Source organism: Homarus americanus, unplaced genomic scaffold (assembly GCF_018991925.1).
Source record: "Homarus americanus isolate GMGI-L3 unplaced genomic scaffold, GMGI_Hamer_2.0 scaffold33468, whole genome shotgun sequence".
Taxonomy (NCBI): domain Eukaryota; kingdom Metazoa; phylum Arthropoda; class Malacostraca; order Decapoda; family Nephropidae; genus Homarus; species Homarus americanus.
In genome coordinates, this window is record NW_024714177.1 from 6,726,329 (window position 1) to 6,870,507 (window position 144,179).

Here is a 144,179-nt window from a genome sequence, read left to right on the forward strand (position 1 = left end):
ACATCCTCTTTTCTGATAGTGATATTCTTTAATTTCTCTTCTTCATTTCCCTAAATATCAGTGAATATCTTGCGAAGGTCACAAATATTTTTTCCCAACACAGTAAATACGGTGATAATGGAAAGTAAACTATTTATTTGACCATTATACTTCACTTGACTATGTAATAATTTATAGCACAAAAGTATATTATTCTACTTGTCGAAAATATCACCTTTACACTGGTGATTGGAGGTTGGCAAGTGAGTTACCTACCACCACCACAGACACTTCCACTTCCCCACCCACCACCACCACAGACACTTCCCCGCCACCACCACTATAAACACTTCCTCACCACCATCACCACTATACCACCACACAGACACTTCCCCACCCCCACACCACCAGACACTTCCCCACCACCACATTCCTCCACAGTGACCAACTGATGTACTCAAGATGGATCTGATTGTTCCTGGCTACAATATTTGACTGTCAGGTGAACAAGGTAACACCGCCTCTTACACTGGGATTTAAAACGCTCATAGAAATCGTGTTTGGTTTAAACAAGATAAAATTATGAAATCACGAAGATATGGCAGCAGCCCATCTTATATCACCTGAAGATTAACTACCCTAACACCCCCCCCCCACCAAAAGTGGCACTTCTGTGTATAACAAGTAAAATCTGATTGGGTGCCTAATCTTCACGTGGTGGCTAATGTCGAGCTGAGTTTGGCTGCGCTGAGTGGTTAGTTGCTTATATTGTTACATACGTTTTAGCCTAAAAGTGCTGTTTACATTTTGTTCCCGACAATCATAGACCACTTAGAACACTTATGAATACACCAGTGAAGACTGAAGGCATAATGTACACAGTTGAGACATCTCTATTACGCCGACTGGGAACAACCACTTATAAGGTTTGATCATGGACACGATTAGGTGTTAATCTAATGTTCATAATCCTCTAAAGCCGTGTTAAAGGATTCCGTATAAATGCTAAACCGGATAATGGTCAAGGGGAGAAGGTCGGGTTAATCAGCGTGGGTGGTCGCCTTGTTCTGGTACCTAACCTTAAACTCCTACAACCAAATCACGTTGAAATGGATTTCTACCCCAGTGAAGCTGTCAAGATCATTCAGTATAATTCAGTCCCAGTCATCAACATTTCTATACAATTAATGGGCTATCGAATTGACGTAGATTGGAGAGAGAAATAAGTTGTAAGGGAAATATACACAGCGACATACCTTATGTTTTTCAACACCAACACACACATGATGGCGTCTGTATTTTATAATCCTTGACAACTGGATGTATTAATTTAGGAGCATTTTGTAAACGTTAACTTCCGTCACACCCACTAATCGCCTCGACCGTCTCACTACTGGCCGGCTCCCTCCCTCCACGTCTGGCTGTCCCTGGTCTAAAGTTCATCCACATCTCCACCACACACTGAACCATCTCCAGTATGAACATTGAACATACGCTCTTGTGGTGTTGAAGCACATGATATAAAGCGTCACTTGCTAACCTTAGTAATAACACTTAATCGGATGGCTGGCGTGGCCATATTTGTTTTGCTTAATTTGACACCACAAGAAAGTACTGATACCTTCCAAAGTGACAACTGAGAGCTCGACTCCCAGACACTGAACCACCCGATCGAAACTTCTATATAACCGACGCTCTTGTAATGATAAGGACCGGATATTACATGTAAATGCTCACTAACAGAAAAACTGAGTTGCTTCTGCAGGAAATAATGGGAAACGTTTTTTATTCAGCTGATCAACAAAAATCACAGATGGTTCAGAGAAATATAGCCCCAAGCGCTTCGTTTGTGTGACCAGCCACTCAGAACTCTCGATACAGATTCAGCGCTTCCTTTGTGGTGACCAGCCACTCAGAACTCATGATACAAACGACAGGTTGACATATTCCCATAGGTAGAGGTTCTGCATGATGAATACATTCTGAATAAATTACACGTAATGTCATGTAGATAATCAGAATTTATTGCATATGCCAAACAAAGATATTTATTTTGTATATTACGATATATTTATTTTTATGAGAAAATCTACAAAATAGCGTAAACGAACCGAAATAACCACTAATTTGTACCAACTGACACTGCTGGTAGTCAAGGCGGGCGGGGGAGAGGGCTCAGCGGTGGTAATGTGTGGTGTGTGTGGTAATGTGTGGTGATGATGATGATGATGAATGATGATGATGATGAATGATGATGGCGAATATGTGATGACGACGATGATAAATAATGAATGATGACGATAATGGTGGCGTCTATGTGATGACGACGATGATGAATGATGATAAATAATGAATGATGATATAAATGGTGATTTTTTTTTTTTTTTGTACGGGAATTAGCCCACCCAGGCAGAGGCCACTGACCCACATCGGGGCCTGGGGGGCGAAAATGTTATAATAATAATAAGAAGAAAAAGAATAACAATAATAATAACAATAATAATAACAATAATAATAATAATAATAATAATAATAATAATAATAATAATAATAATAATAATAATAATAATAATAATAATAATAATAATAATAATAATAATAAAGAACCACAAAGAAATACAAAATGAAAAAAAAAATAACAATGAGGAACAATATATGTATGTTGTGTTGTCAATAGTAAGAGAAAACAATTGAGATCTTGCAAATGTGTGTAAATGAGGCAGAAAGTCAGATCATAGCAGCAGGGTCTACCATTAGACAATACATTACGCTTCCAATATCTTCCCAGGCGGTAGTACCTCCCTGTTTGATAGCTGCCTACTACCTACTACCTTAAGATGATGATGATTGATGCTGCTGAATGATCCCCGGTTATTATAAGACAATTCATCATCACTACAGACACACTTGGTTTGATTTACAGGGGTGAGGTTAGGTTAGGTTTCATATCACCCCACATTATGGCTTCGTCCCCGTGCAATAATAAACTACCTCAGAGTTCCTCATTTACTATTTATGAATGTTCAGTCATACTAATTCCCTCAGTGGCAAACCTCTGGATGAAAGGCTAAATATAAAATGATAATACACGCGTAGTTGCTAGTGGCGTGGTTGCTAGTGGCGTAGTTACTAGGGGCGTATCCAAAGGCTGAGTATTTTTGTTTACCATATATAAGAACACCTGATATCGGGACACAAGCCATCTGGGTGGTTAGTTTATCCAATGTTGGTGCAGGCGAAAACCGGAAATCGTGCTACGTCAGACATACATTTAAACCAGAGGCGAATCGAACCCTGGACTTGTGGGAGAGAAATACGCACGTTACGATATACAACCCAAGATCCAAGTGAACCCCTGCTGTTGGTTCGTCTCCTTCTCCCTGGCTGGATTTTCAACCTGAAGTTATTGCCCTCGGCGGACCGCTCCCGAAATCCCAGGTGAACCCTGTTATTCTCTGCAAATACCACCTCTCCAGGATCGGCCACTGGTCCCCAGGTAGGGTCGTCCTCTACACTGATGGTTCTGTTGACCCCGCTACAGGTCGGGCCAGGGCTGGTGTCTACATCTCCCGTCCTGATGCCCCTGAGCCTATGAAACTGTCTCTCAGAGTTTCTGACGGGGCATCCTTCACTCAGGCTGAACTAATAGCCCTCCTTGCTGCCCTTCTCGCTGAGGAAGAAGCAGATGGTTTCTGCCCCTTGCTTGTCTGCTGCGATTTCAGGTCTGCACTCGACGGGATCGCATTTGGATCAGGGGAAAATAAGGACCTCATCCTCCGTATACGAGGGTTAACATCCACACTTCAGAATGCAGGCCGTCCTGTGACATTCCTTTTTTACAGTAAATAAAGACTGTCAGTGTATGTTGAAAGAATCATAGAATGTAATTGTAAACTAATGTATAATTTCATTTCTCATTTGTTAATTTAATTAGGATTTTTTTGTCAATATATTTGGTTATGCTAAGTACTGCATAAGTTCATAACCAGGATGTCATCCAAGGTGAGCGCCAAACAAAATTTTCTAAAAACTTACTTTTCATTAAAGTAAGGCCGAAAGGTTGTATGAGAATGCAAATTAATTATATGTGAAATTGTGTAGTGTACACCTTGATAAGTTGATCATCATCTGATCTTGGCATGATGCTATTTGCTACCTATGCTATACAGTACTATAGTTTTTGGATTCGTTTAATACTTTCTGTCTTTTCGTGCAGTAAATAAAGATTATAAAGTGTATGTTGAAACTTGAATGTAAACTAATGTTTAATTTCATTTGTTCATTTAATTATTTGTGTACACCTTGATCATCATCTGATCTTGGCGTGCTATACCTTTTGGAAAGCTCTATGTCTAAGCTACAAGACAACATATGAAAATTTCAGCTCTAGGTCTGTTTTTAAGGGTTTTAGAGACCCCCCCCCCAAAAAAAAAGAAGCTAAATTCATACAATAAAAGTTAGCCGTTAACATTAGCTTCCGCTGATTGTTTTAGCTGTTTAGCGGTTTAGCGTTAGCGAAGTTAACTTTTTAGCTAGCAGATTAGCGGTTAGCGAAGCTAACTTTTCGTTTAGATGTGCCCACCACTGATCTTTCATCCTTCAGTTATCAGCCACCATCTTTCAAAATATCATATTCATTTTTCAGCTTTCATCACTTCCTTCACACATCCTTCATCCTGCCTTCCCTTTCCCTTATCATCCTTTGCTATAATCCTGAACATGGTTTTCTCTCGCAACCTTCCTTCGTCCTTCATATTCTCTCTCTCTCTCTCTCTCTCTTAACATTCTTTCTCCTCCTTCATTCAACTGCATTCATTCCATCGTACAGAACTGGCTCGAATCTGCTAAACACTGGTTGGAAGCACAGTATGAGAAAATTGGCTGGAACCACAGAATACTGGCTGGAACCTACAAAACACTGGCTGGAACCTACAGAACAATGACTGGAACCTACAGAACACTGACTGCAACCTACAGAACACTGACTGGAACCTACAAAACACTGGCTGGAACCTACAGAACAATGACTGGAACCTACAGAACACTGACTGGAACCTTCAGAACACTAGCTAAGACCTACAGAATACTGGTTAGAACCTACAGAACACTGCCTGGAACCTACAGAACACCCAGTCATATAGATAACGGTCACCTTCAAAAGTCCTGTCACCTTTCCTACTGAGCCACGAATCCCGATATTCAGTTTCATGAATCCGAAGCATTTATGGACAGAATAATGCATGTGTCTACTGGTGCTAACACTCAGTCATACAGGTATTAATGTTCAGTCATACAGGTACTAACACTCAGTCATACAGGTACTAACGTAGTAACGCTAAAGGGGTGTTGGTGGTACAGCGGTAACGAGCATAACACACCAATAAGTCAAGGATTCGAGCTTCGGCCCGGACACACGTGTGAAGGGTGTTATCCGGTGTGACCCTCACTACCAAACATCACAGGTTTCCCGGTCCCCGGTTTCCTCCTGTACTGGATAAACCGCCCAAAAGGATAGTAAGCTGATAAGTGGAGAAAATTATATTAAAAAAAATCAAAAGCACTCAGTCATAGAGCATAACAACCCTTCAGACAAGGCACAATAGGGCAGATCTCGTTTAAAATCCTGAAAGGGATGGGTAACGTGAGCCCCCTGGACATTTCTGTGTTATGCCACGCACCACCAACACGAGATGACATAACTACAAGCTCGCCAAGTTGTCATGCAGAATGAATATAAGGAAATATTTTTTTCACACAGTGTGGTAGACCGTTCCATAGGTCTACCAGCCCAAGCTGTGGAATCGAGAACAGAACTGGGCTTCAAAATAGCCCTTGACAAAACTATCAAAAACAATTGAGGCATCCTAAACAGGCCACTGGCCTCCTTCCCAGGCATGGCCAACTCTAGTGGGTAGCCATTAGGTAGGTAAATAAGGTACAGTACTGTACTAGCATTCAGTCATACAGGTGCTAACACTCAAGTCGTACAGGTGCTAACACTCAAGTCGTACAGGTGCTAACACTCAAGTCGTACAGGTGCTAACACTCAAGTCGTACAGGTGCTAACACTCAAGTCGTACAGGTGCTAACTGAGTCATAATTAAAGGCACATGCACAATACTAATAATCAGTCATAGGGATACAAACAATGGCAAAATATATGTGAAGGGAAAACATTTATAGCTTCAATAATAAATACAAGAATAATAAACAACCTGTGAACTTTGAAAACAATATTTATAATAATAAAAATAATATAATTGGTTTAATCTTTGAAATGAGTCTTGTATATTTTTTAGATACAAATTATTTTTACACACTGTACAGTATATTCAAGCATCAATGATATTCAAGAATAAATGAGTTATATCACTACAAACAATCCCTATTGTTATCATATTAAACTGACCTTATGCAGTAATCTTTACTGTATGAAGTACAGTACTGTACAGTATTTAAATACAACAGCCAAGTATAAGTGTTAGAAACATTAACACGTATAAGTGACGTTATTGTTGGGGGGTTGTATCTTTAGCTCTAAGATGTCTACAGTGTTTCATTACAGTTATAACCTTTATCACATGTGTAAATCTTTGACAATAATTATTGAACATTAAGTTTTAACAAACCCATATTCAAGGAAAATTAACCTTAACAGCTGAAGAAGACGATTCCTCTTTACCTGTTGGGCTGGTTGTCATGTCTCCTAATTAACTACAAGACGTTAAAAATAAATTTGTTTTGTAAATAATATAAGCAGGAGATAAATTGCTGAAATTATTTACACTGACGCCTTCTAGTATTAATATGTAGTTACCAAGTTAGTTTGTATTTTAACACAAATATAAACTGTTTCTGATAGTTACTACAAAGATAAACTAATAATATAAATCATTCAAATTTGTGTCTAACTTTTACTGCTGTATTATAAACAGTACAGTAAAAAAAAAACTTGTACATGACTTCCAAATGTCTGCATAATTATCCCTATTGGTATTAAAGTTACTTCATTTTATCCTCTTTGCCAATGATCGGCTCATTAGCTGCTTGGGCAGCCGGTTACGTCTGTGTTACATTATATCGTATTTAATAAATATACTAAGTTTTATTTAAACATCTGTATATACTATATACTCTCTGAGAAATGTTTTATTTTTATCACATTATATTTTTACAACAAACAACTGATAAATGTCACTGACGAGACCAGTAGTTACATGTACTGTACTGTTACAGACATCACTAGTGGGTCCTCAACAAGGTAGGTGTCACCTGGTCATTACCTCAAGTGTCTGACAAACACTCTTTATCATGTGTCTCACTTTATATGCAGGATGACATCATCAGTCATATAACATTAAAGAAGCTTGTCACACTTATTTCAACTACAAAAGTACTATGGTAATAACACTTGTTTAACAACTTTGTCTCAAAAATATACAGGTATATACAGTAAAACTCCCCAAGGTCGGAAATACGGCTAAGTCGGACTCAGTCTGAGTTGTCGACGCATATGCCGAGTTGTAACCAGCCACATGGTGCAAAACCAGTCTCTCACCAACCGTCGTGACACCTGAATTGCCGGATAATGTGATGGCATCCAGCAGTAATTTCAGTGATTAAATAGTGACTACTGTACAGTACAAATATTAAAGTGATTAAATTTAAGTTTAGTGAAACTAAGTTTACCCTGTGGTATAATCAAGCTTGGTGTAATCAGTGCCAGATTTAGATCTGTGGAGGCCCATGGGCACCCCTTGTGGAGGACCCCCTCATTATAACTACCCAAGAGGGTGGGGTGGAGAGTGAAGCGAGCCTAAACATCTGCTAGAGTCCTGGGGCGCTATAAGCCCCCCGGGAAAATTTTAAAATTTGAACACTTCTTTGGAGAATTTTGAAGCCATATGCAGTTATATTGAGGAAATTAGAACATATTGTAATATGTGGAGGCCCTCAGATTGTGGAGGCCCCTGGGCAGCTGCCCACTTTGCCCACTCCTGAATCCGGCACTGGGTGTAATACAGTACAGTATAGTAATGTACATAAAGGGGTATTTCTTCTTTAATGTTAAGCTTGTCAGAGTAGCCAAAGTGCAGTGCCTCTCCCCACCCACCAATCATATGGGAAAAGGTAAGTGCCCTGGAGTGTTCAATTGTAATTATTTCTTTTAATATAAAATATACATATCATTCTTTAGGGTTTCCATAAGTTTTAAGACAACATTTTGGACATTATGAGGCGCTAATAAAGGTTATTTCTAAGGTGGACTATTAGTAAAGTCAGATTGGCTTAATCCATATACATACACTACAGTATAATCCGACTAAGGGAAGTTTTACTGCACTTATCTTCGTAAAGATCAGAATGCAGTTTTAGTAAAATAAGTCACAACTGTGGCCTCAAGATAGGTACTGTATGTCAGGCCAGGCGTCACTCAAAACTAACAAAAGCGGTATTAATTCATTTCTGTATAAACTCTCATTTTAATGTTTTTAAGTTATTTCCCTCTAAAAATACTAATTTAAAAAAAAAGATTCTGAAGTTTAATTCTGATTCAAATTTCTGAGAGGAACACAGCAGGACTAAACAGCACCTCCTGCAGTGTTATTGCTGTGTTTCTCTGGGCAACTTATGGCTGGAATGCTGAGACCTAAAACTAAGATTAATCTAAAATTAAGCAAAAAATTCCCTATTCTGGGTCAAAGGTCAAGAATATTACTGTGAATAAAGTAACTCAACAATGAGGAGATTCATTCGGACGATTGTTAACGGGTTGAGTATTGGTCAAGGAAGAGCTGTTTAATATCTAAAATCTGAATATTTAAGACAATGCAACAAAGGTAACAATACTTCACGAATAAAGCGACCATATGTATAAAGATAGATTAGCCCAATTTAGTGACCACTCAACTGGAACCTGATTCACAGAGCAAAGATATGAGTACTGAGGGGAAAAAATAGAATATGTGAAAGAACTGCGAAGAGGATGAGGAATTAAGAGAACAGAGAAAGAAGAGGAGTGAGACTTATAGGCAGTAACATGAGAAAGGCAAGATTGAGACAGTTTAGCCATGTGGTACAATGAGAGGAGGGGAAGCGGTGGGGGGGGTGACTAAAGGAGCCTGGAATGAGTTAATCAGAAGGGAAGATCATGGAAGACAGATGTCCAGATGGAAGGATGTGGGTAAGAGGGAGTCAGTACACAACATCAGACTATGGGTGGAGGCTGCTGGTGGAGGGACGTGGCTGAGAGAGCAGTGTTAGCTAAACTTTTAATCTTGATCTAAAACAGTAGTCCCAATCATCATGTTTGTCTTGTCCTGTAAGTGTAATCTTTGGAGTTTTGTCTACAATTAATCATTCTATCTTGACGACCAAGTAACCCACCTCAAGAACTCCTATCATATACATTAATGATCTGAAGGTTTAAAAACTATTAACCTACAGTGAAGTTGATGGGTTAGTAAGGTGATACCCATATCTTTGATACAGCATTAAACTTATTTTCATTGTTTTCACATTACAATAAGATAGTTCTAACTTGCATAAACTACTTGGTATGACAACTGACACTAAATTAAGTGTCTATACTATAATTTTGAGTGAAAGAAATGGAAACCTCATCGACCTGGCAGTAATTATTACATTACAGGCTGGTAATTTTACCTAAGACTGTGATGAAGTTTGAAGGTTCAGATAGTTTATCTACTTCACTGATGTGAAAATAAAAATTTTGCTCAAAATATTTATGAGCTGTGGTGTCTCAGGTTTACCTCGACACAATATCTGCTACAGGAGACATAGGTCACGGTCCAACTGATGCAGAGGAAAACCTGCTCCTTATGAATATCAGGGAGGGGATGGAGGACACCATACAATATTCACTACCCAGGTGTTGTTAGGCTGAACATACAAACCCGGATAATGAAGGGGAAGGCCTGAAAATATTGATGAGAGAAAAGCATAGGATGTACAGGCTAGTGGAGGGGTGATGTAAAGGTTGGAATGTCTGGGGATAACACTAACTGCTGAGAGGGAGGAAGATGTAAACATTTACATTTCCTGAGAGGACACTAAGTTGCAAGGGAAGATGAAAACACTGAAACATGTAGAAGAGACAATGAAATGCAGGGACACTAAATTTGCTAAGAGGGGAGGACACTGAAAATGTAGGAAATAAAATGTAATAGAGGCAATATAACTGTATTACAAACTGGCCATGCATGATATAAAACAGGATATAAATACATGTCTTTACCACAGGATAACAACACAGGGGCTAGGAAGAGTCGAGAATGTTCGTAAAGTTGGCGTGTGCGCGACGCAACAGTACAGGGTAAACAACACTAATGTGTAGGCAGTATGAGGAACAGGACATTTGTTTTACTGTTATTACTATTTACATTATTCACAACAATTATTACTGCTTCAGTAATTGATCACGATACTAGACATGTCCTTGGGGGTTGGGGGTAGAAACTACTGAGAAGAGACTGGAAGACTCTCATGTGTGAGTGGTGAATATCTAATTGGTAACATAATCTAGCCAGGCCCACCCTTTTTATTCAAATTGGCTCGCGAAAGACCAAAATGTTTTATGACGTGACCTGAAGCTCTACAGATGCATGTCACATGACGTGACCCGAAGCCTTAGGGTTAAAAAAAACAAAAACACTTTAAATGTTAATAGATAAAACTCAAAAGCTTGTATAGAAGGCCGGCTTCCTTCCCAAAAGAGAGGACATCCCCTGCCACGCTGCCCACCCCCAGACTAAATATGATGATGCTGGTTTCCTCTTTCTTGTATTAATTGTTTACATCCCCATCTCTACCTGCCTCGTTCCTTTTTCCTATCCTTAACTTTCTATGATCCTGTCAGACACACACACATTATTCTCCAATTTCTTCTTCTCTTAACAACAACTCTTATGGTTATCACACAATTATTCACCAGTGAACTATTACTTCAACGTAATTTTCTCATACCTTAGTTAATGGTTCTTACACTGATGTATATTTCCTTAAGCGTCAATATTAGTCACCATACACAAACCAGCATCATTGAGTAACATTTACCAACATCATTAACCCAATACTGTGTCTGTCCACAGCGGTTATTGTCACCTCACACACCAGTATCCTCTGTGGCAGGACTTCCCTTTTTCTTCTTCTGGTCCTGTTCACTGTAGGGGACACACCAGCCATCCTCATTGGTGATGATGATGGGGATGTTGGTGGCAGGTGCTCCTTCTCCCTCGCCAGCCTTACAGTCAGTGTCGGAGGCGAGGTCCAGTCCTGAGCGGGGACCGCCCTGCCTAGCCTGCTCAGCTCGCTTCTGTAGTATACATGTATGTCTTAGCTCATACGTTGCTGCAAAAAAATGGAGTAGCAAGTCTGGGTAACAAGAGAAGAAAAAGACTTGTCTTCTTGGAAACATCTTTCTACATTATAGCCAAGGGATCACCTGAAAATTAACCCCCAGCTTATTACACCTGATGATTAAACAGTCTCACACTACCTAGAGGGGTTAGGTTAGGTTAGGTTAGGTTAGGTTACCGTTAAGATGAAACAATCTGGGGCTAATCTTCAGCTGATCCCATTTAATGAATACAGAGGCGAGCGTGGTCAAATTTTATTGAAAGATGACCATCATTTATTGATAATTCAGAAATAAGATCTGCAAGTTCCAAAAATAAGTAAGACAAAAAGTTGATTTAAATAAACCTAGTTATAAGACAGACTTGTGAGCTTTCCAAAAGATGAAAATATTACGGGGACCCAAACATGCCATTATGATAGTGGAGAAAATATATTACAGTATTACATAAACCTACAAATAATTAAAATATCTTTCAATGAAGAATTTAAATTATTACAACAGAACAAGCATAATAATTCAAAGCCCAGATATAAACACAACCAACATCTTCTACATGATTAATCCCTTGAAATAATACATAATAATATTTTACATTCATATAAATTATTTATATCTACTCTACAGTGTTGCCATAACCTCCACCCCAGAGGAAGGAGACCCCCCCAGACCCTCTCATCGTTTGGACGATTCATACCTATCAACATTGTTCTCTCATATAACGTGTGTGTGTGTGTGTCTCCCAGTACCTGATATTCCTCCATCTTCACAGCCCAGTTCACCTTGCCAGTTCACATTCACCAGTTATTTCATGATTCTCTTCTAAAATCCTACCTCAAGACACAGGTAGTACTCAAGACACAGGTAGTACTCAAGACACAGGTAGTACTCAAGACACAGGTAGTACTCAAGACACAGGTAGTACTCAGGTCACAAGTAATACTCAAGACATAGGTAGTACTCAAGACACAGGTAGTACTCAAGACACAGTTAGTACTCAAGTCACAGGTAGTACTCAAGACATAGGTAGGCAGTACTTCAAGACTTAAGACAGTACTTCAAAGCTTAGAAAGTACCTCAAGATTTAGGTAATACTTCAGAAAAAACTGGTAATACTCATACTGAACGGTTGTAGTGTACAGGCGGGGGGTCCCATGAGAGCCGACGGGACACGATGCGGTGGACACACACAGCTGTTACCACCACGGAGAGCACGTTGACTGCCACCACCACAGCCACCACTAGCACCGTGTTCACCTGTAGCACACAAGGGGTAAATGAGAACACGGTGATGTAAGAGGGAAGAAAGGAAGGAAAGTGGTGGTGGTATTCTTAGTGAGAAACTATGGAAGGGAATGTTGGAGAAGGAAATGTTGGAGAAGGAAATGTTGGAGAAGGGAATGTTGACGACATATAACAAACATAAATAAGGTGGTTTTAAAGATGCCGAGGCACCTATAAAGAGGAAAATATTTAGTACTCATGGAAGATGACCAACGTTGATAATTTGTGAAAACGTGTGAAAATTTATTGTGACCATTTAGAATGTACAACAACATTTACTACAATCGAGTTATTCCTCAATCATTAGAAATAAATTATTTAAATCAACACCCCAAGCGACAATATATAAAATTCTTGTATCTTATAAATTAATTAAACACACAATTTAAACAGGTACACTACGTTATGTCAATCAAGCTTCTTTAAAAGTCGGATTCTTTTATTTCAACAGTACAGTTTCATTCCTCAGCTTGTTCCATGGTCAGGAGAGAGACTAACAGGAATATTCAGAAACTCAATAAAGGATCCACCGAGTACAACCTGACCCGGAGGCCACAGACCCCTAGGTTTATTAAGGTCACAGGTAAGTAAACTGTTTTGTGATGTTCTGTACCTTCAATCAGGTTGACGGTAATTTGCAAAATAATTTTCAAGATCAGTTGATATGAGGTGTTGCAAACTTTCCCTGTTCAGTTTACTTACTGTCATCCATGCCAAGATTACAAGGGAAGCAATATGTTGTACAGAAAAAAGAGTGATTCTTATGATGCATAGGATATTGGAATTAATTATCATTGAGACAAAATCTTTTAGTCGGAGTAGAAGTAAATACAAAACATTTGATGGCGACTTTGTGTCTCGCATCACTAAGCCAACTTAACTACGGTGTTCCTCGTTTCCTCCGTCCTAAACTACAGCTGAACTGTCTCTCTGTGTATGGGTGTGAATATTCTTGTAGCCTCACTTTCTACTTACAACTAATGACGATCCAACATAGACTATTATATCGAAATAAGTTTTATATTTTATTATGTATTTGATATGCAAATTACAAATTCGCGTTGTGGTTAAATCATACAAATACAGTACTTAGTCTAAAGTCAAAGTCCAATTTAATTCCCAAAAGTATTATATCTATATCTGATAACAATTATGTAATGCACATCTGATGGAAACTAAACATAGATACATTTATACTTACTTCTGCTTCACCAAAACAACCACCAGAACTGTCAGCAGTAACTGTAGTACTGACAGGTCCTGACGAAGATGGGCTGGGTTCAGTCGACGTGGAGTGTGGCAAAGTTGATATTGTGTGAATTTCTGTCTCTGTGGTTGAGGCATCACTTGGTGTCACTGTCGAGTTCATAGGTGCTGCTGTGCTCGAGCTTATATGGAGTTCTGGATGCCCACCTTCCTCCGGGGTAGTCTGTGGCAGGGTGGAGGTAGTGGCGATGAGGGGTGGGACCTCTGAGGAACTTACAAAACTCACTTGCGTTCAGTGAGGTCATGTCTTCATCTGGAACAGGTTCAGGAGAAGAGTCTGGTAATGAGGCTTCAGTTGAATGTTCCTCATCGAGTGGTAAAGTGTTGGCTTCCTGGTTTATGGTGTTTAAGGATGAGGAAGGCGTTGAAACAACAGCGAAGGAAGGTTCTCGTTCGACTTCTTCATCACCGACAGCTGGCTCAATAGTCGAAGAATGTGGTGATGGGGATGATATGTCATTTGTATCAATCTCTGAGCCCACGTTTAGCAGCACGGTCTCCTGTGTGGTAGTGGCGTCTAGTTGCCTGTCATCGGTGTCAATAGCAGGGGTCACTGTGGCAGCCTCTGACGCTAGTGAAGTATCAGATGTATCTCGTGACCGTTCTGTTGTGGTAACTGTGGATATTTCACTTGTAGTCATAGTCTCATTCCCCTCACTATTAGGCATAGAAGTGACGGCAATGGAATGTTCCGAGACAGGCCCCGGGGCAGGGTCTGAGCCAGGCCCCGAGGCAGTGTCTAAGCCAGACCCCGGGGTAGTGTCTAAGCCAGACCCCGGAGTAGTGTCTAAGCCAGACCCCGGAGTAGTGTCTAAGCCAGGCCCCGGGGAAGAGTCTGAGCCTGGTCCTGGAGTAGTAACATCAGCTGCGAGGGCCTCACCATCTACTGTAGTGCCTCCATGTATCTGAGCCTGAGTGAGGGACTCCAGCAGCAACAAACTGACTGTGAACAGACGAGAAGAACAAGTAATAAACATAAACCAAAAATCAACTTATCTAAAACTCTTAAGATACTGAGTGTTGCATAAACACTAACAGACATAATCACAAACACGACCTGTATGAGCCCGTGTCAAAGAATTATCCAACAAGACCAGGACGACTTACTAACTGCACTGGCTAACCATTATCCTGGAACACGATCTGCAAATCCCAATTACTGCTGGATAGACAGAGGAAAATAGCGTAAAGAAACCTGTCCATACAGTAGTTTCACCCTGTCTGAACCTGTGGAAGATGGGCGATAAAGCTAAAAGCTTAAGTTGTGTATCCTAATGCATAAAGCGCAAACCACTGTAATTAATGATAAGCTAATGATATATTACTCAACACTTGACACAGATATTATTTGACAAAATGTAATATTATGTTGTAGGGATTTTTTTTTTCATATGAAATTTCCTGCAGTTTATCCCGAAAAAGATAACTATTTTCTTTAACACCACGTCAACGTCATTTAGGAGTAACTTCATCATACTCTGTCTACTATTACGCGTAATATTCATTCAATCCTTGCCTGTTTAAATGTATTATATGCTGAATATCCAGTAACGCCCAAAAGGTAAACCATCATACCTTTTCTCTGTTGTCAGTCATAATTCGACCACAAATGTGAACAGAAGTTTTGGTTACCATTTCAGCATCAGTAACAGATCCTAGAGACGTTTAGTACATTGAGCTAGGCGCTGAGATACTGTGTTGGAAATATTATTGGATCAGTGAATTTTACGGACAGGCCATAACTCAGAATAGGCAGCCTGTGTAATCAACTCCAGTACTGTACTTCGTAATTCGCGCAGATGACAATGACAAGTAGCCATATATTACCATTTGTATCACATTACTTTTTCGTCACTTGTCAGCGTAGCAGCATATCGGGTGGTCGGTTAGGTCACTGATACGCTCTATTGGCAAGTACTGGGCGTGTACTAACTCTGGAATGTCTCTAAACGTGTGCCAGTGTCACAACAATCTCTGTCAGGTTATTCCACAAGTTCACAAATCTCACTCCGAAGTTAACTCTAATAGTTGCATGTACTGATAGCTTCATTAAATTAAGCTATGATCTCTAGTGGGACAGCTATCAACTCCAGGTACAGGTGTATATTAGACTAAATAATACTTTTTCACGTGCTTATATATTACTTTTTTAAACTACCCACCATCAAAATGAACACTAACACGAGTAATAAAAAAATAAGCATCAAATTTTGTTTTACGAGACAAGAAGGATATACAGTACAGTACAGTATATGTACTTATATACTGTTAGTGTTGTCTGTGGTACAGTTTTAATACACAACACCGCCCCTCACACCAGGACCCTAATACCAGGATCCTAATACCAGGACCCTCATACCAAGACCCTCTCACATTAGGACTTTCACATCAAAACCCTCTCACATCAGGACCCCTCAGGACCCTCATACTAGGACCCTCACAGGACCCTCATACTAGGACCCTCACACCAGGACCCTCCACCAACACCCCCACCCAGGACCCTCTAACCCTCACACCAGGACCCTCACACCAAGACCCTCATAACCTGGACCCTCACACCAAGACCCTCACACCAACACCCCCACCCAGGACCCTCACCAAGACCCAACCACTCCCACACACCAGGACCCTCAGGCCTCATAACCTGGACCCTCACACCAAGACCCTCACACCAAGACCTTCACAACCAAGACCTTCACAACCAGGACCCTCACACCAAGACCCTCATAACTGGACCCTCACTCAGACCTCTCACACCAAGACCTTCACAACCAAGACCTTCACAACCAGGACCCTCACACCAGGAAATGTCAATCCCCCTTCCCAGGTTGTGTCACCACCAGGCGGGCACCAGGATCCAGGGGAGTAACGTGACCCCTATGCCCACACACACACACATCACCTGCTGGAGTTGAGCCACCCAGGACATTGTTATATCCTTTTAGGTCTTGGCGCCACGTCTTCCGTCACAACTGGTGGTCAGTCAAATTTATCTTCTCTTTCTCGCATGTGTGTTGTGTACGTGTGAGAATATGTGTGTGTGTACGTGTGAGTATACGTGTGTGTGTACGTGTGATGCCGTGTGTGTGTGTGTGTGTCGTAGAGTATACGTTGAGTCGCCGCCTCGTTTTAGCCAGACTTCACCTACTCACCGTCAACAAAACACTTACAAAACCTTCAGTACCTTCGAGGCTTTGAATGTTCCAAGAGATAAACCTTATTTTGCTTTTGATGTAAATTAATAATGTTTTTGTTCCTAAGTTTTTATAACTTTGTCTCCATAAAACTACAGGACTTTTGCTTGTCAATAACTGTGTACTCTTGCTGTGACATCCACTTACATGATATGTTTTTTTCAGAATTATTTCAAACAAGTGATTCATTTCAAACTCTAGTCAGATATATTCAATGACCGATACATAAAGCCATAAAGTTTACCAGTACTTTTGTCCAAATTTTGTTAGTTAAAAATTTTCTTATACGAATGAAAAAAAATGGTCGCAGTATTATACAAGCAATTTCCCCGCCACTAAATTACGATTAATCGAAATGTGTAAAAATTGTTGTAACGCGCTCGGCTGAGTTGGTGTTACCAAATACTTGTATGCTAGAGACAGTGGTGACCATATGTCACCCTGGTAGTAAACATCCTTCGGTATTATTTTCCTTACGGTCCATAATCGTTTTGATAATTACAAAAACACACGTTGTTCCGACGGTTTAGACAATTCTAAGACATTTTTCTTCTACGACGTTTCCCTCGCAAATGACTTTATATGCCGGAAGGATCTAGGGGGCGGAGCCCCCGGCTAGATTAGGTAATTTTTAGGTTATATGCAAGGGAAACGTCAGAGAAGAAAAATGTCTCAGAATGGTCCAAACTATCGGAAGAACATTGTGTTTTTTACTTATCAAAGCGATTGTGGACCATAAGAAAAATGTACCCACCCTTTATCCTGGCATTCCCCGTCTTCACTATCTTCTTTAACCTTTGCCTGTATCCACTTCACACAGCTTTCTTCTGAATTCTAAAATTTTCTCTCATTTCTCACATATCCTTATGACACATTCCCTATTTCTTGCAATACATTAAGCTACTACACGAATAATGGAGGGAGGTAACTAGTCTGTGTTGGTGGCTCTGAGGGTTGGCGACGGTAGCCCTCCAGTAAAAACGTTTTAGGGACTGTCTTTATCAATCTGTCCTTGCTTTGTTTTCCCCGGAGACCACAGCTTATAACTTCCTTCACCTATCCCTGTCCCTGCCTAACCCTGGCCCTCCTACCCTTAGTTCTATCCATCAATAACACCCGCATGAACAGTCACCCATCACTAGTATTAGCTACATGACTCTTAACTCATCCAATGACTCACGTACTAATGTGGATGAACATACAAACCGCTACAGATTAATGAATCTCTATGGGACTCCAGTATAGGTCATGGCTTCATTTGAAGAGAATATTGGGCAGTGGGTATTTTCCCGTGACCGGTTAAGTTCCTACTAACGCCATTTAACCGCGAATGCGCTCTGATTGCCCAGTCGTCCATTACCGGGCGAATAACGCGAGAACGATACGTGATCGTGACTGGTGGCACTTGGCATTTACTTCGCCGTGAATTGATCGTTGTGTAGCTGTAAACATACTTAACCAGAAGGAGTTGTTCGATTTTGTTCATTTAATAGAACCTAATAGAACCTGACCTAGCCATCCAAAGAAACCTAACCTTACCTAACTTCCTAGCCGGGGGCCGGACACCCTCCCCCCACCCCCTTCATATAAAACAGGAAGTACTTAGGCAATCAGAGCACACTCACGGTAAAATAGAGTTAGTAGGAATTTAGCCGGTCACGGCAAAATATCAGCTACGTAACAAATATAAAATTATTGAGACATTTATACAGACCTGCAGACAGAGACGACAGAGTAATTATCAACAAAAGACTCACACGTCGATAGTAGTAACTAAAGCAACACACGCGACACAGACACAAGAGTCATCCGAGAGGTAGATGTCGGTACCAAAAGGTTTAATTGGAATAGCCAGTCAAGCTACGACAACACAAGATACATCAGAACTCGTCCACAGTGTTTACCAATACAGGACACAGCCGGAAAACACCAGGAAATACGAGTAGCTGGCAACCAGAAACGCGACACTCCTGCCCTCTGTCCCTGGACGGACACACGACTCTCTACCAGCACCGCCACAACAACCAAAGACTTTATACTGTACGTCTTTGACCACTACCACCACCTGGATCCTCCAAGACTTTTAACTTTCTTGCTTGATAGGAGAAGGAAGTCGGTGGCTTGCCATCCTCCTATTGATCCTGGCGAGTTTGTCCTTCAAATTGATATGTTAATCCCCGTCTCTCTCTTAACTGGAAATAGATATCCCATACATTTACAGTTGGAACCAAGGAATATTAGATATTCCTTGATTGAATACCAATTTAAGTGCCATCATCCCCTTATGGATTGAAGCACCCCTATGTGTTTATCACCTCATCGGTAGGGGTAAACTTAACCCCTTGTGTACCGTGATCTAACCCCTGATGTACCATGATTTAATAGTAGTAAAAATAAAAATAACAAACAGGTGTGATAGAGAAGTATCGGTAACTACTAGAGAGTTCTTCAGAAACAGTAACTAGCAAGTGGTGATGCGTAACGGCTAGAGGTCAAGAGGTCTGACGGTCGAGACGATTTACGATAATTTCCTTTTATTATTATTTTTGTTATTATTTGTTATTATTATCATTATTATTATTGTTGTTCTTATTATTCTTTTTACTCACATTACAGTTACATAAGGGGTTAGATCACGGTACACCAGGAGTGAAGAAAACAAACCTATGACAGCTACACCTCCTTGGTCACCCTTCACAATGATCCTCAAAATCTGGTAAGTTAAAATTCCTGCAAGTAAAGATGCGAGGTATCAAAATGGCTCATTTAAACCACGACACAAAGATACAGACTTAGCGCAGTATTGACGCCATTTGGCAGCGTTCTTTATGTGGGAATTAAAGTGAGCCCGATAGATTCACTTCTCTTAATTAATCAATCAATTACTATATTTGTTCTGAATGATGGCATAAGGCCTGTCTGTTCAGTTCCATTTTCAGCAAAAGTAAAACTTAACACAGGAAGCCCTGAGGACACCGGGTCGTGGCCACAGGTTCTCAGTGACATCAATGTTCACAATTCTTCCCCCAGTAACAGAAGACATTAAATGTGATGTGAGTTTTAGTATGAACTTTATAGTCATTTCAGCTACCATCAATCTGTAGTTTGGTGTATTTTCACTTCACATTACGGTAGCACCTCAATGAATGTTTTTACGACGCCGGACGCAGGAATTCATAGCCAGCACATTGCCAGACAGGCGGTACCAGAGGTTGATCAAACAAGTGCCAAATATTGTTTGTTATTGTGAAGCTCCACGTGACTCGACGTGAAGCCTGTGGTGACTGTGGTGCCTCACATCACTGAAGGCATCACGGGCGTACCACACTATTTAACTTACGAAAGAAAAGCACGATTGTAAATTACCCTAAAGCTCCTCGCACCACTGACGACCACAGGAACATCACGAGACCTCAACGTCCAGCTGGGAAGATAAACTGATAGACACAGTCCCGAAGAAAACCATCCAATTAGAATCATTACAACCAAGTAATGTGCTGAATAAAATCGTCTAGCGTTAGCCAAATAAAATACTGACAGTAAAGTGGTTCGGGGAGAAGTCTACTAATTGTACTAAAGAGTGCGAGACATCAGATATTTTTTATTGGATTACGCGCTCAAATTTCAACAAAAAGTTTTAGAAGGCGCTGATCTATGTACATGTTTACAAAGTAAAAAAAACAAACATTCCATATGAATGAAAAATTCAAGTTCCCCCCACCACTGAAACAATTAAAAATTTGAAGACATCAGGATAAGTTGGACCCTTCCCCAGCAACAAAGGTAAAATACCAGTGAGATTCTCCATACTACTGAAAAAAAAACCCAAACTGAAGCTCTGAAATAATACGATAGCCTTCAAAATTAAAAATATGGTCGGATATTACACACCACTGAACGTATGTGTGACTTGGTAGACTCTTTCTCTGTGTTCAAGAACAAACGATATAATGTTTTACCATTGTTATTTTATCATTAATATTATTATTAAGCAGCTGTATTCACCAAACCTTCAACACAACAGCTCCAGTAAAGCTCACTGCACACGCTACTGACGCACGTGAGAATTACTTCACTCTTTTTCACTCATCATACAATACAGTAATTCTTGTGTACAACATAGCGGTGAAAACCGCGTTCAGATAGGAATAATGTAACCTGAGGTCAAGTGTTGTGGTTGAATCTATAAAAAAAATGGGTGTGTAAGACCTTCAGACGGTACGAGAAACTGGCGCAAGGTTCTAGAGGCGCTAAAGGTCAAACGGCTATGAAAGTGTGTGAGTATTATCTCGCTCTTGAGTAAATAACGTTACCCTCGACGGGTTAGGACAAGGCGGCCTGGTTCCGCAAGTGATATCCCGCATCATCTACAACTACAAGTGCTCGGTGCGAACATTGCCACTGTGAGAATGTTCGCAGTAATTTATCCCATCAATAATACTCGTATTACTGAAACACTCAACACAGTCAATGAATCTAAACATATTTTTCAATCATTATGAAGGTAAGATTTCTTATTAGGAAGACAAATTATATTATTTTCAGCGAGACTTGACTGCAAGTATAAACACTTGGACTCAAGGCATACAAACAAGATCGAAGGAGAGATGGGATCTGGATCCTGTCTCTTCGGCACTTGTGAGATGCGGAGGGGAACTGAACTCTGTAAGAAGCAGTTCCGATCCTCTTAAACCTGCACGAAGAGGCAGTGGAGTGCCGGGCTTAAAACAGTGCCAGGTATTTGTGTGATAGTGTTTTGTGTTAACGAGGTTCTGACCAGGGTGCCAAAGATTGATTAGAATATTTTTCCTTAATTAAAAATGTAAGAGAACATCTAATTGGCTCACGTCAGCTACAACACAGAGTTGACAGTAAGGAATGGCGTCAAAAGTGAACTGAGACTTTACCTAAACTAGACGTTTATTTCATCACTAATTATAAGTAAAATATTGTCATACAGTACATAGAGAATCTGGTACAGTAAACAACATGGGGCTTTATCTACCGTCTTAACACATACATTTACATGCACAAATTCCTCTCACTCTATAAGTGTGTAACATAATGTCTATCTGTTAATCTATCTCTTGCCACCTCTCTCCATCTTACTAAATCTTCGGTACACAAAGAAACACTGTATTCAACTGCCTTCACTTCCCCAATTGTTAATTTAGGTACCCACTTACAGCTGAGTGGAATAAGGTTGCCCCGGGATAGAACCTGAGACACCATAAAAAAATTTGTTTTTTTACCGTGTAATAAAGGGTAATTAATGTACAGTATTAATAATCTGTGCCGGGGAAAAATATCCCTCAACGCATGAAAAAATATCATCAGTGAGGTCAGAAAAGGCAGGAACTAGGTTGGCTACACACACACACACCTATACTGACAAATCACCCTCACATGACAACAGCCCCAGTACATAACTTGGCCGGAAATTGCTGGTGACATCAATTTGCGTTTAGTCATGTGCTGGGAGCCAGGGACTGACTCAGGGTGGCAAGATACTCCCCAGCGACCGTCACCTTTGTCCCTATGGCCCGTCACCGTCACTAGCCACCGTAATAGAAAGAATGCTTTGTGTATGAGAGTGTCTTACATTTATCAAGTTTACATTCTCAAACTAATGAACGAAATATCTTCATATTGAAGCGTTGACTTGACACTTAACTGATTAAAGCGCCGTCATGAGTAGTTGAGGCTCATACATAATTGTTGACCATGATTGGTTGAGCAATTTTCCTCGTCATGATCTAGTGTTCGTGTCCGTGCTCTGTGGAGACCAGTCAATCTATCTTTATATATATATATATATATATATATATATATATATATATATATATATATATATATATATATATATATATATATATATATATATATATATATATATACAGGGTATATATATATATATTTTTTTTTACACCTTGCTGATTCATTTCTCATGGTTGTCAACATAAAGATTTCGAAAATACTGTCTCAAGCTTTGAAATCCACCACAGGTACAGAGACAAATATCTCATTATTCTTAGTTCAGTCGACTGAAGAGGGGCAGAACATCGCTGAATATGATTACAGAGTGAGTCTGTGGTTAAATAAACACAAGTACAGTACTGAGTTGTGTCGCGTTGTAACACCAGGAGAGTTCCGGCTGTGTGAAGCAGTCATGGTGTCACTCAAGTGCCGGCACGTACACACAAAAACACACACATATACACATACACACACACTTTCTTCCTCTCTCTCACGAATATCCACACAAATGTCGCTAGTTAGCTAATAGGAAGTTTACTTAGAATATTTAGCATACCATTCATCTATTTGTATGTGTTATATTTGATACAAATTTGTGAGTACATATTACGATGGGTTATGCAGAGGCAACCTAACATCAGGCTACAAGGACCACCACACACACTGCTGCACCGTAACTCAAGTGTTCTACACACACACATACTCATCTCAGATAATGGCGCCTCGAGCAAATAATTAACTAGTTACCAAAGTGCAGAAGACTAGCAGGACTGAACAACTCTTCAGGTGACATTTGGGTTCATGCCTTCCTAATAGGTCAGTGGACGCCAGACGTGACCACAATAGTTAAAGGGTTATTAATATTACTCTGTCCATAATTTCAAGCTCGCTGCATCAACTGGACGCGCATAAATTCATGAATGTTAATCAAAGTGAAGACGTATAAAGCAAGCTGGCAATACATGAGTCAGGTTGACGAGGTATCAGTCAATCAAGGAACCAACAGCATCTTCCATGGGTCGTGCGCCTCAGGTGTGTTTGGGTTGGTGGAAGAGTCGCACACCTGTTGATAAACACAGCTCTCGCTTGCTGACCAATCATCTTCTCGACCTGGCGTTTACCTGGATGACCTCAAGGAGGCAACACAGAGACTATGTCAACATTATGTCTAGATCGCCGCGTACCACTATGTTTATATCACGTACCACTCAGTTAATGCAGCGTACCACTGTGTCTTTACTGCATACTACTGACTTTATACCGCGTACCACTGAGTACATACCGCATACCACTGTGTTTATACCGCGTACCACTGTGTTTATGCCGCGTACCACTGTGTTTATGCCGCATACCACTGTGTTTATACCGCGTACCACTGTGTTTATACCGCGTAACAACGTCAACTAAGTACAGTACACATATGGTGACGACCGATACGTGATAATGACTGATGGCAGAACGTTAACGATGAAAGTCATGCAAAGAAAATTTGGATGATAGTTTATGTAGATGAAACTTTTGATTAGCTACACAATAGTTATCGTTTAAGAGTCAAATGAACAGCTCAATTTAGACTCTGAAAGCTTATGGTGTATGTGTGTGTGCGTGTGTGCGTCCCTGCAGCCAAGTAATCATTGCCTGATCGCATTTCTACATGGGGATATTATGCCTGAGATAGGATAGGTTAGGATACATTACGTTAAGTTAGTGACGTACAGCTGTAGTTCACTGGGTGTATTGATGAACATTATCTTTAGACTAGTGTGCTATACGACGCGACGGTCCTATACGATACGGACGACCCGACGTCAACCCTCCGACCACCTCATCTGTTTTCAATAAAATCAATCACTCAACCATTTAATCAATCAACGGCATCTACCAATCAATCTGGGTACAGGGTGAAGAGATGGGTAAGGGAGGTGAGGTGGGAGGGGAAGGGAGGGAAGAGGTGGAAGGGAAAGAGAATGAGGAGATGGTGGGGGGGGGGAAGAAAAGGAAGGGAAGGGGAGGAAGAACTCTTGAACCTGAAATGAACTAACGTGTCTCTTATTTCTCCCATCTCATCTACTTATACACTGCATATTGTATAGTTTTTCTGTAGAGTATTTGAAGCTCTCTCTCTCTCTCTCCTCTCTCCTCTCTCTCTCTCTCTCTCTCTCTCTCTCCCACCCCGTAACCTCCACTAGTGCCCCCCATGAGATAAGTGTGGCAGGTACCCCTACTACCCCAGTGTGTGTCCGTGGGAGGTGTCAGGTGACGGATCAGTATCACTACACTCCACACACATAACTGTTGGTCACACTCACGGCTCACCCCACCCCCCCCCCCCACACACACACGCTTATAGGGGTCACTCACTACCACACACAGTCACGTCACCACTAACCCTTGACACGTAGCCACATAGTCGTCTCTACACATCCAGATGGAAGACACAACTAATATTACCTTGCTAGCGAGACGATTAAGTGTATTTTGGTATCATTATTGAACATTAAGCCTATACACTTTTATTGTGGGGGACTGTAGTTTACGCAGGATTTTAGCCACAAGGGTCACAAATCGTCAATTCTACGATAGTTTCCCCACATTCCCTCACACTTCCCTCCCCTTCTCCCTCCCTCGCTATAACACTGCCTCACATCACCTCCCTCATTGTTTACTAATTTTTCCACTCCAATGGTCACCCCCACCTGAAGTACAATCATCTCCCTCTTCCCCTTCTTCTGTACACACACACACACACACACACACACACACACACACACACACACACACTCTCCCTCTCTCTCTCCCGCCACCACAAGGCAGTGCTCTCTACCTTGAGTTTCAGTACTACATAATGTTACGAACGCATCAAGAATTTATTTATGTAAACCGGAACTAAGATGATAATTATTGTTACCGGTACATGTGTTAATTATAGCCTTCTTTACTCCTACGAACATATCCTTTTAATATCATGCTCGTGATACATGATACACTGGTGGTTATTTAAAGTTAGCCGTTGGAATTAGTTTTTCCTAGTAGAAATGACAGCTAAAGTTGTTTGCTTCATCTAATCCTTCTGGAACAATATCTATTCTCCGGATACTTCAATAGGGATGTACATTGATGTTAGGGCATATAAGGAAGCACGTGGAAGTAGACAATAGTAATCCATAGTGAACCAAACATAACGCAATTACTCCGTGCACCAACATTACCAAAACGCACACACAAGATTCATCCTCCTTTTTGTGAACTGAACAGGAGCATCCAGCACACACATTCTCCTGGATAACCGACACGGCAGGAACACTGAACGCATATCCCCCGAGGCAGTGAACGCAGTTATGTCCCGCTAATGAAAGCTGATAACTGGCAGGGTGTCGGGTTACTGGTGTGTTGTGGAGCACGGTGGGGCGTGTACCGGGCCATATACCACGCCACGCCATTGTTGCCTCTGCTAGGCCTACAACAACCACACCAAGATGGCTGTCTGATGCATACAGTCATCACAACTACACAATGCACGGAAAAAGCTTTTCTTTTCACTGATTTGGTCATCACGAACCTGGCCATCATAAGAGCTGTACTCTGGTCAACATGCACAGGGAAAACTGCAATATATCCTTTCCTTACACTAATTTTGACTGTTTTACTAAACGTTAAATCACGAGAAAAAAGATATATCTATATTTTCTTTACTACACTTGGGATACTATTCTGTTCTATTAAGTGCTGTATTAGTGTTTCACTTCAGTCAACCCTGCAGGTCGCTATCAACAACATGTCTCGTGTGTCTGTGTCGTTACACTGAGCTATATATATGGTCATCTGTGACAAAACTACAAAATCCTATTCTAAAATATATGACTTTCGGCTTCATTGATTCCAGTTATATATCAATAATTTCTAATATAAAATACCCAAAACTGACTGATAACAAGTTGACGTTTTACTTTATAATGAAAAATAGAATCTGTTATTTTTTGGCGAGCTCAGCCGCGTGTATAAGATTCAAGTACAATAATCAGATAACGTAAAGGCACCCCCGTTTATCTCACGCGATTAAAACACCCTAACGCTAACCTAGCCTGATGTTACCGCCAGGAAGCATTAACGAATGTATTCATCAGGTGAAATAAATGGGGGGCATAATCTTCAAGTAATCCGAATAATCATCAAAATAAAAATATTTGTGGGTAGTAAATTCTCGGCCTTACAACAATCCACTTGAAATTTTTACCTTTTATGTCATTATCTCTTCCAAACACATTACTGTTCGACATTTGGTCTGCTATATTATACTAAAATTATCGTAATTAATTGAGCAAATCTTGTTTACATTATCAGGGTGGAAAACACGCTGTTGCTGACATTATTACAGCTAGAATCCATCGACTTGGTTTATTTCCATTATTTTATCTCTCTTTTTGAAGGGGAGTGGGGAGGGGGGACACTATGAACACGACACCCTTCCTACAACACGTATCACACGTAGTTTCTGGTAAGATTTCATTTTACTACGAAATCTTTTCAAACACATAACACAGACGAGCTATTTCTGATCCCACATTATTTCCTCACGTACATAATTTCACACATATTAACAGCGACTTCAACAAAGAGACAATATTGCCTTAGTTTATTATTTACTTTATGGTGTTTACATAACAGACGGCAAACATGATGATAAGAGACCGAGAATTCAGTTCTTATTCTCTCCATCACTAATTTCCAAGTTGTAAAAGTAATATAGCACAACAGTGTAAGAAATCGGGTACCACAGTCACTGAACGAGTTAGGGAATAGGTCACAATTTCTGTTAACATCTAAATTCCTTTCAACTAATTCCATCTTTTATCATATCTGGAACATCAGTGAATAACAGCATAAACGACACGCAGGAATATGTTAATTTATCTCCCATGACAAGTTAAGAACTCTACTTACCAATAATAAGTCGACTGGTCATCTTCAGCAACGGTATGAGTGTGATCAGGTGAGTGAGTGTTGAGCACCTCCGAGATGATGGTGAGCCGCGCCACGTGTGAGTGTGTGCCCACAACCTGTTCCTGCCCGGGGCGCCTCTCTGCCTCCACCCTACCGACCCCTCACCAGTTACCACTTGTTGCTTCTCTTCTTATCACTTATTACTACCGGAAGCTCATCAGTAGATTTTGAGATCTTGTGTACTGTTCACTTTATTACTTTGGAGATTCGTATCAAATTGAGGTTGTTGTCCTTCTTGTCGTTTATATTAATGAGCAATATCCTTGGGTGTGTGGCAGCCTCAAGCATGGCAACCTGAGGTGCGGGCATACCGTCACAACCGTTTGATTTATATTCTATATTGGTGATGTAATCTTAGCTGAGTTTCATGCATCTTCACATAATGTCTCACCTGGTGACACCCTATCCTGCTTCTGTATTTCGAAAGATAGTCCTAGATACCTGGCAAGTCCTGATCTTAGTGTTGCATAATTGCTAAGGACTCATTGGTGGTTACGCTCATTACAGGGCGCAGGTAGGCGTTGCATGCGCTCCAGCAGGAGACGAAGACTAATCAGATTTCACCATCTTTGAAATTCCTGAAGCAAATATGTACGGTGCAATGGAAGTTCTGTACAACTTGGGAATTTCTTACAAGAGACATAATCATTAGTACAAAAAAAGTCTTGTTTGTCATCCTTCAGCCTTTGGTGTGTTTGTGGCAGCACATCCGTAGTCATCTTCCGGGAGTATAAGCAAGACTGATTACCGCCGGAAGACGTGTAGTCATCATAGTGGTTCCAACAACCAGCGGAAGTTGTCACTATCAGACAATGAGTGGGCTCTTGTGACCTTTCATGCCTTCACGTGTTTTTTTTTTAAGATATTAATAAATAAATCATAGTCGCGGTTAGGTTAGGTTAGGTTTGGTTAGTTTGGGCCGGGTTAGGTTAGGTTAGTTTGGGTTGGGTTAGGTTAGGATTTTTATTGTTTGTCTTTATGGATCGTACGGAAATAACCAACCCCAATTTAATTCAGCTTATCAATAAACACGAACACTAATCTAACCCAAGATAACCTAACCTCACCTAACCTACCCCCCCCCCCCTTCCAGGTGGCGTGGAGTAAGCAGGGGTGCTAATCTTCTGACAATCTTCCTTTCTATGTTAATTTCTAAACCTCTTGTTGCCAATCCTCTTCTGTTTAGTTTTCAGCTGAAACTAATATAAAGCTAAAACTTCATTGGGTAATTGTATTAAATTTTAAATAAACGAATTTTGGTGGTTTATATAACTAAGAACTATGGCGCATCACAGGGGATATTTTGTAATAATGTTATGACTAAATTTACTATAAAAAATGGTTTCATAATATAATTCACTAACACATAATTCGCCTTATCATTTACATAGTTTTTTCTTTTATTGTGGTGTAATATCAACTATGAGAACTGGTGTATTAGCAAAGCATAAAATAAACAATAAATGCACACAAGACACGGCACATGCACATACAGTCTAGTTTCTTGACGTCCAACTAATGCTTGAACCTATAGTTAAACACAATATTATTACCAACATAAAGACAGGACCTTGGCGAGCTGCGGTTTGAGAGCCTCAGGTAACTATACTGTATTATTAACATCAACTAGACAGCTATCACATGATCACTGGCCCACTCACACGTATGGTATGTCAAGTAGTGCGTACATAAACAAGTCGTCGGAATTAATTACCAAATAAATATCTTAACACGACCCGAAAGGTTCTAACCATAAATCTCAAAAAAAATTTAACCCAGCGGATTTGTTTGATTATATATGGAAAAATTAATAATTATATAACAAGTTCCTTTCTCAGAAATTTGTATGTCATTATTTATTTATTTATTTATTTACTTATTATTATTTTTTTGTTAATACTGACGACAGAAGAAGCTGTTAGTCTTAGTCAGATATACTAAATAAGGGGACCAAAGTGTGAACAAAAAACTTACGACCCATTTTAACTTTTGTTCCATGTAGCACGGAACACACACACACACACACACACTCCCTGTCCCTCCCTCCCTCCTCACACACTCAGGCACAGAGCCACTCCTTGTAAGAGGCAGGCACTCGTAGGAATCTAGATGTTCATACAGCCGTAGTTAATTTTTTTCTCTTAACTTGGGATAAGAGAACCCTACTAGTTATGATATAGTCTCTGTGCATTAACAGCCCCATTTCAAATCCCATATTTCTGCTTAAGTTTAATCGAGCTTGTTAGATGACGTTATTAGTCAGGGTGAATTTAATATACAAATCTTGAAAAATTCCGGTTCAGGTGATGTGTTGGCCCCTAGGTGATGTGTTGGCCCCCAGGTGATGTGTTGGCCCCCAGGTGATGTGTTGGCCCCCGACTCTCGTAAGTGTGGTGTAGCAGCTGTTGTTGGTAAATATAAACACAGGCCTGACCCTCGCCTGCCTTCTTCCCCGTCATAACAGCCATTACTCACGTTTTCTTTCATTAGTCAAACTTTTCTTTGGTGTTCAACCTATGACTTAAGAATTCTAGCTGACAGACGTTCAATACAAGTGAAATTTTACTAATCGATACAAAAACGTCTTAATGCGAACTAAAGGCTTAAATAAGCTTCTCCGGGTTTTTGCTGCTACTCAGTTCAACGATGTAAAACAAATAATTTCAGTAAGTTTCGGAACGTAACAGTTAATGGAAGGTTCACTCACGCCCCTGACAGCCGTGAAGGTAAGGAGAGAGGAGGCTATTGTACGGTGTGTTTGCCCACAGCGTCTCCTCTGACTCCAATAACAATAAACTACTCCACTGGGCAAGTCACACCTACACTATGGTAATTCACAGTGAGGCCAAAATGTTTACTGACGAAGAACTGTAAAACCTATCACACACAAATGGAACACTGAAGGGGACAAACGTTTACTAGAAAAACAAAACAAAAACGATCTTTGATGAATTGTGGAAGAAACGTTTGGATTACAGATTATGGAGAGAACATTTATTGTTGATAATAATGAATAGAAGGCATTGTTGCACCAAGTAGTGACGGAAAACACTTCGCAAAGAATTAGGAAAACAAATATATAATAGTGGATAAAATTCAATAAAAATTAACACAATTTTAAGATCACTCTACAGAACAAAGTAATTAAATTCTAAGTGACAATTGAACCAAAATGAAGGTCACGGATGTTCAACACAGTGGAGCCTCGGGGTGTGTGTGTGTGTGTGTGTGTGTAGTAAATGAGCATAAGAATTTTTACTTCTTGGGCGTAAACTTATTAGGAGAATTTTACTATTTTTTTACATAATTTTTTGTTACAGCAGAAACAGGTGGTGGACGTTACAGAACAAGAATATAAACTTACTGTATTAGGACTCACGGTAAAAATATATCAATATTATCTGTGGAAGATAATTTATATATTGTACCACGAACTAAACTGATCTAACCTGACGAATTACAGATATTTTTTAGTTTGTTTGGTTGCGTTAAGTTAGTTTGGTTGCGTTAAGTTAGTTTGGTTACGTTAAGTTAGTTAGTTTGGTTGAGTTAAGTTAATTAGGTTTGTTGGGTCAAGTTATGTTAGGTTAGTTAGGTTAAGTTTAGTTTGGGTCATGTCATCTTTCATAAATGATTAAGTCTCACAGCTGCCATTTATAAATCAGCTGAGTGTTGTATTTCTCGTCTGGAAACTAAACACAGGATGACAGGTTACATCACAATCATGTTTTCTATAACGAGTCTGAAAAGTAAATGGCAACAAACATCTTTAAATAAGTCCGCCCCTAAAATATATACAGTAACATAACCAGGGCTCAGTGATCTGTAATAACGCGCTTCATTCCTTACATAACTACAGTATAATCATTAAGCAATTCTACATAATTAAATTCTCTGTAAGACCATTCTACCTATAATTCAATAATATCTATAACAATAAATCACAATTCTGAATATCCAATATAGCCATAAGTCGGGGGCCGTCACTCCTATGTTCAGTAAGTTTCAGGAATCGACCGCCGGTTTTAACACATCTGAATCTTGAGACTTGTCCAACTCCTCGAAACTCTCGAAGAGTCGGAACTCTGGATGGTCCTTGGCGTAAACATTCTTAATAAAATCTCGAAAGAGCTGAAGCCCGATGGATGTCTTCAGCTCCTCCAGTTTGTTCCTGTGGATTTCTTCCTCCGTTTCTTCTACGGCTGGCTCCCCGTGAGATCCTTTCTTCTTCTTCTTTTTCTTTTTCTTCTTCTGGCTTCGTTGAGTCACAAGACCACTCTCCTCGGTGTCGGGCATGACCTCCCCCTCCACCTCCTCAGAGAAACCAACTTGCTGCTCGCTGGTATCTTTACGGTCTTCTACGTGTATGTAACTTTTCTCGCCTTCGTCATTTTGGTCTCTGGAGACTCTTCTGGTGTGGACATTCGGGTCCTCAGGTTGATCCTGGAGGTCAAAGTCGTCGTCGGATATTGGCGTTGGAGGTTCCTTACTGCTAGAAGTAGAGGTTGGAGGTTCCTTACTGTTGGACGCTGATGTTGGAGGTTCTTTGCTGTTGGTGAGAGTCCTGGAGGTAGTAGGGACGCTGGACCGGTAGCCTGAGCGTCCCATCGCCCCCTCTCGCCCGTCCTCAGTCGTCTTCCCCCCCTCATCCTCCTCCTCCTAGGGGCAGATAATTACTACGTCGATATGATGCGGTTGTGTGGGTGCGGTAAACACAGACACAGAGACAGAGAAGAAAGTTGGATACACGATTATGTTCAAAAAGAAAAAAGTTAATATTTGATGTTAGGATAAATATTAAAGGAATTGAAAGTCCAATTCTTTATAACATATCAGTGAACTTTACACAATTAACCCTTACACACACATAGTAAACTGAACCTTAGTTTATATGAGAACATTTCCTTGGCCAGTGAAAGGAGGTATTCACAGGTATTTGTTGCTGTCATGCTGCTAGGTTCCACATCCCTTTCATCTAAGACACCACATTTTAAGGTATTATTACAGTAATGAAAACACTTAAGCTGTATTTTTACTTAAACATGTATAGTAGTAATATGCTTATGTAAATTACTAAAAAAACACAATCCTAAGTGAAAAAAATAACGTCGTTGCGTAGTAAAAAGTCAAATGAGACCTGGAAGTGTAGCACCTGGTGGCCGGTATTTTTAAAATGTTGACTATCCCGCGAGATATCAGAACACACTCAGACTGGCTTGTTTAATATACTACACAAAGATATTAACATGGAGACCAACCAAACTATTGTTGAAATTGACCATAGATGCAACTGTCCCTAAATGAGAGAGAGAGAGGGAGAGAGAGAGAGAGAGAGAGAGAGAGAGAGAGAGGGGGGGACATGATATCTGGAAAAAATTAAAAAAAAAACACACACAGAAGATAATATATAAAACAAAACTCAAGAGGACATACCTCCCTACCCTGAAGACCTCACCTCGTCTTTGGGAGAGTCGTCCTCGAGGATGCCTGCCTGGAGGGCCTGATGGTCCCTCCTGCGGGTGCCTTTGTGTTGGAGGAAGAGGAGGTAGGGCGTGGTGTAGGTCTCCTTCTCAGGGTCGTACAGGAGGTCGCCCTCACTCTCCTCGCTCTCTGACCTGACACACGTGGTTGTGGGTTATTAGTCGACCATCTCAAGAAATATTCCCCATGACCATTTATTCTCTCCAGTGTACAGCAGCGCCTCTCTAGCTTGGACCTCCCACTCCTCGGGACGTTCATTGGCAGGAGTAAAGAATACGACCGATTTTACTTTTTGAAGATATTGTTCATTGTTCACCTCGACTCTACCAGACCGGAACAAACGACAACACACAGGATTACGAATAAGAATGACGCGAGTGATGATGAAGTCTTTAATAAAATGGTGATCAGTAATGTGAGAAATATTGCACCAAAACACCGTCACAGTAACGGAGTAATGATGCAAAACAAAATCACAATAACTGCCGTGTTATTATGTGCAGACAGACAGATAGATAGACAGACAGACAGACAGACGGACGGACTTGACGGAGATAACGGAGCCATGTTTACTAATAAGGGAGTCTGATTCTTCTCTTACTCGACCATTCTTATAAGTGTGTCGTTTAGGTTAACTGTGTGGCCTTGTTATCTGGTTTTTGACCTTGTAATGACGAGACGATTGCGTTTGTTTACATGTTGGAGGATGGGAAGAGTTGCCTTAGTTATAGTCCGGGTTAGAGAGACGCTCCTGTATGTGAACAATGAGTGACGTTGATACCTTAGTACAGAGAAGAACTTTTAGTCATAAGGAAAAAATAGACGCTGGGGGGCTGTAGTTTATGACTCCGTTTTACGACTGACAGGAAGAATATCAGTGTTTAGTTACCGTGATATGAGACACGAGAATGAGAAAAGTGTTGCAAAATTTCTTGAATGGTCTTCAGGTAGCCAGGGCGAATATCTGTTATAAAATTAACAGTGTTCTTATGCTATTAAGTTTGATGTATTCTCCACCAATCAGCAATAACCTTCTCCTGACTAAACAGTGTGAAGCTGGTACACCGAGGCCGCGTATGTGAAGGAACAGTTCATAATAGTGAGTGAAGAAATAAAACAATAATAAATCCGTAAGAACTACCAAACGTTGAGAGGTGTTGAAGTATTATAACTGGACCGTAATGGATGACACAAGTTAATAATATATACATGAGACATTAATACATACATCTTCACCGTGTGTGTGTGTGACTCACCCCTGGAAGAGCAGTTCGTCGTCGTCTTCACCCTCAGGCTCCAGCTGGTCCAGGAAGTCCTGTAGGAGACCTCCGGCCGGAGTCCTGCCAGTAGATCAAAGTAACATTCAGGTAACACAGGCCAAGACCACGTGGGGGTCCCTCTCAGGCAGCCATGTGAGGTGGAGGGATCAAACATGGTGTCGACTGAGATACGAGATACAGAAAGCCGTTGTCTAATGGTGCCGCTAGTCAGGTAATATTCCATCTCTGGCTGCAAAAAATGTGTCTGAAGTTGCTAATGAAAGAGGTGGGTGTCCAGACTCGTGAGTGACCAGCAAAGGATTCTCAGTGGACTTTTGTGTGTCCTCAGGAGTGAGAATATCTCTTACACCTATCAACAGTCGTGCCAAGGGTAAGTAATGCACAGATGAAGACCTTCTATTACTTGTATTGTGTTACACCCAGATCAACAAACACCTCTACCACACCTGTCCTCTTCTTGTCCATTGGTTGGCGTTGTCTCCGTGGTCGACTCCTCCCCTTGGTCTCCACCAATAGGAAACGAGAGAACCCGTTCTATCCTGTGACGTAACTCCTCCGAGACCACGCCCTCCATATCCGGCACACTCTGGATATACAAAGTAGAGTTAACAAAACAGTACAGATATAAAGGTACGTTGCTATAAAGAGATGTAAAGGTACTAAAATAAAATAAAGTCAATTATATAATGCTCTTATATGCCTTTCTTCACCAGCAATATATACAGGTATTTTCTTTCAGTAATTTAGAGATTTATACCTGTGAGTTTCGGCGTTAAGTTAAACATATGTTACTGAAGGTGTGATAGTTATAGTCCTCAACACTTTATAACACTCACTGTACTTAAAAATATATACTCCAGACGTCACACGCTGGCATACGTACAGGCACTTACACTCCTATACAAACACAAACACGTACACAAGCACACAAACACACCTACAGTATGTATAAACACTTCAACACACGCACGTACCTTCCGTATCTCTCGTGTTTATGGTGAGGAATTGAAGGAGAGAGAACCTCCTCCCTCCCTGCCTCTAACTCGCTCTCCTCCCTACCTCTCCTTCCCTCCCTTCTCCCTCCTTCCTGCCTCTACCACCCTGCCTCTCCCTATCTCCCTCATCTCTACCTTTCCCTCCCTGCCTTCCTCTGCTTCTTAAATGCCTCTTCCTCTCTCTCAGCCTCTTCCCTTGTCTCAAACTCCTTCCCTCCTCCTTGCCTGTACCTCTCTCCCGCTTTTCTGCCTCTCCCTCCCTCCCCCCTGCCTCTCCCTCCCTCTCCCTCCCTCCCCCCTGCCTCTCCATCTCCTGTACTCACATAATCTCCCACATGGTGTAGCTGTAAGGACCAGGGGTGTGCACGCTGCCAGCCGCGGGTGTAGGGAGGAGGGCGTGGAGGCGTACGGGAGGGGAAGGTCCACCTGGCCACGCCCTCACGGATAACCCTGGCCTTAACACGCCCACGTCCTGGCACTACGCCCTCGTCAGTGTCCAGGGAGTGACGGTGGGCGGTGTGGCGACTGAAAGATAATTGAATGAAAAATGTAATTCATAGTTTCAATGGATATAGTAGCGCTTACAGTTTTCGGGTTTATAAGTAACACGTAATAGGAAAAATAAAATAAAACAAATACTGTACACACATAACCCAAGTAAATTTGTATTATAATGGTATTGAATAGTCTTCATGTTGTGTTTTATATCAATATGTCGTACAAATTTTACGTTACGAATCCAATTATACGTACTATATACTGTATACTGATTATATCACTAAAGAGGACACTATAAAAGTTTACTGAATATTACCGTAGTTAACCTGAAAATGGAAAGCTTCTTATAAAAGATAAGGAAAATGGTAACACTTTATATATTCCGAGAAGAGTCAAAGAAAATGTATAAATCCAAAAGTTTCAAGGGGTAACTATAATGACTTTACTGTGGTGAGATGAGGAACTTAGGGGGGGGGGAGAGGAGGGGCATCACTATGACAAGCCAATGACCGATAATGACAATGATTGAGCGAACTTAAGCAGTTGAAAAGTGACTCCTAACTCTGCATTCATTTGTTATCGTGTGATCCATGTAAACAAAAACAAAAGCATAATTTATTTACTATGTTAACCATCACGATGTCAACAGAAAAGCCGTAATGAAGCTTTGCATTGATTTCTTAAGGTGAATAAGACTTAGAGGTTAATTGCTTCATCATTAATTAGTTAATTATTAGGCGTAAGACTTTTTCAAGGCAGAATACCGTACCTACAGGTTCGGTGTTTACTGGGAAGTAATGACCAAACTAAGGCGATTATTCCTAAAAACTAAGGCATTAAATGCGTCCAAAAATATTAAAACTAAATATATAAAGATATGCGCACGGATGCCAATACAGTGAACCACTAGTTTAAATATGGCAAATACATTACCACCTACCTTCCGTACCAGAGTTCTCGCGAGTTGGTTATCGCATAAGGAAACTCACCATAATAGCTCCTAGCGTCTAGTTAAATACACCATTTACCTTTTACACCTCCTACACTCCATGCTGTTGTCCGGCCTCTGTGACACTGAACGTGACCGCGCCTTCCCCTCCGCCATGTTGTTGTGTACACGTTGCTAGGCAACGCTCTTAGGGAGGTGACGTCAGTGTCAAGTGAAACACGCGACGCGTATTATAAGGGATTAAATTGACCTTTTCATTCAAACAAAAACAAAATAATTTCATATGAATTGACGAGAAAATCGTATGAAAGATATATATATATATATATATATATATATATATATATATATATATATATATATATATATATATATATATATATATATATATATATATATATATATATAATTTATATACAGATATATAGATAGATAGATAAGACAGCTGGGTGAAGATTCTCTAAATTATTTAAGACAGTGCATGGAAACTACCTCGTCTTAGGTCAAGCAACCCAGAATTGAAGTACAGGTGTGTTCACTACCTGCTGGCTGATACGTCTAGACCTGAAGGTGTTTCCTTGAGTTATTGTAAGTTTATCAATATAGTTTTTACAATTGGTCTTCACGGATAATAATAATACGTTCTATTAATGAAATTTTTAATCTTTTCGCATCTTTGCAATAGTAATGTATTATTTCTAAGCCTAAGAATTTGTTTTCAACAATTTGGTAAGATTTTCCGTTTTCTGAGATCAAGAGAGTCAGGTGTGGGAGATATAGAACGTGTACAATTAACTATCATTATCCTTATGAAGTGAAATAAAAAAAACGTCTAATTAGGTCCCTGTAGAGCCCCACACACTCACATCACTATCCTTGTGTCCTGGCTCATGTTAAGTCCATTCTCACGCCACGAATACCATGAAAAAAATCACCCTTTGGATTTTTGAGGCTGGAGTGAGTGCGTGGCGCCTGTGTCAAGTGAACCAGCACCGCCACCCTCAACCACTCTCCCATATCGCCTGGACAGCTGAGACGCTCGGCAAGAAGCACAGTAAGTGAGTGATAAGGTTCTCTAGCAACATAAGTACCGACTCACCCTCACACAATCTCAGTCTTGACAAGAAAGACAAAAATGTGACGCCCCCAGTCTCTTGTTACAACCATCCCACATTATTCCCCCCAGGACGAACAACAATACCGTCAAAACAAATACCATAAAACTACAAATATCTCCCCCAAATATGTACACAAACTTAATATTATAAAGTTAACGTAGATTATATAAATATAAATTACACATAGGATAAAATAATTATATTAGAAATATTCGTACTAATTTCTTCTGTGAAAATAATGAGAGTACAGTAAGTCGTTCATCATCCTGGTAAAGCCATAAGACAGCAATATGAGGTGGGCGGGGCTTAAGAGCTGACGTGACAGATGTACGACACATGTCAGGAAGTGTTTCGAACATCTGTGGTCTGAGGGACATTCCAGCTACGTTATTTCCCCTTTAAGTTATATAAAATATTAATTTTGCCTCGTCAAAACAAGACAATAATTTCATCTTACAAGTGATTTTACACAATACTTTACATCTTTCAAGTTACTTAACGCAATACTTTACAACTTCAAATCACTTAACACAATACCCAAATGAAGACAAATCAATACTTTAACCCTTCAAGGCACTACACAATAATAATAACAATCTCTATCTATCTCTCCTTCCCCTCTTTCTCTCTCTTTCTCTCTCTCACTTTCTATCTAGCCCTACCTCTCTCTCTCTCTCTCAACATCCACACCAAACCTTCCTCAAGACGTCTAGTCATTGTCTCCATCATACGGATCCTTCCTCAGCTCACTATACCTGTTGACACCCACCATCGTGAACCTATCAGAAGGTGTGTGTTGTGTTGGTCAATATTCCATCAGAACTTTTACTTACTAAAATGTATTTCTACCCCCAGATAAAAAGAACAGACAAAATCCTTTATACCCCAGACAAAACTACTCTATACCCCTGACAATGCTACTCTATACCCCAGACAAAACTACTCTATACCCCAGACAAAACTACTCTATACCCCTGACAATGCTTCTCTATACCCCTGACAAAACTACTCGATACCCCTGACAAAACTACTCGATACCCCTGACAAAACTACTCTATACCCCAGACAAAACTACTCTATACCCCTTGACAAACTACTTCCATGCAAATTTCTGACAAACCATTTATACCCCAGACAAAACTACTCTATACCCCTGACAATGCTACTCTATACCCCAGACAAAACTACTCTATACCCCAGACAAAACTACTCTATACCCCTGACAATGCTTCTCTATACCCCTGACAAAACTACTCGATACCCCTGACAAAACTACTCGATACCCCTGACAAAACTACTCTATACCCCTGACAAAATTACTCTATACCCCGGACAAAACTACTCTATACCCCGGAAAAAACTACTCTATACGCCAGACAAAACTAGTTTCTACCCCGGCCTACATCTCTTTGTAAGACTCCCTGCCCCAGTAAGGTTTTCCTCCCTCACACAGCGTCTTAATAGGCCCAAACATCCTGCCTCACCTGTCCCTGTGTTTACATTTAACCAACACACTTTTTAGTCACTACCTGTGTTACTTATTGAATCAGAGCGGTTATTTTATCCTTTCTCTCTCTCACATGCACACACACACACACACAGTCAGACAGTTACCACACACACACACACACACACACACACACACAGTCAGACAGTTACCACACACACACACAGAAGGGGTTCCAACACACCTATGTTACCATAACGTTCTTTCTACTCCTGCGGAAAAAGTGGTGAACATCCTCCCCCCAGGGTGGTGTGTGTTACAGCCCGCCCACACCACATGGTGGGCGGGGGTGGGTGTGTGTGTGTGAGATTTGTTTCAGATTTGCCCCCACGCAAGCAAGGGGTAAAGTTTATTTGGCACCTCCTTACACCATATGTATGTGTGTGTGTGTGTGTGTGTGTGTGTGTGTGTGTGTGTGTGTGTGTGTGTGTGCAATCAGCACACACGACATTCAGCTTTGGGTCATTCTGGTCAAATAACTCCTTAATTAAGGTTGTTGCCTGGGAAAAAATGTCTTACCTATTTATATTATATATATATATATATATATATATATATATATATATATATATATATATATATATATATATATATATATATAAATCAATGTGAAGGAAATTTATTAATATCTGCACACTTATATACAAAACATTATTATAAATACTAATTTATAATACTAAGCCCATAGAAACAATTTTAATATATACAATATAATAAATTGCCCTTGCGTCAGCCAGAGAGAATGTTGTACGGCAGCAAGTTGTTCAGCTCATCCATCAAAGAATATACAATTTACTGTACATTTCCTCCTTAATTTTGCATTGTCATTCATTCCATCACAATATTCTTTCACACTTACAGCAACCAAACACATACTGTCTCTCTCACAAAGTTCACTAAAACCAGCCAGTGAGAAGGCGGTATTTAGTAATGTTACACTTGTTGCTTATACATTAACGGAAGCCGGCTTAACTAGGACGGACAGAGAGGGGCATGGTAAGAAGGTTTCCATCACATTTCTGCGTCACGGTGTTGGGAGGTCGTTGCTTCGAATCCCGGGAGTGTTTGGGGTAAGTGGAGGGCAATGTTTGTTTGTTTGGTGAGGTCCAGTGTGTGTGTGTGTGTGTGTGTCCAGCTGGGCGGCCTCTGTGATTCTTGCTGGATACGTGGCAAAGAGATGAAGAGGCTTGAGATGATAGAGAGATAAAGAAAAAAGAGAAGACAAATGAAGAAGAAAGAGAGAGATAGAGAGATGAAAATGAAAAAGAGAGATAAAGATGAATGAAAGAGAGATGAAGAAGAAAGAGAGAGATAAAAGAAAATATATTAACAAGAGATGTAAAAATGTATATAGGAGAAATAGAGAAATATATATATATATATATATATATATATATATATATATATATATATATATATATATATATATATATATATATATATATATATATATATAGAGAGAGAGAGAGAGAGAGAGAGAGAGAGAGAGAGAGAGAGAGAGAGAGAGAGAAGATGAGATAAAGACTAGGGAGAACCATGTACAGGTGCGGTGTGTCAGTGGTTGAGGCTGCCTACTAGATCCGGGAGGTCCTGGCGCTCTTATAGTACAGGTTAGGGTATTAGGCAGGTCCTCCCTCATACCCTGGGTACTGTGGAGGTCCTACCTCATGCCCTGGGTACTGTGGAGGTCCTACCTCATGCCCTGGGTACTGTGGAGGTCCTACCTCATGCCCTGGGTACTGTGGAGGTCCTACCTCATGCCCTGGCTACTGTGGAGGTCCTACCTCATGCCCTGGGTACTGTGGAGGTCCTACCTCATGCCCTGGGTACTGTGGAGGTCCTCTCTCATACCCTGGGTACTGGGCAGGTCCTCTCTCAAACCCTGCGTACTTTGGAAGTCCTCTCTCATTCCCTCTCTCATTACCCTGGGTACTGGGCAGGTCCTCTCTCATACCCTGGGTGCTGTGGAGGTCCTCCCTCATACCCTGTGTACTGTGGAGGTCCTCCCTCATACCCTGGGTACTGTGGAGGTCCTCCCTCATGCCCTGGGTACTGGGCAGGCCCTCTCTCATACCCTGGGTACTGTGGAGGTCCTCTCTCATACCCTGGGTACTGTGGAGGTCCTCCTTCATACCCTGGGTACTGTGGAGGTCTTCTCTCATACCCTGGGTACTGTGGAGGTCCTCCTTCATACCCTGGGTACTGGGCAGGTCCTCTCTCATACCCTGGGTACTGTGGAGGTCCTCCCTCACACCCTGAGTACTGTGGAGGTCCTCCCTCATACCCTGGGTACTGTGGAGGTCCTCCCTCATACCCTGGGTACTGGGCAGGCCCTCTCTCATACCCTGGGTACTGTGGAGGTCCTCTCTCATACCCTGGGTACTGTGGAGGTCCTCCTTCATACCCTGGGTACTGTGGAGGTCCTCCCTCATACCCCGGGTACTGTGGAGGTCCTCCTTCATACCCTGGGTACTGTGGAGGTCCTCACTCATACCCTGGGTACTGTGGAGGTCCTCCTTCATACCCTAGGTACTGTGGAGGTCTTCTCTCATACCCTGGGTTCTGGGCAGTGAATGTAGCTTAAAGACCCCATCTGTTAAGGCGTATAAAACACATTAAGAAAACACTAATAATTAATCTAATCTGACAAAAATATTAAGCGAGCGGTGATTAATAAACCTTGGTTGTTAAATTACGTTTAGAAAATACCAATTAAACCTTGTGTCTTATGACCGCTGTCCGCACACACACTTAAACGTCAATGGATAGCTATCTAATAGAAAAACAGAAATATGCAATCCGACAATGAACTAAACTAAGACTGTTATAAGAATGTACTAAGATACTGTGGATCTCTCAGACTCCGTCACAGAGCCATGAGTGTTGAGGCTGGCCAGACGCTGTACACTTACGGCACCGCCATATATTATGAGTGACGGGAGATTTGGTGTGGTCACCACACGCCCCTCACTGATGGTCCTAGATAACACTAACTCTAAGAAAATTATATCATACAGTTTTATACTGTACCATGTGTGTGTGTGTGTGTGTGTATTAATAATAATAATAATAATAATAATAATAATAATAATAATAATAAACGGTTTATTAATAGAGTTGCAGCCGGTGGCTGAAAATATACAGACTTACATTTGATTTAGACATAATGATATAATATGCATTGAATACATTTACAGGGCTGTACAGTACAAAAATCAGGAGTTGTTTATTATTTTAACAATAGATGGGATGGTGCTGTTCTTATATCTATCGGTGCGGGCTCTTATGGGCTGAATTTTGTTGTAGTGGCGGACTGAGCGAGTTGGGTGGGGGGCAGGAGGTGGCGATGACGAGGATGGTGCAGTAGTCCACTGCCAAACCTTTCCAGTGCTTGGTGTGTGTGTGTGTGTGTGTAATACTAAATACGGATAAAACTTAAATGTAATTACTTTTTGGAAACTTCTGACTGGCGATAGACGATCATGAAGATCATCATAATACAGTACATATAAATGAAAATTTCATAGAATACCTGACCTGACCTAATTTTCTTTAGGTATTATGTGGCTCTCTTACGATGGCGAACGACGCCTTAAATGATTAAGATTTTTTTTGACCATATACGAATTAAGTTGTAGCAATAAATACAAAAAGTTATCACTATATGGAAAAACGTCAGTTGCTTTTTAGAATTTAATCGGCATTTATCTCTCTCAACACACACACACACACACACACACACACACACCAGAGCAGACGGAGGACGTTCCCTCGACCTCCGTAACACAGTTCACCTGAGGGAACATTGTACAGTTGGTCCTGATACAGGTGGACAATGACCACTGAGTAGGTACACACTCCAGCGAGCGACAACTACAGGCTGAGATGGAATAAGATATTTAACCTTTAAGATATTGTATGTGAGGGACAGTGTTAGCATTCACCCAGGGAGACTACCAGCAGACACCATGGGAAGATGTCTTAAATGGTGAGTCTAACATTGACAACCACGGCGAGGCTCACATCCTCACCCGACGATCTTCAGTTGTCGTGTCCAGCGGCCGTCTACTGAATGGGGAGCCCCTAGTCGAATTCGCTGTAGAATAGGTTCCCAATTTTACAACTTGGGAAGTGAAAGGCGGTGGCGTGTAATGGCGGCCTAACTGTCTCCTTGTGTATCATCACTCCTCTTACCGGGCTGTCAGACTAAGTGACCCTGTACTGACAGTGAGGAATCATGCCAGGAATCTATGATGGATGTGGATGTTGCGGTGAAATAATGTGGACCCGAAGACAAGGAAGACAGTAAGACAGTCCAGGTGGATGAGTCCTTACAGGGTGGTGGCCACGAGGTCACTACTAGAGGTGGTGGCCACGAGGTCACTACTAGAGGTGGTGGCCACGAGGTTATTACTTAGAGGTGGTGGTGAGGTCACTATTAGAGGTGGTGGCCACGAAATCACTACTAGACTACTAGAGGTGGTGGCCACGAGGTCACTACTAGAGGTGGTGGCCACTATCACGAGGTCACTACTAGGAGGTGGTGGCCACGAGGTCACTACTAGAGGTGGTGGCCACGAGGTCACACTAGAGGTGGTGGCCACGAGGTCACTACTAGAGGTGGTGGCCATGAGGTCACTACTAGAGGTGGTGGCCACGAGGTTATTACTGGAGGTGTGTGGGTGAGGGTACTGGGTATAAGGGTATAGGCCAGCGTAGTAATCATCATCAGTGGGGGGGAGGGTAATGTTTTTTTTTTTTTTGCGGCGAACAGCAACTAGTTTATTGTGCACACTATTCTCACCCCGTGAGCGGTAGCACATAAAGGATTACAAAGTAGCGGCCACAAAGGGTGTCTTATCAGACCCCAGTGGTCAGGATATTATGGCACTGAGTGTTAAAGAATATTTTCAGTACATTGTTTGTTTAGTTCGGTAAATAGAAATCTGCTTAGGTACTAGAGGCGAAGTGTGGATACAGCCTTAGTATATCAGCTATGTGGGTGGTGGGAAGGATGATCACAGTGGAATGTGATTGATGAGAGGGTGTTGAGGAGCTCAGGGCGACGAATGAGGGTCACACACACACACACACACACACACACACACACACACACACACACACACACACAGCTGAAGAAGATAAGCCGAAAGACAGCCAAGTGACGAAATAGCGTGAAAGATATATATTAATAATGAAAAAAAATTAGCTTATAGATCAATAAAAACAGAGCGAGACCACACACGTACACAGGTGGACACAGAAACACGAAGAAATGAAAGAGACAGAAACTTAATGTGACAAAGAACCGAGATTATGAGACCAATAAAACAGTAAATTGGAGGAGGAAGATATAGAGCTGGAGGAGGAAGATATAGAGCTGGAGGAGGAAGATATAGAGCTGGAGGAGGAAGATATAGAGCTGGAGGAGGAAGATATAGAGCTGGAGGAGGAAGATATAGAGCTGGAGGAGGAAGGAAGATATAGAGCTGAGGAGGAAGATATAGAGCTGGAGGAGGAAGATATAGAGCTGGGAGGAGGAAGATATAGAGCTGGGAGGAGGAAGATATAGAGCTGGAGGAGGAAGATATGGTGAGGAAGATATAGAGCTGAGGAGGAAGATATGGAGGAGGAAGATATAGAAGAGAAGATATAGAGCTGGAGGAGGAAGATATAGAGCTAGAGTTGGAGGAGAAGATATAGAGCTGAGGAGGAAGATATAGGGCTGGAGGAGGAAGATATAGAGCTGGAGGAGGAAGATATAGAGCTGGGAGGAAATAGGCTGGAGGAGGAAGATAGAGCTGGGAGGAGGAAGATAGGAGGAAGCTGAGGAGAGCTGAGGAGGAACATATAGAGCTGGAGGAGGAAGATGGGCTGGAGGAGGATATAGAGCTGGGAGGAGGAAGATATAGAGTTGAGGAGGAAGATAAGGGCTGAAGGAGGAAGATATAGAGCTGGAGGAGGAAGAAGATATAGAGTTGGAGGAGGAAGATATAGAGTTGAGGAGGAAGATATAGAGCTGAGGAGGAAGATAAGAGTTAGATAGAGCTGGAGGAGGAAGACATAGAGCTAGAGCTGAGAGGAAGATATAGGGAGGAGGAAGAAGATAAGGGCTGAGGAGGAAGATATAGAGCGAGGAGGAAGATATAAAGGTGGGAGGAGGAAGATATAGAGGTGGAGAAGGAGGAAGATATAGAGCTGAGGAGGAGGAGAGATATAGGGCTGAGAGGAAGATATAGAGCTGGAGGAGGAAGATAGGAGAGGCTGGGAGGAGGAAGATATAGAGTTGGAGGAGGAACAGATATAGAGTTGGAGGAGGAAGAAGAGGAGGAAGACAGAGCTGGAGGAGGAGGAAGATATAGAGCTGGAGGAGGAAGATATAGAGCTGGAGGAGGAAGGAACTGGAGGAGGAAGATATGAGGCTGGAGGAGGGAAGAGTATAGAGCTGGAGGAGGAAGATATAGAGCTGGAGGAGGGAAGATAGGGCTGGAGGAGGAAGATACAGAGCTGGAGGAGGAAGATATAGATTCGAGGAGGAAGATATGGCTGGAAGAGGAAGATATAGAGGCTGGAGGAGGAAGATAGAGCTGGAGGAGGAAGAGGAGAGGAGGAAGATATGGGCTGGAGGAGGAAGGATAGAGCTGAGGAGGAAGAGAGCTGGAGGAGGAAGATATAGAGCTGGAGGAGGAAGATAGGAGCTGGGAGGAGGAAGATATGGGCTGGAGGAGGAAGATAGCAGGAGCTGAGGAGGAAGACATATAGAGCTGGAGGAGGAGAAGAGGCTGGAGGAGGAAGATATAGAGCTGAGGAGGAAGATAAGAGCTGGAGGAGGAAGATAGGCTGGGAGGAGTGAGAGGAGCTGGAGGAGGAAAGAGTAGAGCTGGAGGAGGAAGATATAGAGCTGGAGGAGGAAGAGCTGGAGGAGGAAGATAGGCTGGAGGAGGAAGACAGAGCTGGAGGAGGAAGATATAGGCTGGAGGAGGAAGAGATAGAGTGGGCTGGGAGGAGGAAGATAGAGCTGGAGGAGGAAGATATAGATCTGGAGGAGGAAGATATGGGTTGAAGAGGAAGATATAGAGCTGGAGGAGGAAGAAGAGGATAGAGCTGGAGCTGGAGGAGGAAGATATGGGCTGGAGGAGAAGATATAGAGCTGGGAGGAGGAAGATAGAGCTGGGAGGAGGAAGATATAGAGCTGAGGAGGAAGAGGAGCTGAGGAGGAGAGGAGGAGCTGGGAGGAGGAAGATAGAGCTAGAGGCTGGAGAGCGGGAGGAGGGCTGGAGGAGGAAGATATAGAGCTGGAGGAGGAACATATAGAGCTGGAGGAGGAAGATATGGGCTGGAGGAGGAAGATATAGAGCTGGAGGAGGAAGATATGGGCTGGAGGAGGAAGATATAGAGCTGGAGGAGGAAGATATAGAGCTGGAAGAGGAAGATATGGGCTGGAGGAGGAAGAAATAGAGGAATAAGATGGTAAAGCAGAGATAGAAGCAGCCTCGGCCAGCTAAATATAACGAGAGGGAACAAGGGAGGTATAGGGAGGGAGGAAGGGAGGGAGGGAGGGTAGCATGTTAGGGTGTTCAATTGAGAGGAACAAATAGTGTGGGTAAGTCGAGAGCCCGCGGAGAGTAGGAGGAGGAGGTGGTGGAGGAGCAGTACCGCCACTACCACCATCAACACCACCACCTCCTCGTCCTCCTCCTCCCTGCCCAGGCACCTCCCACAGCCCCCAGTGCCAGCCAGCCCAACACAGTGCCACATGCCAGTTGCTCCCCTTGGTTGACGCCGTGCAGCTGATGATGAAGACCGGGTCCTCGCTTCCCCTCTACCAACATTCCCAGGACTCCTTACACCACTACCACCACCACAATCACCACCACCATCACATCAAGCTTCACCGCCAGCAGCATCTCCTTCACTACCACCAACAACAACAACAACAACAACAACAACGGATCATGGTCAACATCATCCCGGTAACAGTGAACTCCAGAAACTTGAGGTAGCAGGGGTGGTGCAGGAAGGTGTTCAGTTGCAGACGTGGAGTGCACACACACACACACATGCTGTGTTGCTGCCGTTGCCCCCTACCGTAACTATAACTCACGTTTATACATGTGGAGTGTTATGTTAAAAACTGTCGACAAAACGGAATAAGAGAACACTGATGAACAATGAGAGATGGTAATAAGAGAGTTAGTGAAATAAATGCGATGACGGGATTGTTCTTGAGTGCACAATGAACGATGTTAATGTGTTGATGAGTGCCTTGATGAGTGACTCAGTCTTAGTGACGATAATACCGTGTCTCAACTAAGAGTGACTGTGTCTCGTAAGAGTGGCGGTCTTCTTCAGCAGCGTGACACAGTCCTTGGCCGTGAGTGTGTGAGGGCAGTGGGGCGTCGCAGGCCACAGGGGGAAGGTCATCGTGGGCGGCCCTCTGCTGTACCGTACTAGCGTGAGCACAACCACTTGTGGCAAGACTTTTCGAGCCTCCAGCAGCACCCAGCCTCTCACACTACAAAATGTGCCTCAGTTATCTCACAGCCGCGCGTCTCTACATTACGCTCCTTGTCACCTCGACGTGTAGTGCAGGTGAGTTACTTCCACGTAATAATAAACAGTTCAGGTGTAATAGTATTTAAGTTTCCTTCTAGTCAATAAATAACTGGCTCACTACAGTTACTACACAACAGTTAAAAACAATTATCCATTTCAATAAAATACCAGTTACTCCTTGTTGCTTAAAGTAACTAATGGCACACACCGCTCGCCTCCTGCCCTAAGGGTCTCTGGTTGACGCCCGGGACACCCTAGTCGACCAAGCTGGGAATGGGTAACCTAGTCTTGCAGTTGGGTACCGTAGGCTTCGTCTGCAGTATACTGTATCCTCACTGATCTTAACGGGGACCCACTTCCAGTTCATTAAATTAGAGTTAGTGGAAAACAATTAAACTATAAATATATACATGCAAGGATACTGATCTTTGTTATAAACTGACTCCTCTTGTAGAGTTAGTGTCACACAGTCAATATCTAAACCTTGCTCTAACATTACTGGTAGTTGTCATTACTGAGCCACCAAGTAATACATGTATGTCTATCGTCAGCCATTGTAGTTTCTCCTTAATATAATACATCGTTGGCAGGTGAGGGTACGTGTAAACTTACCAATATTTGTTGATTTACCGTTGACAGTGTTACGAACTAGTTGAATGGTGGTGGTGGTGGTGGTGGGTGGTGGTGGTGGAGGTGATGGTGGTGGAGGTGATGGTGGTGGTGGTTGTGGTGGAGGAGGTGGTGGTGGGGATGATGGTCATGTTAGTAGTGGAGGTGGTGGTGGTGGTAATGTTGGTAGTAGTGGTGGAGGAGGCGGTGATGGTGGTGGCGTCAGTAACAGGAGGCAGGAGTCACCCCATCAAGACATAGGGGCTCCAACAATGATAAATGTCTCACCATATAATTAACCCGCGACTACTGTGAGAGAGAGAGACAATAAGAGAGAATAAGAGAGATAAAGAAAATCAGAGAGATAGAATAAGAGAGAGAGAATCAGAGAGATAAAATGAGAGAGAGAGAGAAAGAAAGAGAAGTGAAAAAGAGATACGGGAATACGAAAGACAGTAAAATAAGACTAAGAAAGAGACAGACAGAGAATAAGAGAAAGATAGAGACAAAAGTAAGAGCTACAATCCAAATTCTTGTCATATTTGTCAATGATCACCTTTAAGATAAAACAAACTTACGACAGACAGATTTAGACTACATTTTACGTGGTGTCGCAACACTTATATATTATTGAGGCGAATAGCAGCCCTTACCTACTCATCTTAATTCCCTCACTGTTGTAACCTTCTCTCACACCCTCCCTCATACCCTCCCTCACACCCTCCCTCATACCCTCCCTCACACCCTCCCTCATACCCTCCCTCACACCCTCCCTCATACCCTCCCTCACACCCTCCCTCATACCCTCCCTCACACCCTCCCTCACACCCTCATACCCCCACACCTCCCTCATACCCTCCCTCACACCCCCCTCCCCACACCTCCCCCACACCTCCTCACACCCTCCCCTCATACCTCCCTCACACCTCCCCACACCCCCTCCTCACCCTCCCCACACCCTCCCCCACCTCACACCTCCCCACACCTCCTCACACCCTCACACCCTCCTCACACCCTCCTCATACCCTCCCTCATACCCTCCTCACATTCTTTCGTCCCAATCTCCTTACACCCTATTTTTTTTTTTCTCCCTTAAACCCTCCTTCCGTTCACCTCCTGCTACCCTTGTGATTCCCCATCCCCACCTCCTCCCTCGCCGTCGTTCAACAACTATTCCTCCCTCCCTCAGTTCCCCCTTCACCTTCTTTTAGCAACCCTCCCCCCCTGCCTCCACTTCCCTCACCAATCTTTCCCTTTTTTCCCCTTACCTCCACACCCCTCCTCCCCTTACCTCCACATCTCTCCTCCTGCTCCTCCTTCACCCTGCCTCCACACCGCTCCTCCTGCACCCTGTTACCCCTGCCTTCAATACCCCCAGAGCCGAGTGTTACCTCCTACAAGGGACAAAACATATGACTTGCAATATACGAGCATCACGAGGGTACCAGACGCTTCCATCTATACCTGCTTTTATCTTATCTTCTCCCCTGTGTTTCCCATTCGTCTCAAGTGGTGAGTCAGGATAGAGGATGATAAAGGATGTAATTATCCAAGATTAAACATGATAGATGAGTATGGCGCGGCAGGAGGCAGGAAGCTACCATACCAAGGGAGGAATGTTACAACCATCTCACAAAAGACGGCATCTCGTAAATTCTTTCCTAAGAGAAGTGACAGTGAAACCTACGTAAGTAAATAATTATAAACATGCATGTGTGTGTGTGTGTGTGTGTGTGTGTGTGTGTGTGTGTGTGTGTGTGTGTGTGTGTGTGTGTGTGTGTGTGTGTGTGTGTGTGTGTGTGTGTGTGTGTGTGTGTGTGTGTGTGTGTGTGTGTTCAGACAAACATATAGTCACTACTAAACTACACACACACACACACACACACACACACACACACACACACCTATAAAACAGCTTCTGTCCCTGGAGTCAGTAAGTCTAGATGCTACAAAAGATCTGTGCTTCTTAAGATAACAAGAGCACCACTGAAGGCAGAAGGCGGGCGAACGCTCGTCTGGCGTCAATCAGCACAAGACTAAAGTTTTCATTTCAAAGTTTATCATAACTTCCTAGTAACCTATGGGAGTTATGATGGTCTATGACTCTTGTGTACACGGAGTAAAATGATACACACATACATACATACATATTCAGACATACATACATACACATACACACACACACACCCACGCACAGAGGTCAAATGAGTCCTTGAAATACTAGCTCGTAACATATACGACTTACAAATGACAAGATAAGATGGTCCTAAGAATACCCCCAGATGACTCAGTCTTCCCCCTATTACCGCCAACTTCACACTGGCGACGGCAACTATGTGGTTGGCTTTATACGGAACGAGTGATGACGTCATTTGTCTTCAGCCAAATTGGAGTTGTCGAAAAAGTGGCCATTTTGACACTTATGATAATTTAACCAGATAAATAACTTGAGATAAAAGGATTTAATTCTAATATTTTATTCTTTGACTCAAAGTTTGCATAATAAAATAGTCCTTTTTATCGTTTTTAGCTGTTTAATGGACAACGTAATCTTGCATAGGGTGATGAGTGTGACCAAGACATCACCCTTAACACAGTAACAATTCTTATCTTATCTTGGGATATATCTACATGATTTATCTTAGGAGGCTTCTGTAGTTTACCGGGTTACTCATTATCGAACACCAACACTAGCTTGACTTTCCCACTTGTCAGAAAACATCTCACCCAACTCTACCTAAACCTTCTCGGGCCGTAAGCACCAGGAGAGAAACTTGGTCCGGTGAAATTTCGTCTTTTGTATTATTCAAGTGACGGAATTTTGCTCGGTGGGAAATATAGCTCGGTGGGAATTGTTTTAGGGTAGATTTTGTCCAGTGTCTTGAGTCCGACGGGAGTTTCGTCTGGTAATATCACCCATGAGTACTTTACTGTTATTAAGAACATAAGAACATAAGAAAATAAGGAGTCTACAATAGGCCGGTTGGCCTGTACATGGCAGCTCCTGTCGAGAGTTACTACCACTCTCTATCATCCATGAATCTATCTAGCCTCCTTTTGAAACTTTCCAGAGTTCCAGCACTTACTACAAAGTTGCTAAGCTTGTTCCACTCGTCCACCACCCTATTTGTGAACCAGTTTCTTCCTATCTCCCTCCTAAACCTAAACTAATCCAACTTAATCCGTTGCTCCGAGTCCTATCCTGCTCGGATATTATAAGAACTTTATCTATATCCCCTTTATTGATTATTACCGTGTTTGTGTTTATACTTTGATACAGCGATACAACTCATGCCTCAGTGTAACAAAAACTGTCAGTCAACCCCCCCCATGACAGCTGCTGTAGGAACATGGCAGGCCTTGTCACTGCTTTGTTTAAGAGTGGTTCACAGCCCCCCCCCTCCCTCCCCCACGGACACAGGCGGTTCACAGGCCAACTCATGACCCGTCACCATGGTAATGTTGCGCGTGTAATCATTATCGCCAAAAAAAAAGAAAAAAAATGGAACTAAAAAGCCCGGGAAGATCAAGTCAAGGTTCCCGCGCGACGTACAGTCTGTGAAGTCAGTGTGTTTGTTCCCGCGAGGATGTAAACAAAGGAAGCTGAATAAACGTTCATGTAAGGAAGAAAAGGAAGAAAAGCGCCCCTTCTGCTAAAACAATATACTTCCCAAGTGAACATTTTCCCCAGAACGAAAAACAAAAGCGAAATAACTCTCACAAATAATAATCCTAGGATAAAATAGCATTCAAATAATAATTGCGCATTTCTCTCTAACTTCTTGAAATTATCGAGAAAATGGGTCATTTGGGAGTGTTTTTTGAAGCATTTTGAATTTCGTGAAAATCTTGAAGAGACACAACATTCCCTGGAGATGTACAGGAGTGCTAGAGACAAGTTTCAAAGCATTCCGTCCAGTCGTCTCAGAGGGCGAAAATATAATGACAGTCGGACACAGGCATACGACACTAAGTCCTACATACTGTACACTCCTACTCTGTGAACCCGATGGCGGACAGTACGCGGTGAGGAGAGATTTATGCTGACTAATTATTGTTATTTAAGGTACAATATTATCATAGTACCCGGCAGTGAGCGCTACAACACTGTATTAAGTCGGGCGACAACCTTTACGACAAAGAAGCGTTACAACACTATTTCAGTGTGACAGTAGGATTACAACACTGTGTTACATCAGACGACAAAAAAACGCTACAACACTGTGTTACATTAGACGACAAAGAAACGCTACAACACTGTGTTACACTAGACGACAAAGAAACACTACAACACTGTGTTACACTAGACGACAAAGAAACGCTACAACACTGTGTTACACTAGACGACAAAGAAACGCTACAACACTGTGTTACACTAGACGACAAAGAAACACTACAACACTGTGTTACACTAGACGACAAAGAAACACTACAACACTGTGTTACACTAGACGACAAAGAAACACTACAACACTGTGTTACACTAGACGACAAAGAAACGCTACAACACTGTGTTACACTAGACGACAAAGAAACACTACAGCACTGTATTTACACTGGAGCGACAAAAGCACTACAACGCTGTATTACACTAGACGACAAAGAAACACTACAACACTGTGTGTTACACTGGAGCGACAAAGAAGCGCTACAACACTGTATTTGCACTAGACGACAAAGAAACACTACAACACTGTGTTACACTGGGCGACAAGAAAACACTACAACACTGTATTTTGCCTAGACGACAAAAGAAGCTGCGCTACAACACTGTGTTACACTAGACGACAAAGAAACACTACAACACTGTGTTACACTAGACGACAAAGAAACGCTACAACATAATGTTACGCTGGTTGACAGAAGAGAGCTACCAGGAGGGGCCGCCTGACTAACTAGCCCTCAACAGTACAGGCGGTAATGGGAGGCTGTGAGTGGGTAAGTGATTCACTATTCCCGGGGAAGAGATGAAGGAAAAAAGGAGGTAAAAAGGAAACACCGACAGGAGGAGAAAGAAGCATTAAGTTACATGTTAAGATAATTTATGTTGTGGGAGACGTGTGTGAGTCATCGCTGAGAGGAGGAGGAAGGGGGAGGGAGTCATGGTAGTGTACTTTGTATGGCAAGATGATTATACCGGACTGTCTATATAAGGCGGGTTCTTCTTCTTCTTCTTCTATATGTACACCCGGTTACAGCCACGTAATTTTAAGTTCAATCATGACTACACAATAAACAGTCAGAGTTACACACACACACACACACACACACACTCGCTCAAACAGATGGAGAAAATGTAATCTCCAGCCTCCACACACACACACACACACACACACACACACACACACAGATGTTATTCAAAATCCCAGCCATACACACACTTTCACTTTTACAACAATCACAAGTCAACAAACACACATAACACACACACACACACACACACACACACACACACACACACACAAGGCATATTATCCTGAGAGACGTAACACAACCCAGTATCTCCTTGACAAACACAATCACAAGCAAGTATGAGTCACAAGAAAAACAAACACAAACAAAGACATCTGACACCTTCACACACCTCAAGAACAAAGAGGGTGTTTTTATTTAGAAGTTTGAGCAATGTGTTACTTTATTATTATTATTTTATTTATTTTTTTTTTTATTATTATTATTATTATTATTATTATTATTATTATTATTATTATTATTATTATTATTATTATTATTATTCAATGATTTTTGATAGCTTCAACATTACTCCTTTATATATACAGTACAATATAACACGCCTGAGAGAGATCATAATAATGTAACGCTACAGTCGAACAAAGGGGTTTAATAATAATAGTAATAGTAGTAGCAGTAGCAGTAATAGTAGTAGTAGTAGTAGTAGCAGTAGTAATTAATGGTATTAACAATGTCACAGCCAACGTGGAATTGTAATACTCTCTCACAGGTATCATCTTGCTCAAGACAAATTACAAAACCCACGTCATAACAAAGAGGCAACATGACTGACAGTGACCCCCCCTCCCCTCCTCCCTCCTCCTCCTTCCCCTCCTCCCTCCCGCCCTTCTCCTGCCACCCCAAGTGCCAGCAGAGGAGTAAGGAGTGTCGCAAAGCTGGGGAAGTGGACAGAAAAAAAAAGACGATAAAAGAGTGTATAATTGTCGGGGAAGATGTTGGTGAAAACACAGCAGCAGGACAATAACGGTATCGTGGTGAGAGATTTTACAGTTAAACGAAGGCAAGAAAAAAAATAAAAATGTGTCAGACGTAGAAGGGAATCAGTGAATAAAAACAGATATAACGAAGGAGGGAATTAATAAAGGGAGGTAAAGAGGGGATTATGTAAAGAACAAGTGATAGATAAAAATACAATAATAATTGAAATTAAAGAACGAGTTACAAACGAGGTATAGTGAAGTAGCATAAGAGGATAACGAGGAGTGTAAATATGGAATTGGCATAGCGGATGTGTGGTGGAGAATGGCTGAACCGGAAGATTAGATACTGACAATAAATCATGGTTTTTATATTTCCTTCTTCTTCTTCTTCTTCTTCTTGCTCTACTCTTCTCCTCTTCTTCTTCATCTCCTCAAACCCTTTTTTTCTTCAGCTATTTTTTTTTTCGTCTTCTTTTCTTCTTCTTCTCTTTCATGTCTTCTCTTCCCCTTCTCCACTTCTTCTTCCGCGTTCTTCCTCCTTTTTTTCCTCTTCCTTATCCCCTCACCGCCCATGCCTTCTTCTTCTTCTTCTTCTTCAACGCCGTACTACAATAAGAGACCACAAGACGTAAACTAAATACCTCCACAACAACTCAAATGCGTGTCCACCTTCCCCCCACCCCACCTTCCCCTAACGCCATCTTGGCCAGAGTACGACAGACAACTTAGTGTATATAGATGACTACAATGTTACTGGAAACATCATATATGACTGTTCTGGGTAAGATTATCTACTGGGGAAGTCTGAGCAGCCATTAACTTATGTGTGATCTTTCTAAAAGTTAGTGTAAATATGGATATCCTCTGTGTATGTTTTTACATGTGGGAATCAATGTGCTGATGTGTGTGTGTGTGTGTGTGTGTGTGTGTGTGTGTGTGTGTGTGTGTGTGTGTGGTCTATGTATACACTTTAAACCATTGTAAACATATATGAGTCTGAAAGTAAATATCTTTCTATCTATTGTTCCATCTATTTAGCCTTACGAATTGATGATGGTGAAAAAGCACTTAATGATCAGTCGTTAGTGTTGGTTTTTAAGCTTTGTCACAACAGTTGGGACTCTTCTTCCTCTTTGTGTGTACAGAAGGTGAAAGAAATACATGGTTTATTACTGAAGAACTGAGAGGATTGGATTCAGAGAGAGAGAGAGAGAGAGATTAATCAGAGAGTGAAGAAAGGATGTTGAGAGGCAGGAGGCAAAAAGCTGGTGCAACAATTGGTGTGGATGGTCGGGTGGGGCGGCAGCAGGAAATGGTCTTGACAGCTGGTACTGTAACCCATACCGCTACCTCCCCCCCCCCCCCCGCCATCTCCTACCACTACTACCACTATCTCTACCACCTTGGGAAAATTGGGTACATTAGATTTCCCTTCGTGGTTTAGTTGAGCTACTACCATCATCACTACTACTACTATTACTACTACTACCACTACTACCACCACCGTCACTCTTGCTACCATTACAACCATTATCATCCACACTCTCATCCTCATTGCTTTCACTACCACCGCTCTCACCATCATCATCATCATCATCATCACTACTGTCACCCTCCCTGCTACCATCACCACTACCACTACTACAACAACTACTACTATCACCACCATAACCACTACCACCATTACCACCACTTCATCTATTACTATTAGCACCATCACATCCACCATAACCACTACCACTACTACAACAACTACTACTACCACCACCACCATAACCACTACCACTACTACAACTACTACTACTACTACCACTACAGGCCCTTTGAAGCGACTGTTAACTGGATCCTATAAGTGAATGTAAACCAAAGTAACTGTAACACATGTAACTGGTGAAGTGACTGGAGGCTGGCGGATGTGGTCCTATCTTTTACAGTCTACAAATCAACTGTGTAAACGAGACTGGAGTTTTTTCTTAACTGGGTGTAAATATTAGGCGAATGGCGATGGTTGAGTCATAACAACCTGGCTGAAGAGAGAGAGAGAGAGAGAGAGAGAGAGAGGTTAAGTCATAGCAACCTGGGTGGTGAGAGCGAGAGAAAGAGAGAGAGTTAAGTCACCTTAACCTGGGTGGTGAGAGAGATTAAGTCTGTAACCTGGGTGGTGAGAGAGAGATATGTGCAAGTAAATCTCATTTTGTTTATCTTTAAAGTTTACTTATTTTAGCACTAAGATTGACTCGGATTGTCTATAGTCAAGCTAGGATTATTTACATTCAAATCAGGTGTGAATAAAAAGTACAATCTCCTCACAATCATATACAGTCACCATTCAATCATGTACAGTCACCACTCAATCATGTACAGTCACCATTCAATCATGTACAGTCACCATTCAATCATATACAGTCACCACTCAATCATGTACAGTCACCACTCAATCATGTACTCTATCATCACTCAATCATATACAGTCACCACTCAATCATGTACAGTCACCACTCAATCATGTACAGTCACCGCAATCATATACAATCACCATTCAATCATGTACAGTCACCCACTCAATCATATACAGTCACCACTCAATGCATGCAGTCACCATTCAATCATGTACAGTCACCACTCAATCATATACAGTCTCATTCAATCATATACAGTCACCACTCAATCATGTACAGTCACCACTCCAATCATATACAGTCACCACTCCAATCATGTGCAGTCACCACTCAATCATGTGCAGTCACCACTCAATCATATACAGTCACCCTCCAATCATGTACAGTCACCACTCAATCATGTACAGTAACCATTCAATCATGTACAGTCACCACTCAATCATGTACAGTCACCACTCAATCATGTACAGTCACCATTCAATCATGTACAGTCACCATTCAATCATGTACAGTCACCACTCAATCATGTACTCTATCATCACTCAATCATGTACAGTCACCACTCAATCATGTACAGTTACCACTCAATCGTGTACTCTGTCACTACTCAATCGTGTACTCTGTCACTACTCAATCATGTACAGTCACCACTCAATCATGTACTCTATCATCACTCAATCATGTACAGTCACCATTCAATCATGTACAGTCATCATTCAATAATATACAGTCACCACTCAATCATGTGCAGTCACCACTCAATCATGTAGTCACCACTCAATCATGTACAGTCACCACTCAATCATGTACAGTCACCACTCAATCATGTACTCTATCATCACTCAATCATATACAGTCACCACTCAATCATGTACAGTCACCACTCAATCATGTACAGTAACCATTCAATCATGTACAGTCACCACTCAATCATGTACAGTCACCATTCAATCATGTACAGTCACCATTCAATCATGTACAGTCACCACTCAATCATGTACTCTATCATCACTCAATCATGTACAATCACCACTCAATCATGTACAGTTACCACTCAATCGTGTACTCTGTCACTCATGTACTCTGTCACTACTCAATCATGTACTCTGTCACTACTCAATCATGTACTCTGTCACTACTCAATCATGTACTCTGTCACCACTCACTCACACACACACTGCCAGCACTGAACCCAACAAGACACACTATATCACTACTAAGACGCCTTCTGCAACCTGACCCCCTGCGACCACTGTGATTCTCTAAGCTCAGTAACAATAATATGTCTTTTTATTTTAATTGGATATATGAGAAGTCCTTTGAGTCATGGTAGTCTCTCTATTATATGTCGACGTCATTTTCTAGCCAGTGCGCTTGGTTCGGTTCTGACATTTACCAGTTGTGGTGATATCTCAACCTGTGTGTGTGTGTGTGTGTGTGTGTGTGTGTGTGTGTGTGTGTGTGGGACATAATCTTCATGCTGTATTTTAAATGAACCAGTTAATGCGTTCTCGTATCACCACTTACAGCAAGAACATAAGGTTGCGAATCATTTTAGAATCATTGCGTCACTTATACGTCAGACAGACATATATATATACAGTACCTTCAGATCTTCATTTAAGGTGTAATAATACTATACATAAAATGAATCAGCATAAAGCCATAACAAATATTTCATTACGGTATAAAAAAAAATACAACGTCCAAAATCAGAGAGAATGGGTGGTGTTGGGGGAGCGAGCGGGAACCAGTGACGGGACGACGAGAAGCTCGCAGAAGATGTTGTAGATGATCCCGCTGCCACCTGCCGTCCAGCCGGATACTGTATCCACCACGCTCTCCTCCCCCACACAAGTAACAACAACAACAATGCCCACCCAGACCCAGACGACGACAAGGAGACGGAGAGACAGAACCAGACAAAGAGAAAAGAGAGAGAGAGAGAGAGAGAGAGAGAGAGAGAGAGAGAGAGAGATATTATTCTTGTTCATCACTAACTATCAGAACTAAATTTTAGAGAATCCTTCGAATCCTAAGCTTACATACAAACAACACTACACTACACTACACTATCATCTACACTATATCCACTACACTATCTTCTACACTATATCCACTACACTATCATCTACACTATATCCACTACACTATCATCTTTACTATATCCACTACACTATCATCTACACTATATCCACTACACTATCATCTACACTATATCCACTACACTATCATCTACACTATATCCACTACACTATCATCTACACTATATCCACTACACTATCATCTATGCTATATCCACTACACTATCATCTACACTATATCCACTACACTATCATCTACACTATATCCACTACACTATCATCTACACTATATCCACTACACTATCATCTACACTATATCCACTACACTATCATCTACACTATATCCACTACACTATCATCTATGCTATATCCAGTACACTATCATCTACACTATATCCACTACACTATCATCTACACTATATCCACTACACTATCATCTACACTATATCCACTACACTATCATCTACACTATATCCACTACACTATCATCTACACTATATCCACTACACTATCATCTACACTATATCCACTACACTATATCCACTACACTATCATCTACACTATATCCACTACACTATCATCTACACTATATCCACTACACTATCATCTACACTATATCCACTACACTATCATCTACACTATATCCACTACACTATCATCTACACTATATCCACTACACTCGTGTACACTATATCCACTCCACTTATCTACACTACTGTATACTATCTACTACGCCATGCTCTATACTATAAAGCTCTTCAATATATGTTGAGGGTACTTATATTGGACACTTTTTGAAAAACTCTCGATATTTTAACTTGATGAGGCAAACGTTAGGAAAGCTTGGGCTAAAATAGTGCAAAATGGGCAATGGTGAGGTGAAAATTGTTCGCGAGTACTATCCCGGGCTGGAGCGAAAAAGGATACTGACCTTCAGAGAAGTTCCACAGCTCCTCTGTGCCACCAAGAGAGCCGTAGGGCGTTGCTGCACTATGACTACCGCCCATGATTACCTAAACTTCACTCTAAACCCTGGACAAGGTGTCTTTTTGTTCGTTACTGCGCATGGACTATAACCTTGGGCCCCAGGGGTTCCATTCCCAAAAGATATGGCCACACACGCAACAGCTCTTTGGCGAGGCGAAGACGGCGAATTCAGCTATTTCGATAGTGAAAATGCCGGTATCCTCCCACATGTCAGAGAGGCGGTGGACAGAATTGAGCCGCATGCCATCCTTCACTACACTTATTGCAAACTCCAGGGATACGGAGTCAATTCATGCATGTTTTACTCCTTGGCATTCATGTCATACGCCGCCGACCACCCAAAAGTACCCTCCGCTTACTTGGCAGATTTGTTCATAACTTATATGGGACCACAGTCAGATGAGAAGGCGTTCAGTCTGGCCCAAGATATGCTTAAAGAGGCTGGACTGCCTTCCGAATTAGAGGACTGTTCCTTTAGGTTGTCCATATATGAACATCTCCGCCCACAACAAAAGCCTACCCTAAAACGCCCACTATCAACTGCTCAAGAAAAAGGAAACAAACGCCTCAAGACCGTCTGAGTGACCACCTAAGCCCGCACCGACAATTCACAAAAATTTTTTTAGGAAGCTCTGCAAACAAAAAAGAGAAAAGGGGGGGGAGTGAGAGATCAGGTTAACCATGGTAGATAAGATAGGAACACGGGTACAGCGTCTCCTCCTGTAGCTGTAACACCATCTTCTACCATTGTATTAACCCACTGCTTTTATTAACGACTGAATACTTAACAAACACCGTCAGTAAATTCTTCATTTTTTTTAGAAAATTCTTATATGTAAAATAAATGTAAAAGATCAATAAATTCTTAAACTTACCTGAAGATTGTTTATGTAATTAACACAGCCTATTCAATCATTATGAGAACTAGACTGTACGTATGTTAGTCATCTATATATTTACTAAAAGATAAGATGCTTATTAACGTAAAATTCCCACAGTAAAAATGTTTCATTAAAAAGATGAGAGTGACCACAGGACACTATCCTTGGCCTCTCCAACACTTGTCTTCTTTCCCCTTCCTTCCACTCTTATTAAAACAAAAGATAAGTTGCTCAGCCAGCTCCACAAGAACCTGGCTAGAGGTCGTCACCCCTTCCTTGGAACAATGGCTACTGTAAAAATACACACATTTATCTATATATATGTAAAACAAGAAGTATGTCTGTGTTTATTTGTTTGTGTGTCCGCACGAGAATCTCGGAAACTACTTTACCGACCTGAAGATGGATGGTGTTATATGTAGTGATGATGGATGGTGTTATATGTAGTGATGATGGATGGTGTTATATGTAGTGATGATGGATGGTGTTATATGTAGTGATGATGGATGGTGTTATATGTAGTGATGGTGGATGGTGTTATATGTAGTGATGATGGATGTTGTTATATGTAGTGATGATGGATGGTGTTATATGTAGTGATGATGGATGTTGTTATATGTAGTGATGATGGATGTTGTTATATGTAGTGATGATGGGTGGTGTTATATGTAGTGATGATGAGTGGTGTTATATGTAGTGATGATTAGACAATAAAATAATAAGTTTAATGGTAAAAAAATATACTTTGCTGTACCATTGTAGTGGAAAACATGGTGGAACTTACATACACCGTTAATGAACTATTGATGGAAGAAGTTTTGGGGACTGAACAGTGAGACAATGTGGAGCTTCCCGGAGGGTATTGTAACCTCAGCTTACCTGGTTGAGCCCGGATACTGTCAATCTCTTAGTTTCCTTCAATTTTTTCCCCTAATCCCTGCCACCTCCCCTACCCAGCATTACAACCAATAGCCCTCTGCCTTAACTACTGACGTCAGGTCAAGTGGGAGGGAGTATGTGTGGAAGGGAGGCAGTATGTGAGGAGTATGTGTGGAAGGGAGGCAGTATGTGTGGAAGGGAGGCAGTATGTGTGGAAGGGAGGCAGTATGTGAGGAGTATGTGTGGAAGGGAGGCAGTATGTGAGGAGTATGTGTGGAAGGGAGGCAGTATGTGTGAAAGGGAGGGAGTATGTGGAGGGAGGCAGTGTGTGTGTGTGGAAGGGGCTGATGTGTGAGGGTATGTGGAAGGGAGCAGTGTGTGTGTGGAAGGGAGGAGTATGTGAGGGTATGTGTGGAAGGGAGGCAGTATGTGTGGAAGGGAGGACAATATACAATAAAATTCCTTAATTATTACCGAGCTGACAACTACCAGCTATTCTTCAAGCTCAATGAATCTTGTCATTATTTTTTCACTTTTATCATAATTTACTTCATTGTCTTCATTACCTTTATTTAACTTCATTTTTCATTTTTCACTTCAGTTTGTCATTTCTTCTTACATTATGAGATAAACAATTTAGCCCCTTTAATATATGTTATTATTTGGTATTCGTTTTGAATTCGTTCGAAAATAATATGCCAAAATGTGAGTAAATTACATGTTAAATGCATTTAAAATATATTGCTAGAATTTGTGTTAAAATACGCGTAAAAATATGTGGAAAATATGTGGGAAAAGTCTGTTAAAATACGTGTATGTAAAATCCGGAGGTGGTAGCAGTGTCCAAGACAGGTTGCCAGACAGTATTTTCTAGTTTATTTCCTTGAGAGAAAAAGTTCATTAAGTATCGAACTTATTTTGTCGTGAAAAGGCAGCGTTTCATATCCTGAAAGTCCTCAGTTATCTTACCCCTCACTCCCCCCCCTCTTACCCTCCTTCCTTCATTCCCCCAAAGAGGCTCTGTCACTTCAGGGCGTCCACAATTATGAAAGACTCTATAAGGATGGTGCACAACTTAGTAGGATCATCATTGTTTGGAAAAGAACCACCTCCTGAGAAGTACAGCTTCTTTGTGTACATGCAGTACACCCTAAGTAACATCAGTCAGGTGGACTCCTCCTGTGGTGTGCTACAACTGCTTTGGGGTCAATCATGTGGCTCTGTCCTGACCCAGCCACCTGCGGCTACTGCCAGGAATGCATAGCACAAGCAGCTGCCCCATCAAGAGTTCTCAGGACGGAAGAGCAGGACTCCCCCATTTGGTGGCAGTGTGCCAGATGCAGGAAGAAGGGGTGTGACGGCCTGGCATCCAGGTTGCCTTGGGAGCCCGCCTCCACCCTGTGTGGTCACACTCCCAGTGACCAACGCCAACCTTCACAGGGTCGCCGCAACGCCTGAAATCAACAGCGACACCTCCCCCACCCAGGAGGCAGTGTTACAGGTGCAGGGAGGAGGGTGTGACGACCTGGCACCCCAGGTGTCTGGGAGGTCGCCTCCATCCATGCCAGTCCCACTCAATGATGCCAATGCAGCGGATCGCCTCCACCACACAAGTCAACAGGCTGAGTGACTCTCCTTCGTTAACAATGCAGGTCAGGTTAAAGCCTGCCAAGTAAGTGTGCCAGTGTACAATGACAGTGACGTGTTAGTGGTGCTTCTGAAAGGAGCTCGTGCCTCCTCTATAATGATGCCAACTTGAGGGTGAGTAGCCAGAGCGAGACCGATAGTGATGAGTATTGCTATGGATGGGAGAATGAGCCCCAGACTGCCAACGTGAGATGTCTTTAATAGTCCCAGGTCTGAAGACTGTTCATGACCCTGTAAGTTTTCCATTGTTTACGGAGGAGAGGAACTCGGGGGACTGATGAAGCAACCCGCGTATAAAATCTTTCTGGAATAGGGCTGTGAAAGAACATTTCTCAGAAATCAGAAGTACAGAAATTGAATTGGTAAAGCTCATTGGTCAGGCTGATCTATGAAGCCAGCGTGCGACTCTCTACGTTAAATTCAAAGGTGGGAAAAATGCTTACGAACCTTAGGTTCATTTCATGGAACATCCAGGAATTAATCTGGGAGTAATGATCTGCAATGGTTTGTTAAAGTTTTTGACATTGATGTAATTGTTACAGAACGCTTAAACGTCCAGCACCCAGAAGAAAAGTTGCACCAGGATAGCTGGGTTTTACAGCATAATAGTGGGGCAGGAAATGTGGCCTGCTCCATATGTAAGAATATGGTCTAGTCTGTAAATGGATTAAAACTCACAATGATGAAAGTATTCACTATCTTAACAATTTACAGTAAAGACAACCGACAGTCAATTTTCGCTGTATAACATCTATATTCGGTGTAATGAACTGCGAGCGGACGTGTTACCAAAAGCCCATCAGGTAACAATGCTATACTGTAATATGCGTTGACTTTAACTCTCGTCCTGTCCTCAGTGATATCCAGTGTAACTCTAATGGGAGGTGTTCGTGAATTACATCAACCAATCATAATATCTGTATACAGCACAGACAAAGTGACACATCTGATGGGGGGCAGACTTGATTATGTGATTGGGTATAACCTAGTAGACAGTAATGTTAATAAGGCTAAGGTCATCTCAGACTACCTTGTCAGTGATCATTATGCAATACTTACTGAATACACTGTTGCTGATGTCAAAAATTCTTGAACCCCATCTAAGCTCCAGAATTAATATCCCAGATAATCTTAAACTGCACTTCAAGGCCCTACATCCACAGATGGTATGCTGGATATACCTGGGTCAGTGAATGAATACAACGATCTTGTAAATGTAATTTTCATATTATACCACCTGGGTTAAGTCAAGGAGGAAGGGGGCAGCACTAAACCACCTCTGTGGTTATGACCCCATCCTCACCAAAGAAGGAGAGAATATAAAACAACATGTACTTATAAGCAAAATAAAACTAGTGATAACCTTTTTGGCATTCCTTAAAGCTAACAGAGAATTTCGTGAACTCCAAGGTCCAGGTGAGAAACACCTGTTAGAACCAATTCTTACAGAGTTAATAGAACAACCACTCTGTATAGAAATGTGGAAGAAAATTAGAGCCATTACCAAGTCACCCACCCCAGTCAGCTTCATCACAGCCCTGCAGAATATGCTGACATGCTATTAGACCAATGGTCTGGTATTATGCAGATCACTTCCCTGCCTCCTGACATACAACAATATCTTAACACCTCCCACACATTAATAGGGGTTTCAATATTGAAAATAGCCTGTTCCTCACCAGACCTTACCAAACCAGTTTCCTATAACGCACCACGAACTAACAACAGCACTAATGAAAAGGCAGAGTCATCCTCTCCTGGTGAGGATGACGCAACCTATAACTTACCCTGAGATTGTTAGATGAGATCCTAACCATCCACTGCTTGGCCTGTATCAAATGAGCCTCACACAGGAATTATTCTGCCTAAGACATGGACTCATGGAAACATAGTTCCCAATCCCTAAAGCTAATTCTCCAAACTCAGGCCAATTTCACTTACATCCTGTATGTGTAAAGTCCTTGAAAGGATTGTTCTAAACCGTCTCATGTTTCAAGTCACAGACAAACTCGCCCCTAATCTGTATGGGTTCATGCCCGGGCGTAGCACACAGACATGCTTGCAGAATATCTTGTTCACACTCAAAAAGATAAGACACAAACAGCCTTCATAGACCTTAAATCAGCCTTTGATGTAGCTAATAGAGACACTTATTATACTTGAGCAACTAGCTAATTTGGCATAAAGGTAACCTCCTGACATGGATAAAGGGTTATCTGTCCAACAGGTATGCCAGAGAGTCCTGTTTAGGGGAGTTAAAATGCCAGAATGAGATCATTTGAGCTGGGCGCCTCAGGGGGAGGGTGTTAAGTCCTATGCTCTTTAATATACTGATGCACAAGCTTATTACTGACATTCCAGTTCAGCCAAACAGAAGCCGTAATATGCTATGCTGATGATATCTGCATTATGACACAAAACCAAACTCGGCTCCAAGCCTTGCTGGATATATTTGCTCGGAGAACTTTGTTGAATCGGTCTCATAATATCTGTTGACAAGACGAGGGTCCTCAATCCTCGTCCTGCTCTCCCTGCCTCTTGACTATAACATTAACAGCATGCCCTTGGAACTATGCTTAGCTCCTACAAATATCTTGGAATTTATGTGAAGATGGTACAAACTTTGTTACTTAACCTTCGTGACAAACTAATGCAGCGCATTAAACCCTCAGAACCCTTGTTGGCAAGGGGGCTATGGAATAACATCACCTATGCTCATTACTTTCTGTCTTCCACTTCATTCGTTCTGTAGTTGACTATCATGCTCTCCATCTTGTGACTTCTTCACTTTCAAACAACTCAACAGCCTTGAGGTAGTGCAAAATGAAGCCATGCGCATCATCCTAGGTGCCCAAAATCAACCAAATTGTAAACATGAGGAAAGAGCTCAGGCTGCCCTCCTATCTGAGAGGATGGCCTACTTAATACCATGTTTTGTGTCAAAGTTTTGAAGAACAATAGTTCTTAAACTTACAACTCAAACTGAATTGATGTTCTATCTAAAGTAATCCCGACCATCTCCTTAACCTTTTCACAAAAAGACTCTCTTTAGGGCGTGGCTTCATAAAAGTGTTGCAGATCCTGAAACTGAATGTCCCAATCACCCAAGACGAACCTATTAATGCCATTCCTCCTTGGCTGGACATATCAGTTCCTATTAATTACACTCCTGTTGGTAGTAAGCAAATGTTAAACACCGATGTGGTGAGATGTGTCACACTAGAAACTATTAACAGACACATAAAGAGTATTAAATCAAGTGAATGTTATGCTTTTACTGATGGTTCTGTGCAGACAAACACAGGTAGAACAGGCTGTGCAATTGTAATATATAAAGAAAAAGAGATGATAGTGTCAAACAAACAAAGGCTGAACAACTGGGCCAGCACAACACAAACTGAACTAACTGGAATCTACTTAGCCACAGACTACCTCAAAGAAAATGGAGGTGGGGTGATATTCTGTGACTCTCAAAGTGCTTTGAAATCAATGAACAGCCCGTCAGGCTCTATGTCTAAAGTTGCGTGTGATATTAAAAGGAATGTGATAACTGCCAATGAGAACAACTTTCGTATCGAATTTGTGTGGATTCCGTCCCATGTTGGAATCAGGTATCATGACCATGTTGATAGACTGGCCAATGAGGCATGTAAGAAAGAAAATGTTGACCGCGACCTTGGTCTGTCCAATGCTGTAATTAAAAACATTCAAGTCAGAATCATGAACTCTGATCTAGATGAAGTGAGAAATGCAGAGAGACCTGACAGTTGTAGCATTAGTAAATATGAAAAATTTTGTAACAAGAGGTACCGGTATGGCCAGCATAAGGACAGAACCAGACAATGTGATGTAGTCGTGGCCAGAATTAGGCTAGGATACAGACACATCTGGCAAGTTAGTAACGCTGTACCCATACCGGAACACTCAGCATGTAAACTTTGTGATAAACCTTTGAAGCATACACTTGAACACTATATTATTGAATGTGACACTGTCAAAGACTTCAGGCCACCTGACTTACTGTATCTTGAACTATGTAATTACTTCATTGAATCAGGTGTGCTTGAGGACATTCTTGCTGTTTATCCCAAATTTGCTAGCCCACACTGATTAGTCTTCAATTAGAATATGACTCCAGTGTATGTGATCCACTGACCTATATATACTGCTAATGAATATGATGTATTTCCTTCTTTGTGTACGAACCTCTGTCCTGCGTGGCAGTGAACAGTGGCATTACCCACATGAATCTGACCTATATATAGTGTCAATGAATATGATGCATTCTTTGTGTACGAACCTCTGTCCTGTATGGCAGTGAAAAGTGACATTACCCACATGAATCTGACCGACGTATATGTATGTATGTGTGCGTGTGTGCATGTATATGTACGTGTACATGTATATGTGTATATACGTATATGTATGTATATGTGTGTGTGTGTGTTTACATATATGTATATGTACTGTCAATGAATATGATGCAACTCTTTGTGTACGAACCTCTGTCCTGCATGGCAGTGAACAGTGACATTATCCATTTGAACCTGACCTATATACATTTATAGTTGTTAATGAATATGATGTATTTCTTTGTGTGTGAACCTCTGTCCTGCGTGACAGTGAGAAGTGATACCACCCTCAGTGTCAAGACCTGACTGAATTACTCAGAATAGGCAAACTGTACTACAAGCTCTGCCAATAAATTTGTTAAACCAAAAAAAAAACCTCCAACAACTAGGAACGATAGCTTCCCTCCTACAGCTAAAAATGATAGCTTCCCTCCTACAGCTGAGAACGATAGCTTCCCTCCTACAACTAGGAACGATAGCATCCCTCCTACAGCTAAGAACGATAGCATCCCTCCTACAGCTAAGAACGATAGCATCCCTCCTACAGCTAAGAACGATAGCTTCCCTCCTACAGCTAAGAACGATAAATAAGGAGAAAGAACTCTGGTCACGGATCAGCAGCAGCAACAGTAAACAGAACGATGTACAGTGAAACGTTATCAAGTGATAATGTTTGTTGTTTCACCTGAGTCGTGGAATAAAGGAGGTGGTTGTGTTGTTACTACTGGCCTTAATTATTATCATTATTATTATTATTATTATTACGTTAGATCATCGAAAAAATGCCAAGGTCATATATTTAAATTGGGGTATTTTTTTCCATGACCCTGTGTGGTAAATTGGTAAGGAAAGAAAATTACCTTTATTATTGTAGTGAAAAAGGTGTGTCGTATAAAGTCAGCATCAGTATAATACACACACACACTCTCTCTCTCTCTCTCGTCTCTATATAGCAGTTACCACATCCAAACATACACACTCCCACTACACACACAAACAGATACAAACACCGACACGCAACCACCAACACTCGATAATCCGATGCACCACGGGAACACATACAAGGATGCCCGACTACTGAGGTTTGTATGTGTGTGTGTGTGTGTGTGCGTGTGTGTGTGTGTGTGTGTGTGTGTGTGTGTGTGTGTGTGTGTTCGGAAGGGTCACTAAGTGGATCATCAAGGCGGCTTTGTTTATCACTGTTGCCAGCACCAAGTAGCACGATACCCTCCTACTTATTGATACCCGAGATGAATTATGAGGGTGATAAATGATAACTGCAGCCAATAATAATAATAATAATAATAATAATAATAATAATAATAATAATAATAATAATAATAATAATAATAATACTGGTAATAATAATAATAATAATAATAATAATAATAATAATAATAATAATAATAATAATAATAACAATAATAATAATATTAATAATAATAATAATAATAAAGTAGCATTAAGGCATTAAGGTATTTAATCATCAGGTGAAATAAGGTGGAGGTATACTCACAAATCTACAACAATTAAAGAAACTGACAACTCCCTCAGCCACAGGTGTTGAGGGCGCGGAAGCAGGTGTCTCCTCGTACACCTGTAATGGCTTTATATTTAGCATGAGTGAGTCTTTCTTGTGAACGTTTTTCCTGACCGATATTAAAAATTATTCCGTTACCATCTTGATCATCGACCCTCTGTCTGCATTCCTTCTCCTCGTCCTTCATCGCCTCCGTCACTAGCCACTAAAAGAGATAATAATGAGTTCTTGATCACCCATGTTTTCCCCCGTCGAGTCCTTTGAACCCAGTTATGGCAAGAAGATTGTTGTGAAACTGTGCACCATAACACAACACTACAGTCCTCCCGGGATGATGCAAGATGGTGACTGGTGTTCGAATAATTTAGACTGACTAAACAAAAAAACACATACCATTCCTTACTCCTCTTCCCTTCAAAAAACATCATCATCCTTCGGCTCTCTTCTGACATTTCAAGGATCATTTGCCAAGGGTTGTATATCACTGGTCCATCATGGCTACGTTGGACGGATCATGTAATAAATGCCCGAACAAAGACCTCGTAAAAACTACTCTCCCGCGCCGTCCATGAACCTTAGGGGCCATACAGGGTAATAGTGTTTGTCAGTGACCTTCATAATCGAACATCTTGGCTCTCGTGGTTCTTTCTCTCAAGCAAGGATAGACACACACAAACAAACGAACGGAGAACAGAGAGACACACAGACAGGCGGATAGAGACAACTAACAATGGTAAATAAACACATATTAATAGAGAGTGGGTGGCTGGCCGTCTGCCTCTCAACTTGACCACAACATCGCGTGAGGCTTTAGTCCACATCTTCATGGTCAGTCACGTCACCTCCACCACACACCCCATCCTGGGCTCTCAGTGCTATAGATTTACGCCATAAGTTCTCCCCGTAACAAAGAGAACTCATCCAGACCAACGCATAGTCTCTGTTCATCCTTAACACCACTTTTAATCACCGATCCTTAGATACGTTCTCACGTCTTCAGTTACGAGAAGAGTTTAAAGTGCAAAAGTGACTTCGAGAGTAACATGAGGTGAGTTTTTAGAACTATTACTACATATCTTGACTGGTGGTGAACTGCTTCCTTAATTTAGTGTTGTTGTTAAGCTTATTCAAGTGATGGTGTAAGTGGCCTTCCCTAATCCGAGAATTGCTGTTTGACACCACAACCGCATCCAGCCATACGAGCACGTACTGATCGCCATAAGAACAGCCCAGTCCCAACCATTGTAAAAATTATCAATAACTTGTAATCAACCAGTGTATTCACTCCCAGTCAATCTTACCGTGTTGCACTGTCACTATGTTGAAATGCCCTTTAGTATGACCCTCTCCCCACCTAGTCATTATATATCATATTTGTATCACTTATGTTACTTGTATATTATTTGTAAATCAAGAGACCCCATTCCCCAATTATGCAACTGTATATATTCAGCCTTCCGGCTGCCCTGCTCTTTCAATAAACCGTTAATTATCATTAATATTACACACACACACACACACACACACACACACACACACACACACACACACACACACACACACACACAATGCATATTTTCAGCCTTCGGGCTGCAAACTTTTTCACTAAACAGTTTATTATTATTATTATCATTATTATTATTATTACACACACACGCACACACACACACAGGGATGAGGACATTAATACCTTTTCTTCAAAGGCAATTTCTTTTCCATTCGACTTTAAAAGAGGATCTGATATAATAATTAAAAAGAGATGAGTTTACTAAGTTTCAAAACCTTTCTATTAGAGCCACACATCATTATTGTAACACTGTACCTGAATACTGCATGAACTCCTGAATCAACTTTCAGAACTTAGATGATAACCCAGTCTCCCCCCCCTCCCCCCCAGGAGCGTCTCAAGGGCACAATGAGGTGATAGTGTTGGAGGGGCAGGAGGCAGACGTGCCCTGTGTGACCACGTCCACCCAGGATAAATCTTCACCCATACACGAGCCTGACTCCAAGCACCTGCGACCCCAGCTCATACTGTGGTACAAGGATAGTATCAAGTCCACTATATACAGGTGGGTAGCACAGGTAGTGTGTGTGTGTGTGTGTGTGTGTGTATGTGTTGGATCCTGGTAACATCACCCTCACACCCACAGCTACGACGGTCGTGACCCCGACAGAGAGAGGCACTGGTCTCAGCGGAGGAGTTTGGGCGGGTCGGTCACCCTCAAGATGCCGTCCTCGCCTGACTCCCGCCCACAACTCGCCTTCCTCAAGATCTCTCATACTACCGAGACAGACGCTGGCATGTATAGGTGTCGGGTGGACTTCTACCGCGCCCCCTCCAGGAACACCCACACCAAGCTTATAGTCGTGGGTGAGTCTATTTGTCATTCTTAGCCTCCATACTTATTGTCTTTTACCATCCAAAACAATATGACAAAATCACTCATAAAGTGCATTTAAAAATAATCCTTTGAACCTCAGCGTGTAAGACTGCAGCATCAACAGGTGAACGAGAATACTGCCGGCCCTCACTCTGATACATCGCATTAAATAGTCACCGTTTCACATATACAACATTGTATATAAACAAGGTCGACTAAAAATCAGACAGTAGCTAAATTATGACCACACTTCAAAATCGAAACTATCCCTCACGGCCAAGACACACTATCAGCCAGGTATACTTGTCTACCTAGTAATTACTTCCCGGTATTATCTACCAATTACTTGCCCTCTCGGTACTTCCCTCACCAGTACTATATCCTCCTGGTAGTGTCCTCCCATTGCCACCTGTGAGGCCTGGTGCAGCTGTCAGATGGTCTTATTGATACTTCCTCCAGCTCTCACCTCCTCCTCCTACACCCCCCCACCGTACCTCCTAACCCTCACCCAACACTCTCCCTCACGCCTCCTTCCCAACACCCTTCCTCCCCCTCACCCCTTACCCCTCCGTCCCCTGACCCATTCACACCCCCATCCCCTCCTCTCCCTCACCCTTCCACACCCTCACCCCTCCTCCCCCTCAGCCTTCCACCCCTCACCCCTCTAATCCCTCAACCTTCCTCCCCCTCACCATTAACCAGCAGGTGGGAGGTGGAGGCAGATGTCACGGCTCTTAAGATTGACACTTCCCCCTCCCCTCCCCCCCTTACTTCCTCTCCGTCAGTGGATCAGTAAATCAGTCAGTCAAGTCAGATTAGGTTACGAAGTAGAGGAGTCTAGTTTCTACAATAGCTACCTACTGTATTATACACCAGGCCTGTGTTGTACCTGGAGTAGAATCGTATAACTAAACATCCCTATAATCATACAGACATAAACAGATAGTGATATAATCATAGACATATAAATACTATGTCCCAAAGCTAGAGAGAATAATCCTTGTCTTAGAGGCGTTTAGTGTGAGCTAGTAGTAGTAGTAGTAGTATAACCACATCACCGTAGCCTGTGCTAGTAGTGTCACGACATCACAGCTAGTTCACAGATAGTCAACCAATCAATCATTAAGGGGAGAATAACACCTGCTTCACCTCAACCAGTGTGTGTGATAAGTTTGGTTAGGTTAGGTTAGTCTAGGTCTATCTATCTATCTATCTATCTATCTATCTATCTATCTATCTATCCCACCCACCCCACCCACTCTCCATTGTCTCATACGCTCTCTCCCTGACAGCGCCGCCCAAGCAACCAAAAGTAGAGGTGTGGGTGGAGGGAAGGTGGTTGGAGGCGACCCATGACACCCCCACGCCCACGGTGGAGGTAGGCACCCGACTCCGCCTTCAGTGCTCAACCTCTGGGGGTAAGTACTTGAGGTTCACCTGCCTATCATAATGGAGGACTTTTGATGTTTATATTCAAATAATCTTTATTCCGAAATATTAGAAAGAGAGAGAGAGAGAGGGGGAGAGAGAGAGAGAGAGAGAGAGAGAGAGAGGGAAGAGAGAGAGAACAGAGAGAGAGAGAGAAAGAGAGAGAGAGAGAGAGAGAGAGAGAGAGAGAGAGAGAGAGAGGTAAATCATTTGGTTAATATTTCAGTAAAAGGAATAAAGGAACAATAATAGAGACATGGAGTGACATAAAAAAAACAATTATATTATAGAGAAAGAAAACAAACTATTCCAATATCAAGATGGCCGCCTCCTGGGGGTCACTGCTGCTGCTACTAATAATTCTTCCAATCCAGTATTTACAGGTATATAAATACTTGAAAGTAACCAACCACTTCCCATGTTCTATCCATAATGAAGTCACCCCTTGTCTGTTTTCTATACATATCGTAAACATACTTTCCGCTTTCTTTATATATATCTTTTATAAACCCACTATTCTATTTCTTATGCATAATGTATTTAAATGCCTACTCTCTGTTTTCAATACAAAAATAAAAACACCTATATTTCTAAACATTATACAAGTACCATCTATCTATTTTTCTATGCATTATTTCTATACCCAATTCCCGTGTTTTATGTACACCAGGTCGCCCCGTGTCGACAGTGACGTGGTGGCGGGGAGGTCAGCAGCTCCTGGGGGACACAAAAGCTCTCAACGGGCAGGTGGTGAGCACAGTGGACGTGAGTGTGACACAAGAGGACGCCCACACCCCTATAGTGTGCCAGGCGTCCAACACCCACCTCATGCCCCCTCTGAGGACCCCCTTCCAGATGCTGGTGTTGTGTACGTGTTGCTACTGTTCTTTTGTGTTCGCTTATTTTGTGAGTGTAGTGTTGTGTGTGTTGTGTTGGGATGTGTTGTGTGCGTGGTGTGGTGTGGTGTGTTATGTGTGGTATGATGTATTGTGTGAGTGGTGTGGGGTGTGGTGTAGTGTGATGTGATGTGTTATGTGTGGTGTGATGTGTTGTGTGAGTGGTGTGGTGTGGTGTGGTGTGGTGTGTTATGTGTGGTGTGATGTGTTGTGTGAGTGGTGTGGTGTGGTGTGGTGTGTTATGTGTGGTGTGATGTGTTGTGTGAGTGGTGTGGTGTGGTGTGGTGTATTATTAACCTACCCAATTTGCCTAATAGCCACCCCATCATGCTGAAATGAGGCCAGACCTGTGTGTAGGATCCTTCCAGTGTTCCTGATAGTCTTGTCAACGGGAATTTTGGAGCCCAGTATTGCTCTCGCTCCCACAGCTTGATCTGACAGACTGTTCCATAGATCGACTAACTTCTGCGTGATGAACTATTTCTTTCTATTCGTCCTACATGACACCTTAGCGAGCTTGAAGTTGCGTCCTCTCGTGTTGGTGGTGTGTGACATCGGGTTTCTCGTCCCTTTCAAGATTGTGAATGTCTATGAGATTCCCTATTGTGTCTTGTCTGAATAGTTGTCATCCCTAAGGCCCTCAGGGTACTCGAGATGATATAGTCTAGGAATCATCTTAGTCGCTGTGCTGCACCTTTTCTCGGGACGTTACTGTATGTCTCCCTGGAAGTAAGGTTTGCATGCCTGTATAGAAAATCCAGATAAGGACGTACCGAGAAACTTCTGACTTTTTTCACTGTTGCCCCCACTTGTTGCGGCGCCTTTTGTCAACAGTATCCAAGAAAATGTTAACCATAAAGTAATTTCAATTAGGGTTGTTGTATTCTACGCACAGAGTCTTACATATTATTATGCAACTATATGAACAACTCGTGTAGATGTTTTCGTATGGTCGCGAACATCGTCTTGACTTGATATTTTCCCAAATATCTTCGAGTCGTCCGCAAACTTAACAATGAGGTTCAATATATTTTCATCGATGTCGTTTATGTAGATCACAAGCAGGGTGGATCCAAGGATAGATCTTTGTGGTATTCTACTGAGAATCTTTTTCTTTTTTTATTATGAATGTACTTCGTTTTTGACCATTCTTTGTTGCCTGTTATAGAGCCAATTGTTAATTCACTTCAATATTTTGCCTGTGATGCCATATGCAGTGGATTTGAGGCTAGTCGTGTGTGTGTGGGACTTTGCCAAACGCCTTAAAAAAATCATTTACAACAATTCCACTGGTTCTTGTAGTATGTTACCGCTTCAAGGGAAATTAGTAAGATTGTGTTGTAGTGTGTGTGTGTGTGTGTGTGTGTGTGTGTGTGTGTGTGTGTGTGTGTGTGTGTGTGTGTGTGTGTGTGTGTGTGTGTGTGTGTGTGTGTGCGCGTGTTGTGTTATATACGTACACCCTCAGGTGCACCACCAGACTACCAACAACAACTGAAATAATGCTAAAGTCTACCTTCAGGAAGTTTGTATATGTAATGTCAAGAGCTCACCTGACCAGTGCCTGCTCCTCTCCCTGCAGCGTCGCCGTCGTGGGTGCGGGTGGTGGGGGCGGACAAGACCATGTCTGTCGGGACGAGCTACACGGTGGAGTGTCGCAGCAGAGGCGCCACACCTCCACCTGTCCTCACCTGGGCTGTGGGTAACGACCACAACATCCACGCCTCTGCCACGGTCTGTGTACAAAGTCATTATTATTATACTGTATATCTAGTTGTTTGAGACAAAGTATAACAGATTATTTAAAACCATGTGAGTGTCATTCACTTGAGCTACATGTATACTGCGTATAGTTGTACCTATAGACAGAGAAACATTTTATATACCTGATGAGTCACGTATCACACATCAAATTACCTGGAGAATGGAGAGTTACATGTGTCGTATATCTGGCAAACTGAGGAGTCCTGTATAACACACCCAAGTGGCGACTACCACATATAACACACGTCCAATATAATTGTTTCCCCACAGACTGACGCAGAGGGGGAGACGGTGAGTCGCCTGGTGTATACGCCCAAAGTCGCTCACGTTGGCGCCCACCTCACCTGCACGGCACGCCCACCTGATCACGCCCACCATCACGCCCACTCTTCCCAGTCCACCCCCAACGTCTGGACCAAGAGTGACTCCGTGCCCCTGAGTATTATGTGTAAGTATTTATTTAATTTTATTTTTATTTTTATTTTATTTTATTTTTTTATTTATGTGTGTGTGTGTGTGTGTGTGTGTGTGTGTGTGTGTGTGTGTGTGTGTGTGTGTGTGTGTGTGAATGTTACAGAAAGACAGGGTAAGGAAGATAAAGATAAAAAAAGACAGAAAGAGACACGAACAGAGCAATAAAGTAGAGAGAGAGAAAAAACACAATTGACCAACACCAAGGACCATCACCAGTCATCACACACAATAACACTCAGACACACAGGGACAATAAGACGTTCACACACACACACACACAGATGTTATACAAAATCCCAGCCATACACACGCCTACATACACAACAATCACAGTCAACAAACACACTGCCACACATAACACACACACACACACACACACACACACACACCACTAAACAAACGCTCGTCATCCTTTAAGTAAAAAGAAAAAAAATGCCTCTCAATATAAATCGTTTCAGACAAGCCTGAGGTGGAGTTGGACCTTCAGAGAATCAGAGCCTCAGGCGACTCTGCCACTCCCAAGCCCCGTCGTCCTCCGTTCTCACCCTCCCTCTACAGAGGCAAGGATCAGGCCAAGTCGTCGACCAAACGCGACTATGCCAAGACAAAAGGAGTCATGAACGAGGAGAGTAATAAGGGTAAACATTCTAGCGACGACGAGGAGGTAGTGAACCTGGTGGAGGGGTCCGGGGTGGTGCTGCAGTGCCACGTCAGAGCCAACCCGCCCGCATATCACGTCAGCTGGAGCAGAGATGTGAGTGGCGGCTGCTGATCTCCTGTGGTCAAGGTCTGGAGTCGGGGCAGTCAGGGGGCAGGAGAGGAGGTGGGAAGGAGGAGAAGAGAAATGGTCTGTAAGGCATAAGGGCGGGAGAAGGAGAATCAGTCAAGGGAGGGAGGGAGGGAGGAGAAGGGTGAGTCATGACAGGCTGAGGAAGGGAGAAGGGTCAGTAGAGGGAGGAGGCAGGTGAGATAGGGTGGGATAGAGGGGTGGAGGGGAGGAGAGGTGGACTGTGGGGGTGTCTGGGATGTGTATAGCGAAACACGAGACCGAGTGAGATGAGGTTGGCGGGTTGGTGATGGAGAAAAACAGAGAGAGCAGAAGTTTACTCATCTATATTACACATGACTCATGCTGTAGTGTATTAATCCCTGCCAGTGACACAAACACTGTACAAGGTGTGGAGTGAGTTACAGCTGACGTCATGCTTCAGTGTCTTACGTTACCTTGGGTTGAGTTAGATGGCAAACTTTGATTCTTCTCAAGTGTCTCTGTAACAACTAAAAAGCTTCTACGGTTTTTTTTCCATAAATATCACATTAATATCTACTTATTTCTCATTTTTCTCAGTTTCTTTTAAGATCAAGTAGATAACATATTTGTGTAATAATTAAATGTCAACAAAGTAAGAACAGGGCGTGATCTCTTACCTAATATACCTTCCTAAATACCAAAACATGTTTGTGCCTCAGGTGTTGGCGAGTCTTAATATGAGGGACACCCTACAACACCTCTGACTCATACTCTGTATTCTTAAGTTATGATTATAAGTTAATACAGCTATAAATAAAGATCCTCCACACATCACCATACAAAAAATAGACCTAAATTCAACAGTTACACATTTAGTTAACATTTAGTTCACACCTGTTCAGGATTCTGTAAGATTCCTCAATGGGTTTTATTCCGTAACTGGAGATAATAGAAATGTCCATGTATGTTAGAGAGTCCAAGTATATTCTCCGCGCCATTTTGACCACCATCTTTATGCCTCGTGTTATGTCATCCAGTTGTAATGTTATGTCAACTTTTACGGGAAAAAATTATGAGGTATGAATCTTATCCTGTAGAAGGTGGATCCATTTTGTCTTCTGCTGTGATTGTCAGCGCTCCTAAAAAATCCGTGTTAACCACCAACTTTGAGCCACTGAAGTGACCTTTAAGTTAGCCACTGTCACACCAAATGACAACACACACACACTTTTATCCCCCTGAGGTTGACCCATTATTGTTGTGTGTGTGCAGGGGGCGCCGTTGTCACCGGGCATGAGCCATGGACTGGTGGTGGGCAACATGAGCGTCGTCCTCCCCAAATTACAGAGACACGACGCCGCCAACTACACCTGCACCGCCCACAACGCTGAAGGCTCCACGCGCAGCAACCCCATCACCCTGCATGTTATTCGTGAGTCAGGAGGCTGGGAGTGTATACGATGAAGACTGGGTGTGAGATAGGTAGACATATAGAGAGAAGGAGACCGATTAAATAAATAAAAATATATACTGAGGCAGATCGAGATATACATTCGAATAGAGGTAGAAAAGGCATTTGTTATAACGTCAGGATGGCCGAGTGGTCTAAGGCGCCAGACTCAAGGTAACTTCCCTTCTGATAGTTGGGTCATGGGAATTCTGGTCCTCTCTGAGGGCGTGGGTTCGAATCCCACTTCTGACACACATTTTGAGATGTTGATGGTATAACGATAGAACGATTTCCTATTAACTGCTCGTCACAAGTTTGATCCCAGGACAAATGGTGTGAAGGATGCTAGCTAGTGTGACTCTATCGTAGGTGTGTCCCGGTGTACTCCCGTGCTAACACTGGACTATGAAGGACCTTCGCCCGTCAAAGGGGCAAAAATATTAAGAACAAATAAATAATTGTGACAAATAAATATATTATAGATGAAGAGAAAGACAAATATGTACAGTGTGAGATAAACAAATAAGAGACGAAGAAAGAGAGATAAATAAGAGAGGGCTGAGATAATAAGCGATGGGTCGATAGATAGATACAGAGGGAAGGAAATGAGTGGTAGGGATTTAACGAGTGACAATACACCTTGGTGACGGTATCCTGACCTCCTCACTCCTCCTACAGATGGTCCTGAATGCCTCCGAAACACCCCGCAGGTCCTGGGCGTCCCCCGTCACCACGCCCTCAACGTGACCTGTCAGGTGACAGCCCATCCTCCACCCACTGCCTTCTCTTGGGCACTTAAGTCCTCTCGGGGCCTCCTGCAAGTCCCGGAGGAGATGATCACCTTCGTGGGATCCACTTCCTGGATATCATACACACCTCGGGCGACTGTGGACTACGGAGAGCTGCTGTGCTGGGCTACCACTCCTACTGGGCGCCAGAGGGATCCGTGTGTGTCTCGCCTGGTGCCTGCTGACAAGCCCGACGCCCCTGAGCGCTGTGGAGTGTCCCACAGGACCCCCAATTCCCTCACAGTGGCCTGTACCGCAGCACATGACGGGGGACTCCCACAGACCTTCTATATAAGGGTGAGTATAACGCCACCTCACTTACCTGTCTGCGGTAACCCCGACCAAAATATACCCTGGAATAAGGAGCCTCTGCCTCACATTCCCTGAAATATACCAGGAGTGCCAAGGTTTCTGGGGAGTATTTTATTCTGTTGGATATTTTACCTGGAGGTGCCAGCACTTCTGTGACACACTATCTCCCGCTTCCTTGTTTGATTGTAGATAATCCTTAGTTAAAAACTTCAGTATTATGTAAATAATTAGAAACAAAGTAAAATAATTCCTCTGTCCTTCTGTATGCTGGAATCTTTCACTAAATAAACCAAGAAGGCAATTAACTGTGACTGTTTAAATGACACCATAAAGTTTATGACACAATGTTGATACCTGACAGGTGTTCCACGAAGGGAGGCTTATAGCCAACAGCACCAGTGTCACCTCCGAGATCATAGTCTACGACTTGGAACCTGACACCCGTTACCACCTCACACTTTGGTCTGCCAACACCCACGGCACCAGCAGGAGAACTGCCTTTTACGCCTCCACCGCCCCTTCCAACACCTCCACCACCAGCAGTATGAACGGCCACTCCTCCAGCAATAGGGAGGGTCCAATGACGATTCTGGGGCCGTCGCTGGTGGCGGTGGTGGTGGTGGTGACGGTGCTGGGGGTGGTGCTGGGTGTAGTCCTGGGTATCGTCACACAGAAGATTTCGGTGCCACACAGTTTCTCTCACGATACAGACGAAGAGGAACCCCCGGAGTCGCCACCTGTCACTGGCCGCTCTCGTGTACCCATGGGGCGCTTAGGTGAGTCCCGCAGGTAGGGAAATAGGAAAGGGTAAATACGAAGCCAATGTGTATGACTTCCTCAGTGGAATATGGCATGACTTGCAACATACCTTGATTCTATCAACACCGTATACTTTTGCCCATTTTGCTTACTCTTTCAGGCAGAAGGAACCGAAGTTTTATAGGAGACAAAGGGAAGCCAACAGCACGTTATGATGTCGTCATACCTGCTCCAGCACGCCAAGATTCACATATATATGCAGACCCCATCGCCCTACGTAGAGAACGAGCACATCAAGCAATACCTACAATAAATACTACAGTCATCCCAGAAACAGACTGTCCCACGTTTTCTATGACAGCAACTGAATTCGGCATCAAATCACAATCCTTCTCGTGGCACCTCCCAAACTCTCGCCTGCTACGTAATAAAATTGACCTTAAAGTCCAAAGCAGAGAAATTCCACGGAAACCTGTGAGAGTAGAACCTCCTAAACTTCCTACTTCAGGTGAGTGTAACTCCGTCACTCCAATAACGAGAACTAAACCGGCGCCTGCATTAGAATTTCGACTGATATTAATCCCTGAAACTAGCAAGATGCTTCAGTTTGCCCTGGAGAGAGACACTAGACTCATATCATATTTATCCAAAGACTCAACTGTATCCAGTTCACCTTCGAAGTTTCCCACGATAACTGAAGAGGAAGAATATAAGCCTCGGAGTGTCAACACAGACCTACAGCATCAGAAGAATTATTCAGTTACCCCGTACGAATCGATTCCCGTCCAGAGTAGAGCCATTATAGAAAACGAAAATCATAGGCAGACTCCAACATTACAACCTATTCAGGAGCATCCCGTAGACTCTGCAGTAGTGACTCATCAACGCGACACTCCACAACAGTCTGGCGCCAGTGTCGAGATAAAAAGACCAAAAACTATATCAACCGATATTCAGGATATCATTAACCAACAGCAAATACCAGACATTGAAGTCAGTGACTATGACAACCATAAAATCCCCACTCCGCCAAGCCCAGAACCAGACATAACAAACAAGACGACCCAAGAAAGAACACCAGGCGACACACACCAGGCAAGACCAAGTATATATAGACACGAAAATCAGAACAAACTACCCAATCCCCGACCATACAGTGTCCCCAACAACCAATCAACAGCCACAAAAAGAGTTAGAATAGTAATAGACAATGAAGATGAAACGATGGCCAAGATAGGTCGTCACCTCCTCCCGCGGCCACGGGGAATGAAGATCTCTGGAAATGGACAGGGGCGTGCGATACCGTCCATCCCCCTGGCGGGTAAACTAAAAATATCAAGAGGCGACGATTCTGAAACGACAGCTAAAATAGGTTGTCAGCTCCTCCGGCGACCACAGGAGGTGAAGGTCTTTAGGAATGGACAGGGACATGCAATACCGTCTATTCCCCTGGCGGGTAAACTCAGCAGACACCACCCCTATGTAGCGCCCCTAGCCAACATCAAACGAGGACTGAGGACGCCCATTACGCCATCAATGAAACGCTTGACGGAGCCGCTGGTGAGTCATTCATGGCTGCCAGTTACTGTTTCCTGATTTACTTTTATTATTGAGGGATTTTAGGGACTTATTGAGTAATGTCGCCCATCCTTACTGTCGACTCACCCATATACAATTGCCTGTCGATATAACCCATCCTCACTGTCGACCTTCTCACTTACCAAGTATAAAATGTACAAACAAACACCTTTTATAAACATTATACAAAGACAATCATAAGCATAAGTACAATAGGCATCTCAAAAAAAAAAAAGTTGCATTAGAGTAAGTGTAATAGTGTACTGTGAAGTTGTAAACAGTGTGAGACTTTATATCATTAACACTTAGGTAATAATTGACTATTTCCGTTTGCCTCTGTAATAACACGAGACAATCAAATTCATAATAAAGTAAAAATAGAACAGACCAAACATCCCGAATGGCTAGTAAGTTGAATTATGGAGAAATGATCAATTATCTTTTACGTATCGCAATCAGAACAGATTACAAATACGGCGTTGCTAACTTTCATTGGATACTTCTGAAATTCAACAACCTGCTTCCTCGTCGCTGTGTTCCTTGCATAACCTTGGGTGGTATTAGATCATATCTTTGTGTTTTCTATGTAATGATAATAATGTTGTGGTAACCTAATATTGTTACCTGTAGTGCCAACTGGTTGACTTAACTCTGCGTAAGAGTAATATCCAAAAATGATATCTAAAGTACGCTAAGACTCTACCTTTATTAAACACCTCAACAGACTCAACTAAAATATCCTGTACCATAGTTTTATCTGGCACTAAGTGAACGTGTCTAGAGTCTCAGTATAATGTCAATATTATTTTTGTACGTTATTTTTGCTTCAGCTTAAGTTCAAGTACAACCTTACATCTTCACTGGCGAGATGTATTCGTCGTCCGAACCTTCCTAGAAACTATCCCCCCCCCCTCCCCTCTTACATTCTCAAAGACTCGTTCGTAATCTTTTCCCCACCCTCCTCGCCCAGGCTGAGACTGTAAGAACGCGTCGACCTATGATACTCATTACATGTGACTTCACGTGGGTCACTATTTCAGTACCAGCTAAATACTGTGCTCTTAAGCCTCCAGTTATGGGTAGAATGTTAACCTTTGGCATTATTGAGGAGGGCGATGGTGTTTCAGTACCTGGAGTCTTGTCTTCACTACACTCCTAGGAAACAATTTGAGTTCATCAATTTATTATTAGGAATGTTATCACGTGATTTCTCCTACACTCTTATCGCTGTTATCGCTGTTCAGATGAGAGGCCGGTGAACGTTGCCTTTGTAGGAGATAAAAGATGATAACTATATAAACATAGTTCTACCTCCGCCACGAATGAAAATGGTTCCAGCACAGCGCATAATTTCAACATCTCTCGCGCCACTGATGTGTGATGTCATGCCTCTTCAAGTACCTCTCACTATAAGTTAACACTATTCAACGATAACAATAATCTCCTTACATCTTGTATTTATTTTTCACTTAATAATAACTCGATATATTTAAAGATATTATTTCAAACATCTTATAATATCAACGGTGAAGGTGACAGCTACGCGTGATGTTACAAGACCAACCATTGTGGTGTAAGAGAGGTGGAGGGCCGCTATATCTGTTTATGAATGAACTGGATATAAAGACCAGTTGTTGTTGTTGGCCTTTAAGTATATATAGGGTACACCCATGACACACTTATCACTTCTCGCCTGCGTCTTGTCAACACCTGAGCCACGCTAATAGGTGTCACACAAGTGATCGCGGGCACCTTCGTGCCCAGTGAAAGTTTGAAAACTCGTGCTTGGTTAGCGTACAGCGAATGAGGATGCGCCAAGTCCGTAGACTTGCATGGTTAATTAGGGTGCGCCAAGTCCGTAGACTTGCATCGTTTTCCATCGTAAATAAAATGGTTAATTAATGCCTTCCTAAAGAAACCATCGACATGGGACCAGGTTTGTTCCACTCTACGAATTTTTTGCGATTTATCCAACAAGTTTGATGAAAAACGATTGTGCCGTTTCGGTTGCCCAGAACAGACAGACAGACAAACAGACAGACACACGCCTAGTCCTATAGTATATTAGATATAGTTAGTTTTGTCAGGTCATCCCAGCAGCCTTCCGAGATGATACACGGTGACTCTTACTACTGTTCATGTAGACAACTAAGACGTAGAGCAGACTGAGGGCTATTTAGATCTGAATAAAATCTAATAGACGTAACACTGTGTATGTCTGTAAGGCCAGCCTACTAGGACCCATACGCTATCGACAACACCCTATTGTTATTAAGGCCTATTTATTCCCCCTAAGATATAAAGGAAAACAAACACTATACACACCTATAATAATACTGAAAATAGATCGAGTTACAATTAACAAAACCTAATAGGCCTACTGCTATGTACATATGACTGACTGTATATACCCATATAATATAACCTTTTCTAGAGATATATATTTTAACCTATATGCCTGCAACTTATAGTCTCTAATATAGCATAAAAACACATAGTTCACATTTTTTAACTTGTGGGGTGGTCACTAGAGCCGAATCAACTGCCTGTGAGAATAACCTGTGGTCAGTTCCCGCCTCCTGGTTACTACAGGAGCCACCAGGAGACAGCAGTCAGTAGGTACACCTTCCCACTCACCTCCAAATAACGCGGGGATGAGCCTTGGTGGTTGAGTTATAGGTGTTAAGTACGATGGGTTAGGTTAGGTTAGGTTAGGTTAGGTTAGGTTAGGTTAGGTTACATTTTATCAGATTAGGTTATAGGTTAAATTAGTTTACATTAAGTAAGATTAAGTCACATTGGCTTAAGTATGGTGAGGTTATAATACGTCAAATTAGGTTAGGTTAGGTTAGGTTAGGTTAGACGAAATTACGTTATATTAGGTAACAAGTGAGTAACGAAGAACCGCCGTGTTGTAACCCCCCTGACCCCTCTCTGCCTCCCCCTACCCCCTGTGAGCCGGACCAGGATTTGTTTAATAAAAGACCTGTTAAATTAAATGTGACACACAAACAATCTGTTCATCCTTCACAAAAAAATCCGCCTCGAGTTTCAGAAAATTGTCGACGACTCCTGTAAAAGGTGAAGCTCTGGTCACCTTCTGTGGGGATTACCCGAAGAAGATCACCTGAAGATTAGCCACCCCAGTCACCCCAAACCTAACCTAAACTAACCTAACCTGGTAGAGTTAGAGTGTTTTTAATCATCAGGTGAAATAAGGTAAGGGAGGTTTAATCTTCATGAGACCTCCTAAGAAAACTAGAGCCTTGAAACACCCAATCCAGCCTATACTAGTCTTGTTACATAACCTGGTGTAAATGTCATCCACCTACGAACTACTGTACCAACACCACACTAGTACAATTATTTACAACCATTTACAACAGTTTCGTGGCAAAAATTATTTCCAAGAGTGTCTAAACGTATCATAGCACTTCGGTCCTTCCTCCATCATTCGGTGTAATCGGTCACGTGTACGTCCTTGAATAGCAGTTGTACAGTACGTATATATTATGACTCTCCTGTACGTAAAATCAGTCACTTTGTCGCTTTCTGTCTCACTTTTTCTGGTTATTTTCCGAGTGTGTGTGTGTGTGTGTGTGTGTGTGTTATGGCGTGGGTAGTTCCGGTGACGTCATCAACAGGAAAGAATACGTTAGCGATTCCTGAGTCATAAAAACTGTAGCTTTGTGGTTGGTCCGTTAATAGACAATAAACACTGCCTCGGTGTATGGGTAATCGTGTTTTAATCGACTAGAATTGTAAAAAGGAATTTTTATGATAGTGACTGAATTACATGGGAAGTAGAATAGTAGTAGTAGTTGTAGTAGTAAGTAGTAGTAGTGGCAAAAAGGAAAGCAGTGTTAGTAGAATAAAAGGTAGAAGTAACTCCTGTCATAATTGTGGCAGTCAGGACAGGTAACTTATTAACCCTCGTCTCCTCCCTCAGATCATGCCCGAGGTGACCAGCAGCCCTCAACCTCCCACACCATCAACCACATTCGGTGTCCTTCGCAAACCACGAATCGGCCTCACCTCCCTCTTCAGCCTTTCTTCCTCCTCTTGTTCCTCTTCATCCTCGTCTTCCTCCTCCTCTTACTTGAGCAGATGGACCAGCAAGAGGTCGAGGGAGGCCACGCCTTCACCTTTCACCGATATCAGGATGCGTGAAGGGGTTCTGAAGAGGTCGTCGAGGAGGTCGTCTTTCGGGAGTCTGGTATCAAGACCTCGGAGTGTCCATATGTCGTCGGGTCCTGAGCAGGCCTTGCACTGTTGTGTGGACAGCGACTGTCTCTCCTCGTCGTCTACTCCCTCTTCTCCGAGGTCGTCTTCGTCCTCGTCGTGCCTCCCTCACTCCTCGTCGTCCTCGTCACCCGTGTCGTCGTTCTACTCCTCGGAGAACTCGCTCTCAATCTCCGCCTCTTTGTCTCATTCTTCATCCTCTTCCTCCTTCCAGTTCACTTCTTCCTCTTCCTCGTCTGCTGTATCTAGTTCTCCATTCTCCTCTTTCCTCTCTCCATCTCTGACGTCTCCCTCTTCGTCCTCTTTCTTGTCTCTTGCATCTTGTTCCACCTCTCCAGATTCTGTATTTTCAGGACAAATAACTCCCACTTGAGGGTGAAAGTGAAAGTGGATCCCATAGCCCTGGCTGCCCGTTAGGGACGGTGTGAATACAGCACTGTGTACTAAGCCTTTGGTATACCAGAAGACAGGGTGGCCGACACTGTACTCGACCACCTTCACTTCCGAAACTGGGTAATCTGGGAGTGCCCCGAGATCAAACTAGCGACCCTTAGGACAAGATGCGAGCATTGTATCTATTCGGCCACCACATCCCTCAAGAGTAAACTGCCACAATTGTCAGAGTTGAGGGAGGTCGACACATCCCTTGAGTGTAAACTGCCGCATGTGTGAGTGATAACTGAGGTCGACACATCCCTTGAGGGTAAACTGCCACAAGTGTGAGGGATAACTGAGGTCGACACATCCCTTGAGGGTAAACTGCCACATGTGTGAGGGATAACTGAGGTCGACACATCCCTTGAGTAAACTGCCACAAGTGTGAGGGATAACTGAGGTCGACACATCCCTCGAGGGTAAACTGCCACAAGTGTGAGGGATAACTGAGGTCGACACATCCCTTGAGTGTAAACTGCCACAGGTGTGAGGGATAACTGAGGTCGACACATCCCTTGAGTGTAAACTGCCGCATGTGTGAGTGATAACTGAGGTCGACACATCTCTTGAGGGTAAACTGCCACAAGTGTAAGGGATAACTGAGGTCGACACATCCCTTGAGGGTTAAACTGCCATAAGTGTGAGGGATAACTGAGGTCGACACATCCCTTGAGGGTAAACTGCCATAAGTGTGAGGGATAACTGAGGTCGACACATCCTTTGAGTGTAAGGTTTGAAATAGGTCAACACACCAGGTATTATTTAATGTGCAATAACACGATTAAATACTTAACACACATAAACCTTAAGCGTTGTGTAGTCTGTATCAGAGTATTTTTATATTTTTGTCACACTTTTTGTACATTAGTGTTAGTACAGCAGAGCCTCACGCTGCTCCTGGTAGGTTAAGGACGACCTGTGTGATGGGTCAGACCAATGATGTACTGTATACTCTCATCAAACCAAATATACTTGTTTTATAATCATGAATGTTATAGAACCTTCTTTAAGAACCTGTGAATGTTTCTTATTTTATTCTAAGTTATATTTAATGAAAAAGACGATAAATTATTTCATTCATATTCAAATCTGTATTCATAGGTTTATTTAAACATAAGAGTACAGGTGTAGTGATTCTAATAACTCAGTCTAACCGGACGGATAAGAACGCTCAGCCTCTACAAGACTACCAAAGGTATACAGTATGGTAAGTAGCAACGTACACCATATACTTAGCACCTACACTGCCAGCCGCACGAGTTAAATACACCATATGACAGTGGATTGGCTGACTGGCTGGATGACTTTAAATTTAATCATAATCTCTCTTTAATTAATTATACTTGCCACGACAAATTAAAAAAAAAGGAAATGAAACAAAAAATCAACGTAAACAAATGAAAAATACTAAAAAAAATAACAAAAACTCTGGAATTTCGCCGGGAAATCCTCCTCATCAACCACATCCATCGGTTGTTATTATACGTTCGCAAGGACCGACACGCACACAGACAGACGCCGTCATTTAGCTCGCAGCAGAGGACTCAGAACAGCGCCCACCAGGGGGGGGAGAGGGGGGGAGAGGGAAGTGGGGAGGGTAGAGTGAGGAGGAGGGGAGGAGAGGTGGAGGGGAGAGGCATTATACAGGCCTCTTCACAATAACACTGAGGTGGGGAAGGGGAGGAGGAGAGGGGGAGGGAGGGAGGGGAGGGGAGGAGGAGGGGAAGGAGGGAGAGAGAGGCATGAGGAATCAATAACCTTGTCAGTACACAATGAGGGGGGAGGAGGAGGGGGGGGTCAAGGGCTGGCGGCCACGTCACCTGATGCTGGTGGCTATTGGTGGAGACAAGAGAAATCACCTGCTGGTCATCTACACCTGTACTGGTTGATCTATCTAATTATCTATCTATATATCAGTCTGTCTGTCTGTATGTCTGTCTGTCTCTCTGTCTATCTATCAATTCTCTCTCCTTGAAGTTAGAAAAAACGTCACTGGTTTTAAAAATAAGAGAGAGAAAGAGAGAGAGAGAGAGAGAGAGAGAGAGAGAGAGAGAGAGAGAGAGAGAGAGAGAGAGAGAGAGAGAGAGAGAAGAAAAAAAAGATAACTAAACATAAAACATTTAAAACAAATAAGATAATTAAACATCAAAATACATTCCAAAGATAAGAAAAACCAAAACACCATTAATAACACGAAAAAAAATAATTAAAAAAACACTAAATATGTGGATAATGGTGAACGATAAATAAGGATAAACCTCCCGAGTGAACGAAGAATTATGAGAAAAGTGTTAAAAGTGAGTGTACAGTATACATTGGTCACCTTCAACAAGACAATATAAGTAAACACTCCTTAAGTAGGTAGGTAAGTATAGCTATAAGAGGAGATAAGTAAATGGTTATAAATAAAAGTAGGAAAGTAATTACGACTATAAAAGTAGATAAGTTAGTACGACTACAATTATAAGTATATACGAAAGATTATTATAGGTGTTAAGTAATTATAAACACAAGTAGATAAAGCAAGTGGATAAATGGATGGGTAAAAGTAAATAGATAGTACACATACAGGTAGATAAAGTAGTATAAGTAGACGAATAGGTACATTTATAAGTACAAGTTAAGTAAATTTAGCTACTAACTTACAAGTAAGTAAATAAGTAAATGCTATTTTGAGAACAAATACATAAGTAAATACCGTTTTAAGTGCAAATAGTTAAGTAAATACAACTATAGGGACAAACAAATAAGAAAGTAAAGTAAAGTAAAGTAAAGTATAAGTCAAGCACAGTAGAGCCATATTAAGTAATGTAAATCAGAGAGTTCGTGTAAACTGTGACATGTGACAACAGAAATGGGGTGTTGCGTAAAGCTCAACTTCCAAGGCTGTCAAGTTGACCTGAGTTGACATTATCGAGAGGTCACGCCCTTCATTTCAATGAAACAAAGATTATGTGTGCGTGTCTGTGTGTGTGTTATGTACAGGACACTCAAGGGCACGACATAAGTGGTACTTTCTAAGTGTGAGGAATTAAACTCTTCATCTGGACGGGTCTTTGTCACCCAGGACATGTTAGAGAATGGCTTAACAGCCAACTAATGTCTTAGAAAGTGTTAGCACCTACACCTGGTGGATCTGTTACGCTGAGTTTGGTGAATCTAGACAAGAATAACTCGATATCCTATGGTATTAAAACGACTGCCCTGTGTTCACTCCTTTTAGTGAAAGGCTCTGGGAGAAAACTCAGACAGAAAACTGGTTGGAGTCCCTCGAGGCGGCTGATGGACAGATTCGTTTTCTTGGAACTCCTTCAGCCAAAGTCAGCCGGGTCATGCTTGGTTGTGTAGCAGCGAGGTCTCCAGTAAGTCCTCAGCGGCGGGGAATGTGGCTTACGTGTTAAGCCCTCAACCACACCGGCGAATGAAGGTCAAACATGATCAACTTGGTAGTAAAGAAAAACTCAAAAACCTGGGCTTTCGACCTCAGTTGGTGCGGCTGAAATGCGCAATTGCAGCTGGCGCACCACACTAGTCAAGTTACGCAAAGTTATCACCAGGTTCATATCACTCCTACCATCCTTACCCTCACTACCAATAAGTCCTTCGGCGACGGACGAGCGAGGATGACTCCTGGGAGTCCTTGGTTACATACCTGCACGTGAGAGGCACACATAAGATGGTTGATAATGTACTGGAATTTAAGTAGCAGTACAACCCGGACCTGTTTGTGAGAATGGGCAGCCCTATTCAGGAGTCACAGGGACAGGGGGCTAGAAAAGGTCCCCTAAACAGCCTGCCTACGACTACTCTCCTGCAATGAGTACCAGCACCTTAAAGTCATCCCTAGTGCCTTCAGAAATCACATAAAGGATGTAACAAAAGATCAAAACCAACAATACAATCCCTTACACCACGTCACGGATACTGGCACAGTGAACGTCCCGAGAAGACAGTCCTTGTGGCGAGAGCTGTCTAGACATAACATGAACAGAACAGACATAGGAGAATAAAGACTCTCTGACGAGGGTCAACTCACGAAACAGAGGACCAGTTATACCTTATCATGGAAGGTGCAGCCACAGAGTACAATCGCCTCTACGGAGTTACCAATGAGTAACCAATATGTCTATCGAGATCAACGAGCGCCTCCGCTTTCGTCATCAGGTAGGCCTTTATGCCGACCTTGATACTCTGTTGACTTCTTTCCTCAGAGAAGATAAGGTTGTGTTCCTCGGTGACTCCAATCCCAAAATTGGCAGAGATGCTGACATCTGGCAGGGAATCATAAGAAGAAATGGATTAGGCAAGTGTAATCCCAACGGCCTACTCCTCCTCAGCAAGTGTAGTGAACACAACCTTACTATTACCAACACGTTGTTTAGGCAGGACGGCAAGTTCAGGGGTTCTTTGCAAAACTCACGACCCAAACATTGGCTTCTCATTCGCCCATTTTTTTTAACAAATTTATTTGTTACTTAAAAGTAACCCGATGTACGGGATTCCTCTTCGGATTTACTGCCCTAAATGTAAAAAAAAAAATGGTCTAGTCTGACTACATCATTGTCCGAAAAAGAGATCACCGAGAAGTCCTCATCACTAGAGCCATAGGTGACTCAGGCCACTGTGATGCAGATGATCTCATCAGAAGAAGGAAACCCTTCCCTTCCTGTCGTCCCTAAAGGACGAAAGCAACAAGTTGTTAGAAGGAAATTCAACGTAAAATAACTCGAGGACCGGGAGGTGGTCCACATATTTAGGGACCATCACCAGGTGAGACTTCTGAACACCCGACTTCTGGCGACTTGGTTGTGAAGGCTCAGTGGGATACCCTTAAGACCGTCATCACGGACACACAGCGAGATCCTTGGCAGTCCACAAATCATCAGCAATAGTTCGACGGAAAAGCCGGGAAAGCCAGTTACTCATCTCTAACAAGCGTCTCTGACAAGCGTGACAACCAAACTTAACCTAACTTACTTTAACTTTGGCTATCATATGATGGTAAACGACGTCTTCAATGAAACAGCAAATTTTACCAAATGTGGCTTCATTTTCATTAAGTTACAGCAATAAAAAGAAAAAGTTATCCTTAGCCTGGTGGTGTATGTGTATATATATATATATATATATATATATATATATATATATATATATATATATATATATATATATATATATATATATATATATATATATATATATATATATATATATATATATATATATATATATATATATATATATATATATATATATATATATATATATATATATATATATATATATATATATATATATATATATATATATATATTGTGTAGACACAGGTATATTCATATATTCATAAATTAATATACACAAATGTATCTGTTTATATATCCACCGACACATTTTTTACACGGTGTGAAACTGGCAATTAGGTAGATGTGTCGTGTTTATGGGTCACTCCTCTACCTCTGCCATTAGTGGTCGGGAAAGGCTAAAGGTCAAGGCTACACAGTCAAGGGTGTAACGAGCAGCACCTTCCTCTGTATGTCTCGGTGTAGGTCTCTCCCTCTGTAGTGTGCTCCGACTCCCATACTCTCAACCCTTCTCTCCTCTACCACCTTCCTTCCAACGTTCGTCTCCATTTCCCACCCCTACTTCTCCCCACCCCTCCCTTCCCTTCCATCTCTCCTCCTTCTCCTTCCTTCAAGGACCAACAACAGCCTCCACCTGTTGCCTTATATCTCCTACTGTCAAGACTCGTAGGTAGTCCTTTCACCTGCATGTCTGAAAGGCGCCAGCCCTAACAGGCCCCAGTCCTAACAGGACGCAGTTCTAACAGATCCCAATCGTAAAAGATCCCAGTTCTAGCAAGCCCCAGTAGGGTTTTTATGGGGTATGTCCTGGGGTAGGGTTCCTCTGGGGTATATTTACGGTTCGTCTTTGGTTTACCTGACGTTTGCCTGGGGTTATATATGGGGTTACTCTGGGGTACGCCTCTAGGAAGAAGGTTCTTCTACTGGGTACCTGGGGCTCTAATGTGGGTAGGACCGGGAACGGAATATCTCAAGGGGTATATCTGGGGTTTATTTGGGATATTTCTTGGGGAGGATTCATCTGTGGTATACGACGTCCGACACAAAAATAACAAGACTGACCCTATAACTCGGGAACCAAGAGTGGGAGGGGAGGGACAAACAGACGGTTATTGAACATGTTCTAACCTGTCACAGTGTGACAAGGCTCAACTAGATCGTTTAACTCAGCACAAGTGGACGCGTATTGAAGTATAGACGTGTTCTTACATTCGGTCGGAAAATGTCGGACTGCAAAACTGAGCAACGAGTTAACATCAAGTTTCTGGTTAAACTTACGAAATCCTCGTCGGAAACTTTTCAATTATTGACTGAGGCTTACGGTGAAGATTGCATGTCTCGTGCACGCGTTTTTGAATGGCACAAACGATTTTCGGAAGGCAGAGAAACCGTGAAAGATGATGACCGTCCAGGCCGCCCACGCACAGCAGTTACCGATGACAAAATTGAAAAAATTCGAGATATGATTAGAAAAAACCGTAGGTTGGGTGTTCGAGCAATAGCTGAGAAAGTTAATTTAGACAGGGAAAGTGTTCGGCGCATTCTAAAGGAAGAATTGAACATGACAAGGGTTTGTGCAAAAATGGTTTTAAAAAATGCTGTCAGATGAACAACTCGCCAGCCCACAACGCTTTGTCTGCGAAGCAGTTTTTAGCCACTAAAAACATCACTGTGCTTGAGCACCCACCCTATTCTTCAGATCTGGCTCTCTGCGACTTCTACCTCTTCCCAAAGATTAAGTCCGTGCTCAAAGGAACCAATTTTTTGTCGGAAGAAGAAGTGAAAGCAAAAACGATGGAGCTCCTCAACAGCCTTACAGAACATGATCTGCGGAATTGCTTTGAACTGTGGCAGCATCGTATGCAGCTGTGTGTCAACTCAGAAGGGAACTACTTTGAAGGCGATCACAGTTGATTTTCTTAATTTGGTAAATAAAAAGAGGAACAGCATCAGCCTCGGTTTTTTTTTTTTCGTGTCGGACCTCGTATATGGAGTTAATCCGAAGGTATGTTCAAAGGGTTTCTCTGGGGGTATGTTTTGGGGTAGGGTTCCTCTGGCTAGTATGTTTTGGGTTAGGGTTCCTTTTGGGGTACGTCTTGAAGTTGGGTTCCACTGGGGGTATGTTTTAGGGTAGGGTTCCTTCTCTGGGGTTATTTCTAGGGTCATATCCTAGTGTCTGGGGATAGAGAGATATGTCAAGGTTGATGTAAAACAGGAAAATAAACAGGTTTGTGAAAGTAGACGTTGTATTTATAAGACGCTGAACTATACTGTCGCCAATGCCACGTATCAGAGGTTCAGTGCTGAAGGTTGGGAAACAAAAAAATATTATACTGGTAATTATATATATATTTCTTTCTCAACAATTGAAAATGGCCTCTATATAAGATTAATCATGGGGACAATCATAATACAAACTATAAATGAACATCATCACTACTAACCTAACCTAACCGAAACTAACCTAAACTAACCTAATATTTGTATAGTTCCCTCATATTATAATAGTAACGGACACCTTAAGTGAAACAGTAAAGCTTACTATATATGAACTAATATCCATTAAGCTATAGCAATAAAAAAAATACAATGTAATTTTTTTTTCCGTCATTTGACTGTCTAGCCAGCAGTAATTGGGGACCTGGATATTAATCGATTTGCAGGTCGTTATTCCTGGATAATGATGAGCCAGTGCTGTTGCCGAGTTGTCCGGTCTTCTTGGCTTATTCCTTGACACTAGATCACACAACTCGTTAACTTAGGGTGTGGTTGTTATGTTGGCGACAGCTTCTACGCCTTAAACTAATTCGCGCCTAGACGTGATTCCTATTTTACACCGTCACGGAAACGAGTGAAATACTAAATAAATATAGAGAAACGAAGATAAATGTACAAAATCCCTCACACGTCTTGAGAGTCTCGGTGTAAACGTGTAAATGTCAGTGATGGTTCAAAAGGCCTAAGGGTATAAATTGTTCACACGAGTTACAACACCGGAAATAATGAGCCTTGTCATGGCCACCTGGCGTTTGGGGGGTCCAAGATGACTACCTGGCCCACTCATAATTAGAGGGGACAAAGCTTAGGTTCAGGAGGACACATAGTCAGGCGGACACATAGTCAGGAGGACACATAGTCAGAAGGACACATAGTCAGGAGGACACATAGTCAGGAGGACACATAGTCAGGAAGACACATTGTCAGGAGGACACATTGTCAGGAGGACACATTGTCAGGACACAGAGTCAGGAGGACACATTGTCAGGAGGACACATAGTCAGGAGGACACATTGTCAGGAGGACACATAGTAAGGAGGACACATAGTCAGGAAGACACATTGCCAGGAGGACACAGAGTCAGGAGGACACTTAGTCCAGGGAGGACACACACATAGTCAGAGGACACATAGTCAGGAAGACACATTGTCCAGGAGGACACATGATCAAGGAAGACACATTGTCGGGAGGACACAGAGTCAGGAGGACAAATAGTCAGAGGACACATAGTCAGGAAGACACATTGTCAGGACATAGTCAGGAAGACACATTGTCAGGAGGACACATTGTCAGGAGGACACATTGTCAGGACACCAGAGTCAGGAGGAACACATTGTCAGGAGGACACATAGTCAGGAGGACATTGTCAGGAGGACACATAGTAGGGACACATGGTCAAGGAAGACACATTGCCAGGAGGACACACAGAGTCCGGAGGACACTTAGTCAGGAGGACACATAGTCAGGAGGCGCATAGTCAGGCAGACCTTAGTCAGGGGACACATAGTCAGGAAGGCGCATAGTCAGGCGGACACTTAGTCAGGGGACACATAGTCAGGCGGACACATTGTCCAGGAGGACACATAGTCAGGAGGACACTTAATCAGGGGGACACACATGGTCAGGAGGACACTTAGTCAGGGGACACATGGTGGGAAGGCGCATGTGGTCAGGCGGACCTTAATCAGGGGACACATAGTCAGAGGACACATTGTCAGGAGGAGGGACACATAGTCAGGAGGACACATTGTCAGGGAGGACACATTGTCAGGACACAGTCAGGAGGACACATTGTCAGGACACACATAGTCAGGAGGGACACATGGTCAGAAGGACACATAGTCAGGAGACATTGTCAGGAGACCTGTAGTCAGGAGGGACACATTGTCGGAGGACACATAGTGGAGGACATAGTCAGGAGAACCACGTACCAGGAGGACACAGAGTCAGGAGGACACTTGAGTCAGGAGGACACACATAGTCAGGAGGCGCATAGTCAGGCGGACACTTAGTCAGGCGGACACATTGTCAGGAGGACACATAGTCAGGAGGACACTTAGTCAGGGGGACACATAGTCAGGAGGACACTTAGTCAGGGGGACACATAGTCAGGAAGGCGCATAGTCAGGCGGACACTTAGTCAGGGGGACACATAGTCAGGAGGACACATTGTCAGGACACATAGTCAGGAGGACACATAGTCAGGAGGACACTTAGTCAGGAGGACACATAGTCAGGAAGACACACTAACCAGTCGGTCATAAAAAAGAGCGTGTTCAAGACATTTACTCAAGCTACCCAAACTAACCTAACCATTGTAACCAAATCTAGCCAACCTAACCTAACCTAACCTAACCTAACCTAACCTAACCTAACCTAACCTAACCTAACCTAACCTAACCTAACCTAACCTAACCTAACCTAACCTAACTTTAACCTTTCTCTTTTTTTATAAATAAACTTTCTGACAGATCACCAAGGCCAGACTTGGTGAGGAAAATGAAAAAGAATTGGAATAGTGTCGGAATTTTTTTTAGCATGTGGAAAGACTAATCGAATCACCTGAAGATAAACACCCCCTGTTTATTTCACCTTAATGATTAACCACCATAACGTTAACCTAACCTAACCTAACCAGACGGACTCCAAAATGACATAATCTCTCCACCTCATCACAGCTCCCATCACAGCTGGTCACAGTGAGAGCTGGTCGTGAGCCGTATGTTGCTTCAAGACCACGACCACATCTGCAATTTCCTGTAATTCACTGTCTGAGGACGAGGTACAGTTAAGATGATGTTCTCTGACAAGCAGTGTACAAGTGTGTGTGTGTGAAAGGGAGAGAGAGAGAGAGAGAGAGAGAGAGAGAGAATTGGAGCGTCCAGACTTCGATGCCTCCAGCCAGATCAACACGCTAACAATATATAATAAACTTTTACCTTTATCATCATCCAGAAAACAGTACACTAGACAACACTCATAACACATCAAGTTGAGTATTAAACAAAGAGGCAACACACAATATATCTCAGTCGTGTGAAGACCCGTGAGTCAGACAACACACTACTTCCGGACGCTGAGCAGCACGTCACCTCCCAACTGAGTCACGAGAAATTCAAATATTTTACCCATAGAATCACTCACAGATGAATCATTCTAGTGTATTATGGTTCAATCTTTAACAGTGTGACTACAAGTGACCTCAGACTGGTATAAAATTATGTAGTATATAATTATATTAGGTGATGTGTGCGTCTCCCCCACCCCCCAACCCTACCCCCTACCCCTCACCTGGCTTACCGGATGGCTGAATTAAGGAAGGTTGGTGTGTGTGTGTGTGTGTGTGTGTGGTTGTACAGGCTAGCGAGGGTAACTGTGTCTCGTGTCTTTCAACTATCACGTGTCCCCTCTGGCAGTTTGCCTTGACAAGAGATGACCAAACGTGTTATCTTCTTCATATTTCTCATTCGGATTTACTTTATGAGATAGTTTTACGTGTCTACTGGATATGTCGTGTCTAAAACATGGATTAATATTATTTGTATTAGAACTCGACAAGATAGTGTTTTCGGCCCTGTCTGTCTGTCTGTCTATCGGTTCCCCCAAAAATAACTGAGGACGGGTTTGCAGACAGGCAACAGCGTGGTAGATTTAATCAATATGCCACAAGGTGCATATCACATCATAATTGGCCAAGTGTTGTCATGGTAACGGTTCACACAATGATAACAGATGGAGTTTTATGGTGTTAAAGAAAACGGTGACATGAGACAGGCTCCAGGGGTGACTACAATCATTTACAGTAATAGGGTCACTATTTACCCTACCATGGTAACGGTTCACGGCCAGAATTTTGATCAGATTGACTAATGTTATTGTAGTAGTAGTAGTAGTCGTAGTAGTAGTCGTAGTAGTAGTAGTAGTCGTCGTAGTAGTAGTAGTAGTCGTAGTAGTCGTAGTAGTAGTAGTAGTCGTAGTAGTAGTGGCCGCCATCCTCCCCAATAGCCCCTTCACACCATTATTCCCACATAAATATCCTAATACATAAGTATATCCTAGCTGTGTTGAGTGTTAGTTGAGAGAGAATCTAGACCAGTAACTGTTGCCTCATAATATCTGCAACTGTTGTCGGCTTTGGATTTTTCCTCTGCCCCTGGGAGCAAGCAGACCTAAGGAGAGAAGGACATCGACATCTCATCCAGGCTGTAACACATAACTTCTGGGCTGCTTGTTGATAGCACCTCTTCATGAAGCATCTTGCACTTGGTCCCATCCCACCAGAGGTTATATCACTAGAGTGAAGCTGCCTTGATCAATGTTCTGAATTTCTCACCCCTTATCTTGTCGTTCTGTTCCTCCTGTGTGCAGCATCAGAGCTAAGTTACGGTGACATGCGACCATGGGATAAAATATCCTGATGTCGAGTAATAGTAGTAGTAGTAGTAGTAGTCGGCAATGTATTTCAACTTTAAAGATGATAGTATATCTTTAAAGACGACGAGAGTCTTTTGAGTTAATGACAAGAAAATGAAAGGCCAGCGTCTCTCAATAATGCTTACCTGAGACACCTTCCTCACCCCCCCCCCGAGGCCATCTGCTTTTTACACAAACTGTACATTATTTCAATCAACCCTAACCTAATATGACGGAATAATGCCCCAGGAACGAATAGGTTAGGTTTGTTAGGGTAGGTTAGGTTAGGTTAGGTCGTGTCATTTGATCTCCAATGGAAAAAAATATACAGTACATTATAGTATTCAGCGAACACGTTCGTGGTATTTCTTCAAGAGTGTTCATCGTGGAGGCTTTATCGCCAGGTCTATGATAACGGATGTATGTAATTTTCTTATTCATCTCGCTGCCTTCCGCCTCTCACAAGAAAGGACACCAACACCACCACTACACACCTGCCGTTACCTCACAAGTCCAACCTGCTGCACCAAGAAGCACCACCACCACCACCACTACACACACCTGCCGTTACTCACAAGTACAACCACCACTACATACCTGCTGTTACTCACAAGAACCACCACCACCACTACACACCAGCCATTTCAGAAAAAGCACCACCACCACCACTCACACACACGCCGTTACTCATAAGTACCACCACCACACCTGCCGTTACTCTCAAGAAGCACCACCACCACTACACACACAGGGCTTCTGATATTCCACATAACATCTTAATCTGCCCAATGTCTCTCCAGAATCTCTCAAAGACCACCACCTAGAAAGACGCAGCTCTCGGTCTGCGTCAATCACTCATACTCATTTATAATATTATGACGAATCGAATTTATTTGTTATAATAATAGTTTGGTGATTGATTTGTTATCTCTTAGAGGAATATATATGACAGTTGTTTAAATCTTTAGTGGTGTTGGTATATAATAATTGATTCATATGAAGGTTTGTCCATAATTGGGGACAATACCAGTTTTTATATTAATGGAATAAAAATCAGAGTTAAAGGAATTTGTTTAAGCTGGGATCTGAGATTGTACTAAACAGTTGTTCAGTCACACACACACATACATAATATTGTCTCGCGTTCGAGGATGGCTGGCCCTTAGCCACCTAGGTGAGCTCTATGGCCAGTGTTGAGGAATAATCTTAGAAGACCGACAATCGCCAACTGCACTGTAACCATTACCCCGAACACGATCCACCTAGTTACTGCGGTAGACACACACAAACCAGAAAAACACACAATATAATATACATACATATACACACACACACACACACACACACACACACACACACACACACACACACACACACACACACACACACACACACACACACACACACACACACACACACACCACTACGCCAATATCTGACTCATCCCACATAACGTCTATATATTTTTGTGCTCTTCCACTACCTCATCATCCTTCATCCTTCCTGCTCCAACCATCCTTCATCCTTCCTACCCATCATCCTTCATCCTTCCCACCTCAACCACCATCCTTCCTACCTCAACCACTTCATCCTTCCTACCCTCAACCATCCTCATCCTTCCTACCTCAAATCATCCTCCACCAACCATCTTCCTACCAACCATCCTTCCCACCTCAACCATCCTTCCACCTCAACCATCCTTCCTACCAACCATCCTTCCAACTATCCTTCATCCTTCCTACCCCATCATCCTCCTTCCTACCTCAACCATCCTCCATCCTCCCCATCCTTCCCCAACCATCCTTCCCACCAACCATCCTTCCTTTCATCCTTCCCACCCCAACCCACCAACCATCCTCCCACCAAACCATCCTTCCCACCAACCATCCTTCCTACCTCAACCATCCTTCCCACCTTCAACCATCCTTCCCTACCTCAACCATCCTTCATCCTTCCTTCCCTACCTCATCCTTCATCTTTCCCACCTCAACCATCCTTCATCCTTCCACCTCAACCATCCTTCCTACCTCCTTCAACCATCCTTCCTCCTACCCCTCAACCATCCTTCATCCTTTCCTCAACCATCCTTCCACCAACCATCTTCCTACCTTCAACCATCCTTCCTGCCTCAAACCATCCTTCATCCTTCCCACCTCAACCATCCTTCACTCTTCCCCAACCATCCTTCCTACCTCCCTCCAAACCATCCTTCCTACCCCAACCATCCTTCCCGCCCCAACCATCCTTCTCATCCTTCCCACAACCATCCTTCCACCTCAACCATCCTTCATCCTTCCTACCTCAACCATCCTTCCTACCTCAACCATCCTTCCTCACCAACCATCCTTCAGCCTCCTGCACCATCATCCTTCATCCTTCCCACCTCAACCATCCTTTCCGCTCTACCTCTTCATCATCTTCATCCTTCCAATTTCAACCATCCTTCCTTCACCAACCATCCTTCATCCTTCCCACCAACCATCCTCATCCTTCCTACCTCAACCATCTCATCCTTCCTACCTCATCATCCTTCATCCTTCCCACCTCAACCATCCTTCATCCTTCCTACCTCAACCATCCTTCATCCTTCCCACCTCAACCATCCTTCATCCTTCCTACCTCAACCATCCTTCATCCTTCCCACCTCAACCATCCTTCATCCTTCCTACCTCAACCATCCTTCCTACCTCATCTTTATCGTCAATAACACCAAGTCTATCTTTATTCTTTCTATTTATTTTCTCTCTTTTATTCTTCGCATCATTTCTTCATTACCTCCATCCTGTTGCCTCTCTTCATTGTTGTTATTCTTAGTATTGTATCCAAGGTGTTGAAAATAATCACCTTTGTGGATATGATAACTGGACAGACACACACACACACACACACACACACACACACACTGTACACACACACACACACACACACACACACACACGCACTAACAACAACACACACACACTGTACACACACACACCACACACACACACACTGTACACACACACACACCACACACCTTCTAATGAAGGCTTTTGTTAAACCACCAATGTCAATGTATAATAAGTCATTTAAGTCCATTGTATTTTTCAGCCTTCGGACTGCAGAGCTTTTTCAATAAATCGTTAATTATTATTATTATTTATTATTACACTAAACGAAATCCAATAATAAACTTATCCAAGACACCACACTAACGACGTAGTTACCCGGACAACAACAATATATAGAAACAACAAAAACAAAAACACTGACAACAACAACAACAATATATATGAACAACAACAACATGATAAGGAGAAGAGCCAAAGAGCCTCCAGGCGCCTTTGTACGTCACGTGATTCTGTTTACTTGTTTCATGGTGTGTGTGTGTGGGTGTGTGTGTGTGGGGTGTGTGTGTGTGTGTGTGTGTGTGTATGTGTGTGTGTGTGTGAGTGTGTGTGTGTGTGTATGTGTGTGTGTGTGTGTGTGTGTGTGTGTGTGTGTGTGTGTGTGTGTGTGTGTGTGAGTGTGTGTGTGTGTGTGTGTGTTCCTCCCTCAACCCCTTACCTTATCTTACCCCTTAGCCCCTTCCTCATTACCTCCTCTCCTTACCTAACCTTATCTTGCCTGTACCTCCACCTTATCCCTTAACCGCTACCTCTTTTCCCTTCCTCATACCTAATTCTGCGCCCTACTCATAGCCTTCCCTTACCTTCCTACCCCTTCCCTTACCCCTTCCCTTACCCCTTCTACCTCTTTGCCTTTTATCACTTTCACCCCCCTCCCTCCCTACCCTCCCCTACCCCATCTACAAACTCCTAACCCTTGCTACCCCCATTACCCCGTCCTACACACTCCTGCCCCCACCCTCTCCTACTCCCCTTCTTATCCCTCCCTACCCCCTCATACCCCCTCCTTACCCCCTCATACCCCCTCATACCCCCTCCTACCCCTCCCTCACCCCCTCCTACCCTCATACCCCCTTCAGATAATCACAGGCACAAGGTCAACAACAGGTGCCCGGACAGGATGGCCCACCACCCCCAAAAACCGGTATGTACAGTACACAAGGATGTTCTGACCAGGGCGAGACTCCTTATTGCCTTGTATCCTGATGGTCCTAGAGGAGGGAAGGAGGGAAGGAGGGAAGGAGGGAAGGTATGGACGAGAATGTGTGGGAGAAGGAGTGGGAGGAGAAGAAAGAAAAGAATGGGAAGTGTACGAAGTGGAGAAGAAGAAGAAGAAGAAGAAGAAGGAGGGGGAGGAGGAGTGGTCCTCACGCCACCTGTTTCATGAGGTCCTGTTGACCCCCAAATGTAACCACCTCACCTGAACCTTCACCTCTCACCTGTCCTGCCCTCTCGCTTCCCTCTCACTGCCCTCTCGTTCTCCTCTCACTTCCGTCTAACTCTTCTTTCATTCTCCTCTCACTACCCCGTCCCTCTCACTCTCTTCTCCCCCCCCCTCAATTTCTCCTTCCTCACTCCCTCGCATATTATCCTCGTCTCTCTCTCTCTCTCTCTCTCTCTCTCTCTCTCTCTCTCTCTCTCTCTCTCTCTCTCTCTCTCTCTCATAAACATTTCCCTCATCTCTTCTCTGTTATTGCCCCTCAAACTATCTACCCATTCATCTCATTTCCCTATTCCATTACATTTATTCCCTCATTCCTTTATTTTAATTCTCTATTTCCTCACAGTTATCTCTCATTGTCTCTCATATTCTTTCTTCTCTCCTCATGCAATTTATTCACCTCTCCTACTTCTCACTTATTCCCTCGTTCGTCTCTCATGTCCCTTTCCCTTACACTGTCTGTCTGTCTGTCTGTCTGTCTACTTTAGCATCACCTTCTTTCATTCCATTATAATGTTTTTTTTTTCATTTCACATCCTGACCTCTCATATCCTTCGTGACCTATGACCTATCCCGTGTCTCGTGACCCTTGACCTCTCCCACTCGTCTTCTTCTCTCACTAGTTTCCTCACCTTTGTAATTACTTATTCCCTTTGTTATTTCCTGTTCTCCTCCTCCTCCTCCTTCCTGTTTTGGTGTTATCTGGTGTAGTGAGGAAATGTTCGATTTGGTCATGAGAGGAGGTGACGTAGGGATGTGGGTGGTGGGGGGGATGTTGGGGATGGGGAGTGACGTTGGGGATGTGGGTGTTGGTGCCAGGGGATGTTAAGGAGGATGGGGAGGTGACGTTGAGGATGTGGGTGGTGGGGGATGTTGGGGATGGGAGGTGACGTAGGGATGTGGGTCGGGTGAGGGGATGTTGGGGATGGAGAGGTGACGTTGGGGATGTGGGTGGGGGGGATGTTGGGGATGGAGAGGTGACGTTGGGGATGTGTCTTCCTCCTCCTTCTGATGAATACACGGATAAGTACACACAAAGTTACACGACCTCCATGACTTTACACACCAAGTTACTTCATTCTTTTGTAACATTTAAGTTTTCCTATTCCATTACTTTAACTCTCATTGACGTCATATACACATTTTCCAGTCACTTATATTCTAAGTAACTCGACGTGTATGTAACAATAATACATATCTGAAAACTACATATAACACGGTACTTGTTGTCTATGTAACATTAGTATATACATTTCTCAGAGACCCATACCATATACTGAGTTACTGTACAGGACAAGAGAGTAACAGTACCTGGCCTCTGATGGTGTTATACAATGTGAGGTTTCTTAAAGACGTCGGTCGTCCCTTGGCTTGCGGTCGACCCTTACGTAAAGCCACAAGATGTTGCGTAACTAATGGAATTCTTTTGTGAATTTTGTTTGTCTTATGTATAGTAATAATAAAAGCTACAATATTCTGTCTGTCTGTCTGTAGTTACACCACACAGGAAGGTGTCAATACTTTCAAGTTAGCCCGACTGCATAAAGAGACAGACAAGCGCCAGCGCCGGAAAGAAGCTGCTGCCACCCTTCCCGCACTAGATGTAGCCCACCACATGTGCAACGTCTGTGATCGACCCTGCCGGTCCCGTCTTTAGTCACCTCAGAACTCACCCACCTATGTGACATCCTTAATAACTCATATCATTGTATCATAGCTGGATGATCGTCATACTCAATTCCGAGTGGCAGCAAAGTAGTAGTAGTAGTCATTGATTAATAAGTCACTCTGTAGGTCACTGGAAGTATTATATAAAGGGTGATTAAATGTAATTACGTTCTGTTACGAGAAAATTAGTTGTAATGAGGTTCTGTAAAGCTAAAATAAATTGTAATGAACTTCAACTTTTAAAAAATAGTTGATAGTTGTATTGAAATTTAGTTTGAGATAATCAATTGAGGAAAATTAGCTGTAAATGGATTTTGTTTCAAGAAAAGGAAAAGGAGAGGGGGAGGAGGGGATGGGTAGGTGAGGGGGAGAAAGAAGAGAGGGAGAAAGAGGAGAGAGGGCAGAGAGGGAGAAGGGTGGGGGACAAAGAAGAAGGGGGAGGTGGAGGTGGAGAGAGAAGAAAAGGGAAATAGAAGAGGGAGAGGAGGTGGGTGGAAGAGGGGGGTTAGGGGTCACTAATAGCAAGGGTGGTGGTATAGAGCACTTCCTGGTTGTGTGGTGAAGATGCTGCTGTACCATCCTAACCTTGGGCTCTCTCTCTCTCTCTCTCTCTCTCTCTCTCTCTCTCTCTCTCTCTCTCTCTCTCTCTCTCTCTCTCTCTCTCTCCCCTACCTGCCTCCTTCCCTCCCTCCCTCCCTCCCTTCCTTCTAATCTCCATCCCTCCTTCATTCCTTCCCTCCTTCCTAGCTACCTACCTACCTACCTCCTTATCTCCCTCTCTCCTTCGATCCTTCTCTCCTATCTCCCTCCTTCCCTCCCTCCCTCCTTAATCTCATAGTTAATTACACCCCTCAGTGCTGCGTCCTCCCATACATCACCTCCTCCCCTCTGATCTTTCTTCTTTATACACATTATTTATCATCTTTTTTTAGTCACCACTTCCGCCTCATTTCTTCCCTGACTCTCTCTCTCTCTCTCTCTCTCTCTCTCTCTCTCTCTCTCTCTCTCTCTCTCTCTCTCTCTCTCTCCGTTACCTTGCTGAGTCTTTCTTTCGTCCTCCATGTTGTCTTATATAATGAATTACAACACTACAACTCATTCATAACTTTCCTGTACAACCTTCTACAATATTGAACAACACTACCATACACTACAACAACAGCACTACAGCAACACGAAACAACAACAACAACAACAACAACAACAACAACACTGAAACAACAGCACTACAACAACAACACTACAACAACAACACTACAACAACACTACAACAACACTACAACAACAACACTACAACAACAACACTACAACAACACTACAACAACACTACAACAACAACACTACAACAACAACACTGAAACAACAACACTACAACAACACTACAACAACAACACTACAACAACAACACTACAACACTACAACAACACTACAACAACAACACTACAACCCGTCTATATTTTTTATTTATCCCCGACAATACAGCTCCTTGTATATTTTGGTCAATGCTTTTCCCTCCCTTGTATAGAACCTCAACAGTATAGAACCTCAACAGTATAGAACCTCAACAGTATAGAACCTCAGCAGTATAGAACCTCAACAGTATAGAACCTCAGCAGTATAGAACCTCAATAGTAGAGAACCTCAGCAGTATAGAACCTCAACAGTATAGAACCTCAACAGTATAGAACCTCAATAGTAGAGAACCTCAGCAGTATAGAACCTCAATAGTATAGAACCTCAATGGTATAGAACCTCAATAGTAAGAGAACCTCAACAGTATAGAACCTCCAATAGTATAGAACCTCAGCAGTATAGAACCTCAATAGTATAGAACCTCAGCAGTATAGAACCTCAATAGTAGAGAACCTCAGCAGTATAGAACCTCAATAGTATAGAACCTCAGCAGTATAGAACCTCAATAGTAGAGAACCTCAGCAGTATAGAACCTCAATAGTAGAGAACCTCAGCAGTATAGAACCTCAATAGTATAGAACCTCAGCAGTATAGAACCTCAATAGTATAGAACCTCAGCAGTATATCACCTCAATAGTATAGAACCTCAGCAGTATAGAACCTCCAATGGTAGAGAACCTCAACAGTATAGAACCTCAATAGTAGAGAGGAACCTCAGCGGTATAGGAACCTCAATAATTATGGGAACCTCAGCGGTATAGAACCTCAATGGTGAGAACCTCAGCATTATAGAACCTCAATGGTATAGAACCTCAACGGTATAGAACCTCAATAGTAGAACCTCAGCGGTATAGAACCTCAATGGTATAGAACCTCAACCGGTATATCACCTCAATGGTAGAAAACCTCAGCAGTATAGAACCTCAATGGTAGAGAACCACAGCGGTATAGAACCTCAATGGTATAGGGCCTCAGCGGTATAGAACCTCAATGGTAGAGAACCTCAGCAGTATAGAACCCTCAATGATGAGAACCACAGCAGTATAGAACCTCAATAGTATAGAACCTCATCCCGGTATAGAACCTCAACTTAATATAGAACCTCATCAGTACTTAGAACTATAGCAGTATAGAACCTCAATAGTATAGAACCTCAGCAGTATAGAACCTCAATAGTATAGAACCTCAGCAGTATAGAACCTCAATAGTATAGAACCTCAGCAGTATAGAACCTCAATAGTATAGAACCTCAGCAGTATAGAACCTCAGCAGTATAGAACCTCAGCAGTATATCACCTCAATAGTATAGAACCTCAGCAGTATAGAACCTCAACAATATAGAACCTCAATAGTATAGAACCTCAGCAGTATATCACCTCAATAGTATAGAACCTCAGCAGTATAGAACCTCAGCAGTATAGAACCTCAACAATATAGAACCTCATCAGTATAGAACCTCAGCAGTATAAAACCTCAACAATATAGAACCTCATCAGTATAGAACCTCAACAATATAGAACCTCATCAGTATAGAACCTCATCAGTATAGAACCTCAGCAGTATAGAACCTCAACAGTATAGAACCTCATGAACTAGTGATGGATGGATGATACTCCCAATAGGTCATCAAAATGATTGTTGATTGATTGATACGTTTATTGAGATACAAAAACATTAATACATCTCAAAGGGATGAAGTGACATAAGTCATCCTCACCCAGTCAGGAATGTCCCTCTCAGGACTCACATAAATCCCTAATATTTCATATAATTAGGTCATCAAAATCAATCTTAATATCACTCAGGTCTGAAGGTTGGCGACCACAGCCTACCCACCTACCTTCTCCCTTCCTTCCCTACTTCCCTCCTTCTTCCCTCCCTCCCGCCTTCCCTCCCATATCAGTCTCTTCCTTCCCCTGGTTCTCCTATACCCAAAAATACCTCTACGGCTGTACATTAAAATAAAAACAATTTGTAATCAATACAATGTAGAGTATTAAAACACTTGAGATTTCTTTCCTCGTCTATTAAGAAAAACTATAGCAATACAAAGTTTGTTTAAGGTGTGACCGTGACCGAGTGACTGTCCCACCACCATAACAAGTATACACACACACACACACACACACACACACACACACACACACACACACACACACACACACACACACACACACACACACACACACACACACACACACACACACACACAGCTGAGCAAACAAATAACCATTTCGCTACTATATGCCAGACGCTCCCCGGCTTGACACAACCACTCTCCCTGCTTACCTACCAGCCCCCCTTCCCACTGACTTAGTAGAAGAATTTGAAGTAGCAAAACGCCTGGACAAACTAAAATTAAAACGCTCTACCACCCCCATTGACTTACCAATGAAACTTTCAAGGAGTTCTCCCCGGAGCTTGCTAAACCCCTATGCTCCATCATCAATGCTTCTCTCAGTCAAGCCAGATGCCCAGCTGACTGGAAGACCTCTTATGTATCACCAGTGCCCAAGTCAACCAGCCCACAATCCTTAAATCAGCTACGACCTATTGCAATCACCCCAATACCCAGCCTAATCTGTGAAAGTTTTGTGTTCGACTGGGCTTATGCTGATATTGCAGGAGTCGTAGACCCTAAGCAATTTGGCAATATGAAAACTTCCTCCACCACTCACTGTCTTGTCAGCTTTCTCGATTACATATACCGCCATCTCGAGAAACGAGAAACGTCTGCAGCTGTCGCCTTCATTGATTTCACTAAAGCATTCGACCTAGTCGACCACAATATAATCATCAACAAAGCTATTGACCTCGGGCTTCGGAGAAGTCTTATACCATGGCTTACAGACTTCCTCAGTGACCGACGCCAAGCTGTGCGCTTCCGAGGGGCTGTCTCCACCTTTCAGTCACTCACCTGTGGCGTCCCCCAAGGCACCAAGATGGGACCTCTCTGCTTCCTTATGCTCATCAATGATGCCCTAAGAGAAACCCCTGCTCGCTGGAAATATGTCGACGACTCCACCATTGGGATCAGCGTCAACAATTCTGCTCCCGACTATACCGCCCTTCAGGATTTATTGAACAGTCTCCAAAACTGGGCCACCAACAACCATGTCACCATCAACCATACCAAGACCATGGTTATGCACATCAACCTCTCCTCCGACATTGTCCCACCTCCTTCCATTACTTTAGGTCCGAACACACTCCAGGTTGTAGATTCCACGAAGCTCCTCGGCGTCACCATAGACAACAAACTAAATTGGAAACCACACGTCAGTGAAGTTGTCAAATCCTCCAGTTTCCGTCTCCACCTCCTCCGCCGACTCAAGTCCCTCGGAGTTCCTGCACCCGAGCTCCTCAGTGTTTACACAACATTCATACTTCCCAAGCTCACCTATGCCTCCCCTACCTGGTCTTCCTCCCTAAATGCCACACAACGTAAACACCTAGAAAAAGTGCAAAGAGGGCATGCAAGATTATTTCTCCCCTTCCTACTCCACATATCAAGAAGCGCTCAACACACTGACCCTTTCGACTCTCACTGACCATCACCACGACCTCATCTGCAAATTTGGTAAGAAGCTTCTACACCATCCTCGACACCGGCTCCTACTACCACCTGAGATCCTAGCCCGAGAATTGCTGTTCGACACCACAACCGCATCCAGCCCATACGTGCACGAACTGATCGCTATAAGAACAGCCCAGTCCCAACCATTGTAAAAATTATCAATAACTTGTAATAAACCAGTGTATTCACTCCCAGTAAATACTACTTCTTGCACTGTCACTATGTTGAAATGCACTGTAGTTTGAGCTTTTCCCCATCTAGTTATTATATATCTTATTTGTATCACTTATGTTACTTGTATATTATTTATAATTCCAAACCCATTCCCCAAATACGTAACTGTATATTTTCAGCCTTCTGGCTGCCAAGCTCTTTCAATAAACCGTTAATTATTATTATTAGTATTATTATTATCATACAAAGACACACATACACACACAGGTAAGGAGATGAAGGTATGAATGTGCTAAACTCTCGATAAAAAACAAATTATTAAATCAATGGTTGAGAACAAGTATTAAATACAAATAGTGTCTTCGAAATATTTGTAGAACCTTGATGGAACTGTTAATGTGTGTGTGTGTATGTGTGTGTATTTACTCAGGAACATATCACACTCACATCTAACGAATGAGTGTGATCTTTGTTCCATGATGTGTACACGCTGTTTATGGCACCACGGGAGGGAGGGGGAGGGAAGGAGGGCCAGGCGTGACGCACCTCGGGCTCTTCCCTCATAAAAACATTCATCGGACCCAACCACCATGAAGAGGAATTACACAGGTGCCCTCACTCCCTTCTTCCTTCTCTCTCATCCTCCCTCCTTCTTTTCACACTCTTACGGTTAACAAATACCCTCTCTTGCTCTCCCATAGCCACTTCCATTCTTCCATCCATCTCTTCTTCACTTACTTCTACCATCGCCCCAACTGCCCCTTCTTCCCTCCCTCCCTCCTCCCTCCCTCCTCCCCTCCGCCGCTTGGGAATCTCCTGGGCTAAGTTATAGGAGTCGCGGAATTCTTACCCTAACAACCTGGAAGATAACGGATTTGAAGGTGAGGTCGAGACGTCGCGGCCTTCGTGGTACACAAACACCTCAAGAACCAACAACAATAAAATAACTCGTTAATTACTCCTTCATACACCTACCAGGTGAACTCTTCAGGGTACGATATATATATTATGATGGTACTGTAATGATTTTAGTTTTAATTAAGGGTTTTGTAACGTAGTGCTGTGTTAAATTGGTGTGTGGTGAAGGTCACAAGGTAGCGTCTGCAGCCTGAGGGTCCGAGGGTGGGTGGAGGATGGACGGGTCGTGTGTAGAGGCGAAGGTCTCGTGCCTTTACAACGGAACTACGACTTATTCAAAAATAGTTACGTAATTCTTTCATTAATCATCAATACATTCGAGACCCCAGGGTGTGGTACTATGACGCAGGTCTTTACTCACCAAATTCACAGGAATCAAACACCGTGAGGTCGACGGAACGAACGGGGAATTTACTGAGGGACGGACACTCTGACGTCAGGGCTCAGGTATTCTTCTGAGTATTATCATTTTACAGGGAAGTGTCCCAAGATATCAACCCTAAACAGTGACATCACACTGGTCTCTGTCATCACGAGCTGAGTCATAGGTCGTGTAAAAGCAAAATAGTAAAGAAAAGCGACAAGACTGACCCTGTGTCCAGCTGTTGTGTGACAGGTCATATGAGGTCACCTCTGGCCGTCTGGGTCACCCGAGCATCACTTACAGTTTTAACAATGAAGGGACATAACCTATTTATTGTGTAAATCATAGTTTACTATTGAAATGTTTGTGGTACTGAGATATTACACACTATTACCAAGACCGTGACTTACTATTACCAGATTGTCAAGGTTATGTAACAGCATTAATATCGTACTCAGGGTATTCAGTCATTGTACTCTAATAGTTAGATCATCGTTCTCAAGGGATTAAGTCATCGAACACATGGAGTCGTCATCGTACTCAAAAGGTTAAGAGGTCGTACTCGAGGATTTAAACTATCATACTCGAGGATTTTCACTACCGTATCATACACGGAGGGGTTGACTCATCGCACTCAAGGAGTTAAGAGTAAGATATCTTAATCGCTTGAGTACGATGACTTAACCCTTTGAATACGATGGCCAATTCCCTGGAAAAAGATGACACTGCACTCAGCGGGTTACCTCACCTGATCTTTTCTACTTTAACATTAAGGTGAAAAACACGATTAGCATACTTATAATCTACCTCCACAGGGCCGAGTAGGACGTGGGTGGTCAAGCCCCTCGTGCAGCACTACTACACATCAGACTGCCGGGAGCCTCAGTCAGGGAGGGACCTTGAAACCTGAGGAGGAATTCATTACTCTCACTAGGGGATGAGAGAAGCTTGGGCAATTACGCTACAGTCTCGGCGCAAATTCGAGGTCATTCAGCCAACCGTTCATGTGTTCTTGTTGCTCAGGTGAATTAGTTCGATAAGGTTTTGACGGGAGAATATAGGTATCAGGACACAGGAATCCTGATTATCCGAACAAAAATGAGGGAGACTTTTATGTATACTCAGAAGGCAGCGTCACAACCAACCTTCATTTGTTTTGGCGGGAAATATAAAATGGTACTTCCGGGAGGTGGCGGCAGAGCCAGTGATGGTCAGCAGCTCCCTGTGGTGGCAGCACCGTTATCGTGCCTCCCTCTCACTGCAGCGACCTTCATCCTGGGAGAGAAAGTAACAAAGTGGTGAGAGGCGTCGTGCGAATATCTATACAACTACAGCCTGTGACAAGGACCTTTGTTGTTTATAGTGACAACAAGTGTGTTGGTCTTCACCACACGGTGACGACACTGAGCGTGTGTAAACTCTGAAGTTATTTATATATATATACCGTTAATTATCAGATTATAAAGGAAGCTGACATAACTATTGGTAAAGGTGGAGGAGACGGCTGACACCAGGAGGAGTTACTGTACATTGTAATATAAATTAATAAATTAAAACATATTTACATGGTAAAACTATATACAAATATAGTAAAAGATTAATTATTCACATGGTACAATAATGCATATACAATACACATTAAAGTTATATATAATTCACGGTAAAATAGTCAATGGCTATTCGGCCGGTAGCTGTCAAATAACCATTGGCTATTTGACCGGATACCGGTCAAATAACCAATGGTTATTCGGCAGGATTGTGATTATTTAGCCAGTTAGTTTAAGAATAACCAGCGGTTATTCGGCCGGATATGGGTAAATTAACTAGTGATTATTCAGCCGGATAGGGGTAAAATAACCAGTGATTATTCGGCCGGATATTGGTCAAATAAACCCTGCCTAATAATTAACATCCTCTTGGTGAGTACAAACCCTCCCACAAACCGCTGTTGCTGTAGAATGAGCCTCGTGTCGTGTTTTATTTAACCATCGGGAAACCCTGTAATAACCGTCACCATGGCAACACTTGGTCACTTTTAACGCGATTTGTAACTAAAGTTTATCATTTGGACCTTGACACATGTTGAGCAAATTTACAAAATATGGTGCAAGTCCTCAAGCCCGTTCTCGAATTATTTTGGGACACACACAGTAACCCGCCCCGTAGTAGCGGACAGGGTAATAATAATAATAATTCTAAGATGAAGAAGAAATAATACCTATAAATAATATTAAACTGAATTATAACAACAACAACAAGGGAAAAATATTTAAAAAGAACAATATGATGATAATGATGATGATGATGATGATGATGATGATGATGAAGAAGAAGATCACTGCAATCATGTTACACCAACTCCCACATTCCTAGTGGATAACGCAATGATTATCTTCCAACCTCCCCCAATTGTGCCGCGCCACCCACCACCACCATCACTATCACCAACACCATTACCAACACCACACGACCGCCACCACTAACACCACCACCATCACCATCACAACCATACCTGACAGCAACCAAAGCAACACTCACTTCATTCACCCAAGGATCGTGTATAGGGTGTTTCTAAAGTGCCTTGATGTTTGTGTCTACAGGGGTCTAAGACATGAACGCGTACTTCGTCATAATCAACACAAATCGGTATTCTTCATGGACGTACAATGTGGAAAAATACAGTGAAGTGCAGAAGATGATGGAATATTCACACGCTAATGTTTATATGACCCTCTTCCTCATAGGACACTGGGCACACAAGCATCAAGGGACTTTATAAACTCCCTATGTGTTGGTGTCCTACCTAGCACCTCCTCCCCTGACAACCAATATCTTACTTTTTGTTTATTTAATTTTTTTTAATCGTCAGTCTTTCTTCCCTTCTACTCAGATTCATTAAGTTTTAAGCCACTTCATCACTACCAACCTTTACTAACACTACAAATACTTGGCGCTAAAATGTTCACGGGTGTTTAATAACCGATTCTTCTCCTGTAAAGAAAAGGAATAATGCAATTCTTTAAGTATGACGTTGTTCATCACATGTGTATACACAGAGGTCGTGAAGGTCGTCCAAAGTTTCCTAACTACGCCATCACCACCCTCAGGGCCCGGATTCTCAGGTGTCTGTACATAATTAGGGATGAGACAACACACACGTTTTTACGACAGTCTTTACTGAGATTATCGACGTGATGTTATTTACTGTTCTTTCAGTCGTATCCAGAGTGATGAGATTAATTACGCGTTTACAGGGCTCCATGAGAACATAATAATGACGCAAATAACACGAACCCGAATCTATATACATCAAGTAAAGCACGTGGCTGGTCAAATCATTTTCACCCGGGATCCCAACCAACTAAATGCCAAGAAAATAGATTTGATTATTCCGAAAACCCGATACGTCACAACCAAGGAAAGTCTATATACTTTCCTTGGTCACAACACACACACACACACACTCACACACACACACACCTACATAGATGGTATTTCAACACGGACCACAGTCAAGCGGTAGTGGCAGATGGCAGGCATACTGGAAGCCGATGCAGATGATTGTGTGTTATGTCTACGACGCCATATTATGTTGAGTGGTAACTGTTAGAATGTAAAGTATAAGCATGTTGAATATAATGACATTCTACAGCGACTTGTTATCAGAACTCGTGTAAGGATATTCTCTCATATTGTTAAGAAGCCATGAACGTTCAGATAAGACGAATATTTTCTAAAAAATATACTCGGACAAAAGATAGGTATGTGACTTAATCCTAATATAAGTAAAATTATCATCATCATCATCATCATCATCATCATCATCATCATCATCATCATTATCATCATCAGCAGCAGCAGTAGTAGTAGTAGTAGTAGTAGTAGTAGTAGTAGGTGTTAAAACGGAGCTACATGAGAAATTACCTGATGCGCACTATCCCGATATCTGACCCTTACTCTACCCTCTGGAAGAAGTCCTCAGGGTCGCTTGTATTCCAACACTATTGAAACGCTTTCACTGAACCCCAGCAGAAAGGTCACTCTTTGCACCATCTCCAGACTAGGAGGAATGGGAATGACTAATCCAGAGTAGCTTGCTGCCACTGAACATCAGAACTCAGTCAAGCTCACTGCAGCCCTCACTGAGCACAAAGTAGGTCAGAATGCACGGAGTGAGGTGGATACCAACGAATTAAACAAGATTCGACGGTCCATTACGACAAAACGACAGCACACCCAAAGTGATAAACTATAACAACTAATGCAGCAATTGCCAGAGAACTTGAAAAAAAGGTAGCTATAGTGCTGGAGATGGGCGCTTTGAACTGGCTAACAACATTACCGATAAGGACAAAAGGCTTCAGCCTTAATAACCAAGAATTTACATATGCGTCTAAGGTATGGTTGGCCAGTAGAAGGTTTGTCCACCCAATGCGGGGTGTGGCTCATCCTACGACATTGACCACGCCTTGGTGTGTAAGAAGGGGCGCTTCGTATGCAAGAGGCATGACATAGTAAGGGAATCTTACCGAAGGAAATCTGCCACGAGGTCAAGATGGAACCGACCCTCCTTCCTCCGGATAGTGAGAATCTCCATCACAGGACTTTCAAAACATCCAACGAAGCCCATGTGGACGTCAGCGCTCGACGATTCTGGACGTCAGTATATTCGACCCCAAAGCTCCATGTCACCATAATCTATCTCTCGAGGCTGTACACAAGAGGAACAAGAACGACAAGAACAGGGTGTATGGGGAGAGAATTCAGAATGTGGACCAATGCAGCTTCACTCCTCCGGTGTTCACAACCTCTGGTGGGATGGGACCAAGTGCAATTTGCTTCTATGCAAGATTGGCCGAGGTGTTATCTGAACAGAAGCACCAGCTTAGAAGGCAATCTGCAGCCTGGTTAAGATGTCGACTGTCCTCTCTGCTTAGGTCTGCATTGCTTTGCCTCAGGAGAACGAGATCTTTGGCCTCAAAGCTAAACAACAGCCGCAGATATTGGCTGAGGCAACAGTCACTGAATGCCGCATAGAATTGCGGCTTAACTAACTCAATACAGCTAGGGTAGCTACTTCTGTATTAGGATATTTAATATTAAGGTAATAAAATGGTCCCAGGGGTAGGTAGATGGTTCAAGCTAAGTCCTATGTAACATACACACATCTTTCATTCCCGTATCAACATCCACACTGCAGTACAGTAGTGAGTCAGAATAACACCGTCAACCGGCAGGCAATTGTAAGAAGATATATGCCATGTGTTTTTTGTCACACTTCATGTTAATTAAACCGTGCGTGGTCAAAGTGCTCAGACCAGTTCAGTGTTGGTCAGAAAGTGATAGTAGTTTGTGGGTGGGTAGCTCTGAGCACGCTGAACTGTGGTCGTCGTCCTTCTTGGTAGTTGGCGACTCTGTGTGTGTGTGTGTGTGTGTGTGTGTGTGTGTGTGTGCGCCCGGGTTTAGCGACAATATAAAAAACCAACACCATCATTATCAAACAGTACCCGTACGCTTCAAAGTACTCACTACCCAGTTATCATCAGGTAGTACCAAGCTTGAAACACAACCCTGTACTTCCTCCCCATCATTCTCTCACAGCCCTAAACCTGTACACCTCCCTGTCTTCCCTCACACCCACGTATCACACTCAGGTAATGATGGTCTACTCACTCGATGAAGGAGAGACGTGTAATTCCAGTTTATCTAGTGAAGGAGGGGCGCGTTTCTCGACACATCACGTGAGGCATCAACTCCAGCCTGTTGTGTGTATGATGGGTTGGGTTAAACACACACACACACACACACACACACACACAGAATGGATGCGGCTGCTTTACCCGTGTGCTGAGCATCAATACCCTTCCCCAACAAGAATACAAGTATGAAACATATAGGACGCACCCCAGCCCCAAGCACTGGTATCTCATATATTACAACAAACAACGGTACAGTAACAGATATAAGGTCCATGCTCAGGTTTTCCATCTGGCCACGTGTGTGTTGTCGTTTTTCGAAGGAGGATAGGATACACTGAAGGAAGGGTGACAGCCACAACAACTGTCACCGCTGGATAAAGAAATTGAAACTGACGATGGAAACCTGACGACTCCTCTGTTCGATACATAGGCATCATTCAGTGCGGCAACCTATTAAGCTGCAGCAGATTCCATAAACTTCGAGTATAAAGAAAAATCAGGTTTGACGAGATCTCAGAGAAAATTGCCACCATCTTAGGCAGTAAGCATAAAGCACCTGACAAAACTCTCAACAATCCAACCTCACCATCTCTTAAAAGGTGTTAGTAAGATGTTAGAGCAGAGGCCCAAGTAACTCTGCACAGAATACAAAAATATACTGATGGACTGCAAAGGGACAAGAGATATTATAGTCGTATGCAGATGCTATAGTGATATACATAACTTCTATAACGTAGTGAAGACAATATCTGATCCTAAAAAAAATGCACCTTTATGCCTCTAATTCTCCTTCATGGTACAACACTGATAAAAGACCAGACTCTGATTGTGGAAAGGTGAGTCGAGCATTTTAGAGGCTTGTACAGCACAATCAGAGGGACGTACTGTATCATACACGACCGCGACTTCTCACCGACATTCTCTGAGATGTCCCAAGTGTAATCATGACCCTAAAATGTAAAAAAAAAGACGCCTTGACTGCCCCCGACGTAACTCCTGCAGATATCCTCAAACGTAGTGTCTGTCGCTGCCTCCGAGAACTCCACGTACTCATCAAGGAGGTGTGGAATAGAGTGTGTGTTCCCCAGCACTGGATATTTTCTTTTAATATAGTAATACAATCTACAAGAACTAAGGCTGTGGCTGGGAAAATTCTCGCCCAGGTCATGCTACAGATGTTGATGGGATATATTGCTAAGTATATTAAGAAAGTAGATTGTGACGAGCGATGTGTGTCGAGAATCGGTCTCTTCAGCCATCGGATGTGTGTGTGTGTGTGTGTGTGTGTGTGTGTGTGTGTGTGTGTGTGTGTGTGTGTGTGTGTGTGTTTAGGAGGGTGGAAGGTATTTTAAAGAGTTAATGTCTAAGGGTCACTGAGAGGATCAGAGTATGACACTGTATCTGGACACACACACACACACACACACACACACACACACACCGAAGGAACAAAGGAAAGTCCACATCTTGCTGTTAATGGGGCTTAAAATTTCAAGTTTTCACCCCCCATTAATTTCGTGGGTTCGTGCAACAAATACACCCTCTTGTGTCTCCTTGGTGGGGGAGGGCAGGACCCACCTTTACACTACTCTCCCTGGACCCACCCTTCACACTACCCCCATAGACCCACCCTTCACTCAACCCTCCCTAAGACCCACCTTTCACACTACTCTCCCTGGACCCACCCTTCACACTACCCCCATAGACCCACCCTTCACTCAACCCTCCCTAAGACCCACCTTTCACACTACTCTCCCTGGACCCACCCTTCACACTACCCCCATAGACTCACCCTTCACCCAACCCTCCCTAAGATCCGCCCTTGACACTACCCTCCCTGGACCCACCCTTCACATTATCCCCATAGACTCACCCTTCACTCAACCCTCCTTGACCAACCCTTCACACTCCCCCCCTCCCTGGACCCGCCCTTGCCCTTCTCTTGTCATTACGTCACAGGTGAGTGGGGTTGAGCACGTCGTATGAACCTCACCCTGGCTGGTACAAATGTTCAGAGGTGACCAGTGCTGGGGTCTCTCGCTGGTGACGTATACATTGTGTGATTTCTTCTACTGTCAGGGAACACAACGCACCTTTACGACTTGACGCAGATCGTTAGGTCACATTTTTATATAATGAATAAAATAATAAATAATTTTTCTGATCTATGAATATTATTAGTTACTATTTAATAAGAATCTCACTTTGTAAACCCAAGAGAGATGTAAATTACTTACTAACTTTTGAGAATCTTAATTTACAGAACCTAATTTACGAAAATGATTTACCACCAGTTAAGGAACTAATTTTACAGACTTCCACTGATGAGAAAGACTTACATGTCTATTAAAATTGAGACTGGGGCAATATTTAGTGAGTCCTTCTTACCTCCCGGGTGTTGTGCCTCACTCTTGCTGCTCCTTAATATTTAGGTCATCACAGATAGACCTGCACCTACTGACTACAACAACACGTACACACTTACTGCTGACTACAACAACACGTACACACTTACTGCAGACTACAACACCACGTACTGTACACATTTGTTGGTGTCTGTGAATCCATGTCTGTGTTGTTCTGTGAATCCACATCTTTCTATTGGTCTCTGTCTATGAATCTGTGTCTGTCAGTTAATTTGTGTCTGTCTGTTAATCCGTGTCTCTCAGTCAAAGAATCTTGTTTAAAAAGTTCCTCCGGGTTCATTATAATAAAATCATGGATGGGATGGCATTCAAGTGGTGGTCAGGTGGTCACTAACCCAGTGTGACATTATCTAAGAGTGACGAGAAAAAGTGTATATGTCAGGGTCATGCTGAGATGTAAGAACTGTCTGCCATAATAGTCCTGTACTCATTATTATCAGTAGTAGTAGTAGCAGTAGTAGTAGCTGCATTAACCCATGGAGTCAAGCATCGTTGGAACTACGTGATGCGTACTATCCCTGATATCGGACCCCTCCTCCACCCTCTGGAAGAAGCTATCAGTGTCAATTTCATTCCTAAATTAGTGAAACACCCTGACTTAACCCCAGCAGAAAGAGCACTTCTTGCACTTCCATCAAGACTGGGAGGGATGGGACTAACCAATCCAGAGGCGATTGCTGCCACCGAACATCAAAATTCACTTAAGCTCACGGCAACCCTCACGGACCACATAATAGCCCAGAATGCAACAGGGGAGGTGGATACCAGTGAAGTAAATATGATTCGTAGGTCCACTACGACAGATCGACAGCACTGCCAAAATGATAAGTTGCAGCAACTGTTGCTGCAGGTACCAGAAAATTTAAAAAAAAAAGTAGCTATAGCGCAGGAGGTGGGCGCCTCGAACTGGTTAACTACGTTACCGATAAGGGCAAATGGTTTCAGTCTTAATAAACAAGAATTTACAGATGCCATTGCTCTAAGGTACGGTCGGCCAGTAGGTTTGCCCTCCCAATGCGTGTGTGGCTCTTCCTATGATGGCTATCACGCCATGGTGTGCAAGGAAGGGGGCTTCATATGCATGAGGCATGACGAGGTAAGGGACCTCACCGCAAATATGTTGAAGGAAATTTGCCGGGATGTCATGGTAGAACCGACCCTCCTTCCTTTGGATGGTGAGATCTTCCAACACAGGACTTCAAACACATCTAACGAAGCCCGTGTGGACGTCAGTGCTCGAGGATTCTGGAAGCGGGGACAGCGAGTTTTCTTCGACATCAGGATTTTTGATCCCATGACCACAAGTCACCGTGACCTAGTGCTAGATGCTGCACATAGGAGGAACGAGAACGACAAGAGAAGGGCATATGGGGAGAGAATTCAAAACGTTGATCAAAGCAGTTTCACTCCTCTAGTGTTCACAACCTCTGGTGGGATGGGACCAAGTGCCAGATGTTTCTACGCCAGACTCGCAGAGGTGATCTCCGAACAGAAGCAGAACAGAAGCAGCAGCCCAGAAGTTACGTTACAGCCTGGATGAGATGTCGACTGTCTTTCTCTCTCCTGCGGTCGGCTTTGCTCTGCCTCAGGGGAACGAGAGCTTCTGCCCCAATTCCGACAACTGCTGCAGATATTGACTATGAGGCTACAGTCACTAAATGCGGCATAGATCTGCGGCTCAACTAATTCAACACAGATAGGATAGCTACTTATGTATTAGGATATTTAATATTAAGGTAATAAAATGGTGGCGAAGGTGTGGCTATTGGGGGAGGCTGGAGGCCACGTTTTACAAAAAAAAAAGAAGTAATAGTAGTAGTAGTAGTAGTAGTAGTAGTAGTATCACAATTGTTACTCGCATTAATCATCATGCAAAAAATATTGGAGATATGAAACAATTCCACGAAGAAAGAAAATCTAACTGGGAATTAACTACCTAATAAGTGAACAACCGTACATAATTAACGAGCAGATAAGTGAGCAGGTGGGGTTCAGAAACAACAGGTGAGGTTCAACAGTAACAGATGATTTAGCCCTAACGGGTGAGATTCAACAGTATAGAACCTATAAGAGGTTCAACAGGAGGAGGAAAGGTTCAAAGGTAACAAATAAAGAGCAACAGGACAACATACATTTCACTAATAACGAGAACAATTGAAGACGAGGTTAAGAGTAACAGATAAAGTTCAATGGCAACAGATAACAGGAGTTCACCTTGGTGCTGTTGAGACCCCAGTGTACGTGTTCAAGAGGCCTACCTACCTACCTACCTGCCTCGTGTTCATTATGTTCAACTTGATGTGAAAGTCACTTCTTGGGTGAGGTATTGTTTTATCATAAAATAAAAGGAATGTTTTCGGTCTTTAGAAATATTATTAAACATTTAAATAACAGATGTATGGAGCTGGTGTCATGTCTGGTTTATTTTAGTTAATTTATATTATCTAGCTGATTTTTAATGAGTTTTTAACCTTTTTTTATAAATCAGTTCGGATTACATGAAGACTCTCCACCGCAGCTTATTTCGCCTTAAGATTAACCACCTTAACACTAATTTGGGGGGGGTGAGCTTAGTTTAGGTTAGGTTAGGTTAGGTTAGGCTAGGTTTGGTTAGGTTAGGTTAGGTTAGGTTAGGTTAGGTTAGGTTAGGTTAGGTTAGGTTAGGTTAGGCTAGGTTTGTTTAGGTTAGGCTAGGTTAGGGTGGTGAATCTTTAGGTGAATTTATTTATAAAATGCTTGACACCCGTTGGGTTAGTTGTATGTAATTTATCTCTACGTCATTTAATGTAATTCGGTTTGGTCTTTTTGTGTGGCTATTGTCATTAACATATTGACAGGTGTTAGAGAGTGTTACTGGATTAAACTTGTCTTGGTTTAAATAAAATACAGTTCAATAATTTTTACAGTATAACATTTACTGTCAACTCAGTTCTTATCAAACAAGATTTCTGAAGGTTACTTGAACAGATTTTTCAATATTTTTTTTCTAAATCACTTTCTAGAAATAAGTGTTTTATTTTTTTACATATTCTGATTAACTTTTCAGTCATTTAACACAATTTTCCTAAAAGAACATACAATTAGCCGTTTTCTCTCTCTCTCTCTTTTTTTTTAGTTTCTTGGTAAGATTTATTTTCCTTAATATATTTTTTCAAGATGTTGTAAATCACGAAAAAACTCTTTGTATTAGTTGATGTATATAGTGTAGTGTGTACTGCTAGGAGTGTGATGTTATTGACGTGTTAGTAGAGTGAAGAAACTCTCTCTCTCTCTCTCTCTCTCTCTCTCTCTCTCTCTCTCTCTCTCTCTCTCTCTCTCTCTCTCTCTCTCTCACCCATTATCTCATTCGCCTACGTAAAAAAATAATCCTAGTCACTTTACATTTATAAATACGTACAATTCTCAGAGCGACATTCTGGTTATCCGTTTTCCTTTGTCACTTGTCCACAGTGACGGAATATCCGACTTACTATAAACATAAGATTTCTTAGATGGCCAGTTGGTTATCCTGCTGGTTTACAAGTCCAATGGAGCCGGCGTGAGTCAGTACCAGTTTGTAATGTGAGTCAGTAACAGAAGACAGAGTGTGAAAGGGGGGAAGTGAGTGAGAGGAAAGCAGAGCGGGAGGCAATGAGAGGGAGCCAGTGAAGTTGAGAGAGTGAGTGGGAAGTTGAGAGAGAGAGAGAGAGAGGCAAAGAAGATGACAGTGAGAGGGAGGCAGGGAGGGTGAAAGTCAAAGAGAGAGAGGAGGGTGACAGGGGTGAGAAAAAGAGGGGAGGGTGAAAGTGAAAGGGGGGGGAAGAACAGGGGAGAGAAAGAGGAGGCAAGAAGAGTGACAGTGAGTGGGTGACAGGGAGAATAGAGAGAGAGAGAGAGAGAGAGGGAGAAGGGAGAAAGTAGGAAGGCTAGAAAGGGTAGAGAGGCAGGGAGGGGGGATAGAGCGTTGTGGGTGGTTCTGTCAAGGTAACCAGGTACTGTTTTATTGGAGAGTCACCCTCTCTCTCTCTCTCTCTCTCCTATAACCACCCCACTCCATCTCTCACCTTCCCCAACCCTCTCCTTCCCCTCACTTTCCCTAATCCATCCATCAATCCCATACTTCCCCCCTCTATCCTTTAACCGCCTCCCCTTCTCCTCGTTCCCCATACGCTAGCCAGCCTCCTTCCCTTTCCCCTTCCCTTTATCCCCTTCTCCTCCCCTCTTCCTTCTCTTCCTTTCTTCCCTCCCTCCTTATTCTTCTTCCTCTCTCTCCTCTATCCAACCTCTTCTTCTCCTCCGCTCTCAACTCATCCTCACTACAATCCCCCCACTAACTACCCTCTCCCCACCCCTCCCTAACTACTTCTCCTCCCCTGTCTTCTCAACTCCTCCTCTTCCAGATGGGTCAAATATCCTCCCCCCACCCTAACTAACCTCCTACCTTCCCTATCCTTCCCTCCCCCACCTCCAACCTACCAAGTCAAATATCCCCCTACTCTTTTCGTCTTGTCTCCCCATCCTCCTCTCATCCTATTCCCATTCCCCATTAGCTACCATTTCCCTCTCTCATACCATCCCCCACCCCCACCCTTGTCCCCTTGCTCCACAGTCCTCCCTACCTCTTCCCTCCACTTCCTCCTGCGCCTACACTACCCTCTCACCCCCCTTCCACGTCAACCACTTTACCTCCCACCTGCCAGGTCAAACATAACCCCCTTTTCCTCCCGGTCACCCTCCTCCCGCCAAACCCCCCCCCTCTCTCCCCCTTGCTTCACAGACACCACCTCCTCCTCCTCCAGCCTACCCCCTACCCTCACCCAACTCCCTCCTCCACCCTCCCCTCCTTCCCCTTCACCTAAGAGGCGCAGGATGGCCGGTGAGGACTGTAGTTCTGCCACGACACCCGCCCCGTCAACACCCCCAACATGAAGCTCCTCGTGTGTCTCCTGGCCTGCGCCGCCCTGGGTGAGTACACATACATACACACGGCGAGTGAGAGTGTGAGGGAGACAGAGTGTGGGAGGGAGGGAGTTGTGAGGGAGAGAGTTGTGAGGGAGAGAGTGTGGGAGGGAGTGTGAGAATTTGAGAATGAGAAAGTATGGGTGGGAGAGAAAGAGAGGAATAAGAGAGTGAGAGAGGAGAAATGAAATGAATAAGATAGGGAGAGAAAAAGAGATGGAGGGAGGGAGAGAGAGGGAGAGAAATAAAATAAAAGACAAGAAAAATAACATACACGAGAATAGAGATAGACTGATAATAGAGATAGACCGATAAGATATGGGAAGATGGATACAGATAAGCACGAATAGACAGACAAAGAGTAGGAAGGTAAAGAAGACAAATGAAGAAAATGAACAGGTAAATGAGAGATGAACTTGAACATGGTGAAGAAGATAATGGTGATGATGCGAGTGTTATTATTGGTGAACTTTTTGTGAGTGTTGTGTAAGCTAAGTGGTGCATGACGTAACAAAAGATGATGTTTGAGAACTATTATTACGTCCAGTATATACATTTATACTTGTGTATTTTTTATGTATCTATTTCTTTGGATTTTTGTATGTATATGTATTCAGTTTAATTATACACACACACACACACACACACACACACACACACATGTATACCCAAGAGTTTACACCTGTTCTACACCTGTTCTGTCCACCCTCCTTACCTGTCCCAACCTCCTTACCTGTCCCATCCTCCTTACCTGTCCCACCCTCCCACCTGTCCTCCTTACCTATCCCACCCCTTACCTGTCCCTACCCTCCTTACCTGTCCCACCCTCCCACCTGTCCCACCCTCCCCTGTCCTACCCTCCTTACCTGTCCCATCCTCCTCACCTGTCCCACCCACCTTACCTGTCCTACCCTCCTTGCCTGTCCCACCCTCCTCACCTGTCCCACCCTCCTTACCTGTCCCACCCTCCTTACCTGTCCCCCAACAACTGTGCCTCACCTGCCATAAATGAGTTTCTGTTCTAGATTATTTGTGTACTTGTGCCTTTATTTATTTCTGTTAGGAGTTTAGTCCCTCTAGAATCTACTTTATATCACTGTGATTTTTAACTACTGTTCATCCAATGGCTAAATACTTGAACATAATTGATTTTTGTTCTATAGTCTTGAAGTGTTCAGTGTAAACAAAGTAGTTGAAAAAATAACCTAAGCTAGACCTCAAGCTTGGTGTCACGTGAGGTTACTGTACACAATCACCTGAGGTTACTGTACACAATCACCTGAGGTTACTGTAAACAATCACGTGAGGTTACTGTACACAATCACCTGAGGTTACTGTAAACAATCACCTGAGGTTACTGTAAACAATCACCTGAGGTTACTGTAAACAATCACCTGAGGTTACTGTAAACAATCACCTGAGGTTACTGTACACAATCACCTGAGGTTACTGTAAACAATCACCTTAGGTTACTGTAAACAATCACCTGAGGTTACTGTAAACAATCACCTTAGGTTACTGCAAACAATAAAAAAGGACCCACAAAGACTCAACAAGGCAGTATAAAAAAATCAGGATATTTACACGTTAATATTTTTTGTTTGGGTGACTTAAGTAAATCTATATAGGCTTTAAACAATATTCTTTCATTTGATACAATACTCAAACATCACATCACACGATCACAATTACGTCTTAAAATAATAGGTATTGACTATATTTTTATCTATTGACCTTCTTTAGATGGTGGATCCTTATTTAAACAATTACATTATTATCTGTAATGAATGGAGTTTAATATCATAGACTATAGCGAGCCGGGCCTCTTACTGGCCTCGTGTTCACTGCCAGACGGTTTACAGACGACGAGGTATAAAAAATTCCGATCTGTATGCTCCTTCAGCCAGACAGACAGATAAACAGACAGACAGACACAGACTACAGACAAAACCCATCACGTGAGGGAGAGGTGTTAGTTCTCCGGCATCATCTCTCCCTTCATGTGATGTGAATACAGTATGTCAATAACAGAAGACATGGAACCTGTAAGCAGCTCTCAGATAAAATACTTTTCCTTTTGACCTCTTCTGTAACCATCTGAGTACGATGACTTAACCTCCTGAGTAGAATGTCATCGTTCTCAAGGGAGCAGACAATCGTTAAGGCCAACAGTTAAGTTACTAAGACAACGTACTCGTGGGTATTAACTCATTTAACTTAAAGGATTAAGTCGTCATAATCAAGAGGTTAAAAATTACATTTATTCATGAGGTTAACGTCTCTATCCAGGGAGTTAGCATCATATTTAAGGGGTTAATGTATTCACTGAGGTTCTTATTGTTGTTATTATTACCATTAACATTAATAGGATTTGTCAATACCCTCCATACCCCCCCCCCCCTCTCTCTCTCTCTCTCTCTCTTCCCTTGTATATCTATTGTTCTCGCTCCAGCTCTTTGTCTACCTATCTCTCTCTCCTTAAGGGACTTTTACTTTCATTCCACAAATTCCACTCTCACTTCCCATCATCCTCCAGCGCCTACCCTCACTCTCGCTCTTACCAGTAACCCGTTCCTGACCCTCCCACCCCCATCCCACTTACCCACCCGCCCACCACCCTTCACCACCCTACCACCCACTCTCTCACTTCTCCTTCACCACTACTACCACCAGTATTATCCCATCAGTACCCTTCACCTTTCCTCCACTTTTCCCTCCACCCTCCCTCTCTTCCACACACCATTGGCCCTTTCCCTCCCCCTGCCCTACATACCCACCACCATTCCAGAAACACTACCACCACCACCCTGATCACTATCACCATCACTGATATTATCACCATCACCAACACCCACACTATCTCACCCCTTCCTTTCTCCACTTCCACTACACCCCCTCTCCACCACCCCCTTCCACTACACCCCTTCCCCCACTACCACCTTCCACCCCTACGTCTCCCTCAACGCCACCTTGGCCACAACCTTCTTCAGGAAATAGTGAAAGCGTGACGTCTGACATTCTCCACCGGTCACAAGTGAAGTGTCCTTGTCCTGAGGCAATACCCCGGGGGTTATGGGTCGGTCCCCACCCCTGGGTCGTGACCTATTGTACAGTAATCTGAGGAAAATATGTTTTGAAGAAGTACCGTATAGTCATGGGTCAAAACACACACAGGGGAGCCAACGTGACGTCAGGGTCTTTGAGAGTCGTAATATTTCCTCTGTAACTGTGATTAGAGAACATATTACTGCATTTAGTTTAAGCAAAGTCTAAGAAAAATTTCTAAGTTAATGTTACTGTATCTTGAGAGAACCAGTTGGATGTTTTCAGGTATCCAAAGTTATGGGAACAATATTACAGAGAGGCAAGTTAATTTCACATTAGTTTAACACACACAACCTATTCATTGGTTAATTATCACGTCTTGTTAACCCCCGTCCTTCCCACACACACAATTAAAGAGAAGTAGTACAAGATACAGCCATCCGCCTCATGTATCAGAGTTATTAATACTCCTGTTGTCCTCCCTATACCTGAGACTATCCCATATGTTGTGCTACAGCCAGAGGAACATTACCTTACTTTACCTCACATTGACAAGGAACAAACTCATGGCCTCACTCACTGACCAACAGCATCTATGACTTAACATTAAGCCCATCAACATAAATACATTCTTCCTTATTTTTTTTTATTGTAATTAAATAAAAAGAAACAATATCTTAGATAAATTCGACTTTGCAATGACTCGACGGGTCATTTGTCCATCTTTATCGGCATCTTGTCTCACTCACTCCACCTCTCTTAATCCTCTTCTCACCATTTGCTTAAGAAAAACAACACTCGCTTTGAAAAAAAACAAAAACAATAGAAGGTAAATGAAACTATCTTCAGGTAGGGCTTAAGAATAAGAAAACAACTTTGTCATTACTGTGGTCATCAGTAGACAGACATACATCGTCTCACCTCAGAATGTTTTAGCGAGTACGTGAGTCTAATATCACCTAACCAACTAACACACGTACGTAAACTCTCTCTCTCTCTCTCTCTCTCTCTCTCTCTCTCTCTCTCTCTCTCTCTCTCTCTCTCTCTCTCCACCCGCCGAGGACACTGCAGTGGTACCAGTAGGTCAGGTGGGTGGAGGTTTGCACACCACCAAGACCTGCTTCGCCTGTCTGAGTGCCCTGGGTATTGATGCCAAGGTGGGTAGGAGAGGTGAGTGTACCTGTGAGGTGGACGAGGTGAGGTGGAGAGAGAGAGAGAAAGAGAGAGAGAGAAGTAATGATGTCAAGGTGGATAGGAGAGAAAAATGTCCCTGGGAGGTGTGAGGCGGACAAACAGATAGACACACACACACACACATACACACAAACACACACACACACACACACACACACACACACACACACACACACACACACACACACACACACACACACACACACACATACCGACAGACACAAAGACATACAGACACAGAGAGCGTACAGGAAACTAGAACATCAACTTGGGATGAATCACGCGTTCCAATATTATTTTACTATGATTAAGGAAACAAAAACATCAATAATGGACATCAACTAAATGTTAATCACCTTGTGAGTGTTATGGCTCGTGGCTCTGTGAAGAAATGGAAAGTAGGAAATGAATTTTACCTTAATGATGACAACGATAAGAAACAGGCATAAACTGGAGAGAGAAAGAGAGAGAGAGAGAGAGAGAGAGAGAGAGAGAGAGAGAGAGAGAGAGAGAGAGGTTGAAGAAAGGTTGTTCCAAGCGACCTGGTTAGGGAGGTCACCTGTTGATAACTATCTGGCGTTTACCTGACGTCAATTTCTACCCACGTATCTTACCTGTGGTGGAGGAAGTAAATGTTGAGGGTGGAGGTGGATGTTGAGGGTGGAGATGGATGTTGAGGGGGGAGGTGGATGTTGAGGGTGGAGATGGATGTTTGGAGATGGATGTTGAGGTGGAGATGGATGTTGGGGTGGAGGTGGATGTTGAGGGTGGAGATGGATGTTGAGGGTGGAGGTGGAGATGGATGTTGAGGGTGGAGGTGGATGTTGAGGGTGGAGGTGGATGTTGAGGGTGGAGATGGATGTTGAGGGTGGAGGTGGATGTTAAAGGTGGAGGTAAAGGGTGGATATAGAATATATTAGCCTGTGTACATAATCCCGGACACACATGTAGACGCGGCTGTACGTATACAGAGGGTACCATACAGACACAGGATCACACGCATACAGTCTTCTGCCAAACATGTACTCAGGCGTATCCAACCTCTCTCTCTCTCTCTCTCTCTCTCTCTCTCTCTCTCTCTCTTTTCAGCTGTATCTCTGGACGAAGGGAAAAATACTCGGTAGTCCGGACGAAGGGAAAAATACTCGGTAGTCCGGACGAAGGGAAAAATACTCGGTAGTCCGGACGAAGGGAAAAATACTCGGTAGTCCGGAAGAAGGGATAAATACTCGGTAGTCCGGACGAAGGGATAAATAATCGATATTCCAGATACGAGAAAAATATTAGAGCATGATGGGGTTTATTTCGATAAAGTATAACAGAGAAAGAAAGAAAGATAAAGAGAGAGAGAGAGAGAGAGAGAGAGAGAGAGAGAGAGAGAGAGAGAGAGAGAGAGAGAGAGAGAGAGAGAGAGAGGATATTCTATTTTAAATACCAGCGACAAACAAATCCGTTTATACTGACTGTTTGTTCATCACTCTTCATTCTTCAATAAATCGAAAGGAGAGAAGCAAAGGAGAAGACGAAGAATAAAAATATGACGAAGAAAAGAAGTAGGAGGGTCGAGGAGAAGAAAGAGAAGAGAGGAGGAGAGAGAGAGAGAAAGGAGAAGAATAAGTGTGTACCAGAGGATTGTGAAGGTCATAAAGAGTGAATGCTGAGAAGGCGGAGCTCTGAAGGATGTGGCGGTAAGGATGTATTGTGCGGCGGTGTGGCGGTAAGGATGTGTAGTGAGGTGGCGTAATGGTAAGAATGTACAGTATAGTGCGGGTGGTGTGGTGCATGGGCGTGAGGGTGGTGCGTGAGGTGTACTAGTAGGGTGGGCGTGCCAGTGGTCGCGTGCACCAGTAGAAAGGAGAGACAGGTGGAAACATCCATCAAGGTGTTCACGTCACCTGGGGAACACAAAACGTTTCATCTCACTCACCGTATCAATAATTTTACCCTCGACCAAAAGACCCGTGTGTACAGACTCGCTTCGCCCACATTATCAGCTTCTATAAACCTCCTAGTGAGTTGTTTTCCTACCTGGAGAATTTTCAGGCTAGGTAAACTAAGGTGCGTCAAGGTGATAGAATGTCGATTACGTGCCGGGGAGGACTCCTGCACGGGGAGGGGGAGACGCAGCTCAGGTTCTCACAGCTCTGTATGTTATCCACACTCCAGTATATAATCCACCGGACGTATGGTTTATTGTTAAGTTTAAACAATTATCTTTATCATTATTATCTATTCTGGGGATTACCCTACCTATCTCTTATACCTGAAATTTCTAAATACACTATATGACACGAGCTCTAACTTTAACGTCCCCTTTGAGTCGCATCCCAGTTCTAAATCCATCAGCGATATATGTAACTATAAATCCCACTTGAGTCTCTTAAGATATTGGGTTCAAGATTCGAGAGTTCACAGGATCCTCCACATAACGGTTCGGATAGCGTTCATAGTACAATCAGAGCTCACACACTGATGCTCCCTCGCAGGTGATGTTGGATGTTGATGACCCTGTATTATGGCCAGTTTGCCACCACCCAATCGTGACTCTACACCTAAAATATTACTGCCGACTGAGAAGTGTTTAGAGTGAGGCAGACAAACTAACAAACGACTCTATATGATTCTTTTAATAATGATGAAATAAAAAAAATAAGAATTTATATTATGAAAGGAACGATGGCAGATGGTAGATAAGTAAGAGAATTAGACAAAAAATTCGATTTATAATAAAATAGTATTATTAATAAAACACACACACACCTTCCACACACACACTCATCCTCCACACGCACACATACACCCTCCACACACCCTCTACACACACACACACACACACACACACACACACACACACACACACAAGCACACACACACCCTCCACACGCACACACATACACCCTCCACACACACACACATACACACACACACCCACCTCCCACACAGACCCACCCTCCACACACAGACCCACCCTCCACACACAGACCCACCACCACACAAGACCCACCCTCCACACACAGACCCACCCTCCACACACAGACCCACCCCTCCACACACACATAGACCCACCCTCCACACACAGACCCACCCTCCACACACAGGCCCACCCTCCACACACACAGACCCACCCTCACACACAGACCCACCCCCTCCACACACAGACCCACCCTCCACACACATAAGAACATAGAATGGAGAAACTGCAGCAGGCCTATTGGCCCCTGAGCAGTCCCGTTTACACCCAACCCCTATTGCTCATAAGCATCCAACCTATGTTTGAAGCAATTCAGCGTATTCGAGTTAATGATGATATTTGTAACTTGTTCCATTCATCCACTACTCTTTCCAAACCAGTGTTTACCTATTTCACCTAAATCTAAATTTGTCTAATTTAAAACCATTGTTACGAGTTCGCTCCTGGTTGGATAATTTAGTACCTTTGTAATGTCCCCTTTGTTTAGCCCTGAATTCCACTTATACACCTCTATCAGGTCTCCCCTCGCTCTACGTCTCTCAAGGAGTGCAAATTAAGATCTTTAACCTGTCTCTATACTCAAGGTTCCTAATGCCCGGGATTAGTCTTGTCATTCTCCTCTGAATTCTTTCCAAGGATTCTATATCCATTCTGTAATACGGTGACCAGAACTGAACTGCGTAATCCAGGTGTGGTCTCACAAGAGCAAGATACAGTTTTAGGATGACCTCGCTAGTCTTGTAACTAACACTCCTTTGTATGAACCCAAGTACTTTATTAGCCTTGTTACGAGCAAAAACACATAGTTTTCTTGGCTTAAGGTTCCTACTTATCATTACCCCTAAATCTCTCTCGCAGTCGGATTTCTCTATGGCATCGTTGTTCATATGGTATCTGGTTTCCCTGTTTACATCTCCTATACTGAGTACTTTACATTTGTCGACCCACCCTCCACACACAGACCCACCCTCCACACACAGACCCACCCTCCACACATAGACAAAAAAAGGAATGGAAAGGTGAAGAATGTAGAGCGGGACAGGTTGGTGTGGCTTGACCTACTCTCTACGTGTGGTAATAGGCGAAGGTCCCGCCCCAGGTGAGTGGCCATTAATACCTGTAGTACTGGGGAGTTAAAATTGCTTAATCGGGAGGTCAGGTGTGTGTGTACTTATTGACATTAAAGGGGGTTTGGGTTAGGTCAGGTTGGGTTGGATTAGGTCAGGTTGGGTTAGGTTAGGTCAGGTTGGGTTGGGTTAGGTTGGGTTGGGTTGGGTTGGGTTAGGTTGGGTTAGGGTTGGGTTAGGTTGGGTTAGGGTTGGGTTAGGTTGGGTTGGGTTTTATCTCGCAGTTGTCACAGTGATATTATGGTAGTTAATTCATACTTATTCATACTGAAGGGAATAAAAGAAAATAGTTTTACCTTCCACTAAAGGTAATTGATAGAGATTAACTCACTCACGTGGGATTGAGAGGAATTAACTCACACTTCAAGGGATTAAGAGTTACTTAACTCACACTAGCATACTATTGAATACGTGTAAAAAATAAACAATCTACTGAAAAATAAGATTGACTTATCAGAATAAATCATGACGATACTTAATATTGGAAGAACAAATACTGATAATGTATACAGCCTTAACAACATCAACCTAGAGAAGTCGACTTGTGAAAGAGACCTAGGGGTACTTGTAAGCCCGGACCTACGGCGTTAATGTTCGAAATAAGGCAAACAGAGTTTTGGGTTTTATATCTAGAAGTGTAAGTAACAAGAGTGCAGAGGTCTTATTGCAACTATATCTTGCGCTAGTCAGGCCGCACCTCGATTATGCGGTTCAGTTCTGGTGCCCCTATTATAGAATGGATATAAATTCACTAGAGTCGGTGCAGCGAAGAATGACAAAAATGATTCCGGGACTTAGCAACCTTCCATATCAGGATAGGTTAAAGAAACTTAACTTGCATTCCCTAGAAAGACGAAGAGTGCGGGGAGATATGATAGAAGTATTTAAGTGGGTGAAAGGAATCAATAAAGGGATATAGATAAAGTTCTTATAATATCCGAGCAGGATAGGACTCGGAGCAACGGATTTAAGTTGGATAAGTTTAGGTTTAGGAGGGAGATAGGAAGAAACTGGTTCACAAATAGGGTGGTGGACAAGTGGAACAAGCTTAGCAACTTTGTAGTAAGTGCGGGAACTCTGGAAAGTTTCAAAAGGAGGCTAGATAGATTCATGGATGATAGAGAGTGGTAGTAACTCTCGACAGGAGCTGCCATGCACAGGCCAACCGGCCTATTGCAGACTCCTTATTTTCTTATGTTGTTCTTGTGTTCTTATAATAGTATTTAGTCTTCATCCGTATATCCACTAACATCTTACTTAAGTGGCAAGACGCAAGTATTTCCTTAACTTGAAGATTTGTCTCATTGTGAACACCATCCATTCTCTACCACATGAACTCATTAGATGTCCATTTTCATCAAAAAAATTACTACCCGACCCCACCCGACCCTCACGTCATGTTCTTCTTGAACCCCAGTATATCAGGGTCAGGTTCTTGGCTGCAACCTCACGTGTAGCTCCGTAACGCAACCTGGGATTATCTACGCTCTCATACAGAAAACGTCCAGCCGCTCATATAACTTTCGGTCTCACTTGATTCCCTTCATTTCTTTCGTATATTCCCAAAATTTGTCACTTGCACCAGTGGTCATCACGAAAGTGAACATAATGTATTGCCGATAATGTCAGGTGATCGGTGTAAGGTGGAAGAATAATGGTAGAATGTTATGCCATACGATTTCTCTTTGGCCGGGGAATGAGAGCAGGGACCTCGGCCACACACCCACCTCAAACAGGCTGGGTATTCAATATTTGACACTCAACATTCACCACTTAAATGTCACACCAAATTTAACGTAAACTTGGTCTGATATTCGATATTTTACTTTTAATATGATACTTAATATTCGACATTCAATCTCTACTTTCAACGTTACATTAACTTCAAAATCAAGTTCATTTGTATTACGATGTTGACCAAAACACAGTATCCGGGTGGACGGTGTTCATGCCTTAAATTCTCAGCAGTCCACCGACACTAACACTAGTGGAGGATTTCCAGGAGAAAGTCTGTGAAATAATATGAAAACGTGTGGTTTAAATTCTCCTCATGAGCCTCCCCGGCACCGCCTACATGTAAATGTTGACTTACAGTGAAACTGTCTTGAAAGTTATATTTACGAGACGACTATAGCGTTGAGAAAATATGCAGTCTATGAATACCAGGATATATATATATATATATATATATATATATATATATATATATATATATATATATATATATATATATATATATATATATATATATATATATATATATATATATATATATATATATATATATATATATATATATATATATATATAATTATTATTCATAGTAGTAGTAGTAGCATTATTGTTTTGCTGACAACATTTTGTTATACTATTAATTTAATATTTTCATTCTTGTCCTGTACAGTACAGTACACGATGTTTAAAGGTTTTTTTTTTAACTTAATGCTTTATATAATGCTACATAACACAAGATATACACGTGTATCTTAACCAGTTTGAACACGCATGTTAAGGATGACGTTTCGTATACTGTATACAGAAACATTTACACACAAGTCACTAAGTCAACTAGTCACTGTCCATAATTCGGGATCTTGAGTCCGGGGCATTAAAGACATTTTCTATAATGCCAAAACTAGATAAATAAATCACCATACAAGTTCACATTGACTGTAATGTACATTACAGGTGTGTCAACAATAATAAACAGTAGTAGATAAGTTTATTTGACCAAGGATAACTCAGTGCAGCCACCCTTTGCTTATATTTTCACTTGGGTTAAGAGAACTCACGTAGCTGCGACAGATTAAAAGAAAATTGACAGACGTTTAGCTACCCAGCACTGTACGTATCGTGGGGGAGGAGAGGAGGGCGAGCCAGTAAGGGAAACGTTCTCACACCCTGACAGTTAGAAGAAAAAACACGACCTACACTTGTTTCTATTATGTGGAAGACGAGAAGGCAGGTGTCCACGCCCCCTTCCACACAGGAGATAACGAAGAAGGAGTAACGATTCTGAGTGTCTTTTTGAGCAATCAATTTATCATGCACGTCATCACAGTTAGTTGTATACCGCTGAATATAATTTTCAGAAGTGTGTGTGTGTGTGTGTGTGTGTGTGTGTGAGTCACCAACAGACAAACACACCCCGACAGCCACACTTTAGCGGACGTTTGCTATCTGCTGGGATTCCCTTCGCCATGTCAGCAGCAACTGTTAATAATATTAGTGTTTTAAGTTGTATATTGTATAGTATGGTTTTAAATTAGACAAATTTAGATTAAGGCGCGAAATACGTAAACATTGGTTTGGAAATAGAGTAGTGGACGACTGGAACAAGTTACCAAATATCATCATTAACTCGAATACGCTGGATAGCTTCAAACGTAGGTTAGATGGATATATGGGCAATAGGGGTTGGGTGTAAATGGGACTGCCCAGTATGGGCCAATAGGCCCGCTGCAGTTTCCTCCATTCTTATGTTCTTATATATATATCAGCACTCGTTCAAGTCATCGTGAAAGGTGTTATGCAGGTGATTCTTAACTCCATTTGTGTTCATAAGACTATAGACATTCTCCTCACAGAACAAAAAACATATTCCGCCATCAGCTGAAGAACACAATATACAAAAACAACCTTCAAATATTTAGATGAATTTATTTCCTTAATATATTTACTAATTATCATTGAGCTTTACTATAAGAGAATAATGTGACGAAGGTCAAGATAGAAACAGGGCGTCGAGAATCATAACCTCGCAAAAGGTGCGGAAATCTAAAATGGAAACCACTTTTTCACATACGATTACAAGTTGTATACTATAAAAAAAATTACTTCCTATAAGTCACACTCCATAACTATAAGGTGACGTCATCCAGAGTTTTTGTTGTGATGTAAATAATAGGCCATCGCTCCTGTGCTACTTGTAATGTTGTATTTTGATATGATAAAGCTACATCACTCTCTCTCTCTCTCTCTCTCTCTCTCTCTCTCTCTCTCTCTCCTACCATCCCCAGCTTGGTATTTACGTCAAAGGAAAGACGCTTTTGACGTAATGGCCTGACCACAAACCACCACAATTCCGGTGACGTCTTGCCACTTCCACTGTGGTTAATGCTTGGTGAATCTCCCTCCTCTCCGGGGTCGAGAGAGAGAGAGAGAGAGAGAGAGAGAGAGAGAGAGAAAAAATAATAAATATAGAAAGACAAACTGGAGATACAGGCTGTTGTCACACACACACACACACACACACACACACACACACACACACACACACACACACACACACACCATAAATCCTTCACCCATGTCACACCACCCTTCCATATATCATTAATCCCCCACCCCCTCTATAGTTACCCGAACGATAAAAACACGTGAATTAACGAAGAATAAGTGAAACACCACACTATGGCCCTGAAAACGACGGTCATATTACTGGTATTGGTCTCTTTCCCATTCTATTCGTCTCCTATTACACCCGTGAGCTTGTTAAAGGGGAATCGTGTTTCTCGGTTCGATGGGACCTGTACACACCTGACGTCATCACTAGAAAGGTATACCAGTAATAATTAATATCTTTACCTGAATAGTCCCGGTAGATAGAATTCTGGTGTTTTTGTTGTTTTGATTGCTATCGTCATTACTATTATTATTATTATTATTATTATTATTATTATTATTATTATTATTATTATTATTATTAAATTAAATCAAATGCATCTTTCATTAATCAAAACAAAATTAATTCACTATATAGCATCCTTTTAAAATTTCTCTTCGTTAATCACAAGTGAAGAGAGTGTTTAAAAAGTTATTGATACACGCCATCAAAAGGAAAAAAAGTCCATCTCACCCGGATATACGAACAGCTCAAGCAGCGTCCACACCACCACCAGACCGGATGCGTGAGGAGGTTCTTTATAATTGTGCGAACTTGTTTTCTGACTGAATGCTGCGGAACCTTCCTCGCCTCCGAACATGGTGGTGCAACAAGACTCAAAATACCTCAAGTCAAGGTTATTTTTCCCTTTGCTCTTCACCCTTGTCTGGGTTTTTTCCCCTGTGTTATTTTCACCAATGCTTACAAAAATGTGGCGTCTATTTCCTCATACGATGTGAAAATTAACATCTATTTAATTTTCTGTCATTTTTCTGGTTGTCATCAATTTATTATTAAGTACAATATAGTTTATATTTTACTGTACTGGATAATATTAAAAGACTGAAGACTTTATGTACGTCAAAATACTTCAATTCTCACTTATATACTGAGATTGTTGTGTTCTCGAGTACAGCCATTGACAAACCACTCGTTATTCAGATCAAGACATAAAACTAACCAATGAGAAAACAGTTAAATAGAATATAAACCAATCGTAACAAAGACAGTAATGAAAAGGGAAAAGTATCATAAACTTTCTCTTCATAAACTAACCACTCTTTAAAAATATATATATAATCAACATGAGTATATACGGACGAAGCAAAAACTATATAATATCAAAATTGAAAACGGGAACAAGAAGTACATTGTCAAAATCCCACATATATACTGTATATGCAACACAAAATCGGATCACATGAAGATTAGACACCCCAGTTTATCTTGCCTGTAAATTAAACACACTAACGTTACCGGGGTTAGGTTAGGTTAGGGTGGTTAATCTTCAGGTGAAACAAACTTGAATGTCTAATCTTCAGGTGTTCCTAACAGTGCAATTAACAAGTAAAAATAACATGAACCAGTAATAGTTTAAAAAAGAAATCACAAAACTCCATTAGAAAAAAATATCGACTATCACTTACCCCGACCAAGTGAGCCATCAGTGACAGGTTTCATAAGATCTCGAAGTTAATAATTGTCACCTTAAAAGAGTTATCTGTTGTGTGAAAGAAGAACTGACGATCGATACATCATGACGCTAGCAGTCGAATCATCCAATCTAAAAATAAACAAAATAAATAAAATAAAAACAATTCCGCCGTAAGTTACAACTGATCTTATTTCAGAATCTCAGAATGAAACACAATAGCGAAATAAATTCTATCTAAAGTTACAGGTAACCATAAAACATAAGAAGATAATGGCATTAGTCTAGTCCACCATCCAGTAAGGCGTAAAGTGACCTTCCTCCAAGACTTCAATTATCTTCTCCCTTCCTCCTCATCCTCCTCTCACTTAACACACCGTCTCCAAAGCATATTAACCTTTACGTGTTGACTCTATAAATATCACTATACTAGAGACAGGATAGGGCAGCTATGCAATGAGGTGGGAACTTTATCTTGCAGTTTGTATTCAAGATGGTAACAAGAGTTTCAATTCACCAGTCTCCGACCTTCAGAAATGTGACATTGACTAATTCGTACACGTTAAGTTATGGCAATTTGACACTGAAAGCGATTTATTACTTTTATGATTTTATTTCGATAGCAATATATATTATTTTTATTTGAATATCAGTTGATGATGTATTACTGCACTTCAACTATTGGAAAATCGTGAACTGGTTTAGGGAGTCGTGTGAGTCTTCAACCCTAACACGAAACTGTATATAGAACCAGTGTGTGTGTGTGTGCGCGAGAAAATATACTCTATAGTGAACATCAGATTACCTATAATAAAGCAAATTGTATATGTTTAGATTATTACCACAGCACTGACACAGAAACAGAGTGAAGGTGCGACAACACGGAGTGATAAAAAATAAACAGTCAGTCTGGATTTGTATTCGGAGTCAGCTGAAGAAAAGAATCATTAAACAAAAAAATCTTCTGATCTTTATCTCCAACGGGAACATGTCACCCTCGACCACCAAGAAGGAGCCGAAGGTTTTGTAACGAGGCATCAGCCGTAACACAGATCATGGTGGTAAGTCTATTAAAAGGACTTGAATCTTAAATAATAGTGGCTTAAGGTTAACAGGCCATGTAAGGAAAGACACGGGTCAAGTTTGAGAGAAATGTGTAGGTGGTCAAGGTAAAATTACGTCAACCAGGTCAATTGACTCTAAGGGGGCGAGGATAAACACTAGACCATCAAATGTCGATTTTATTTCCCTTCGGACTTTAGGCAAGGTTTTGAATTTTTGTTTATTCAATGACCGTAATATTTCGCCTGCCATTAGACTGTAACGATACTCAGAGGTAATTCCTAACCATTCTATCACCTAGTATTAAACTGAAACTGGAATTTAGAACAGTATTTTGGGAATTAGTGTTGCCATCCTGTGAGTGACCTCCGCCAGAGCCTGGTCACTCACTCCTAACATGGCCTTAATTACTAGACTGGTCGCCCCTACTACCCAGCATGGCGCAACCTGTTGAAAGTTAGATAACTATCACATTCTTCGTCTCTTAAGTACTCCTAGCAATTAAAGTTCAAGTGATGTTTTACGCCACACGGTAGTTGTTGCATTTGAAAGTACACCTGTAGTAGGATGTTACCAGAGCTTCCTGCTGTTGTACACTGACTCGTCGCTTGGGACACAAAAACTTAAGACCTGTTTTTGTCTTCAGGTCGATACTTCTTATCAATCATACACAAACCAAGAATATATTAATATCAAATATAAATTATACAGTCACAATTACCTAGACTGAATTGTTTGTTTGTAAATATAAAAACATTCTTCCCTGTAAACATGATGTTATTCTTATGGGTATAGTAATATAATACTCTACACAATCTGGTGAAATATCAAAGTAAAACAAAAATTATGTTAAGTATCAACAACATGCGCCTCACGATGAAAACCAGACGACATCGCCAAGTAGACCTTAATGAGTGTCATCTGTGCTCTCCATCCAAGCCAATTTAGCCAAGCTATTTTAGTTGTACACGCCATTAAATAATGTATAGGATTTTCGACTCCTAACTCTTCAGAGTTGCAATGATAATTTGGTCTGAGAGGACATACTTCACCACAGCTTGACAATGGTACTGTGTCCAGAAGTGAAACATCCCACTGGACCTACACTTCCGACGTGTGTGTAGGTATTTGTCAAAGAGGTCATCTGCCTCGGTAACACAAATATTCTTTGCCCGGGGAGCTCGCGTGACTTGACTTGAGGTCAGCCTAATGTTTCTTGTCGGTCACCTCCCTATAAATGCAGCCCACGGACTAAACAAGGGTAACAAGTTTTTTGTTCATCTAACAAGCTGATACCACGCTCATAGCCCAACACATATATTACCTCAAGAACAATAAATAAATATAGTAAACAAACTACCGGTTCCTAAATGAAAGAACAAACTACCTTCTCAAGGCAAATAATAACTGCACTTCACCTGTGCTGAGTTTGTTAAAAAACGGTATATCGTTAAATGAACAACAATGTTTAAATATTTATTCCTTAAACCATCGCCGGGACGTATCTAACACATTCTAGTCTCTTAAATCAAGGTTACGTTATGGGGGATGAATATAGTTGCAATTCCGAAGGTAAAAGTCATGTGTAGGCCTACCAAAACACACCCTCGCCCCTCGTTCAAAGCAATTACGTAAAGTTGACCTCCAATTGTGGAGATGATCAGCAGTGATGATTTTACGCGGGAGAAAATCCTTTCTAAACAAGCTAACTCTTTATATAAAAAATTATATTGGAAAATTAGAACAGTTGATTCAATGTGTACACTATTTCTACTTTTAGTTTACCTGTGTTGCCGTCGACACTCGTGGTCGAGGTGGCCATCTTGATGTAATTTCGTATCTTGACTCCAGGTACAGAAACCTGGTTCATAAAACTTTTTCACAATATCGTCTTCCACACCATGGCTATGTGCAGTAAACATCAATTCAGCTCATCTTCAGTTATTGCTGTCTTAAGCTGCCAAAACATACAACGTAAACGCACCCATTGAATAGATCAAAACGAAATTTTCACACAACTATTTCGCTAGTGTGTCTAAAAGCCGTTCGGTCTCTTATTTCGAATTTGTTGTACAATACTAGATGAAACCAGCATCTCGCCCTCCAATTTGGAACTACCGGGTGTGGTGCTAGTAACCTACATGGGCAAGTACTAAGTAGAGTGACAACTCCCATCCAGCCTCCACCACCTACCTGTTAGGCTGCCACACCTTGCTAATTGCCCCCTCATCAAGCTGGAGTCTTCCTGTATATCTAATTCTTACAATAATGCGGGACTTCAACCAATGAATATGGTTTCTGCAATTATAATACTAATAATAACAATAAGAAAAATCAGAAGCTTCAGTTTGGTAAATTTATATAACACAATGGAATTTCTTCCTTTCAATGAATCAATCACTCCAGCAAGGGCAAGAGCCAACATTGATATCGCATTATAACTTGCATGACGACTTTGTAAGCATATAGGGCCATGAAGTGCATTCAATACGCATAAGTTCTTTATATAAATGAGATTTAGATTATAGCGCGTTGGTAAGTGATGATTCAGTTGTCACAGCGTGTATTTATATATTGATAAATAATCTTAAAGAGCACCCTTCAAGGATTGTTTTTTAGCTAAAATGCTTGTCTGCTGATGACAATGCAATAATCATGAGACATCACTGAAACTGATATTCATTTTAAACAATAATTAAAATCAGTAATCATAAAATATAAGTACTACAGTATATAATGGCGCTTTTTAATATTTCATCAAAACTTATTATCAAATATTCTTGAACATAAATACAATATCAAGAAATAAATACACTATGTGGAGACATTAAAAGTTTAATTTCAACATACATTCACGTGAGGTTACAGTAATAAGTTTTAGTTGTTGAGCACTGCCACGAGGTCTGGAACAATTACTATGCAGTTATAGGTTATGTAGGAGCCGTGGTGTTTAGCACATCCCAGCGGCAACTCCTTACCTAAGACATTATTTAACGAAGGGATATTTTACCATTTTAGATTTCTAAATCAAGGGAATGTCTATGTGGGAAACATCGACAAAATGAAAATATTAAAATATTCGAAAAAAATGCTATAAAATTCCCGGTGTTGCAAACAAACAGGTGGCGAGACGCGTAGAACAGGTGGGTAAGGACCTCTTGACTGGTTCAGGGATTGTAGGCAGCCAAGGTTAACGCGTTACTCACTGAAAGTTGAGTGAAAGGCTGAGCCGCCTTTAGAACCATTCAGTCTCAGGTTTATTTGAGTACCGGTTTAGCAAATTCCTCTAAACATAAGAATATATCAAAATTTGTTTATTACGGAATGACTTTTTTAAACTTACTAACTGAACAACTTACTTGTAGGATAGTGGTTAAGTAACACCGCTGTCGCCACACTAACAGTAACAGAAGGTAAACAAACATTAGCAGATATTTTCAGAAGATGAGAAAGTAAACTACTTCTCCGTCAATACTGTGCTCCTTGTGACTACTAAGGTCCTCCAGAGTACACGCGCTATTTCAACTGAGCCCTTGTTCAATAGGTGGAGCTTCATTTGAGATTTTTCGTCCTGTTTATTTCGTTCATTCAAAGATCATTAATTCTTGGCTAAGTTGCTCAGTTTATCGTGTATACATACTACTTTAGTTCAACTTCTAAATAATTAAAGGCATTTTGCAATAATCGGATGAAATAATTCATGCATCATTTTCACGTTGCTTGTGTTATATTCATTTAATTTGACCAAGGACAGCTGATAAAGGCTGAGAGGCTTGGTTCCAGTAGACCCAACGTTGCTTAACTTCGCTGATCGGGCAAGAAACAGTGATCAAATCATTATATCATAAATGAGAATAGTTTAATTCATATTTCAGTGCCACTAAGGAAAAACAGGTGAGACAAATCCACGTTGTATACACAAATAACAACCGAGTCAACGAGTGACAACTATCTGGGTTAGGTTAGGTTAGAACAAGAGACAGGCGGGCCACATAACCCGCTCAGTTCAATCACTCATATTTAAAGGGCAACCTTTTAATGTCGCAAGAACTCAATAAAGGTCCTTATAATATCACCGCCATTCAATTCTAAGGGGTTCTGACCTGACCTATAAATATTGTCAACAAACGGTATTTGAGGTCTAAGGTCCTTTTGTCAGCGCCAATCAGCGTTCAAGTCTAACCTATTTGGTTTACCTGTTTTCTGACCTTGTGTTCTGTGCTAAATGACTTTATCTGTTGAAGCATGTTAAGTGAATACAATACACTGCAACAACAACCAATAGAAAATTTTATTTCCTCTACAACTGTGTGTAAGATCAACTTCATTTAGAATTTTTTGCACAAATAAAGTATCAAAAACATATCCAGGAATAAGATCAAGTAGCACCATACCTAGCGTCATCTCGGGTGTGGACGTTGGTGTCCTGCAAAACTACTTTCACTAACGTTTGGAGGTCGTTGGGTGTACCAGACGCCGCTAGACGGGATAACGGCAGGGTGCGCGCCCCGCCCGTCCACCTTTGAGTCATTAGTAAACATGAATAGCATTTTTCAGGGTTTTATCTCTCTTTTTTTTTGTTAGAATGATGTAATTACTAAAATTGTTACGCGCTTGAAGACCTTCGTTGTTGAAG

General features: G+C 42.4%; 6 protein-coding genes and 1 non-coding gene across 7 annotated transcripts in view; 4 read left to right on the forward strand and 3 right to left on the reverse strand.

The window, feature by feature from the left end:
* Positions 1-7,941: 7,941 nt before the first annotated feature.
* On the reverse strand, positions 7,942-14,276 carry LOC121877534. The gene is made up of 3 exons (XM_042383319.1): positions 13,842-14,276; positions 12,479-12,613; positions 7,942-11,314 (listed from the first exon to the last, which is right to left on the reverse strand). Exons 1-3 carry the CDS (start codon positions 14,007-14,009, stop codon positions 11,105-11,107), a joined length of 513 nt encoding a protein of 170 aa, XP_042239253.1. The 5' UTR covers positions 14,010-14,276; the 3' UTR covers positions 7,942-11,104.
* On the reverse strand, positions 14,030-27,900 carry LOC121876095 (probable GPI-anchored adhesin-like protein PGA18). The gene is made up of 3 exons (XM_042381026.1): positions 27,799-27,900; positions 14,137-14,849; positions 14,030-14,041 (listed from the first exon to the last, which is right to left on the reverse strand). Exons 1-3 carry the CDS (start codon positions 27,818-27,820, stop codon positions 14,030-14,032), a joined length of 747 nt encoding a protein of 248 aa, XP_042236960.1. The 5' UTR covers positions 27,821-27,900.
* A 1,265-nt stretch (positions 27,901-29,165) lies between these two features.
* Positions 29,166-37,220, reverse strand: LOC121877545 (ABC transporter F family member 4-like). The gene is made up of 6 exons (XM_042383342.1): positions 37,141-37,220; positions 35,938-36,139; positions 35,066-35,205; positions 34,596-34,679; positions 33,314-33,473; positions 29,166-32,517 (listed from the first exon to the last, which is right to left on the reverse strand). The coding sequence occupies exons 1-6, from the start codon at positions 37,215-37,217 to the stop codon at positions 31,864-31,866; spliced, it is 1,317 nt and encodes a 438-aa protein (XP_042239276.1). The 5' UTR covers positions 37,218-37,220; the 3' UTR covers positions 29,166-31,863.
* Positions 37,221-47,343: 10,123 nt separating this feature from the next.
* On the forward strand, positions 47,344-88,034 carry LOC121877539. Its single transcript, XM_042383330.1, has 13 exons — positions 47,344-48,278; positions 71,691-71,865; positions 71,947-72,167; positions 73,470-73,595; positions 74,276-74,473; positions 76,081-76,232; positions 76,533-76,710; positions 77,195-77,490; positions 78,760-78,919; positions 79,616-80,022; positions 80,399-80,813; positions 80,957-82,356; positions 86,324-88,034. Exons 1-13 carry the CDS (start codon positions 48,209-48,211, stop codon positions 86,987-86,989), a joined length of 4,464 nt encoding a protein of 1,487 aa, XP_042239264.1. The 5' UTR covers positions 47,344-48,208; the 3' UTR covers positions 86,990-88,034.
* On the forward strand, positions 79,074-79,189 carry Trnal-caa. Its single transcript has 2 exons — positions 79,074-79,111; positions 79,145-79,189. It is a non-coding gene; the product is annotated as a tRNA-Leu (tRNA).
* Positions 88,035-93,354: 5,320 nt separating the features above from the next.
* LOC121876099 (protein GVQW3-like) lies at positions 93,355-94,046 on the forward strand. Its single transcript, XM_042381038.1, has 2 exons — positions 93,355-93,702; positions 93,867-94,046. Exons 1-2 carry the CDS (start codon positions 93,355-93,357, stop codon positions 94,044-94,046), a joined length of 528 nt encoding a protein of 175 aa, XP_042236972.1.
* Positions 94,047-124,208: 30,162 nt separating this feature from the next.
* Positions 124,209-144,179, forward strand: part of LOC121877555 (protein obstructor-E-like) — a 25,374-nt gene continuing 5,403 nt past the window's right edge. The window contains exon 1 of the mRNA XM_042383354.1: positions 124,209-124,334. Within this exon, the coding sequence (XP_042239288.1) occupies positions 124,295-124,334 (40 nt within the window). The 5' untranslated portion in view covers positions 124,209-124,294. The remainder of the gene's footprint in view (positions 124,335-144,179) is intronic.

Bases quoted from the DNA above. Each gene is read 5' to 3' on its own strand.
- LOC121877534 (XM_042383319.1), bottom strand. From the start codon at position 14,009: ATGAACTCGACAGTGACACCAAGTGATGCCTCAACCACAGAGACAGAA. The intron at 12,614-13,841 runs GTAAGTATAAAT...TGTGTGCTACAG, and splicing joins GTTGTTTTGGTGAAGCAGAA to GTGAACACGGTGCTAGTGGT. The intron at 11,315-12,478 runs GTATGAGTATTA...TGTATACTACAG, and splicing joins CTGTACACTACAACCGTTCA to AAGCGAGCTGAGCAGGCTAG.
- LOC121877545 (XM_042383342.1), bottom strand. From the start codon at position 37,217: ATGGCGGAGGGGAAGGCGCGGTCACGTTCAGTGTCACAGAGGCCGGAC. The intron at 36,140-37,140 runs GTAAATGGTGTA...ATTATCTTTCAG, and splicing joins GAGTGTAGGAGGTGTAAAAG to TCGCCACACCGCCCACCGTC. The intron at 34,680-35,065 runs GTGTGGTAGAGG...ATCTACTGGCAG, and splicing joins AATGGACAAGAAGAGGACAG to GACTCCGGCCGGAGGTCTCC.
- LOC121876095 (XM_042381026.1), bottom strand. From the start codon at position 27,820: ATGACCAGTCGACTTATTATTG. The intron at 14,850-27,798 runs GTAAGTAGAGTT...GTCTGTTCACAG, and splicing joins GACCAGTCGACTTATTATTG to TCAGTTTGTTGCTGCTGGAG.
- LOC121877539 (XM_042383330.1), top strand. From the start codon at position 48,209: ATGTGCCTCAGTTATCTCACAGCCGCGCGTCTCTACATTACGCTCCTT. The intron at 77,491-78,759 runs GTGAGTGGCGGC...GTGTGTGTGCAG, and splicing joins ACGTCAGCTGGAGCAGAGAT to GGGGCGCCGTTGTCACCGGG. The intron at 80,814-80,956 runs GTGAGTCCCGCA...TTACTCTTTCAG, and splicing joins TGTACCCATGGGGCGCTTAG to GCAGAAGGAACCGAAGTTTT.
- LOC121876099 (XM_042381038.1), top strand. From the start codon at position 93,355: ATGTCGGACTGCAAAACTGAGCAACGAGTTAACATCAAGTTTCTGGTT. The intron at 93,703-93,866 runs GTTTGTGCAAAA...CTCTTCCCAAAG, and splicing joins AAGAATTGAACATGACAAGG to ATTAAGTCCGTGCTCAAAGG.